This window comes from Chelmon rostratus, chromosome 3 (genome assembly GCF_017976325.1).
Source record: "Chelmon rostratus isolate fCheRos1 chromosome 3, fCheRos1.pri, whole genome shotgun sequence".
NCBI classification, from domain to species: domain Eukaryota; kingdom Metazoa; phylum Chordata; class Actinopteri; order Chaetodontiformes; family Chaetodontidae; genus Chelmon; species Chelmon rostratus.
The window spans coordinates 26,110,757-26,248,472 of record NC_055660.1 but is presented as its reverse complement, the minus strand read 5'-3'; the positions used below and the strand labels follow the sequence as shown (position 1 = coordinate 26,248,472).

General features: G+C 42.0%; 5 protein-coding genes across 7 annotated transcripts; 2 read left to right on the top strand and 3 right to left on the bottom strand.

Moving 5' to 3' along the window:
- Positions 1 to 16,956: 16,956 nt before the first annotated feature.
- Positions 16,957 to 31,791, bottom strand: card14 (caspase recruitment domain family, member 14). Its single transcript, XM_041933367.1, has 20 exons — positions 31,466 to 31,791; positions 30,908 to 31,045; positions 30,489 to 30,814; positions 29,412 to 29,570; positions 29,163 to 29,282; positions 28,833 to 28,958; positions 26,248 to 26,397; positions 26,031 to 26,153; positions 25,197 to 25,297; positions 24,522 to 24,577; positions 24,234 to 24,294; positions 23,161 to 23,377; positions 22,948 to 23,074; positions 21,833 to 22,073; positions 21,616 to 21,679; positions 21,402 to 21,522; positions 21,094 to 21,258; positions 20,424 to 20,542; positions 18,835 to 18,950; positions 16,957 to 17,735 (listed from the first exon to the last, which is right to left on the bottom strand). Exons 1-20 carry the CDS (start codon positions 31,677 to 31,679, stop codon positions 17,528 to 17,530), a joined length of 2,952 nt encoding a protein of 983 aa, XP_041789301.1. The 5' UTR covers positions 31,680 to 31,791; the 3' UTR covers positions 16,957 to 17,527.
- A 3,641-nt stretch (positions 31,792 to 35,432) lies between these two features.
- ccdc40 (coiled-coil domain containing 40) lies at positions 35,433 to 44,784 on the bottom strand. Its single transcript, XM_041934247.1, has 18 exons — positions 44,644 to 44,784; positions 44,320 to 44,407; positions 43,763 to 43,896; positions 43,425 to 43,508; positions 42,759 to 42,978; positions 41,973 to 42,130; positions 41,735 to 41,857; positions 41,059 to 41,180; positions 40,442 to 40,685; positions 40,140 to 40,322; positions 39,245 to 39,490; positions 38,908 to 39,121; positions 38,481 to 38,650; positions 38,301 to 38,392; positions 37,893 to 38,013; positions 36,434 to 36,622; positions 36,191 to 36,349; positions 35,433 to 35,773 (listed from the first exon to the last, which is right to left on the bottom strand). The coding sequence occupies exons 1-18, from the start codon at positions 44,782 to 44,784 to the stop codon at positions 35,522 to 35,524; spliced, it is 2,940 nt and encodes a 979-aa protein (XP_041790181.1). The 3' UTR covers positions 35,433 to 35,521.
- Positions 44,785 to 45,675: 891 nt separating this feature from the next.
- Positions 45,676 to 72,962, bottom strand: LOC121603799 (testis-expressed protein 2-like). 2 transcript variants are annotated; one of them, XM_041933026.1, is made up of 13 exons: positions 72,444 to 72,962; positions 71,828 to 71,923; positions 57,749 to 59,339; positions 56,710 to 56,910; positions 56,084 to 56,411; positions 55,603 to 55,841; positions 55,191 to 55,358; positions 54,596 to 54,695; positions 50,674 to 50,800; positions 49,573 to 49,680; positions 49,098 to 49,307; positions 48,534 to 48,654; positions 45,676 to 48,006 (listed from the first exon to the last, which is right to left on the bottom strand). In XM_041933026.1, the coding sequence occupies exons 3-13, from the start codon at positions 59,312 to 59,314 to the stop codon at positions 47,857 to 47,859; spliced, it is 3,318 nt and encodes a 1,105-aa protein (XP_041788960.1). In that variant the 5' UTR covers positions 59,315 to 59,339; positions 71,828 to 71,923; positions 72,444 to 72,962; the 3' UTR covers positions 45,676 to 47,856. The 2 variants fall into 2 exon arrangements, with proteins under 2 accessions (XP_041788960.1, XP_041788959.1); XM_041933025.1 differs by having other exon boundaries at positions 45,677 to 48,006; positions 49,573 to 49,686; positions 72,444 to 72,955.
- Positions 72,963 to 75,268: 2,306 nt separating this feature from the next.
- Positions 75,269 to 81,880, top strand: LOC121604531 (perforin-1-like). 2 transcript variants are annotated; one of them, XM_041934074.1, is made up of 3 exons: positions 75,269 to 75,359; positions 79,749 to 80,284; positions 80,488 to 81,880. In XM_041934074.1, the coding sequence occupies exons 2-3, from the start codon at positions 79,749 to 79,751 to the stop codon at positions 81,665 to 81,667; spliced, it is 1,716 nt and encodes a 571-aa protein (XP_041790008.1). In that variant the 5' UTR covers positions 75,269 to 75,359; the 3' UTR covers positions 81,668 to 81,880. The 2 variants fall into 2 exon arrangements, with proteins under 2 accessions (XP_041790008.1, XP_041790007.1); XM_041934073.1 differs by lacking the exon at positions 75,269 to 75,359 and adding an exon at positions 79,560 to 79,568.
- Positions 81,881 to 88,205: 6,325 nt separating this feature from the next.
- Positions 88,206 to 95,925, top strand: LOC121604594 (perforin-1-like). Its single transcript, XM_041934155.1, has 3 exons — positions 88,206 to 88,287; positions 94,007 to 94,542; positions 94,746 to 95,925. The coding sequence occupies exons 2-3, from the start codon at positions 94,007 to 94,009 to the stop codon at positions 95,923 to 95,925; spliced, it is 1,716 nt and encodes a 571-aa protein (XP_041790089.1). The 5' UTR covers positions 88,206 to 88,287.
- The last annotated feature ends 41,791 nt before the right edge of the window (positions 95,926 to 137,716 follow it).

Sequence of the window (137,716 nt, the reverse complement as noted above, 5' to 3'; positions counted from 1 at the left end):
GTCTCAAACCGGTCAGGCTCTATCATGGTATTAGCTGTAATGTGAGGTGGCAGAAAGAGGGAAGAATCTTGATTCTGTAAAAGTGAGGTCTGACACCGCTATAGCTACCTGTCCAGCCACAAGCCTGTAATCTGCCTGCATCAGGTGTCTGATAGCTCTGCATATAAATACCCACCATTACCGAGAGCCTGGCAGGGGGATGATCGAACACAGGCTGGAGCCGCGGCCACACACACACACACACACACACACACACACACACACACACACACACTACAACAAATGCAAAAATATCACTGCCTCAAGTGGTAATCACAAGCAAATGTTCTCAAAATAGAAGTGATAACTTCTACTCAAAGCCAATATATAGATCTAGTGAAGTGTAAAAGGCCTTGGTAATGCTTTTAGGCCCTAACGAAAGAGCAGTGTGTCTGTTTGATGGGGTGGTGGGTCATTGGGTGGGTGGACGGGGGGGGAGTACCAGGGCCATCTCAACCTGTGGGACAGATGCCTCCCCACTGCCCTTCCCCTGGATCAATAGCCCTCGCTCTAGGTTTTAATTAGCTAATCAGTGGAACATGGGCTTTTAAGCGTGGTGGGAGAACGCGGCTAAAACCTGCCGTCAATACCTATTAAAATGGCCGCTTCAGCTGTGGCTGCGCAGGCGAGGCCATTGACTCACAGCCATTGTCTTTTACAGCACTCGAACCAGCTTAATGCTGTCATGAAACTCGATGAATGGCTGGAAGGGCAGAACAGAATGGACACAAACCCAAACAGAGGTATGTGCTCTTGGGTGTGTCACAAAGTTTTATTAGTCTCCATTACACTTATACAGACAGGTTTATTTTATTTTGTAATACTTCAGAACATGCACTGAGAAAAATATTCTTCTATATTTTGCATGTACCAGGTCCTGCTGTTATTAATGATACCACTAATCTTCCACTCATGCCTCTATATTGTACTCAACAGTCAAACCATGCATCAATTTGTAGCTTTCTAAGCTTTCTGTTAACATTTGTTTTCATCAGGTTGACACATTATGTTGACAGTCATGTAGTGACAACCGTTCGACTTACAAACACAACGTTACACACTAAAAGAAGGAATGAAACTGTACACAAGGAGGGTGTTTGTTGTCTTAGAAAACAAAAAGAAAACCACGCCCTGTGAACCCGGGCTGAATCGTCGTGTGACTGGCTGCTGGGTGCACTTGTCACATGCTGTAAATACTGCACCACAGGGATTAAGATAGAGTGATACACCACCAAGAGACAGGCCGAGTATTCAGCAGCCACTATACGCTGTTTGCTTGTGTGTGTGTGTGTGTGTGTGTGTGTGTATACTGGCGACGTTCATGTTTACCTTGAGCTCAAGCCTGGAGGTGTTGTCTAAGTTTGGGTGACAACACACTGTTGGTTTTCCACCTGTGGTCACCAGTCAACTTCCAGGACAGCACAGGGGCCTCCGCACGAAAGCACATTGACTGGAGGGCGAGAGGCAGAGACACAGAAGTTATTAGCAGATCCAGCAAAACAGGAACTGTTTGCATATTGCAGCTGATGCAACTAAAAAATAAAAAATGGAAGGAAAAGCAAAGAAAGGTCAACAAAATCCAGTGTTGGAACAACCAGACTTCGTTACCTGTGTGACACTTTCTGTTTCCTCTCTGTTTCCACACTAACCACTGACTATCTCTGGGACAACTCCCACGTAGCCACCAGTGGCCTGTAATTAGGAGTTAAGTTTGATTTAGCTCCACTGTGATGATACAGGGCAGAGTTAGAAAAACACAACTGATGCAACCCAGAGCAACTGTTTAGTCTGTCACTGTTCAGACACCATCTGCATTCCCAGCTATGACTGAAACCAACTATGCTTCCAGAGACTTACTGTATGTGCTCCTGCATATGTCCACACACACACACACACACACACACACACACACACACACACACACACACACACACACACACACACAGGTCTGGTGCCTCTACTATGGAATGTGACTCCACAAGTATCATAAGACGACCAGCTTTTGACAGCCGAGAACATCAATGTGAATGGTCATTGAAATAACATCTACACTGCGTGAACACAGTCTGCACAGACTCTTTCATTAAGTGTACTGATGGGATGAGTCAAGGTTGCAGCCATTATTCCTTATTGATTTCCCCTTTACCTTTTCATTACCACCACAAAAAAAGAGACATACATAAAAACAACAGCCAAAGAGAGTGTTTCCGAATAATTGTGAACTTCACGAACATTGTTGTGCATGCAATACATGTGCCTTGTTGTATTGCCAAGTTTTCACATTTGATAGTAAGATTATTCTAACCAAACTGGCTTGCTGTTTATACTCAAATGTTTCCTTATAACAGGGTGTTGCTATGTGATTTAACATCAGTTTAAAGCCATCAGTCCATCAGCTGCTGAATGTAAGTCATCATTGCTGTCCAGTGTACAAATGCAACCACTACGGGAATCCCAGTTTTATTACACGATTTCAAACAAACAAGGCACTGTCAATGTGAGACTTGACTGAAATATTAAACCTTTGGACCTTGTCAGTCGTCAGCAGGACTCGATGGATTGAATTTCGTTTCAGATATTGCTGTGTGGCTCCACTGAAACATTAAAGAAGAATTCTGTGTAGTGATTTGGGATAAAGAGGACTTCTGCAGGTTCTGCTGAGGTATAATCCAGCATGAGGTATATTTGAAGGTTGTTGGTAAGCACAAATATTTTAAGATGCATTTTGAAGTTCTTGTCTTAGCAGCCTAATTACAATGTTCTTGCTGGATTAAATCCTTTTCCCCAAAGCAGCAACAGCTTAAGCAGGAGGTTTTGCTAAAAGGCTCAGACTGCCTTTTGTGGCCTGAGAAGAAATGTTTCTCATTTGACAAATCCACTTTCTTGTCATGAAGATGGCTGACCTTCAAGCACTGATTTTAATCACTTTCAGATGCAGTGAGTCTATGGGGACATTTGGAAAAAGTCCCTGAAGCCCTCTGTTATCACTAACAGCTTCAAAAGCTTACAGTAATGTTGTTTATTTAACCACAAAAAATGGAAAGGGAATTTTTGGAAAACAAAGCCCTTTGTCACAGCTATTTTAATTATGACTGCATGTAAAAGACAAAGACAGAACCCTTTAATTTAGGTTTTTGTCATTGTGCCATACCCTGATATATGCATGCGCAAAAAAGATCATACTAGATAAAAAATAAATGACTTACTAAATCACTATCTGACCTCAGTTTGTATTCTATGTGTGATGAACTATTTCAGGATAACCACTTTCTCACAAGCACTCACGTACAGTAAATAAAGTAAAATATAGTAAGCAAGTATAGTAGTCAGTAAAATATTTAAAAAACATAAAACCTAAAAAATGTGATTCAATTCTGTTTCTATCACTATACTGACACTATATTCTGCAGACATACACACTGTTTGCTCTGCCACATCGTCCACCTGCCACAGTGCATGAGATCACCAGCACATTACCGCTTAACAAATCCACAGCTGCTTTTATGAGGTGTGATTGCTTGGCCCAGAGAACTCTGGGGAATTCAATATTTTTCAAAGGTATAATACACACCAGTACCGAGCAATAAAAGAAAGAACAACAAAAGTGTCCATTTTCACTAGAAAGGAGCGAAAAAGAGAGAATATGAGGGAATTGGTCAGAGAGGGAGGAGAAGAGGAAAGGGAATGAACGTGTGTGTGTGTGTGTGTGTGTGTGTGTGTGTGTGTGTGTAATCATTCAGTGCTTTAATATGATGACACCAGGCCGGCCGAGGCCATTATCAGCCTTGTAGACTGCTCTGAACACAGACAGAGAGACAGAGAGAAAGTGCACCCCCACTTTAATAAAAGGGGCCCTTTGCCGTTGTCTGATCAGAAATATAATTTCCTGATGCCCGGTTTTCTTTCCATTAAATTGGTCTGAGCTGAGCAGGGATAGACTGTATATAATAAGCTGCAGGAAAGGAGGACTGTAAAAGAACTGAGGTGATAGACGGGGAACGGCTGCAGAGCCTGCTGCCTCATGCAGGTTAACAGGCACACACACACACACACACTCACATCCACGTGCACACACATATACACCACTGTTGTGCACTTGCTAAACCCGGTGAGGTGCAAGCGCTTTAATCTAAATCGTCTGCCTCTGCTTTGATTTCCTTCCATGAGTTTAATCTCCTACCTCTTTAGCCTGTCCCTCAAAGAAAACACAGGCATAAATAAACCAGCAGCTTTCAGCGGGACCACACACACACACACACACACACACACACACACACACACACACACACACACACACACACACCAGGTGACCTACATAACAAACTTGATCACCATCATTAACTGCAGTATCTTCTTCAGTGTAACTCACATTATTCATGTGTTCACACTGTTACTGAGATGATTGTCATGTAAAGTGTATTCCAGGGTGACATCAAGCAGTGCTCTTTCATTGCTATTACTGTGATTGTTAGTATCAATTAGTATCATCATAATTATTCATGAGGCTAATTAACATGTCATTTTTCACGTGTACGTTAGCATCACTGCCACAGCAAATAGATAACGATCGCTATCATTAAATGGTTCATCTCCATACGTGTGTCTGTGTGTGTGAGAGTGTCGTTGCATGATTACATTATCATCATGAGGAAAAATGGTCGTTTCGGAATGAAACAGACACTCCTTCCCAGCTGAGTAAGGGAGATGGCCTGATAAGTGGGGAGGTAATAAATAGCATGATCCTGCCGAGAACAGCATGCAGACGGCCCCACACACACACACACACACACACACACACACACACACACACACACACACACACACACACTCTCTCTCTCTCACACGTCTCTCTGTCTCTGTCTCTGTTCGGCCCCTGTGGCCAAAAAGGCATCTGCTGCTCATGCTGATGTCATCTGGAGATAATAACCAGGCCCAGCGTGGCACCGGGCCACAGCCAGCGTTTCAGACCCCCTCCACACTGCATGGGTTCACTGTGATCTGGCAACCTGTATCTGGGGGGACTGAGGACCTGGCAACCCACAGCTGTGAGGGTAGGGATGCTGGAGACATGCAAAGCACAGCCGCGGGGCTGGAGGGCACCGACAGTGAACAGTTAACAAGTTACTCTGGGTGTGTTCAGGGTCTGGCAGCCCACAAGTGGAGTGGATGTACAGCTTTCTCCCCTGCTATGAGCCCGACAGCCTTGGTAACTGTACAGATGAGGGAGCAGCACCGCCTGCAGCTGAGAGGGATATTTTACAAACAACAGTGACTGCAAACCGGAGACAAAGCCAACATGTAAACACAACATGGGTTGTTCTTGTTTTGGGTGCAGAATGTGTGCCATGTTTTGCTAGTGTTTGGGGTGTTGTGGAGGGGGTTAACAAAGTGATGTGGATATCATGTGCTCTGCTTTATTTTCAATTTTCAATGTGCACTTTACTTTTCAAAGTTTTCAGTTTACAAATGTTATATAGCGCAGTAATTTCATACACTGCCAATAATGCCAAGATCTTATATTGACAGATCACAATATATATCAATATATATTATATTCAATCAATGCATACTTTCTTCAAGGTGTCAGCTTGAACCATTAATTAGCATTAATCGCACACAGTCTGGCAGTATAATGTATATTCTTAAGCAGCTTCTTTACAGGATTGCAGCCTTAAATAAATGGCTCAGTTGAACACTGTGTATCGATGTGTGTATATACTTCCCCAGGGAACAACTGCATCAGTTGTTTCAGCAAATAGTCAAAAACAATATGTGTTTAAGTTTGAGTGACAAAGCCCTCTAGCTGCTGCTGTATTTATGGATACTGGCTGTCACAAGCAAAGGAGGAGGTTGATTTACATTCGAGCCAAATATCTAACAGACTGTTGAATTTTAATACAGGAGACTGCAATTCATTTTCCTTTACTTACTAACAGTCAATGATGGTTTCTGTAAACCATGACTCCGGTTGTTCTCTAACCTTATTAAGTGTTTATTACTGTAACCATGATGACCAAGGTCAAATACATATTAGATTCTGTTGTTAGTGGGTTGATTTTTCTATCCTATGTTATTTGTTGTCTATATAAAAGACTGTGTAAAAGACTGTGGCCTTTTTTTTTTCTTTGCTTTGCTTTTTTTCAACCCCACAGCACTATGACAGGGTGTTTTTTTTTTTTCAGGGGCAGCTTTGGGCTGTGCCTGATACAGATAATACCCACAGTGAGGTTAGACATTCTGGGCTAAGCAGAAATGGGCTTATTTCTGTTAATCGAGAGTGGTGAAGAGGTGAATCTGTGTCCACTGGACTTGGGAGACTCTGTTATGCTTGTTTGCTTTAGAGGCACCAACTGGTAGAGTGTGCACACAAGGCAAAACACTTTGAGTTCTTATTTATTAAGTCTTAAATTGTTGACTGCTATTGTACTAAAGGAATATGAGAGTTTGAAGAACTTTGATGCTCCTATTTTCATCCTTAGTTTTATCTTTTTTATGTGAAGCACTTGATGCATGTGATTTCCTTAATGTAAAGCACTTTGCGCAATTATTGTATGAAAGGTGCTATACAAATAAAGTTTATTATTATTACTAACAAACGATACAAACATTTTTGATGTATCAATTAATCGATCACACAAAATCGTTGTGGTCAGCTCAAATAATCACAATCAGGCAATAATGTAATAACTGTCACAGGCCTAGAAATGATCTTGAAGACACAAAGTCTCTTGGTCTCAGGTTTGGCTGGTGTGACCACTTTTTGTTAACATGGTGTATGTAAATCTTAAGCTCAACATTACAATGGCGATGTCTGCGCATGGTATTAGCCTAATATAAAGTATTTGGTATGTTTGGAAACATTTGGATTTCCACTAAAATTTACTAATTAAGTTCTGTGAATGTGAATGATGTTTGGCTGCACAGCACGACTTTGACTGAGATTTAAGGCTTTAGGATGTGTGCTTGACAATAATTTAAATCTGACTGGTGGCTGTATGAGTAGACTTATCAAAATTTCCAAATATAATATAGCTCAACTAGCACTCCCCTCCAGATGCTGACTTTCATATTCCCCTGTAGCAAAGTACATGCACACAGACAGACACACACATGTGTACACTGTACACAAACACACCTTCATGAAGGCAGACATGCACAGACACAAAACACACCTTCAGTGTGCGCGTTCATGTTCGTCATGCACATAATGTACAGGACCACAGACACACACACAACTCAAACTGACATTACGTTACCACAAGGTCGGCCACTCTCGCCATAATTCACCTTGCCAGAGCCCTCTGTGGGCTGGTAAATCTATCTGTGTACATGATCACTGCGAGGTTAGAGCGCAGTATCTGCTCACTGCCCTGCTGTGCTGAAAGGGGCTGAAACAAGAGAACACAACAGAGGAATTGAGTTACTTTGGACAGGATGGCTCCCTTTCCTGCCGCCCACCTAAACTGCGGTCCATTATAGGCGCTCTTAAAGGAGCTAACAGGCGTCAATCTGCCCATTTGGACAGCGGCTAGTGGGTGGACTATTAAGCAGCTGCCTGTATGGCCTCTCCTATTGTCTTCCTCTGTTTCTCTCCCACTCACACACTCAACCTTTCCCCTGCTCTGCTGGTTTACTCTCCGGTTTCTTCTTTTCATTGCTGTGTCTTTTTTGGGTCCATCTTAATTACCTGCACATTTATTTTCATCTCTTATTTCACTTTAATTTTGTCTCTATGCCTCTTGCACCTCCCAACCCTCTTTGTCTTTACCACTCTTTCCATTCACCTGCTTCTCTCTCTGTCTGTTTCTATATGTGTGTCCTCTCAGACCTGCTTGTTTGCTATCAGTGAGCGTGAAACTCTCTGTGCTTGTGGAGGAGCAGGAAGCCTTGAAGACCAAGAAATCAAATTGTCTGCTAGCATCTAATTCCCCCCGACATCCACTTCAGCCTGGCTGTCTTTACCCCCATCCTGGAGGGAAGAGAGGGGAGGAGGGGATGGGATGGGATGGAGGGAGGCTGTGGAGGTAGTAAAGGAAGGAGCGGGGGTGAATGTGTGTATGTGTGTGCAGAAGAGAAGGAGTGTGTATGTGGGGGGCAGTTGGCTGGAGGCGGATTCTGACTCCCTGTGCTTCTTGTCAGATCGACCGTGGATCAACCTCAGGCACAGACCTCACCTCAGCATGAATTTACAACACACGTGTACGTGCACACACAAGCATACACCTGCACACGCACATATGCTACATACACCACCTTTGCACACACTGCTACATTTCTTCATGACTAGGTCTGGAGAGGCTTACAAACAAGCACTCACGGTAAGAACTACTGGATTCCTCTCTTACAACTGCAAAGGGAGCCTTCACACTAAAAATGTACTGGATGTGTTTTGTGAATCATTGCAAGAATTCACAAAGTCACTGGAAGTCATACGAATTGATTTGGACATGAAGGGGTGGAGGTAAATATTGATATAGGTGGCGCTCGACTGACATATCGGAGGGCCTACTGAGCACAGAAATATTAGTGTAATTATAGTGAAGATAAACTACATGTTCTGTCATATTTGAAATTGAATTGGGAATCTGTTTTGTTCATTAAGAGCACAAAAATACAAAAACACAAAAATATATCTCAAAACATTCATTAAAAGCAACAAGTCCTACATGCTATAAAATGTGCAATCTGAAATCTGTTTAGCTGTTTTTGTGTAGTTAGCTGGAATGTAAAAAAAAACAAAAAAAAAACGTTTTGGTGCATCATCTAAACAAATGTTTGAAGTTAGCTGAAAGCATGTGGGTCTCCATTATTGACAGAACTCTGCAGCACAACCGCATGCAAATTGCATGTCACATATGTGCCTGCAGAGCCAGTGGAGTCTGTTAAGTAGTTATGCTGACTGTTGAGCATGCTAATATACTGCATCCAGTGCACCTTTGTCAGAGCTTATTGATGCACAATGTGTGTATTGCAAAAAAAAAAAAAAAAAAAATCATGGGTGACATACTGTAAAATTAGCAGCATGTACTCAATATTAGGACCACAAATCCAGTAAGAAAAGAATTAGGCCTCAGTTTGTCTATAGTCCATACTTTGTCAATGTTAGAAGCTCCTGTTTGCCAATAATTTCATTGAACAACACTTATCAGTTATATGCTTCTACATGCCACCAATGCTACACACAAGTCTTTGTCTGAAGGGTTCAATTCACGTTGATTCTGTAACACACTCCTGTACACGTTCATGAGAGGGTTCATGTAACGGTTGATCCCTGCATTGAGACAAAACCCATGAAATGAGGTAATAACAGGAGACCTCCAGTCTCGTCATTATCTGTGGTTTACTGTGAGTAAATGACATCATTATCAGAGGGTATTGATTGTCTTCTGGCTGGGTGACAGCAGGTCAGCTAATAGATGGTGGTTATTCCAGCCGAGGTCACGTTTATAGACTGGGGAGAGCTTAAGACCAACACATTAGCGCTTCAGTGGAGATGGGCAGTAAACTACAAGATGTGGTTATTGAATGCAACATTGACATTATGTCCCATATTTATATAAAGACTTTCTGAAGAAATATAAAAAAAACTGCCTGCATTACAGAGCTCACACAATTCAGCTATTTCCATAACAGCCACAGCCTGCATGTGCACACAAAGACACACCTGTACAAGGGCTTGAGACTAATGGCGCCCTGTTGTCCCAGGACAATAGAAAACGTGTCTAGGACGGACGGATATCTTCCCCAGGATGCCTCTAGGACGAAAGCAACTTTTGTACTGTATGTACACATATGTATGTATAACTATCGCTGAGCAAATGCCAAACTGGACCAAGCGCTAACTACAACAGACATCTTAAATCTGTACATTTCATATGTATCATATGAACATTTCTACAACAGGTATTCAAGTGTTTGTGTGTCTCCATGAGACCGTGGTTACGTGAAATTCATTTTGATTTTATTCCATCAAAAGCAGCCATGAAAACACTTTCTAAGCCAAGCACATAACCATTTTAAACTCCATAATGTATGCATGAGTTACATAACCATGTACTTTTAAACTTTAGGCGTATTTGTGTGAGACTGTCTTCATTAGCTCCCCTCACCTTTATGCATTTCTTCTCAGCTGTCTCTCTATTCCAATACCCCACCTACCGCTACATACATTTTTAAAGGCCCTTCTTTCTGCACCTCTACTCTCATTGCTCCCCTATTTAAAAGACACTTAGACTGAAAGTGTATTTTTGGCATTATTCTGCACCTCTTTTGTGTGGGTCAACACTTTCTCATTTGGTCTCTGCACCCACTCCTCTTTCTGCCTCCCTCTCTCTTCCCCTGAATCTTTATTTTCCTAACTGTGCTTCATCTGGCAGAGTATACCGGTGCTGCCAAGTGGTCGGCCATCACCGCAGTGACTCTGACCCTGGCATTGTGTATCTCTGACTCTCTCTGACCTCTGGTGACAATGGCTCCACTCACAGCCCTCCAGCCTGCCTCAACCCACACTGTCAGCCAGAGAATGGAAGAGGGGAAGAGCGGGTGATGGCGGGGGAAGGGTGAGAGGAGCAAAAAGAGGGAATGAAATGTTTATATGTGTGAACATATGATAAGTCAATAAGGTATGGCTCCAGCATTTCTATTGCTTCTATTGTAAAATATACATCACATGAGCTCTAACGTTCCAGATACTGTCCATCCTCTACTGAAACTGTATCACGCTTACACTTGTTGAAATGTAGTAAAAGTTATGTGGTGTTGGGAAACAGATGCCAGCCATCCTGGATATGCCTGCTCTGATTCTCTGTCATTTTCACTTCTACTTTATTGACCTTTCATTTCAGATTTGATTTATGAGGCATTGTAAGTGTGTCTTAATTAACAGTCATTATTCATATGTGTGCTGGAGTATTACACAGCCAACAATCCAAGACATTTACCACACTTATGTTTAAAGAAAAGCTGATGGGCTTGTCATGGCAGGTCCAAGGTGAAGACGCCAATGAAATCCATTCAAAACAGACAATGCACAGAGGGATGGATTTGGCCTTGTGTATCTATTATCACATACTGATAATAAACACAAGCCCACTGTTACACCTTGTAAGTTTCTTAGCTGTGTCTGATCTAAATAAACAGCAGGTCCCACGCAAACCATGTCAACCTCTCACTAAACATTGTGACATGATGGAAGTTGCGGATCTCAATTTTAAGCGTACAGCAATTCTTTTTTACTAGTAAGATGAAACACTGACATCAGTGCATCACCTCTGTGTTTCAGCTGAAGTGTTGAGGATTCGGCATCTTGGAGGATTCTGAATGGTACCATGAGATTTTGCATATTCAACCTGAAACGCTGGTTAGTTTACCTAATGATACAATAATCAGGCAATGTCAAAAACAGTCCATCACTCTACAGCAGTGTGAAACATTTCACCTTGTTTAGCAGCTTTTTTTTTGTAATTTTGCATCTATTTATTGTACAGTGCATCTAATTGTATTGCCACTGTGGCCTGCATCAAGTTTCTTCTCGTCCTTTGGCCTTTTGCATCTATCGCCTTAGATTTATGCTGTGCTATTTGCAACTTTTCTTGGTTCTGAGTGTAACACTTGTGCTTTTACTCTTGTAAGTATTTTTGTATTATGTTTTTTGGAAGTGCAGCATTATGTTTAAGCTTGGACTCGCCCCCATACTAAATGTGTTGAAGACATACACATGTTATACATACATGTGACTGGTTTCCAATACGCTAACTGTAGACTGCGGGTATAATATTACCGTGATTATTAAGACACACCACTGCATTGCAATCCTGTTCTTGGTGTACATTATTGGTCGTTGTAACATCACATTTGACAAGTACCTTTCTGGTTATATAGAAGGGTAAACATGTTGATAAGGAGAACTTACTCAAAACATTGGGCAGTGCTGTGAGGCTACGTGCATATCTTCAGGGAACGAAAAGAAACTTGTGATGATAGATGGCGCATTAGCTGTTGATACAGCGAATGTGTACTGAGAAACTGTTGAGTGAGCAGAGTTCCCATGAGGGCTAATCCATGCTGGTACACAGAGAGGCAGGGCTGCCCTCAAGGTGAGCTGTGAGTGTGAGTGAGTGTGGGAGACAGACAGATGACTGCTGAAGAGACTCACACATGGGTTCGCAGCCACTCCTATGTGACGCGTTTCACACCATGCCGGGTCATCAGAGGGTCAGCGCTCTGCAAGGAGGTGGAGGGAGACAGAGAGAGCGAGAGAGAAAGATTTCTGTGAATGATTAAAAAATAAAAAGAATAAAGAGTGACACGATGCACTGCCCCATGAGCTCGTTAGCAGAAAGTTGTGTACATGTCATCAACACTATTTTATTTGCTCCATTGGGAGAATTTTTGAAGACTCTGGACACTCCAATAATATGGCGGACAGTTAAATGTGGTGCAAAATATATCGGTATATAGGGAACGACTCTGAACAAAGCCAGGGATAAGTCTCTTAAACACAGTCTGTTCACTCCCACACAGTCCTGAGAAGAGCTACAATTAGACTAAATAAGTGAAAACACCTGTGTACCTCCATCATGGCTGCGAGTAGATATAAGCAAAGGTGTTTACTGCTTACCAGTGGCAACAATGACGGAAAAACCATTATATACTAATTATTAAATAATAGATCCAATGCTTGCATTTGTGTTTAATGCTCAACGCTGCTGTGAAAATGTTGCAGATTTTGATTTCACAGCCTTCTGAGTGGGTGAATGTGTCTGTGTGTTTTATTAGCCTGCAGCTTTGTCCACATGATTGCAGCACATACGTAAATTTGCAGCATTTTCACAGCTACAGTGCTTAGTTTTTGTTGAAAATGTTGTAGAGAGGAGTCACTTTTGGGGATAAAGTTTGTGCTGCTGTTGAGCTGTACTGTAGTATTCTGAGAGGCAATTCAAACCTTCAATCTACCCTCAACTTTTCCCTATAAGGCAATAAGGCATAAGTAATTTTTATGCTTATATTTTTCATGCTGCACTAGCAAAATTCCACAAGAAAACTCACACCCACATGTATTGCAACTAATGTTACTGCCAGTTAATCACAGTTTTTTCTCCAAATTTGAATAATCGTCATGGCAATGTGCTGTAGAGCAGAGCCCTATTGTTTTTAATTAATGTGACAGTTTTACTTTCACATCTAGAAGAGAGGAATTTGGCAGTGAAAGGCGTTCTGACCGTAGTATGAAAGCGCTCACACTTACAGCACACAAAGACACGGCTCCTGGCTGTAAATCTCACACAGACAGACACACACACACACACCCACACACATATGGACATAGACAGATAGACAGATGCGCACATGCACACACACTCACTGTGATTTAGGGTAATTGGAAATAACAAGCGTTCTGCTCTGACATCCAACCTCTATCAATTAAACATCAAATATTCTCCCCAACAGTTTTGCTGCCAAACACATTCTTCATTCCTTTAATCCCAAAAGCTGAAACTCAACCCAGTTAAAATGCCAGTGGAGAGTGAGCAAGAGAGGGAGCGAGAGACAGGGAAATCAAAGCATGTTAATCGAGCCCCACAGTGCAGTGTACTGTGTGTGCGTGTGTGTGTGTGTGTGTTCGAGAGAGACAGAACAAGAAAGAGAAAGGGAGTCGGAGTAGATGTGCATGAAATCATTTTTATTCTTGAACCCTCACCTCTCTTTCTTCCCCCTTTCTGCAGCCAAGGTCTCTCTCTCTCCCTCTCTCTCCGTGTCACTGTCTATAATGCACTCTGACAACACACAAATCACTAGAGTGGTTTCCCAGCAACGGGAGGGAGGGTTTGGGGTTTTGGACCCTGATGGAGCCAGAAACGTCTTCCAGGAGAGGAAATTGATTCAGTGGAAGTCTTAAAAAAAACCTTCAGATCCAGTCAATAATCACCACCAGATAAAAAGGGGAGAAGGGGTGTGTGTGTGTGTGTGTGTGTGTGTGTGTGTGTAGGTGGGTGGGTGTGGGGGGGTGCATTGATCATTCTTGTTTTCCGCAACACACAGGCAGTAAAATCAAGAGCGGGGGAACAGCCAACGAAACAGCATGACAGTCTGATGAAAGACACTGGTGCTTTGGGCTTGTGGTCAGAAATCAAAGTGTCCCCTGTCATCCCTCCCTGCTCTTCCCTCTCTCAGTAGGAACCATGTTTTCCTCCCCCAACCACTCCCTCCAACCCATTTTCATTTCTCTCTGCCTCCCCCCTGTGGCCGCTAATGATCATGGCAACAGCAAAATAAATCTTAATCTGTAATCGTGAGCTGTAACTGATTAAAAGGATTATTTTTCTTTTCAAGAAGGTTTCATTATTTCCATCACGTGGCACCGCTTTCCAAACGGCATACTCACAAGGTTTATAAATTTAACTAATGATTGCAGTTACTCATCTGTAGATTAGTAATAATCCCTGATTATGTTAAGTAATGGAAACCTTTGGGTTGCCAGGTTGTGAAAACAATGTTTGATAAAGGATCCATTATGCGGCTCCTAATCTGTCAACCTGACATAGTATAATTTATGCACTCGTGACAGGTTTCTATGGGAAGGCATCTGTAACGCTTTAGCAAATGATTTAGTCATGACAATTTAAACCCTTTAACTATATCTGTCTGTCAAGTGGTAGGCCTACCCTAGATTTAAAGATGGCCTGATCCTGGATAGTGTAAGAACAGTCGCCTTACATTTTCAAGTATACTGTAGAGTCCTAGCATAGAGAACTATCCTGATATTAAACTACAAGAATGTGAATTGAGTATAATTCAAATCAAATCTTTGATAAACCCATTATTAAAAGTAAATCGGAGCTGTAGTAACACAACGGGCAGCACAGTGATGATAAGGCTGCTGACACACTTCACATGATGAGGCGGAGGATGTCAGCTGGGGCCTGAGGCCACAGCATCAATCACCTGCAGAGCTACAGGCTAACCTGAAGGCGCTGCGGTGGAAAAAACAACACTTTACTGACATTCAGCTACAGCTGGCTCACACTCAGCTTCCACAAATTCACTCTAAACACTTTCATACGATTCAAAGAACAAGCGGAGTCCGGTTAAGATAGCATAAAACCTACCTGTGAGCTCCCGCTCTTTCTCTGCCCGTGAAGCTCGAGCTGCAGCTGCACACAGGTGAAACTCCGGGTGTCAAGGTGTTTCTATCGAGTTAATTAAACTCACCGTCACTTTACAAACCAACCCCAGCTTTACACACACTGTAAGCGGTGTAAGTAAGTTTATATCATAAATAAAATACTCCGCCTCTATCTTGCGCCATCTCGTGGTGACGCAGTTATTAATTTGGGAGCTGTCGCGTTAATTGTGCACGCGCTGGCGCTGACTCCTGTGAGTCCAGCGGACACACCTGGAGGAAATACGTATCAGCGTAAAATGGAGCTTCGTTCACCAAATAAAAATACTTTATATTAAAGCTTCCAATTCCAACAGGCTATAAGCACCCTGAACAATTGACATAATTCCTAAAGAAAATGTGCGCGTTCCTGCTTAATACGCTTCTTTAAAACACGCAAACTCACCATTTATCAAATTTACTGATTTTATGATTTTATTCACAGAGAAATGTGCATGTTGCACAAGAAGTGGCTATTTCTTAGACTCGTCCTGATCTGGTTTGTCTTGTCCTGACCATAGGGAGAGCTGTGACCCCGTCCTCCGCCTGCCTCTCCGTGGACGCGGAAGCGGAGACGGTGGAGCCTCGGCAGGTGGAGCAGCTCGGAGCTCTCCGGCCTCCTCTCCTCTGGAGGATGCGTTTTCTGCGCCACCGTCTGTGTTTTTTGCGTGAACTCTTGGTGGTTCTCGGCTCATCAGTCGGTCTGCTCCGTCGCCTGCAGGAGGAGGCAGTGCCGCACGGCTCCTGCTGCTCCAGGACGGCGGAGGCGCCCAGCGGCGCAGAGGGCCCGGGGGGTTCAAATGAAGACGTGGACGGCACGCAGATCTTAGAGGCCACGGTCTTTCCTGGAAACGACACGCTCCTGCCCCCCTCACATGCAGCTGGTCCATAAGCTGGATTCATACACAAATGACAGTTACAGTGACAGTCAGTATTTGACAGATCAGATGCTCAGCAGTGCAGGCACTAGTTACCTTTCTTTATCTGCTTCCGCTTCATCTGTCCTCAACCGAAGTAGTTGTTAATCCTCAGATTACTATCAGTCACTTAGAACAGATGGGTAGCATCATTTAAAGAATGACAGATGCATATAAGTTGTTTTTTAAATGTACACATATGCATTTGTCATGTTTTCCTTTAAAGCATAACACTATGAATATGAATAGAATATATATTCATATTAATGAGGAATGAATAAAATCTTTCTTTTGGTAAAGCACCTGACACGACAGAAACTCCTGAGAAACAAGTAATAAATAAATGTTATTGAGTAGAATAAGCAATTGTTTAGTCAAAGTGATACATTGGCCATTGATGGAGTAATTCTTGATAATAATGAGAAGACACAACCATGTCTTATGTTAACATGTGTTAAAGACACCCAGCGAGTTTCAATCATGTATCTCCTCTTCAAGCCATGAAAAATGTCGGTCTCTGGAGACTTTCAGTTCTCAAACAGTGCATGATCGGAAGGCTGATAATATGCTGCTCACGTTTCTCTGAAAACTTGATTCAAGTAGTCGAGCTCTCAGCGGTGCATTTTAAGAGTGGGACGAATTTATGTTTTAAATCTGAAAGTGGTCTGAAAATGACAACTAATCTGAAGTTGAATTCAAAGTCATTAGAACGTCTATATATCCAGTTGATTCCACTGACACCAACATGGATAAAATAAATTGGAAAATAGTAATGTAATACCAACATGATGCTACATGAGAATGATGATTTGAAAACTTCAAAGAACAGAAACTACTAAATACTGCTACATTTTTATTCTGGACATTATATGGTCAGTGAGACAAAAAGTCAAAGGCGTGGCATGAGTACATGACAGTAAAGTCATAAGGACTGAATGCTAATGGATGCCGGACAGCATCATAAAGAAGAAGATAATGTCAATCCCTCATAGTGGGAAATGATCGACTACAACATATTGTAGAGCTACAGCATATACAAGTCATTACAGTGTGTTTTAATGATGACTGTGACTTTAGAAGACACCTCACACCAGTGTTTGACTTAAACACAAGCCTCAAAAAGGGAGGCAACACAATGTAGAAAATGTTTCTAGGTAAAGTAAATAATGAGAGAGCGTCATACACTCTTTGAAAGTACAGCATATAGCACAGTATGAGAGTCCTTCATTCACCAGGTATCACAGATACATACTCATGTTTACAAAATATCTCTTGTAAAGCTTGTTTATATTCCTCCGATATATTCTCAACATTGCATCATGTTAACAAAAAGCCCTAAGAGAAATCAGAATTCCTATTCATTTCATATTTTCTGTGTTTTCTACGGTTCTTTGCTGTTCTGTCCTGCGCTTCACCACAGGTCAGGCTCCACCCAGACGATCTTCTTCTGCTCTTCCCAGATGATGGTGCGCAGGTTGGTCAGCAGGGAGGCTTGGTCACACCAGGAGTCTGGAGCCACGCTGTGATAGAGACACGGCAGCTTGTCAAGCAGCGGCTCCTCGCTCCTGGAGCACGCCAGCAGCTGCTCCTCTGACTGGCCGAGACGATGCAGCTTCGACCTGGAAGCGTGGGAGGAATGAAGAAAATAAACCACAAGATCATTCTTCGTTGTTTTTTTTTTTTGTTGTTGTCTTTTTGTTGGTGGCTTGGTTGTGGATTTTTGCACATAACTCTCCAAATGCAGACAATGTGACATCATGTCAGTACATATCTGTACTTCTACAGTTTGACGTAGCAAATTTATTCAGTTCTCTAAAACATCAACAATGAACGTCAGGTTTTGATGTCAGTCCCTCATCAGGGAGCAGGTTTCTCTAAAGACGACGACTGAGAGTAATCCCCATAGAGACGACGCAGAGATACCAGTTTTTCCAGTAACAGCGGCATCAATAGACAAGAACACATGACACCCACAAGAGGACATGACTTATTTTTCTTTGTCTTCAGTGGACAAAGTGGAGAGTCTTGCTGATCTCCTGCTAATGCTTATTCCACTCACAACACAAGGCTGGTCACTGGAAGCCTGATTGTTGAGGGGGTTAAAAGTTATTCAGCGAAATGTAGGATTGATGTAAATAACAATAAAACTACTGAAAGACAATGAATATCACAAACTGATGATATGCAGCAGTGCATTGAAAGGTGGATTCCTCCTTTGAAGAACAGCATATCATGTAGATCATTTTAAAGAATGCAGTATGGAAAAGAAGAGCTACTGGTAGGCTCTATCATTTTTAGAAGTATTTTAAAACATTTTTTGCCACTATTCAGTCACAGTCAAAATGTCCCCCCCTCTGACAGACAAGCAACACATATGTTGTTTAACAAGATAGATGTAAATTCTGTTGAGCACTAAGATGAAACAAACTTCCAAAATTAGCCAAAGAGGAAATGGGAATTACTGTATAGTATATATCCACAAATCAAGAGTAAATGCTTTGTACTGTCCCTCTTTAATGAGTCTAACTGTGACAGTAACTTTTTGGACCTTCTTCGTGGAGCACTAATGTCAATTTAAGGCACGGAAACTATGGCAGATATCTGATAAGCTATCAGTATATATTCCCGTACCTGAGTGCCTGCAGCGATTATCTAAATGAGATGTCTGAGTCATGAGCAGTGAGCTGAGCTGTATGAGGAAGAAGGAGGAGACTTTACCTCACTTTGCGAGCACTCCGTGCAGTCTGGCCAATGAAGATGATGATAGGGAAGATCTCAGCCCGGTGCAGCCGGCGTACACAGTCCAGCCCCAACGGCAGCACACAGTGGATCCCCTGTAGGACGAGGAGAAGAACACACAGAATGTGGATTTAAAAAAAACAAAACGTTTTGTTAAGACCAGTAATATCATAGTAAGTGAAATATATTTTAATGCATGATCCTGTGAAGATGTTGCATTAAAATGTATGGAAAAAATGAAAATCAGCATTTGAATTTTTTAATTGGTACAGTTTTCTAGGAGCACACGCTTCTAAACTGGTAGCACCATAAACTTTATATAAAAGGATATTAAAGTAAAAGTTTTGTGATATACTGTAGCTGTAGCTAAATAATTACATGATTACATGTTGACATTTAGCAAGTAATATTTACCACATATTTTGTAGTTTGTAGGTAATTGGTCATAAAAAAAATTATTGGACAAATAAACATCTTGACCTGATATAGATAAAGTTCACTATTTTGATTCCAATCACAGCAACAAATGCAGAGGCGCACCTCCAGTAGATCAAGATCCATTATCTTTATGGTGGAGAGGGTATAATGACAGATTTAATTTGTCATTCCTCCTCAAGTGCATTGAAAATAATCAAGCAAACAACGCTGGAAAAAGAAAGCACGTCAACAGATCGTCCAGTAACATCAGTGGTCCATCCCCTATTGCCAAGTTTGTTCAAAGGAACACCTGAAAATCTCCTCTCTGTGAAGCATTTGAAGGACCTGGTCACTCCCAATGTGAGGCGATGGTAATGAATCATTTCCACACATGCAAACTCATCACTGACAAACTTAGGGAGAGGCTAACAAGAATGAACAGGTCAGAACAGGTAAGAAAGTTGATGAGATAAATTATAGTTCAGTGGCATCAAGATGCAGGATGAAAGTTAAATGCAGTAGCGCACAGCAGATTGTTGGCAAGCTCTCCCCAAATATATGAAATGTGGCATGAGTCAAGACAGATGAGCTCTTAGCTGATTGAAGTACTTGTCTTATAGGAGGGGTGGACACAAACAGCACCACAAATTTGCAGCCAAAGGCAGATGTGGTAATGTTTGCATGTGATTTAATGAAGGTGAACACCGTGGACAGTCGTGTGTGATGACACTGTTGCCTTCAGAGGGCTGCATGTAAGAATGACTCCTATTCACCATTTGCTCATCTCCTCCCATCTGAGCACCATCCGCCAAATTTTTATTGCAAGCCAATACATTTCACACAAATCCGTGGTGCATGATTAAAAGTTGTGATCACCACCAGAATTTGTGCTCTGGAGACCAAATTTCATGGCAATCCACCAAGTAGTTGTTAGACAGTCTGGACAAAAGCGGTGTACCAACCAACCATGCAACACTGTCATCTCCTGAGCCCCACTGCTAGTGTCCCTTTAAAGGACTAAAGTAGTTAGCCTAACAGCCATACACTGCATTTACTTGCCAACCCCCTCTTTCAAACCACAATCTACTGAGCCCCATTCCCTACTGAAAGTGTCCAAATACAAGATGTGTGCTTGTGTTGAATGTTCTGACCTTCTTCATGACTTTCTCAACACTCCGCAGGGTGTAGCAACAGCTCCTTCCCTGCTCACACTCCTCCAGGATCTCGGACCTCTGCAGCTGGGCTGCATGCTCACTGGAGCTCAGCACCTCTGTAGAGCAGAGGGGTGGGGAGGAAGGGGAGGGAGAATCACTGAGGTGATCATATACATCAAGTCACATGACATAATCATGAAAGAATGATGCATATTTTCATTTCAAACCCTATATGAAGATCTGTCATCTTTACCCGTAGAAGTAGCCTTATCTTGAATTAATTTAGTGTGTTATCTGAATTTTACTCGGCATGCCATGTACTTTTGTCCTCTTAAATACACTAGTCCTTGTAATGGTCAAGTTTTCCCACAAAGATCATTAAAGTTTCATTTGACCGTATCACTGCAGGGAAAGCTGGCAAGCGTTTACTGTCTTTATAGCCTGTATAATCTTTATTACTATATATACACAAAGTTTATTTCCTTCCTGGTTTGCAGCAACAGACAAACATGTGATTTGTCAACTCAAACAGACTTATCTGTCAACACAGCAAAGTTTGTCTGTATCTAAAAGGTGGTCTTCAAGGGGGCATGCTCCAGCAGAAACAGATATGAAATGTAAATGCAGAAGGTTTCAGTTCAGCATACAGCGACACAGTTTTTCTTACCAGGCTCACAGAGCTGAAAGCCTTGCCAGCCTGCCAACTTCTTGTCCAGGATGCGTCCCAGGATGGTGGGCAGCAGCAGGACAGGCCTGCAGATGGGTGGGTAGTGGGGGGTGACCAGGGTGTAGGGCATGAGGGATATACAACTTTTGGCTGCAGATGTGTCACCTACATAGGAAACGATGCACGATGTGAGAAAGGAAAATATTTTCATTGAAAAAGTCATTAAAATGTTTCTCAAACAGAAGATTCAAGAGGCAGTAATGCAATATATTGCATTTTTGTGACTGTGCTGCTGCAGGCTATCGTACCTGAGTCTGTGCTCTTGGTCTTTTCATTCTCCACACTGACCCACAGTGGGTTCCTGCCCTGGCGCCCGGTGCTGACAATCCTCACTGCTTTCTCCTTATTCTGCGCCACCACACGCCACACCTGGCAAGAGAGAGGGGGATATTCGCAGGAATGAGTTAGCACAGTAATATTTTGGATGGGTTCACTGGGCGCCAGTGTTTAAATTCTTCTTACCTTCTGAGACTTCTTTGCTTGAAAGCTCATGTCTTCAATTGCCCGAATCAGAAGTCGCTGTGCCCTGTGCCGTCACAAAATCATTACAAAGTTTAGTTTCAAGCACTCAAAGCAGTGATTTCATTTCACTTTCAAGCCTTCTGATGTTTGTGACTCCCTACCCATGCTGACTGACAAGAAACTGAACTGGTGCTATATTCTGCATCAGTGTACCAACCTGTAATAGTTGGGTACAGTTCCACTCTGGAGGTCTAGTAGCTGACAGGGGTGAACTTGGCTGGCGTGCCATGAATCCTCAGTGCCAGCGGGTCGCGTGTTGGTCACATGAAGGATGTCGTTGCAGGACACGGCCAGGGTTCCGTTGGGGCCGGCGGGGAGGGACATGTTGACACGTACGTAAAAGGAGTCTCCGGATGCCGTCTCACAGCTCTGCAGCTGCTGCAGCAGCATCTCATAATCTGCACAGACGGAAGCAGACACTTTAACTAAAGCCGCTGTATATTTATATCTTACACAATACTTACATGTGATGTCACCTGTCAAGCCTTCACTTGCTGTACACTGTAACTGTGGTTGTTGTCATACAGTATAAACCCAGCTGTGGTTTCACCTTCTTATCTTCCTGCAGTAGACTGGTAAATACCATAATGTGATCCTAAAAGTAATATATAATACCAAGATTTGCTTCATAAGCTCCAGAGTACTTGGCAAAGGTAGTACTTGGGGCCTGTCGTTAAAGTTTTAAAATGTCTTGGGGAAATCCTACTTTAACACCAATCAATCACTCATCAAATAAAAAGTCATCAGCTTTGTGCATGTTTGCTTCTGTTTTTTTGTTTTCTTCAGTGTGCCTATGACAGGTATTTTGTCAACATGTGCATAATCACTGTTTAGGCCAATACTGGATTTGAGGCAATTATATTCATTACTGCTGAATTAAGTGTATATTTGTGATGAAATACCCAGGGAGCCTGAGTGCTGAAGACGTGTGGAGGTATGTGTAGGATATGCATAGACTAACTAACCAGTAACATCAACCTGGCTGAAGATTGTTGCAGCTCAGCTAAATTCTTTGAACAATGCAAAACAAAGACAAGCTTATTGAGGGTAGAGTGGAATTAGTTTTGAAGTTGAAGAAAGTGTTTATCATGGGAAATATAGTCTTGCATAAAGTATTCTAAAATGATTTTGGCCTCAAGAATTAGGAAATGTTTCTGAGTGGAATGCAGCACTTTACTAAAACAAACTGAACTAATTTATGATGAGACATACCATCTCGGTATGTCTGCATTTGGAGAGCAAACATTTTAATGTACATGCTGTGGGACATACCATCTTGCTTGGGCCGCAGGGAGAGGTGACAGAGGCCTGTGATTTGGCCAAGAGCCCACATAGCTTCCTCTAAAGTGGAATCCTCCAGCACCATCTTCAGAGCCTTCTGGTTCTGCTCATACTTCACCTGTAGAACAACAGAAACACCTTCGTGCAGGCAGAATAATTAGAATGAAAAAAACAAAAATTGTGTTGTGAAACACTGTAACCCACCTCCACTATCTGTGCACCAGGACTGATGCCAACAGTATGGGCAGCACTCCCTTCTGTCACCTTGTGCACAAACACTCCAGTCTTATTGCCTCCTACCACTGCCAGCTGGCTGAGCAGTGCCTCCCCCTGGAAGGAGATGCTGAGCACGCGGCCGTTGACGCGAATTGCTTTCGGACGAGAACGCATCAGGAAGGGAGGGGCTGAGGTTCTTGACAGGCTGGCGAGAGAGTAGATTTCATCATTGCTAGGATCATAATTATCTTTTATGGAAAGGAAAAACATAATTTCTGTCTAAGTGCAAAGTAAATCCTTTCGTACTGTACTTAGTCAGGTCGGTCAGCAGTCAGACAATAATACATGTTCAGTAGTAAGTGGCTCAGTGCTTCAGGACACTGGCTTTGACTATGTCTATTAGTTGAGGTGCTGAGCTTTAATTTGAAGACGTTCACATGAGATAAACAGTCTAGGAATTGCAGTTTTTTTGGTCACACTAGTGGCAGGGTGAAATCATTGTCATTCGGTTGGTAATAAAAGTGATGTCATCTTTTGTGGGTGTGGACAGAGAAAGAAATGAGCTTGTCAGAACTCTTAAGCCTGCTTCTTTTCTCTGCTTGTGGCCACATTGGCCACACACTCCAATCTTCCTCTGAATTGCTCGTGGTGTAATTGTATTGTAGGTAATGTATGCGCCAGGTCGAGACTAATGAGTGGAATGAAAAAGGCAGTGTCGGCTCTTTCCCTCACTCATGGTTTCATTTCAGTGTGCTGGATTAGACTGAAAACAGTGGAAAACTGGCCCACTCTCTGATTGCATTAAATGAGCTCTAACAGTACATTTAAATTACTACATGGGCAGCAGGTAGGCAATCTGTGTCTAATTCACCAGTGATGATTAATGATTATCAACCTACACCACCTTTATTACCTTCTATTAAATTTATGAGCATCTTAAGGGTTTGCAAGGCCTTCAGTTTACAGTATATCACTTAGATACAGACTGCCATCTGTTGTACTCCAAAAAAATCCCCTCAGTAATATGAGACTCTTTATTTATAACAAGTGGATCGCCTCACCCATCAGTGCTGGAGCCATTAGAAGAGGAAAGCCTGGGTGTCTGCTTGTCTTCACTCCCCACTAAACAAAAGAGAGGCTGTTTAACGATTTGGTGTCAAGGCTGTTTCCCTGGAAATAATGTGCCAGAGTTAATGTGTCACTTTACAGCCCTGGCAGAGGTTCAATGCTGAACAATAGCTAATGAAGGTCATGCCAAACAACAGCGAAACACCACCGCCTGCACACAGAAACACAGACACGCAGACACTCATCAAAACAAAGGAAGTTCATATATTTTATAAACATACCGTCGGGGAGAAACACAAAGTCATCCAATAGGGAATCAGTCTCTGTTGTTTCCAAGCTACGAGAAAAAGAAAGACAACAGCCACATGAATGCTTTTATCAGATTTCTCTGTCTGCCTCTGCCAGGCACATACAAACACACCACACACACCGACAATGCTGCGCTAAATACTTTATACTGATCTTATTTTAATGAAGAAGTAAATGCTGTGACATAACACAGAAACAGGTTTGGTGGGAATAATTATAGCCTGATGCTGGCAGAGCTGCATCTTTTGTGAACACGTTGAATATGGGAACACAAAAGTTCCCTTGAGCAGGTACACAAGAATTTGGAAAGTCTATTCAAAGTGTGCTCACACTGGGTTTTGTCTTATTCCTCAATATCCTCTGCTTGCAGCTCTCATGTCCTCTATAAGGACTGAACCACAGGTGTTTGTATCTCTCTATCATTAGATCATAGTTAAGCCCCTCTTATTCCTGTAAATCGGTAATCCACCTGGATGCCATCACGCTAACAGAAAGTAATGCAGAGGTCAATAACACCTTCAAGTCAGCCTTCTTGGTGGGGGTGCTGCCAACAGCCTTGGAACTATTAATGTACTCGCAAATACAAGCGGTGGCATATACTGTAGAGGAACGCGGAAACACACACACACACACACAAACACACACACCTGCTGTCTGCATATAGAGCCTCCCCTCTTCTGCGGAGAGATTCTGGACTGGGGGGCTCTGCGTTTCGGGATCGGACGCTATTTACTGCAGCATCTTCACACTGTACAAATACATACAGATACACATGGTATACATGTACACGCAAATATACATTCAGAACAGTATAAAAAGTGCAATAATCAAATCAGCTAAAATGATCAGTTACCACCTGACCGAAAGGCTGGATATCATACAGGTGCCAATACGACAGCTGTGATTCTACCAAAAATCAACTCTTTAAAAATTTTAAGAAATACAAACGTTTTTTCCAACAAAACTGTGTCAAGCTTTTTCATATACTACTGTGTCATGTTGTCTTAAAGGATAAGGCCGGCCTTATTCTGTATTTTCCTTATTGTCAATAACACTCAGCACCCGTTCCACTGGTTCCAAGTACAAACATAAATCTTAAAAGCAGGTCACGAAGTTCATTTTTGAAAAAGCCTGTTTAATTCCCTAAAACAGCGGGTCAGTGCAGTTTTTAGCAAACGCTACTCTAATAGGAGGACATAGTGCATTTGTTGGGGACTACTTCTTGAGCCTGTGAGTATTTACAGTGACGACTGTAAATGTGGGATTGACTCAAAATAAACTGAAATGCTCAGGCTCGTTGTAATGAAGAAACGTGTCAACCAGTGCAATGGTGTGGCTCATTTATGTGTTCCCTAGTTTTGGACATTCATGGAGCTCTGTGGGACGAATAAAATACACAAGGCTTTACTTGGTCAGTGTTCAAAAAATCTTGTTCAATACCCACCACCTAATAAAATAATAACGGCTGATCTCACATATACCTCTAAATTGCAGGAACTGAGTGACATGGGATTGACTGCGTCCATGCGGCGAAGTCTACGGCGAGTTGGGAATGGGGATTCTTCACAGCTTGATCTCGGGCTCTCCCAGTCCACCTCACTCTCCTATAACAACGGTTGAGAGCACTGCATTAACATTATTAGCTCTGTATGCATTGTGCTCACGTGTGTGCTGATATATGCTTGCGTGAGAAATTACATCACAACTCTGCCGTTGTTCCCTGGGGCCACGTTTGACCTGAAGGCTGAAGACCCGCTCTTGGAGTTCCATCAGCTGACACCTCAGGGTGTCCTTCTCAGCCAGGACGCGGGCAATCATGGCCTGGGCCTCATCTCTGGACAGGTACGCCTAGAAGCACGGGTATTGTTCGTACTTATTTTACACAGAGTTGACCGCACAAGCACACCTGTTTATTATTCATGCGGATCACAATCAGACTGGGTTTATGCCTCATGTCAAAATCACAACGTCATGACAACCACAGTTGCTTAACTCGCCACGCACCACCTGTAACTCAAAACGTGGAAATGCAAGTCTCATTCTTTGAATGAATAAATGTTGTTCATGCTAGCTTCGCTGCCAACAAGGCATGTGGTATGCAGGATGTTGCCAGCGTGGCGTCTGTGGATGGCAGCTTTCTGTCTTTTGACACATTCTTGTGAACACAACAACTCAGAAACAGTACATGAACAATGTTTGAGTGATATGCCTCACTGGTTATAATGCATGACAGAAAATCTCAGACGCAGCACCATAAATTTAGTGATGGGATCAGACTTTGAATCTAAATAGCTCCACATATCTTGTAAGGAAATCTGGTAGTGGTATGTTTGAAGCTGCTATCTTGATTTTAATTCTTAATTCCATATATTCTTTCATCTCTAATCAAAGGTTAATATACTGTAGCAGAACAGTGGGCATATCAAATGTTGGTTCAGTTATTTCAAGATTAAGGACGAGGGATTTTCTAGTCAAGCATGGGAATTTTCTGCCATTTTAAATGAAGAAGCAAAGTATAACTTTCATGCAGCTCCTGTGTGTCACACGTCATGCACCAAGCCTGTTCCACCAATTGCATCTGGAAGTTGTCAAGTATTATTACAGTCTTGTGTTGCTGGTTAACACAACACAGCTCCAGTGGAGCAGCTGGCAGCTACAGTACGTGACTTGCTTGCGGCCACCTGACAGTTGTTAAGGTGTGGGCGGACTGTTCATTTCAATTGTCTTGGAGGACAAGCCTCAGAGATGGGTAGAAGAGCAACTGGAAGACAAGTACAAAAGTGGAAACTGTTCCTGCATGACATTGACAGGTGAAATGTGTCAAAACATGATGTGTATGTAAATGTAAAAGTTGTGTACTTTTACTTTAATACTGAGGAAAAGAGGGGAAAGTTTAACCAATATCCCAAAACCAAAGAGACATAGATAACTAAACTGCCATGATCCGCACTTGCCACGTCTGATATATGTTGGTTTTCTTTTGTTCTGTCATGACTCGTGCTGTGCATGCCTGTTTTTTGTTGAAGATTCCCCTTGTGGGTTGTCTTTGTCTGTTTTTTTGTCACATCCTGTTTTATTTTGAAGGTTTATGTTATGTTTCTTTGTTTACTTTACTTCCTGTTTTCCTTGTCCTTGTGATTGTCTGATGTGTTTCACCTGTGTGTCATTAGTGTTCCTGCCCTGTGTATACACTGTAAGTCTGTGTCTTCCCCCCTGTCTTTGTCAGGTCGTTGTCTGCGTCACCTTGCTGTCTGCGGTACCCTTGCCCTTGCCCTTGCCATAGCCATAGCCATAGCCCTATAAGTGAGTGTTCTTCGTTGTGTTATCTTTGTTCATGTCCATGCCGTGTTTCATGTGAGTGTTTCCTTGTTTTGTCCTTGTCTCTACCCCTGCCAAACCAAGTGAGTGTTGTCCTGTGTTTCTTAGTGTTGACTTTGTCCCTAGTCAAGCCACAGCCCACGTAAGCGTGATTCTTGTTTTGTCTTTGTCTATAATCATGCCCCGTGTCCTGTGAATGTTTGTCAACCATTTTCTTGTGTTAACTTAGTTCCCTTCCCATGTCTAGTCCCTTCATGTTTCTCCACAGACCGTAGAGTGTTTCATGTGTTTTTGAATATTAGTTTAGTCATTGTCTGCATCACCTTGCTGTCTGTGTTTCGCTTGTTGATTAAGTACCTTTGCCATTGCCCCATACCTTTAGTAATTGTCCATGTGCTGTCTTTGTTCATGTCCAGGTCACGTTACATGTAAGTGTATTCCTAGTGTTGTCTCAGCCATGCCATGTTTTATGTGCTTGAGTTTCTAGTCTTGTCTTAGTCTAGTCATGCCATGTTTTATGTAAGAGAGTTTTAGTATTGTCTTAGTCTCAAGCCTTGCTCCGTCGTTTTTGTGTTAGTGTGTTGTGTTCTATTTTTCCCTGTGAGGTCATCGTTCTCTGTATAAGCCCATTTACCCTAGTGTGTGTATCTGAGTTTTGGTTTCCCTTGGTTTTTCTAGGTTAAATACATTTGTTAATTTATATCAGTGCCCCCTTGCGTCTGCGTTTGGGTTCAACCCCTTAGTTCCCCCGTAAAACCCAGACTTTCCTGACATAAACGCCCACACACACAACAGGGAGTCTTCACCAGAGCTCCGCTGACACCTTCAACAGCATGATGTGATGGATGCGCTCCAGGCACGACATATAAATAGAATGTAAAACACAAAGTACAGCTTGGAAAACTGAATGGATGTTTTCCAAAGATGGAGAAGTTTGAGTGATGGGAGCGTTATCGGTTCCTTACTTGGTCTCTCTCTGCCTGAAGCTCTCTCATCTGGTTCTGGATCACAGTGCTCTTCTGCTGGTGCATGTTAATGTCCAGGGTCAGCTGCTGCACCTGAAGGCTCAGGCATTCTTTTTTATCTAAGAGCTGAACGCAAATACAGACTTGTTACACCAATGTGGCCTCCAGTGTTTTCGGGATATGTTATAGATGTACAGGATTTGATTAACAAGACAATGCTGCTAAGCCGCTCACAGAATCTGTGGGGGCACTTTCCATCACAGATGGCAGAATTCGCAAGATATTTCTTGATCCATGACAACTAAAGCGCAGAAAAACAAACACGCGTACCACTTGCTTCTCAGTGAGCAGCTTTTCATTATCCTCGCGGTAACACCTGAGTTGTCCTGCAAGCTCCACCTGGCTGTCTATGGCCTCCGCCAGATCCTGGGCCAGGATGTCCTGACGAGCCTAACGGAGACACAGCAGTGACAGCAGATGAGATACGAGTGACTACTGACTCCTGCACTGTCTAGAGACTGTGAGTGAACACTGTCACTAGTCCACATAAATCATCTGAGAACACTGAATGATTCTCACTGGGTCCAGTTTTTCCACCTTCACCAGCTGGCAGCGCAGACTCCTGACTTCCTCTTGCAGTTGTGGAGTCTCAGCATGAGGGGGACACCTGAGTGAGCGTCGCTTCTGGAACTCGTTCTCTGTTTGTGCCTTCTGCAGCTCAGTCTGCAGCTGATACACCTGCCACCACACAAGAACAATGTGCTGATGGGCCTACAACTATGATTAGTTCCACTATAATTTATTATTAATCCATCAAAATATATGTATAAAATGTAACAAAACAGTTGCAACCAGAATCTAACGTGCCGGCCTGAAATTGTGTGTATTGTCAGTCCTACAATCCACAAAGCTATTTAATTTACAATTAGATAAAAGAGAAATGCAACATATCCTCATATCTGAGAAGATGGAACTGGCTAATCTTTGGTATTTTTACTTAATAAATAACTTCATTGAATATCAAAATTATTCTTGATTCATTACCTGTCAGTCAACTTTCAAATGAAGTAGTCAAATAATGTTTCAGCAGTATGGAACCAAAATGTTACAGCTGTGCCTCAAACACATCAGATGTTTAGTATCACCTCAAAAGGATCTCGTCATTGCATACTGATTCACAGAATTAAAGGGGTAAAATAATGGTCAGAAAAGATTTTTAGTTATTGGACAAGTTCCAAAAGCACTGGATCCTGCACACTTCCCATAATGCAACTCAACATCTTTTATTCTTTTATTAGACCTTCTGTGACGGGTAAAAATCCTTCAAACTCTATGGCTCCAGTTTGAACTGAAACACGAGGCCCTCTGCTAAAAATGTGTACTTTCCAAGTCCAAGCTATGATTACTCAAGTCACCTCTTCAGGCAAAGCTCCTCCAGACCCGAAAAAGACATGATACCACTATTTTCAGAGGCCTCCCTTGAAGCACGTAGCATAATCTTCTAACTCTACATCGAGCTACAATGCCACATTTCAGTTCTTTAAACCTGACCTTTTGAGGACTTTCCCCTGCTTTGTGTTTCAGGGAGGAGAAACCTTTCTATGCATTCCTGAGTTTTCTGAGGTGAGAAACAGACTCAGAGTGCGGATCACTAACCTGCAGGTTGAGGTCATGGAGGCGCATGTTCACAGCTGATTTTTCCTCGATGGCTGCTGTGTAGCGCATATACAAGTCACACTTCTCGTCCTTCAGCTTGGTCACTTCATGTTGCAAAGAACACAAGTGTCTCCGCATGCGTTCATTTTCAGACTGAAGGCATCGGGACTTCTCCTCTTGGCCCATTATCTGCCTAATCTCTGACTCCAGGGAGGCACAACGTGCAGTCATTGTGCCTGCCTCGCAACGCGCCTCCTGGAGCTCCTTCTGCATTCCTGTTACTGCTCTGACCAGATACTCTGTCAACTCTGAGTACTTTATCAGGCCTGTAAGGAGAGCAGAAAAAGTCACAAATACAGCAAGGGAAACAAAGAGACAAGTGTTCCCTTAGAATGCAGAAAGACTTAAAAGCCACTGACCACTGAATCTTGAAGGCTCAGTACTGGGTTTGCGGCCAGTGACATGGGTGTACAGGGTTGGGTAGTGGATCATCAGGCTCTCCAGCAGGGCCACGGCACCATTCCTTCCCTGGGTCCTCAGCAGATCCAGCATATAGCCTGGAAACAGCAGAGCACAATGTAATACTATCAATTGCAACAACCCTAACGACTGAACCAACAATATAAAGCTATCAGTTATAAGCATATAAAGATATGAATATCATTAAAGTACTGTTCAAAAGCAACAGGGAGAAAATAATCTTTTCTTCTTATTTCAGAAGTAAAAGCACCGCATTTTCATTTCTGTGAAGAGAGAAAACATGCTGACAAAAGTTCTCTGCATGATCAGCAATTTGAAAAATGTGTTAATATGCAGGACAATACACTCTCAAAGTCTGTCAGGTGGTAAAACATGTTGGTATTACTAATATGTGTGTTTAATTCTCTACAAACTGAGGTAGACTGCAGTAATCCATCATCCAATCGACAGGCTATTAACTTTCTTTACACTAGAAGAAGTCAAGTCAGAAATCTCACTAGTTCTCATGCTGCGGTTGGTGAGGTTGTGGCAGGAGAGGATCTCATCCTCATCCATCTCTGTGAGCACCCTGGCCTGCCTCAGGTACGGGATCAAGATGCATGGCCGCACCCCCAAGGAGATCCGGTGGCGGTTGTCGTTAATCAGTTCCCACAGTTCCTCCTCGCCCATCTCTCTCAGGTCTGGACCCTCGGGAACGCACTCCCCTGCCATCCTGAGTGCGTTGTGTCAGTTTGATAGAGATGGATGCCTGCTGCTGAGACAGCGACCACAGCTGGAGCACACAGGGCGAACATACACCCTTAGCTGCAAAGATATGGACTCATTGCTGAGAGAAGGGTTACAGAGCGACAGGCTGACTGGAAGCACTATAAATGGGTCAGGCTATTTCCACGCCCCGTGGGTGTCAAAGCATGTGTGTGTTTACGTGTGGGTGGGCAGGAAAACCTGTAAGACAAGACCTCTGCGAAGCAGAGCAACAAGAGACAAGTGAGGTTGGCACAAACACATGCTGGTGCAAACAGGGCTGAAACACACTCACATTTCAGAGAGACAAACAGACCCAGACACACGCCCAAAAAGCATTAGTGAGCCGCGCATATTTCTCTTCCATTCATACTCTTTGTGACATTTGTTTGCTTTCAACAGCTAATTCAATATCTAATCACATCATAAATGTCTGCCTCGTGTTATGATGGAGTGCAGCCAGATTTGTTTGACGGAAAGAATCAAGCCACAGCCTATTCGCTAACAGAGAGACAGTCGATGACATGAGAGTTTGCCTTAATAATTTGTGATCGCAGTAAAGCAAACACACATACCACACTGCTGACGGGAGCAAACACTGAGCTATGAGGTGCAAAGTCCTCTGTACAAGAAGGAAATAAGGTTGGGGGCGTAGCAGACATGGGCTTCTCATATTGTTGGCTAACTTATCACCTTTGTGTGTGAACTAACTGATTACAGTTCCATAAAGGGTTTGTACAAACAAATGGAAGCTATCAAAGCAAATGACTGTAAATGAGGTGCTGGCATAAAGACTTAGGAGGGAAATATGGAAATTAAAAGAAAGGTTTAAAAGAATTGTCTCTCTCATACAGAGCTATTGTGTTTCCAATTAATGATGCAGTTTAAGATCAATTAAAGGGCAATAAGGTACGTGTGCCGGTATATTGCAACAGTGAAAGCTGTGAGTGAAAATGATATGGCCGGCAGCCAATGGACAATAATAATACACAAGCTCACATCAAGTTCATAAAACTTCCAAACTGGGTCACGCTACTGCTCAGCACAGCCGCACGTGCTCCACCAAACTGTTATCAACAACGATCAGTTATCGTCCCCCTACAGTATACGATGCAGTATTCACTAACCTGAGCAGCCTTTGTCAGCAATACATCATCATCATCATTTCCCATGCTGTGGGCAACTGTAAACTAGTAGGGAGTTCCCCATAGAGCACGTATGATAATATAAAAGGAAAACAGGGCAGTAATAAAAAAGAACTGGTGAAACAAAAAGAAATTCTATCCTGAAAACATAATCACCCCACATATTTAGGTGGAGACTTTGACCTCAGAGTGTGACTGAGAGGGATGTGAGGAAAACATGCCATCTTAGGAAGAGTGATGACCAGATACTTGTTTTTAAGTTGAGCACAGTAACTGAACTGACTCAGTAATGTCAGAAATAAAGCAGTATCTACCTAAAGTCTACTAACCTTAGCTAACATTAGCCACCTTAAGCTACTGGTCATACAAGACCAAGTCCGTAGGTCAGACTGAGAGCACACATACTCAGGTAGGTAGGTCGTTATCATGCAGTTGACTGGGAAAGGACCCTCTAACGATGGTATTAATCCAGTCATCACAACTGATCCGTGCTCTGACCGAGACGTGGTCTGAATCCAAGAAGCAGTTTACATGACTGGGAGTTGGTCGGGCATAATTATTTGACTACAGAGGTCACAAGTCTCCTGAGAAGATGACGCACAAGTTGTAAGATGGGACAGCACAGACTAACAAGTGAAAATGGCCAGTATTTACATTTACAAAATATATGTATGCTATTGTCACTTTAGCACAGCATACTCTATGGTCAAGAACAACTTCAAGGAGGTGCATAGTATCTAAAATAATGTATGAAGCTATTTATGGGAGACCAATTCTTAGTGTGCTGTTAACCTGAAATTACAAGAAACATTTTGCTGCTGTGTCACTGTGCTCAGTAAAAGAGTACCACTGAAGTGATCCACCACTAAAAAGTACTGCAGATCAGGCAGAAGCCATGTCTATATCCACCCAGTTAGCAAGGCTTTGGAGTGTCAGAGTTTAGATTTAGGTTTTATATTTAGGTGCAAGGAGTGTGAGAAGGAGTTTGAGTAAGAGAAGACTGAGCTCTTTGTATTAGCTGCTTGTTTAGCTGGCTTCAGGGCCAGTGCACACAAGCTAGAAGTTCTTGTGAAGTGTGCAGTGTGGCCCTGGGTGATGTGGAAAATCCACAGTCACAGTCACAGTACAAGACGATGCTCATGGAGAGTACACAGTTTGAGGAACTGGTTCTACAGCATTGCATAGACAAGGCTTGGCTGCACCCATTCCTTTAGGTTTACAACATATACTATGCATGCTATTGCTGTAGGTCAATCACATTTTTTTTCACAGATATCACGTAAACACTCATTGTCAGGTGAGACAGCTTCCAGGTGCGGGTTCTGGTTGGCATAATGCTAATGATGCACAATGGGAAAACCAATTAAACCAACATAGTTTAGCTGCATCCTAGTTTTGCACTATATATTAATTGTATACAATGCAAACTATACACTAAAAGTAAGAATAGTCATGGTGCTGTTTTTGAAGTCACAAAAAATTGTACCATTTTGTACTCACAGGAAATTAGATCAGATAAGACTTTATTAATCTCACAATGGAGAAATTCACTAATGAAATGATGCAATATGTGTGCTGATATATGGAAAACAAATTTAAATACTTCACCAGAGAAAGCAAAATAGATTTCTAAACATGTAATACTTTTGTTTTTACTTGCTGGAGCTGTCTCACCACCATCCACAATTTTATTTGAATGTTTTCCATTTCCTTTGTGTATTGCATTGTGGGGCACATCAACAGTATCCTCAAAAATCAAGTTTTCAGTATGTGTACTTCATGTTTTGAGTAAACCTCATTTAGCCACATCTCCTATTTGAAAGCATTAAATCTGCTTCAAATTTTAGTGTGATATGGAATTAAGGGACAGCAAATAGTACTTTTTTGGACCACACTGAAATACTGTAAATAGTATACTCTATGTTTGTATATTGTAAGTAAAGAGTGAGTGTACTTGAATGTTTTGTGTGCATAAATGAATGAAAATTAAGGAAACTAAAGATGTAATTTATGTAACGGGTGTCAGCCACTGCTTGGCAACAGTATATTAAGAAAGGCTGCTGTTTCATCAACAACAGAAACACTCATTGTACATGCTTTGAGGATTTTAGTGGGAGTGAAACATCATCTCTAGACTGTTTCAAATACACTGTCCAGCACTGTCAAAATAGTTTTTAAAATTGTTAAATGAGGCAGTGAATTAAGGAATTAATCATTAATGGAATATGATCCAAGAGCTCAAATGTGCTACTGTCTTGGATTTTTACTATACAAATAAAGATGTATGAGCTCAATACACTATTAGACTGAATGGTTTCAGATAGCCAATTAGATTTTTTGTCACTGCTGCATTAATGGTTGGATGACTGTCACTGGTAACACTTTATGTGTTTAACTAAACATCATTTGAAAGTTTCCATACTGGCATGCATTGAAAAAGCCAAATACTGTTTAGTTATTTGTTTTACAGTATCATAAGTCTTTATTTCTTTACATTGTTTCACAATCAGCATTTCATTCAGAGCATAAAAGAATGCAAACATTAAAGCAAATGACCTCTTATTCATCTCAGGTCACTTCATTCACACCTCATTTTTACTCCCTTTCCATCCTCAGCACTCCTTCTCTTGTGCATACTGTCATGCCTATATCCTACCCTCACTCTCAGGACGTCTCCTGCTCCAGGGTCTGTGTGCGCGCCGCTAGTGCTAGTGACAGCCTGCGGAGCGCCCCCTGGTGCTGGGGGAGCTCCTCACACACGCGGTGCAAGATGGTGCTGGCAGCGTGTACACGCTCCATGTGGTTCTGCAGAGCGGCTCCAACGGATTCACTGGTGGACAAGGCTTGGTAGCTGCCCTCACACACCCCCTGCAGCTTCTTGGTCCGGCTCTGTAGAGCCACAAGGTGGGCTAGGTTCTACAGGGAGGGAAGGACAAAGAATGAGTGTGGCTATGTTTTCTACTTTCACTTGTTAGAAAGTGTACACAGAAGGTGGAGTGGTTATTGATGGTATACTTGGTGTGTGGGAGTGGTTTCAGTGAGTGGAAACTGTGATGCTCAAGTCGGTAACACCACACCTTCAACAGAGTTACCGGCAGAAGACTAAGGGTGCACATTTCAGTCATTCATTAAGACTGGATTGACACATACCAGCTGGCATTTATTACTTTAGTCATTTTGAAGAATGAAGAGAGTGTACTTGTGTTAGATTTCAAGACAGTGAAGAGTCAGTCAACACAACATACATACTAACCAGTAAAAAATACTGTACTTATACATATTGGCAAAACAAAACAAAGCAGATTTATACGCTGTACAGTACGGGCCCCTCACCCTGTCCTTGGTGTCCTGGAGATTTATGAAGTCGGGGTCAAGGGCGTAGCTGGTGCCGCAGAGTTCTATCAGCTGCTGCTTCTGCTGCGCGAGCCTGCCGCTCAGACTGACCTGGCTCGTTTGTAGTTCCCTGACCACCTGCTCACACTCCACTACATGCTGAAGACATACATACTGTACATAAGCTGATTGTGCAACATGCTTCAGGCACATATGCATACATGGAAAATCCATGTCTCCTACCTTGTGAATGTCCTGGATCTTACGCTGCAGGCCCTGTATGACGCGGCTCAGCTCGCCCTTTGTAGTCTGTCTGTGGGAGAAGTGGACCATGGCCTCCCTGCGCAGGATGATCGTCTCCCTCCTTGCCACTGTTGCTTCACTCTCTCTCAGCAGCCGCTCCTGCTGCTTCATTAGCTGGTTGAGTCTCACCTGCATAGACACACACATGTTGAATAGAGTCCACACATATTACAACAAGGTCAAAGGAGCTGCATATTGAAACAACTGATTTGTATCTACAGTCAGCGTTATATAATTGAAAATATGTGTTGTGGCTTAAAATACAACTACTATATACATAATGCCATATAACATACAATGGCTAAAAAAGTGAATTTTATTGAGGTAATAACATTGACCTTGATTTATCGCTGCCAGCATGACCACAATAAGACAAGGGTGCCTGATTGTTTTCAGCAGTGTGGCCCAAAAAGTGTGTCTGCGTTGGACAAACCGGAGTCCCCCATACAAGCACCAATTCACATGACCTTTCAAAATGTGTGTTGACTGGCTGGTTGATGTGCACACCGAATTCCATCCAATTAATAAACAGCCATTTCACTGAGAAATAAAGTCGCAGCAGCACAGCAGCTTGTTCTCTCTCATGTGGAGAGGATGGTGAAGAAAGAAAGCAACATATTTAACAAACTTTACTTTGGAAAAAATTTTATTTCCTAACTGTGCTTACATGAAACCTCAACAGTTAAGATCCCTTTACTAACATGGATTAGGCTAGAATTGGTCCCGCATGGACAAACCTACTAAAGCCTTCAAAGCAGCGTCTCTTACCCGCTTTGTCACGGTTCTGTGTCAGCTTGGATCAGCTCAGGAGATTGATTTTCAACTAGAGTAGGTCATTAGTATGTAAGGTAATCCATGTGTAATTTAGCGACTTAATCTGTGTGTGCTGTGTTCCTATTGATGCAGCAATTTACTAACAAAGGGCTTCAACAGATAGAGATTGGGAGCTTTTTTAAGAGATAAAGGAGATTAAATCCAAATATCTGACCAAAAGCCTTATATCCAGTCAAGATACCCCCCTCTGTTGGTGAGTCTACAACAGCACTTTACATTTTTAAATGTTCCACGGCGCAAAAAAGCATAGGAACCCCTTTTACACATACTGGTGAGAGCCAGCCATTTACACTGATGATGTAATATCAAAGTATGCCGTACTTGCTGAAATTCAGGAGATCTTTTAAATTATAGAAGAAGTTGCAGGTTAACAAATGATCAAGACAAACTGATGTTAAGACAGGTGTAAGGAGTACATTTCTGTCTTCATAAGGCATTCTTAAAAATTTACTGCCTCAATGTACATACACGTATGCACATAGAAAGGTAAACAGCTGGATGACAACCTGAGATTACTCTTTATTGTTGAACTAAAAACTAATCATATTGGGTGCAGTGTGTTTACCTCCATACGGTGTATCTCAGCCTTCATCATCTGGATGTCTCCCTGGCCCATCTCTGAATCAACAGTTGAACGAGTCTCTTTTAAAAGCTGGGTCTTCTTTTCCCATAGCATAATCTGCCGCCTGTTTCATGCACACAACAAAGGACGTGTGTAAGAGCCAGTATCCAGTGAGGAATGAGCTGTTAATGTAGATGGAAGAAATGATGAAACCAGACTGATATGAGATAACTGAATAATTGCATTCCAATAGATATGTATTAATTATTGGAATAAATGTCAATAATTACGAACAATAACAACATAGCATTGTCAATATTTTTTAATGATTTATAAGAGTATGTTTATTTACCATACTGACGTAGAAACATGAACTGATACTGAACAAGCAAAAATGAATATGTGACTGACTCAGCCTCCACCAGACTGTTGAGGAGCCTCTCTTTTTCCTCCTGGATCTTCTCGTGTTTCATCTGCATCTCGATAGACTCCCACTCTGCCTCCTAAACACATTACATCATGTTTAATAACCACTATTTAAAACTACAAAAAAGAACAAAATAAAAAATGAATCAAACAATCATGCTGTGCCTTAAGTCTGTGAAGGAAGTCTGTCTCCATCAGTGCGTTCTCCTGCTCTAGCGCCAGGCTGAGTTGTCCGTTCTTGCTCAGCAGAGTGTTGAGCTTCAGCAGGTCCCCTCTCAGCATTTTCACATTCTTCTCCAGCTCCGTCTCCTCACGGTGCTCGACTTCAATCTGACCTAGCGGGGTTGGAGTTGGTTAAATAGTAGCTCATGTACGAGTGCACAGGGGCAGTTTCAGCATGTAAGAATAGTTTGACTCTAAAAACTGTTTTTTAGAGATGATAATTAAATGAAATACTTACACAAATAGTTACATTTTCAGACATGCTATTTACTAGTTCACGCTCACTAGTAGCCTGCTTATAACTTACTGACAACTGACTGACTGTGCACCTATTTGTGCACGTGTGCTTCTTTATAACTATATTACGTACTCTCCAAGCGTATTTTCTTCTGCTGCATGACAGTGTACTCTGTCTGCAGTTTCAGCATGTCCTTGCTGTTGGCTTCAATCTCCTGGGTCAGTCCTACAAGAGTCCCCTGTCGTTTCATCCAGAGCTGCTGGTCACTCTTGATGTTCGCTGCCAGCTCCTCAATTTGAGCCATTAATGCCTGCACCTTGATTTGCAGAGGACTCAGATCCTCGTGCTGGGGATGGAGGCACACAAATAACAAAGGTAGCATATGATTTTTATATACGATTGTAAATGAATTTATATTGCACAGGAACAACAGACAAACAGGAACTACTGCTTCCCCAGAATCTCTCACCCCAGTCCTGGCCACGATTTGATAGATCTTTTTCTTATAGGTGGCGATGGTGGTCTGCTTCTGCCCGATGAGTGTAACAAAGGAAGCAATTTTAGCATGGTCAGATGTCAATAGCTTGTTGCTCTTTGCGATCTCCTCTTCTAGGGCCTCCTGGGTGAGGGTCAGGCTTTCCAGATGTTGGCTGACCTTGCTGCTCTCCTGTCCCACTGCCGCTACATCGCTCTCCAGCTGCCACAACTGAGAGATCTAAAGAGGAGGGAGAAAAGATGAGAGGAACAAAATAGAATATCTTTATGAATCTTTATCCTTAGCAAATAAGACATTTGTTGTTGTTTTTTTTCATTTTCTATCTTCAGAACATTATACTTTGTCATTTTTTGTGATGTTCTCTGCTGAAGCTCTGAATGGAGCTTTCCAAAGTAAAAAAAAATAGCCCTGATGATGACATCAGTTATGTCAGCTTGAGAGCTCAAATTTTAAAGAGAAAAACTGAGTAACTGGAGATGTGGAGTTTGAAAGGAGTGGGTATTTAGGAGGCAGAGAAGGTCTAGTTAAAGATGCTATTGAGTTGGATAATGGTGAATGTAGGATCCAGTTTTTTGAGTTTGATCCCTACAGGGACTAGAAGTTTGGATATCTTGGTTTCAGCTGCTTAATTGTGATGATTCTTTCTTAAATCTGTTTCTTGGGAGTTCCCCAAGTTTAAGGAAGTGCATTAATAAATCACTGGAGTGCTCCTTTAAATAAGACCAGTTTGAAACTGAAGTTCTAGAAATATACTGTATATGTTAAATACAATCATGTTAATGAACCTGCACCTTCTGACTGAACAGTGCTTTCTCACAGCCTGAAACGTTCTGAATGCTTTTTCTACCTTTCTAAATCCCATCTTTACCTTCTCCTTCTTGAGTGTGGTCATCTTACTGGTGAGCCTTTGGGAATACTTGGCAGCTTTGTTGTGGGTGAGCTTCTGCTGCATGTGGATCATGATCTTGTCCTCCAACTCCAGACGCACAGCACTCTGTTTCTCCAACTGCCTCCTCTGATCCGTCACTTCAGCCTGGTAGGTGCTGGTTTCCTGCAACAATGAAGGAAAAGAATTGCAGAGTGAACAAGGGAAAGAGAAGGTAGAAAGACATTGCAACATGATCAATGTGGTGCAGAGCTGTCAAACAGATGCCCTTGTCCCCTGGCTACCTTAGAGAGCCTGTCGAGGGTGCGCTCTGTCTCCCTCAGAGTGCGGAGGCAGGTTGTGTAGTGGGCCTGCAGAGCCTCTTGCTGGGTCTGCTTCTGACTGATCAGCTTTTTGGAGGTGCTGCAATCCAACTGGGACCAGTTTAGCTGCATAGTTAGCGTCTCATTTTTCTCCTGCTCTTCAGTGGTGGATTTCTTGTAGCCTTCAATCTCTCTGTCCAGCAAGATCACCTGGTGATGGAGAGCACTGAGGGACACAAAAACAGCAGTAAAGAATGAATAGATTAATGCTTTCATTTTGATATTTGTTACCTTTCGATTGCAATCTCAGGTTTTTACTTTTTGTCCTACAAATAGTGTGTTGTATTTTCTACACATATTTACATATGTTAATTTTTGTGAACACCGGAATCATATTTTATCACAGTGACCATATTTGTATTTTTTTCCCCTTTTTTTGCTTTAGCCTGAAATGCAGAGGAAACCAACAGTGTTTTACTGCAGAGAGACACGGTCCTCAAGATACTGTTCATGAAGCATGCCATGCAGGGACAATGCTAGTTACATGTACATTTGGAATGCATTAGCATATTTAAAATGGAGCTTGCCCTCATCCTCACCGCATGGCCTCCTGCATTGCACTGAAGGCCTCATCTTGTCTTCCCATGCCTACCAGACTGCTGCTCCACTGCTGCAGCAGCTGTTGACGTGCCATTACCAGAGACTCCATTTCCATCTCAGCCTGCACACAAACACATGTGTAAGCGGACATGTGTTGGGACTGATGGATAGATACTTCACCAGTACTTAAAATCTGTTGGTTTGTTTAGCAATGCATGATATCCCATAAGATCATCATGTGTTTGTAGTGTCGCTGTCCTGTGAGAACCCTGTATCTCTAAAAAGACAGCTATTCATGACCTGACCTGTGACAATGCACTTTCCAGCTAATTCCAGTTTTTTTATATAGTTTATTTAGTTTAAAAAGAAGAAGACAGTTTTCTCAACCCATAAAGGAACACTTCATCCATCAGTTTATCACAGATATTCAAAATCAACACATTTGGAGATACATGGTTTTCACTGGACAGAAAGGATATGAAAAATTCTATTCTGAAATGTAACTACAGCTGTCAGACAAATTTAGTGCACCCAAGTGATCTAGGCATGCAGCTTTAATCTGTACAAATTCCAATCAATTAAATGCAAATGGTTATGGTATTAGTAACTGCTCTAATGTATAGTATTTGCTTGGTGTTAAAAGGTATATACTGTCCTATGCCATCATATAGTTACCTCAGAGAGAGCCTCTTTGGCTGCTTGTGTCTCCTCTGCTTGAGCACTGGACTGGGCCTCATACATGGCTATCTGTTGTGTCAGCCTCTCCATGGTCTTTGTTAGACGCTTTACATACAAATCCTGATGACAGAGGAGTATTTTCAATCAACAACAGTCAATTAATCAATGATAAAGCCAATTACGGTCAAAAAGTTGAAACATATGATGTTAATGTGGCCGACTTCAGCCTGTCCACCTGCTGCAATTTCTGCTCTTCAGCCTGGTTCTTCTCAGCTTCTGCTTTGCGTCTGACATTTTTCATGGCTTTGACATTTGAGCGCAGATCATCACTAGCACCTTGTGTCAAGACGAGTTGCAGCATCAAGTTGTCTATCTCTGTCTGTAGCTGGGACACTATAGAGAAGATACACAGGCGTTAACATGAACACACTGCCTCATATCTGCAGTTTGGAACCACGGACCGACATTTGTGTCGTTTCACTTTCGCTGAAACAGTAGTGTATGTCTAATAGACCAACGTACAGGCTGCTTTTAATGCAAAGCCTACTGTGCAGTAACAAGGATGAAGTTCAAACAATTTAAGTTTAACTGCTGAATCACTTGCACAAACATTTGAACATCAAATCTAAATCTAATTTAAGAGTTTTGTTAGGTTTAAATCCACATGGCTTCTACAAAGACAGATCAGTTTCTGCAGCTCTATCACTTTCCAGAGATTGAGTTACAATCATAACTACTGAAGTTACAATACACTCAAACTCCAAACTCTGAGGAAATGAATTCAAACTTCTGATGAACCTAACATGTTATGCTCTTTGGTGTGTCTATACTTCATCACCTGGATAGAGAGATTGTGCAATTATTACAATATGATAATTTTCAGAAATCTGACCGATATTTTGCTTCCCAAACTTTCCAAACATGTCACCCATGAAATCACAACGGATTAAAACAATAATCAATTAGAGTTTTAAGTAGATAGTACAACACGGTTGACCTCCAAATGGCAAGTCAGTCTCACCATTGGCTTTGGCTTTGCTTTCCTGACTGGTAATACTGGAATGCTGGCTCTTTATTGCCTCCAGCTGATCCTGTGTCTGCCTATGTTTGGCTTCAGCCTGTGCCTTGGTATGATGACGGTCCTCCATCTTGGTCTTGAGTCTGGCCAACTGCTCTTGAATCTTGAAAATCACAGCACTTGTCTCCATTCTGTGGTTGTCATCTTGCTTCTCCAGTGCCAACTGGGGACAGTGGGACAAGAATCAGTTAATTAAGTATTAAGAGTCTATCATTACGTCTGGCTCTCTGCTGGTCTCTGACTCTGGTTTCCTCATGTCCACACACACAGTCTTTGTCACAGATATTTTGTTCCACTTAAAGAAATGTGTTGATTTAATCAGTTATTTTATTGTTAGCACTGTGATGATCGGTATTAAATGTGCTGCGTGAAGTGGAACAGATCCAAATAAAAAAGTGCAAATTTCATTTCAATACAGGTAAACAGCACCATCTGCTGGACATATTGAGACCATGTAGATGTAAGAGAGAGGAAAGTTTTACCTCTATGTTTGCATTATGTGAACTACATGTTGTTTGCTTCTGTGCATGAGTACTAATGGAGAAAATATTGGAAAAGAACAGAAGGAAGCACGTAAAAGTATCTGCTGCTGACAGAAAACGAACAAACCTTTTCCTTCAGTGCCAGGCTGATCCTCTCCAGCTGCTTGCTGAGCTGGATGTTCAGAGCAGCTTGCTGCCTTCTTACTAGGGTCTGCCAACAGATTAAACATGACAACAATGACATGCCACTGGGCAACAGATGACAATGACATAGATGTAGATTCATCTCTTTGCAGCATTACCATAGCTCTGATTACACCTTTAGCAAAGTGTTGCCAGTGCACCTAATACGCTAATATCATAGAGACACAGATACTGACAGCATTCTCTTTGAGGAGCAGGTCAGACAAAATCTAATCATTTAATTAATCTGATTGCATAAATATTGAAAGAGAAGCTACAGACATGGTCAGAGTTGAGAATAATGAACTCCTCCTCCTCCTCCTCCGGCAGTGGCTCCTGATCCTCCATGTGTGCTTCTAATGTATTAAGGTTTAAGAGGTGAGGTATCAATGGCACCTGAGCAACATTTTCTTGCGCTGAAACAGAAAATAAAAGACATTCTTTGACCAATCAACAAATTTAAATGTGAAAGAATATAAATATTGTGCAGTTATGTACCACTTGCAAATATACACTTGGAAGTATGTTTTTGTCATCTGAATGGAAATATTGTTTTTTCTCTTTTGTTGCTATGTTTTTCTCTCTGTTCATTGGAAATAATGGTACCTAAAGTTTAATTTGACTTTGTATGTATTTGTATTCAATCTCAACTAATTATAAATAGTAATGGACCTTTGAACTCACGGATCCTAAGCAAACCAGCCAAAATTAGCTGATTCCCTGTACTCACTGGTTTTAGTTTGTACTCATTTCTGAGCTATGGACTCTTAATGATGTCGTGTCAGACTGTTACTTTGTGCCGATCTGTAAATCTCAAAAAGGGCTAGTGTGCGACTGACCTGAATTTGTGGCTGCAGGGGAGTATTCATCCGTACTACTGTGGTCAGAGTGAATGTAGTGAGTCAGGTGATCAGGCCCTGGTCCTGTCTGACACACACAACACGTCTACATTTTAGACTTTTACAGGAACTGGCAATCAAAACTGTATGCAACAGTACCAAAAGTTGATACTTCTTGTTAACATATATTATGACTGCAAGTGCAACAACACAGCACCTGGGCAGAAGCTGAAATATCCCCATGTCTCCATCAGGAGTTCATACAGGAATAAAAAGGAAAAAACACTACAGCAAAAACATTGCCATAGTCATCAGAAAACATACCTCTTGAACGGGTGGGACAGTCGCTCCATAGTCATCTGCGGCTCTGTCACCTCCATCCTGCAGCTTGCCGTCTCTCTCCTCTTGGCAGGAACTTTCCTCCCGTCCCTCCTCCCCGCCCCCCTCACCTCCAGCGCTCTGCATTGGACCTATGATAGCGAGCAAGTGGTTTAAAGACAGTTCCGTAAGCATAATTTGAACACATAGTTTTCTCTTTACTAGCTAACTGTTCTATAAATTCTTAACAAATAGAACACATACTGTGTTTCTATTAACCGATGCTTTTTTCGTGTTTTCACAACTCCTTTTCTGAATTACAAAGCCAACATTACCCAATGCTAGCTTAGCAGTATCTTGCTAGCCGTGGACCAGCGTTAGCTTAGCGTCTAGCGGAGCACACAGAGAGAAAGAGAGAGTAAGAGAGAACATTAAGAAACAGTTCCGAGATTGGGCAGCTAATCCTAGCTCGTGAACAAGTAAATACATCGCATTACTGAATAAAATAGGAATTAATTTTGACAGCACTCAAACAGCTATAATTACTCACCACAGTCACCGTCAAAGGAGCACCACCGTTGCCAGGCAACCGTAAACTTCTGTTGGAGGAGGAGGTGCAGTGCTCTCGCGCTCATCAGGCCAGGCTGGATGGTGTTTTCAGTTCAGGGTAGCTTAATATGCAGATATAGGCTGCTGTTTTTCGTTTGTCATGTATGTTATGCGTGTTACGATCCATTGAAAAAGACAAAAAAAAAAAAAAAAAAAAAAAGGGCAGCTTGTCAAAATACATAATGAGTGTGAAGTGTGTGTGTGGGAGCACATTTTCTAATAGGGGAGTAATATTACAATCATTATCAGCAGTTACTGATAAGTATTTCATACTTTCAAGTGTACCACCTTTAACTTTATTGCAATTGTTTGGCAACATCTGTGGAATCTTAACATACCAAGTTATTTGGGGTTGTTCAAGTGCATTAAACTGCAAATAAAGCATTTCAGACAGAGGTGGAAGGCAGGATTACATAGTTACTAGTAACTTACCAAATTGTTTTTAGGCCTATACAGAAAACCTATCATGGGTTAATTATATCTGATGAATGCTGACTTTACCTACCTATCAGTATATCAATGCATAAGTAATCATAACCCAATAATACATCATAATTTAACACTGACGGGCCGTTCTGCTGCCAAACGAATATTTTTATTAACACACCAGAAGAAGCATTATTTCAACCTCGAGATCAATACAACAATTCAGAATGCAAAATGTGAACCTAAGAACAAACAGGGTTTCATTGACATATTTATTTTGCTTTATAAATAAGGCAGATACACATAACTGAATTTGGCCTTAAAATTACATGATAATTTTAAAAAGTCATTAATAATTCACAGATACAAATCATGGCATGTCTTCATATATCCTCAAAAATCTCATTTCATTCTGTTTATTCCAAAGAAGTAGACAAAAACACAACCATAACCATCCTCTTGTATCTCTCTTGTCATTCAAGCACAAATACTTAACGAAAAGCAACCAAATCATAAAGGGAGAGACAATCAAACAGAAAAAAAAAAATCCATTTTGTGCTACAGTGCTTTAGTATCCTAAGAGAGAAAACAGCCTAAGAATTCCTGTAAACAATGTTAAAACAGGTATTGTAGCGCATATGTAAATATTACCTCACAATGCTATGTCAATACAGGATGTGTACCTTTGAGCAGAGAGAGATCTGGCACTATATGCCTAATCAAAGGACTTTGGTAAAAATTTGAAATATGACACGATTAAAAAGGCATTTTCAGAAAGGGAACTTGTAGATAAGGTTATACATTCTTGGCAATAGATGCTCAACTATACAGTACGTACCTTAACTTCATCCAATCATGTACATACAGTATGGTGGCTAGAGTCTTTTTAAAGCACTGTCACATATCAAAGTTGGTCATTTAAGCTCTCTTCCAACATTATCATCCTCGTCATCAACATTAACACCATTAAGAATAAATGATGTACAGATAAACACACCACCAGGTATGCATAAACAGAACGACTGAATGACATGTGAAAAAAGATATGCAAGATGAGATAGTGTTTAACATAAGAAAAAACAAAGAGAAATCTTCTTACTTGTGCAATAATTTGCATACCACAGTCCAAATGTGGAACTGTGGTCATACAATAACAACAGGAACCAAATACTATCCATACATACATTCAATAGACGTGTTAGAGGCCTCGTACTTCTCATAAGACGTACACGTTTATGTAATATCTATACAAGATCATACTATAGCCTACGTAGCGTTTCTATCATTGCACTTATTGTGTTTGTGTATTTGTCATTAATATGGAATTTACATAGTGAATGACACTTTTCCTAGATAAAGTACATCTGCTCTTAAGCATTTTTTCCATATAGACATGGAGAAGGGCATCATTGGCATAAAAAACGAGGTCTTGGCAAATGAAGGGAGGTGCTCAGGGTATGGTCACAGCACAAATGAATACTGTTAACTGTTGACACCCGATCAAAACCCACTGAAGCCACTTAAAGGTTTAATGTTTCATATAGTAAATAAACCTTGCATCAAGTGTCTGAGCTTTTCCAGTTCACGTTTTTAACCTGCTTATTCTCCATCACACACTCATCATTCAATATGAAATAACTCTAATTTCTACATACTATCATCTTGTAAATCTCCACTTAGTGTATTTCTAGAATAAAGGGGCTACCATGCTCTCTCACTGTCTAGCCTTAGCAGAAACTTGTCACGTGTAGGCTGTAAGGTATCTGGTGAATGCTTTCACATCAATGGACATCACAGGGCATTATGTACTTATATACTGTATCCCCACATACTCCCCTTATTAACTTAACCCCAGTTCTATGTCAAACATGATTCTCTTCACATATCAGTCCCTATTCAATAGGTCCTCACTGTTCTATTAATCCTTCAAAGACAATCACTTTTTCTTCAGGCAAGATAAATACTACCAAACAGAGCAGCAAGCAACAGTTAGTCTTTAGTGTTTCCTTGTGCGACTCTGCCATGTTCCTTTAAAATTCATATGGTATGGTCTCCTCTATGGTAAGTGAGAAACCCACTCACTACGGGAATGTATTTGTGGTACAGTAGCATCTGACCTATCGACTTTGGCTCCAGTTCCCATTTTGAGACTTCATAAGCTCTAGGAAATACTGTAAACAATCTTCATGGCTGGCTGGTGCTGTCCCTCTCAGGCTGGGGAGGCTCTGGGTCCACTGCGAAGCCAACTAATGGCCCGCCAGCTGTGCGTGGGTCCATGGCAGAATGCATGATAGTTAGCCATACATCGTCCATGTTTGGCATTACAAAGATTTTCTAAAAGAGGAGATAATATTGGATGGACAGTGAGTGGTCTATCAATTTTTAGTATTTTTGACACATGTAATGTCTTGGAATTTGAACCACAAATATTAAGGACATAATAGTTAGTGTGCAACTGTTAATTTAACAAAGATCAGTCTTTGATCATGTGAATACTGTAAAGATGGCTTAGATGTTTGGAATTCTTAATATTTTTAGCATGAAATATTTGTGAATTAGGAGCTGAATATAATTCATCCTTTTAATGTATAAATGGCAAGCTCATACCAGCATTTGTGACAGCAAAATTATGGACCAAATGGTATTAATTTCAGTGGAATTACTACATGAGTCACATGGTGAGTTTGACTTCAGTGAACTTTTGAATCTGTCTTTTGTCTATAAGTTTATTCTGTTTATGTCTCATAAAGTATGTCAGTACATCTTAAAATCAAAGAAAAAACAGAAATTTCTGCTGTGATCGGTCACTACTTCTCTGAATTGCAAAAACTGAAAAATGGCATTGTGGCGTTTATCAATACCTGGAATTCCTGGTCCAGTTTTTTCTCTATCCAGTCTGTCACATGAGCCAGAGTGACTTCTCTTTCTCCCAGTTTGGGTCGTGCCTTCAGTTCCAGGTGAGGCGGCGTCCTAAAGCCATACCTGCAGAACAACAGGTCAAAACAATTAATGATATACTTACAAACACAAACAAGAGTTATACAGAGCACACTGTAGTAACACAGACTGTAGTTACTACCAGCAGAGGGCAGTGATGTGCTGAACAAAGTGCTACATTATATGTTTTTCCAAAATAGAAAAAAAAAAACATGAAGAATGAATTTCAGTTGTTCTGAGTACAGTTATCCTTATAGTGTCTGTTTCACATGAATCATCCAACATTTAGAAGTATAAGTATGTGTCTTGTAACAAAGACAGAACTGTTGACACAAGACAGGAAATTGGCTAATTAAGAATCATCTGAAAACCAATGCTGTGAACAGTGTGATTATATGATTATTTGCCGCTCTGACAGACACAAAACTTCACTTCACAGAGCATTCCATTAATCATGTAGTTAAGAAAAAAACACTTCCTTCACATACCATATCCTGTCAGTGGGTGGAGGGGGTATGTTGACAGCCAGCGTTCCTTGCAGTTCCTGCACCTCTACTGTGAGCAGAAGGGGTGTGTTAGACACCTCCTCCATCTTCTTTTTGATGAACTCCGTTTCTGTGGCCTTCTGGAAGTATTTGGACTTGGTGATCTTGTCCACGAAGCGCATGATTTTGCTGGGTTTGTGGCCTCCAGCCCAACTTTATTCAATAAAATGAGTGATAGGGTTAAAGTGACATACTAAATTTAGTGTAGCTGTAGTTCAAAGACATCTAATGATATCAATTACTCATACTATGTGACAAATAAATTGATTATGTTGTCAAGAGAGTTAGGTGATTTAGTAATGAATTCGTTGCCATGTCTGACCGTTATGTCTTCTGCCTAATTAAAATAATTCTCAGTGAGTACTGTATTATATGAAAACAGATTGAGCACAGATGATTTATATAAATGTATTCTCACCCCTCTGCTCCAGTGGAGTCATTTGAGAGCTCTGAAGAGTCTTCCTCATCTGATGAGCCTGCACTTGACGACTCTTCATCACTATCAGCCAGGCAGTAAGACCGGGGCCTGTATCTGGACACACATAGACACAAATGGATTAGGGTGAGCAGACACAAACATGCACTAACACACATGTTCACGGTTCTGCTGTGTTTCTTAGCATTGTTTTCAGAATGAATTCAATAAGTTATCCTGGAAAACACTGCTGCTCAGAATGTCTTCTGCAATGTCTTGAACTTTTAGATGTTATCTGATGTGAAACTGAAACTAAACTTTTATGACTTTTGTGAGGACTGACATAAATGAGCTCACTTCTCATTTCAACAGTCTAGCCCTAAGAGGTACATACTGTACATACACACTGTATTGAATAGATACACCAGTCCAAGGACCGGTAAAGACACAGACACTGACCAAATTAAGTGGATCGGGTATCAGCTATCAATACGTCCAATGCGAGCTTCACCTTTCAGTTACATTCATTTAGTCATAGCAGGCCAATGATTCAGTTCTAGGTCATCAGTAATGTAACACACACTGAGGTATTGGTATTGGGAGAGAAAAGGTTTGATCGCTGCACTTCCACTGTCAGCCCGACATATATATTAACATAACATATTCTGTTCTTCTTCATTGCTCAGAATGGAGAATCCAGAAACACTGATGAGGCCACTGAACACAATAAGACACGAGTACTGAATTAGATAAGGAGCTGGGTGTTAAGATGAAATGAGACAACCCCAAAAAGTTATAGATGCACAAAACTATAGAATGAGAGTGGAGCAGATGAGATCATTGTTGGAAGTCAAGCAGCACTCACCAAGAGCAGAAATACATCCGATTACCAGCCGAATGAAAGCAGAATCCAGAGGGCAGAGAGGGAACAGCAGAGACAAGAAAGATATAAAAAGACAGAAAAGATATAGACCACTGAGTAAGAGCTAGACAAAATGTGTCAGAGACCTGATGGACACACGTGTACTTTTTAGGCATCTAATCCAACCCAGAAACGTCTTGAGACCTTTCTAAAATGACTACAATGGAGTCTGACTGTCCTACCCATCTTTGCCAAATTCCCCGAAGCGGACACTCTCTCCCTCCTTGCCCAGGCGAATGAGGTTCATCTTGGTTTCCAGGGTCATCAGGAAGGAACCACTGTAGGAAATCTCCAGGTCAAACCACAGACCTGCAGGGACACACAGCGTTCATGAGGAAAGTTGATCTGAGAGAAAATGAAAGAAGTGAATCTGTAAAGGGGAAGATTTGGGGATATGAGCTAAATATGCAGTAACACAGGTCACAGTCATGATACAGGACTAGTTGACAAATCTCTACTATTTCATCTTAGATATCACCGTATTAGCCAATCCTTTATATGAGTGAAGTGAGCACTCCAGGCCACAGTCCTTCTCCCTGCCTGTTCAATCTCTCTTTCCCTAGCTCCTTTGTTTCCCCACCTTCACAGACCCCCCCCCAAGCATCACAGAAGTGGGGACCCCGACAGATTTTGTTTTCTTGATCCATCCACCCACTTAGACAAGAGAGACTCATTGAAAGACTTGGTGAAGGAAGTGGAGAGCGAGAGAGAAGGCGAGATCACAAGGACCTTTGTACAGAGGAGAAACAGTTGGGGGTGCACACACTCTTCCCCCCTTGCCCCCGTTTGATATCAGCAGGGGTGACTGGCTGCATAAACAGGGCTCTCCCTCTCTCCTTCTATTCCATTTGGTCTGCTCTACCAAACCTGCTCTAAAACTGCATTATACAAATACCTCAAAAGCCTGTATCGAAAGCCTGACTTGCATGCTTTTATTTTTTATTTTTTCTCGTTACAACACAGGATCACATGTTCTTGTGTACAAAGAGTCATAGCTAACCATTAATTGGGTGTGGTTTTTCTTTACAACACCAGGAGGCAGCAGAGAACAACGGATGACGCAGGAAAGCTGACAGGAGGATGACAGCCATTGACGGGTTCTAAACCAAAACACATCATGCTTGGCTGCAAATAAAACATATGTGCCTGTAAGTCATGCAAAAGTCCAGAGTACATATAAATACATGAAGGACATTTAGTGCACAGCTACTGGAGCTTTCCTGACAACAGCGTACACGGCCATGGTGCATGACTGGAAACTATAAAACGCAGTAGTTTAGACAGGATCAAGAAATGTAGTACAGCAAGCCAAAAATAGGAGGACAGACAGCACCGAGACTGGGTGCCGTCTCCTCACCACTCTGCTGAGGCCTGAACACCAGCTGCTAAATGACGTGATAATGCAATGAGTCTCTTGTGCCAGACGAAAACAATCAGAGAGCGTGAGCGAGTCAGAAAGAAACAAAGTGGGAGAAAACACCCCCCCCCCCCAAAAAAAAAAAAAGAAAAAAAAGAACTTAAAGCAAAACAACAGAAGTTTAGAAATTCAGAGAGGGTTTAAGTAAGCACAATGTCAAAATACACCATTCAGCTGTCAGACTCAGGGTGAATAGGCTGGGTCTGCTGAACCCAGTGGGCTTTGCTCTACCTGCCTTTCCTGGGGGGCGTGGAGAATAATAAGACTGTGTGTCTGCCTGTGTTGGGGTTTATGCAGGGCACTGAGGTTTCAGTGGGGAGAAGAGCTACTGGACGATGGCAGTGCTTCCTTAATTAGGGTGACTGCTTGTGTGCATCCAGAAATGGACATCACAGACAGAGCAGAGGCAGAAGTGTATGCAAAAACAAATGTGCAGGGACACAAACGCACAAGCATGCAGAGACAATTCCTTGTGGAGATATGCACACATACACAGCTGGAGAGGTTCATCGATCCATTGCACTCAGCATGCTTGTTCCAGGAAGGAGCAGGGTGAGACAAGGCAAAGACACGACTTGAGATGCCTAGAGGATACAGCCACTAACACAAGTAAACATTTTAAAGTAAAACTAAACTGACCGTTTTTATTCAAAGTTTTCTGACAACCACTTCATGGTAAGAAGCAAGGTAAAATTGTAACGCTCTGTAGAAAACAGAAACATACACAGGACTCAGTAAAGCTATGTAATGCCTGCATTTACTTTGGATAATGAGTCTTTTGTTTGAAACATGTACCTCTTTCCTGCTTCTTATCACTTCCAACAAATATATTGCTGTTTTACACTGACAATAGGTGGCCAGGATCAATTCACGTGTCATCTGTTACAATGACGTCAAAACAGTTAACATATTGCACTTTCCTGCAAAAAGTGCAAATGAAGATGACAAACTATCCACGACATCAACAAAATGGTGGGCTCTGCACACTGACGTTTTTTGGAGTGGCCGTTCAGGTGCGTTTGTCTAGAACTGCTCCAATGAATGCTGCTGCCGACTCAGTTGGAGATGCAATCAATTCTTGCTCTGATTATAGGGTAATGTGAGTGCTGCAGCGATAAAAACAAGTCAGTGACTCAGAGTACAGGAGGGAAGAAGAGAGATAATGAGACTACAGTGTGAGTAACAACACAAAGAGGAAGCTGAAATGAAAGGGAATGCAAGAGGAAGAGAAAACTAGAAACACAGCTGGACACTGTACACGTGAAACAGATGGAGAGACAGATCTGTCAAAGGTCTCTCTGATCAAAACTAGAACACAGGTAGCTGAGCAGAGCCAACACAGTTGTGCAATTGCAGCAGGCAAATCTACAGTCCTTCACAAAGCTAAGACTTCACATACTGTAGCTAAGCCTCCATTTATACGATCCACAGCCATAAAACCTGCTGAAGTGCTTAAGGCTTGGCTGCATTGTTCTCAGCTAAGGAGCTCAATAACCAATCAAATTCTGTTACATTTGTGTAAACAAAGCTTTCAGTTATAAAGTGTTTCCCAGCATCTACAGTACATGACACCTGAGTTGAATGAGGTTTCTTCATATTAATCGAGCAGAGCACACATGCCTCTTTGTAACACTTGAACTGTCCTGTAAACAACCGATCCTACTGAACTTTGAGCAGTAATACTGTTGGTCAGACAGTCCTGGCAGCAGCTGGAGAGGAGGGGAAAGGTTTGCTTTATTTACCCAGCTGAAAACCTACAAGTAACAAGCACGTCTCTCTAACCTCGAGGGCACCACTGCCTGACAAGCTGAGTGGGTGTAAGTGCATGTTACCGTCCAGCGTGATGCACAGTACACCTTAATGAACGAAGCAGTTATTGGCTATGGTTTTTACCATTGCTCACTTATTAAGCCTCATAAAGCACATGTTCTTGGATTGTACACAGAGTGAGGAAATTGTGACTTTTCAAAAAGCTTTGTCTTGTTTACTCCAAATACACTATAACTTCCACTCAAGTTGTACTTAGCCACTTCCTCTTGTGTTATTTTGTACACAACATGTGAGTGCAAGAGTATAACAAATTTAACTCTTCATTTGTGTTCACCCTTCAAGTTGCGTAGAGTGATGGAGACTGAGTGATCTCACGACATAAATATGGAGAACCAGTAAAAACTTAAATCAGTAAAAAATGACCACACCTCTGTGCTCTTTCCCCTCTTCCTGCACATTTTATTCTTTGTTATTTTGTTGTTGTCCCATCTGCTTTTCATGCCCTCATTCACACACACCAATGTCTTGTCCAAGGTTATTTCAACATGTGGACAGATTAGTGATTAGGGTTAAGGTTTTAGGGATTATTGTGCAAATTTACCAGCTCTACTAACCAATGTCCTGGGGGAAACCCAACACTGTAACTACTTAATATGCATAAACTACTCTATATCAAAAGTAAACTAGAAGTCAACTAGCTAACATTACCACCTGTTAACACTCAAATGTGCTCCGCGGATGAGCAAATACTGCACAATGATGGGAGACTTCCCAGAATATATTGCACAGAGCTTCGCAAACCACACAGTCACTTACTGGCCAGACGGGCCAGTATCTCTTTACAGATACCACTGAGTGTGTGTGTGTGCGTGTATGTGTGTTTGTGTTTTCATGTTTGAAACTGATTTCTCTCTTGCCTCGGTAGTCAATGGAGGGTTTGGTTGCCCCAAGGATTCTGGGAGTGGCTGAGCCCATGTCCAGTTCTGTCAGGGTTAGCTCATTCATGAAGTAAGGCAACTGAAAAAGACAGAAGCACACAACTGAGCCGAGTACATGAATAATTCCTGTTTTTTAAAGTATAACCAAATTGGAAAAAAGCTAACCGTAGTTCACAATCATATGTCTTGAAAATAAACAAAAATAATGGTCATGCACATACAGACTTTGGAAACACGGCCCCCACAACCACAGACCAAAACACATAAGATCGAACAAAATACATATGTCTGGGGGACAGGATCAGAAGGAAACAGTAGGATGAAGGGATAGAGGTCTGTATCTCTGTGCTTCTTAACCTAGTGTGCAGCTGGTGGGACTTTTAAAAAGCTGCAAAGAGACAAACTGACTTTTAGAGATCTCATCAGTCTTACCTTTTTTTCAGCAATAAGGTGAGCATATCTCCTTCTTTAGTTCATCTCAACTCTTTATTTAACTAACTTTGTCCTTTGTCCGCTTGTTTAAACTTCAACCACTTTTTGAGTGAAAGGTTGTTCGGGGCTGTGCTCCACTCACCCGAATCTTGCTCAGTTTCATCTGAATCTTCTTGGAGACCAGATCAGCCCAGTAGGGCTCACTGAGGAAGTCCCAGAAGACTCGACCAAGAGCTGCATTCACCCAAGCAACAGTATCCTCCTCCTGCTCCCCACTGGGCTGCACCTGAGCTGAAGTGGTGCCTTGAAGCTAAAGACACAGCAGGCAAGTTGACAAACATTAGGAGAAAAGAGTATCGCATATCATGTAACCCTGTGCAGTACAACTCAGTCTACCCCTCTAAATATCTTTATCAAGATAACCCACAATATCAGCTACTTGGTGCTGTTTGTAATTTTCCAGCCTGTAACACAGTAAGGCTAAAGTACAAATGAGATGACATGTTTGACATCTAAGAAAGGGAAAGGTGTTCTGGAAGATGAGTATGAGCTACCTTCTTATCAGCCCCAGGGCTGCTCTGAGGACTTTGGAGAGGTGGGCTGGCAGCTGTAGGGCTGACTGCTGCCTGTTTTGGCAGTATGGAGGCCATGTACACACTGTAGTCCAATAGCAGCTTGGTTTTGGCACTGCCTGCTGTTATTGAGGAGGTTGAGGAGTCCTTTGACCTGGGCTGAGATGCCAGTGCCTCATCCAGACTGCTGCGGCTGCTGCTGCGACTGTGAGAGCTCAGAGCTGTGGGCCAAGGTAAATATCAGGAAAAGGTGAGGAATAAGATGCTGCACAGTTTTTGCAGCTTCTAAACTACTAAGCTTCAGATTGCCATTTCTCTAGCTGTATAGTGTATGAATATATTCTTATTAAAAAAACTTTGATAATTTTAGCCTTGAAAAAGACAAATAAATGGCAAATGAGGAGAAATGTTCCCCAACATTGTCTTCTACAATTAAGGAAGGAGAGAAATGTCTTATGCTCACCACTCTTACTCCCTGCAACACCTGAAGTGTTCTTTACGTCTGTCTTGAGCTTGGAAGCTGACAGAAACCGCTGGAACCACTCCTCCTTCTCCCTGCCAGTCCTTCCAAACAGATAGAGTGTCAGGTCCCTACTGGACGAAGATGACCCCCGCTCCTGTGCCCCTGACGTCCCCTCTCCTCTGTCCCTTGTGTTGAGGCTCTCACTGGCCTCCCACCTGTCGCCCTCAGCCTTTGACATGAAGTCATCCTGTTTGCCAAGTTCAATGCAGATGGGGTATTTTTTGTTCCATACACGCTTCCTGGCCAGGCTCTGAGGCACTAAATGTACCTGGGGGAGGATTAGGGAAGACACAAAGTTGGCATTCAAAACATTTTCCATATTTCATGCCTTTTTAATGGCTGTTTCCATGATGCAGTATTTGTTATTATCCATGTTAAAATGTGACATTATTCTGATGAACTAGCCTCGGACTGGACTTACTGTACATAGACTTAAAAATATGTAAATTTACTTGTGTTATACTTTACAAGCTTTAACAGTTTCACAGGTAACTACATTTGACCTTTCACCAAGTTACAGATTCAACAATTCAACCTATTTTTTTTAAATTCCACTATCAACATACTTTGCTGTTGGTGAGGTCATAGATCTTCTGACTGATGTAGGTGACATCAGGTTTTGGTTCATTGTGTGTAGCACGGCGGGCGATGTTGTGGTTGGGTTTGGACAGACGAATGATGGAGCCCTCCAACCGGATGAACACAGAGTATGTCAGGGTGGCGTGGTATGTCTCTGGGTCATAGTTTGATATCTCATTCATCCAGCCCTGGAGGGAAGACATAACCATTTAACATGATATAGATCAACTTTCAAGGCTTGACTTCTGAAACAATCAAACTAGAGAACTGTTTCAACCTGAAATTAAAATGGGGACATTTTAACATATAGAGGAGTCTGTCTTTAAAAAATGCAATTTGTATATGCTGTGTGTGCTTTGTACAACTGAAAACATAGAAAAGATAAAAATCCAAAACTGTGGCTGGAAAATGAGGACCTGTGAATTATCTGCTCATGGTGTGTTGTCATGCACATGTCATGTTTCTACAGTGATAGAAACGGTTACTTGTCTCTGCAAACTTCACACTTTAAAGAATGTCTTGTAACCACTGTCTTTTCAAGTGGGGACATAAATAGCTTGCTGTCATTTTGCTTTCTGTGGTAGACTTAGAAGTTCCTCTGGCTAAAATAAGCCCAGGATCAACATCTAGTTTATTTGCTTCTCATCTTTATGTTATAATTCTGTGACAGACTGGTGACCTGCGAGGCTTAGCTCCAGCCCATAATGACCTTGCACAGGATAGGTGGGTAAAAAAATGAATGGATAAATTCAGTTTTTTGTGATTCTATCAAACACTGTGACAAAATGGAAGATATCATACATGAACTGATTTCCATGAAGCACTGCAGCCCTATTGCAGCACGGTGTGTGTGCAGGTGTGTCATAATGTAATCTCTCATGTAATGCTGTCAAAGAGGATTGTTTCAGTACTGAATAGGCTTATAGAAGTTCAAGGTAATCAACCAACGAACAAGATTCTTTAGGGCATTAAAGGCCTTTGCAATATGACAAAATGAATTCAAGGACGTTTAAAAGATTCACTGACCTTATAGATTTCTGGTTCCTTAATGTCCAACTTGGACAGATTCTGTAGCCTGCCACGGGGTCTGGAATGTCTAAAACTACTGCCAGAAGGCTTTGGTCCTGTCAGCCACACAACACCAATGGCTAAAAGGAACCCCAGCCCAATCCCCAGCAGCATTCCTCCTACGTAACTGGGCAGAGGTAATACGAAATATCCATAGACCAGTACTGTAAGGATGATAAGAGTATAGTGTGGAACACTAGGTGCCGGCTCAATACTTTCAGATTCATCTTCACTGCACGGTTCAGTACTACCACTTAGATGCACTTTAGTTTGACTCCCTGTTCCTGTATCATCCGTTCTATCACCCCCGTCACCTTCTGTGTCAGTACAAGTCTCAAAGTCCTCACTGGACAGGATGCAATAGTCCTCATCCTCTTGTTTAGAAAGAGCAGACATGGAGCATTTGTCCAATGACATGGAAAGTGAAGATGATTTGTTGGGGCTCTTAGTGTCGACAGTGAGAGGAACGGGTGATTCAGCTGGACCAGAGGCCCCGCTGTTGGGGCTCTCAGCCTCCCAGTCACCTCCTTCTTCCTCCTTGATGCAGTAATTGTTGTTGCTCTCCAGGTGGCCATTAATGGCAGTAATGGTAGAGAGCTCTGTGGCGCTGGCAGAGAGGGCCTTGGGCCGGTAAATGCTGCTGCTAACTAAACTACCACTCTTTTCATCCATGATCTTACTCAGCAGCTGGAGCGGTTCGGAGATGACCTCAGAGAGACGGCGCTTTGTGTCTTCAATTTTTGCCTCGACTTCAGAGACTTTGAAGAAGCTGCGGTTATCTGGTGAGGTTAATGGAGAGGAAGGGGCAGTTTTAGAATCACCAGCTGATGACATGGTAGTCGACGGCAACCGGGACTGTGTGAATTGCTTGAAGAGTTGCAGGTTAAGTCGGGGTTCTGGAAGGCGGTAGGGTGTGGAGGAGGAGGAGGAGGAGGAGGAGGAGGAGTCCTGGGATGTATCTGAAGATAAAGATTTGACAAGAGTCTTCATCAGGTGCCTATGCCTTACTGTAGGAGCAGCAACAGATGGGATCCCCTCACGAGACTCCATGTCAGAGGACAGAGACTTCACTAAGCTGAGGAAGGGTTTGTCACTGGAGGGAAAGCTCAAAGATTTAGTAGGAGAGGAATTGGAAGTTGAGCTTTTTTGCTCAGCAATACGTGATGACAGAGTTTGTGTGGGAGAAGTGTAAGTGTGATGTCTAGAAACGGGAGAAAGCCTGGATGATTCAGGAATGACAGCAACCTCAGCTGCAGAGTCCAATGGCACCCCATCAAACATCTCCTCACTTGCTTCTAAGGCTGTCACAATGTTAGAGTCATCCTGAGTGGCTGAGGTAGTGGAGGCAGTTGTCATGTATAGCTCTTCTTCCTCCTCCTCTTCCTCCTTCCCAAGAGCAGAGAAGTGGATGGTGATGGTCTCTTTTGATGGCGATCGCTGGACATGGAGCTTGGGGGACACAGCGAATGGCTGTTTTTTTGTGGAGTGAGCACTCTCTGCATGGCTAGGATGCTGGCTAGTCATTGCAGTACTCCCACTGAGTTGTAGTCTGCAAAGCAGGAAAAGACATGATACTAAATTAGGGCTGGAATGATTAGTTAACCAATCAATGAGTCAATAGAACTCAACTAGAAAAATAACTATTACTATAACTATTTGGAAAATGGAATAATCTTTTCAGTCATGTCTCAAACAATAGTGCCAAAGATTCTCTGGTTCCAACATCTCACATATGAGGATTTCCTGCCGTTTTTCTTCAAATATGATTGGAAGCTATCTCTGTGGTTTGAACTGTTGGTGTCACAAAAAGTCTGAAGATGCCTTGTGCTCTGCTAAATCACACTGATTTCTCTATTTTATATACATAGTGATTCATCAATCACTCAACATATTCAGTTACATATTCAGTATATATCCCAGTCTCCCTGCACAGAGGGGTGCATTAAGATGCCTGAAGTGCTCTGGATGATCAACTGATAGCGATTTCAGGTCTGGGACAAAGAAAAGCTGTATGCTGCTAATGCTGGCCCCACACTAGAGGATAATTTGGCAGATTTTGGGTCTGATTTGCTCTGAATCGTCCAGTGTGTGCATTCTACTACAATTAAAATATTAAAAATCTGTTGAATCTGTCAGTCTGTCTGTCTTAAGATAACAGCAGCACATTTATAAAATCAGTTCAGATATGACAATCCTTTAGTATGCACCATGCATAAGTTAGTTATGCATGGTGTTAACATTTGGGATTGCTGGGAAAAGATCAGTTCATCCTAAGTAAAGCACAAGGAGGTAAGTGCACCATTTGTAGTGTGGTATTGTCTGTGCAAATGTACGAATTTGTGTGATCATGGATCAGAGGTCAGACTTCCAGATCTCCAAATGTATGCATGGCAGCTATAGCAATGAATTAAGTCTGGTAGTAAGCTGCCCAGTGTAATGCGGAGCAATGCGCTTATGATGGAAAGGAATTTATTATTAAGCTGTACTTTTCCTTATCAAAAACACTCCCCCGTTCCCTTTCAAGCAAGTGGCATTTTTGCAAAAGCCAAAATACACAACACACAATTAATGATGGGTGTATTCAATGTTTAAATATTCATAGCTGTATTCAGGTAAGGTTTTCTGTACTGTTGGCAAAATTATGCCAGGACGTGCGGTATCTGGCAACTCAATGTGATCAAACTGTTGCCTCTATTCGCATCTATGTGGCAGCCTCTGGTAGAGAAAATAGAATTATGGTAATGTCTTGTTGACATTTGGCAATGGCATCTTTGTGCCTTGTCCACACAACAGAGGTGGCATGAGGTCATGCTGGCTCACTCATATACAGACTCAACTTGGCCACTCATTGTCACATGGGTCACGAGTGAGCTTGTTACCCAGCCTGGCAGTCTGCCAGCCACCTCTGTCCCTCGCTAGCCAGCCTTCAGTCAGAAGCAACACAATGAGGCCATTCTAGTAGATCGCCAATTGGACATGGATTTCATTTTAACATACAAGACTCAAAGGACATAACAGCATTTGCTATCAGCACATTAGGATTAGTGCTCAAGTGTGTGTGTATATGTGTTTATGTGTGTGGTCTGTCAACTGATTCTAACTCCCAATTTAACACCACGTAATTGGAACAAACAAACAGAGCAAAAGACTGGGCATATATACCAGCATGTTTATGCATTTGGCATCCAAGTGAGTATATGTACACACTGACAATGAAGTCCCACTTTGTCTTGTGTCCCCAGGGCCTTTCCATGAGCCAACAAACAGACTACACGGACAGTGAGAATGAAGTCTTGCCATTGATGCTGATGAAGCCAATTACAGAAGCAAGCCAGCCTCATTAACCTCATCTCATTAGAGACATGTTCACAGCTCACCTCTTCTGCATCAAGCTGTACACACTGGTAATGAGAAGAGACTCTCAGAGCTATTACACAAACTGACAATATTCATGTACATGAACTGAGTAGCTATACATGGCTTTGTGTGTTTAGCCATTGAATGTAATGTCCAAACGAACTGGATAAGGACTTGTTGATGTGGTGAGAAGATGGCAGTTGTAATTAAAAACTGTCATTTAATATAAATATTACTTCGACTCAGTGATGTATTATAACATGGAGTGGCCTAAAATAGATTAATCTAATGTCTGAAAGGGTAAGAGAAATCTTAGTTTAATCTTTCATGCATTTATTAATTAAATGTGTGGTATTTTAAAGCAGAAAACATTATAGGGTGCAAAATCAAGGTGCAATTTTTCAAAAGATCTATATATAAAAAGGCCTTTATCAATATTGGAAGCAAATAAAAGTTCTGTTTACTTTCAGTGTTACCAAAATACATTGTTTATCCTTGAGCTCTAACAAACATGCTGAATGCATTTCTTTCCTTATAAAACATTTGCAAAGGCAAGAGTATTTTAAATCCAGCTTTGTTTACATCCATGTTCCACTTTCAATTAGTGTGAGTTGTATGAATGTAGCATTCTAATTAGTGAAAGTGTTTATATACAACAATATCAGTAAACAACGGCGAAAACTAAAACTGCACAGGGTAGACTACAGAATGTGGGTTACAACCTTTACAATCAAGGCCAGGATCTGAACCAATTATCCTCCCTGGCCTCAAGATTGTGATGCTGCAACTGACTGACCTCTTGAGAACATGACCCCTGACCTCTGTTGTCAACAACAAAACACATCTCAGAATGTACAAACAAGCCTTTTGCAGGAATAGCTGTCAAAGTTAAGAGGCGATAACACCGTGATTACACAAACACTAGGCACTACACTAGGAAAGCCAGATAGCTTCTAACTCACAATCTGTACCTAAATGAATGAAACAGGATGAAGGCCTTTAAAAGGCAGGCATTTATGCTCTTCCATTTTGTTATTCAGAGTTGGAACTTTACTTTTCCTCCCTGTATCTGGCTCAAAATAAATACATAGAGTACGGAGACATTTTCAAATGGGCAAAGTTCCAACTACGTAAACCATCAACAATAATCATCATACATGATATACCAGGTCCCGTATTTTGTCTATTAATCATCATACATGATATACCAGGTCCCGTATTTTGTCTATCCCCTCACAGAGAAGGCCCTAGCATTATTCAATGTACCGTAATTCAATGAAATGGGAAGGCTGGATAAGCTACCTAACATGCTTTCATCTTAAGAGCAGTTTGAGGACATTAGTGTTCTTCTATTTATATTTTTATTTGTGATTCAATGCTGATTAATCCTTTACAGCTAAATGTGTCATAATTCAACAATGCAGGGAAATTCTCGATGGTGGACTTCTGACAGTGTCACAGCAGACAACGGTTAATGTAGCCACGGGACATGCTGCCTTATTAGTGAGTGAAGTGACCGTCAATTTTTCATGACTTAATGAACTCTTGCTCCTGCATCTCCACTGTTCTCTCCACCAGTGACCACTGAGTTCAATACAAGTTCAAAATCATCCACTAGAGATTTCATAATGTCACAATAGGAAATGTGAGAGGTTCCTTAGTGACGCAGATACAGCTTAATGTAGTCAGATGAAGAAAAGTGGGTCTACCACCATAAGAAAGAGGACTTTCCAGCATATATAAATGGAAATTTCAACCATCATTGACTGATGTTATGACACTCTAAGTGCATACAAGGGATGATTCTTTTTTCAGTATGAATCTAACTAGGGTACTATGTTTGAGAAACTTCAGGTTCCTGAAATAACCGCATTTTAGCATGCAGCATGACTCAGCACCTCACAATGTGACCACCTCCTTCATGAACTCATCAGAAGCTCTAAAAGCTAAGGATGTGACTGTCAGGAAGCAAAGAAACCCTCGCTCATATTATGCCATGTGTCACTCAGACAGTTCACTTTTTCCTTGTAACACATTAGCACAGAGAGTAACATGGTGAGAAGCATGGTTATATTGGCTCAGTGGGAAACATTGACTCCTGGATCCAGCATTATACAGGAGAATCTTTAGGATCAGAGGTTACATTAACCCATGAGTGAGCAAATGGAGGGAAACCTATAGAGAACCTGGCAAAGGCATAGGCTAGGACCAACCTCTGCTGTGCCATTATCCTGAGTGGAGACTCAATGGTGCCAACAGCTAACTGTGGAAGGTGCGTTCAGCCCCCTGGCAGCTATAGACCCTTAAGGGGTCAGTATGCTTCAAACAAATTGTCAAACAATGTCTGAAATCCCCTCCCCTGCCTGATACATTTTCACTGTTGGGAGGCTGCCTCCAACAAGCAGACCCACTTCACGCAGCAATTGGAGAGGTGTGAGAAAGTGAAAGCGTAGGCAGGATTTGAAACTCTCTCTCAAGCTCTCGTTTTAAATCTTCACACATCCTGCTTCCTGAGGACTTGCGACACAGTGGAATGCACCCTTTAAAAGTTAACACTTCATTTCATATATTAAAAGTTCCACATCTTGAGCCTAAATTGGCTCTTTAACAATCCAGTGGCAAAGAAACTTCTTTAGTGATGAGCTTCGTCATATGATGCTTTGCCCAAGACACAAAAAAATTGGCCATGTTTCCAAAACCCCAAAATTCTGTCTGACTAAATCCACACCGAATGACGAGCTACACAAGAGCCTTGGGCCAGTGAGAAAGCAAATATCAGTCAAAAGCTCTTTGCAGCTCAATTAGGAGTGATGCTGAATCATAGTAAACAGAGCTGTTAAGGTAACTGCTGCTATGTCGCTATGGGAAAACGCATGGCACCCGGGAAACACCACTAGCCTTCACAGTCTACAACAACAGACAATGATCACACATAATGTGTCCGCTTTCCAGAAACTAAAAAGGTGTGTCTGCACAGAGACTGAGCAGAGTGCCTTTTAATCTCTGACGATTCCTGGTTTTATTGGGTTTAATGTTTACATAAGCAAATAGAAGCAGGAATTTAGACGTCGCCCTCCCCACATTACTGCCCCAATCTCTTATATGCACGTGTGCCTAAAATATGAGTTGAGCTGGCTAACAGTGTTTTCGGTGTTTGCAGCTCAGTAACCATACTGTGAGGGTATGTTTGCAAGTCATCCTGCCTGTTGCTTTCTGCCAATACAACACCACATGCCAGCCTGCTCAGAGCGTCTCAAATGTCAAAGAGCACTGTTTCAGACGACAACAGAGGCATTAAGAGGATGCTTAGAGGACAGATATTAAACTACACAAGAAAAAGACCTTAAAAAACAAACATGCCTCACACATTTCCCCACTGGAGGACATAATTAAATCCCAGACCACCATACCTTATCAAGGTTGCCTAGGAAGGGATTAGAGGAAGTCACACTTTAAATCCTGCTGTTTGTTTGCAGTCGTAATGGCCTTCCCTGTGCTTACACTGGCAGTTTAGCTAATGACTTGCAAAGTGTCTCACAGCCCACTGCTCACATTAATGCTACTGCCAACATTGCAGCTACAGTAGCTAACAGTCAGTGGCTCTGTGGGCATCTATAAATACCTAGTATCTGCACAAAGATCATAGCCCCATTGTTCGGGTTTGTTATTCAAAATTAAAAGTTCAGGTGGGAGAAAGCTTAACATGGCCAAAGATATTTCTGTAGAATGGCTCTTTCTTCCTGTTTGAGCTCTCTCTCTCATTATGAGAACACTCAAGGTCCCTTTTGTGTTTTAACATGATGAAAATAAAAGACAGGGCAATAATCATCATCAAGTATGCAAGTCTGGTATGCAATGAGTCTTCATGTTCCTCATTCTTTCGCCCTCTCTTTGTTTCTGTCACTGTAGATGAGTCAGCAGAGCAGCATGGCAGCGCTCGATGTGGCTAACTGCATTAGCTGAGACAAAGGTGTGTGTGTGTGTGTGTGTGTGTGTGTGTGTGTGTGTGTGTGTGTGTGTGTGTGTGTGTATGGGCATGTTTGAGTGACTAAGAGGCTGTGGTAAATGGTAAATGCATTTCACAGTGTCCTTTCAGATTCCAGGTTCTGGAGACAATTAAACAATAGAAACCCAACAGAATCGAAACTGTTCTCCAGAATGCTGACAAACTGGTGAGACAGGTGGGACTGAGACGCTAGGCCGTGAGATCGTTGTGGATATCAGCTATCCCTCAGGCTTCCTCTGCCAAATAGAACACACTTTGCCACTGAAACAAGAAAACCAACATAGCGTATTGACAAAATATGATTATGTTATTGCTTTGGGAAGGCCAGTGTACCATGGTTAACCTACACAGCCACAGTTAAAACAAACTAGCAGTACTCTATTTTACTCTGGCCTAATTCATCATCACTGCTATAAAAACCTCAGGGCTCGTTTTGTGCTTTTGCTTCTTCCATGAAATCACTGGGACAAAAATAATAAACTGCTGTGAAAACCTAAATGCATGAGACATGACTTTTATTTTAATAGATTAGAAGATAACTTCCTTTTCTAAATACAGATAGAAGAAATTCTTCAATACAAACAAGTACTGAAAGTTTTTCCTTTTTTTTTGCTAGTATACAAATGTTCTAATAACAAGGCTGTTATGACAGATTTGCTCTCAAATGGCCATCAGGGTACTTGGATTGCTCAATGATTGCCTGCAATGGCTCAGCTGTTGTGGATCACAACAGTGAGAACACCCTGGCTTGTGGAAAGCATGTGACAGAGCGTCCACCGAGGTTAGGAAGCAAGAAAGAGTCCTGTATTTAAAAACAGAGAGGAAAAGACACTGTCACAGTGACCCTAGCTTTACACAACCACAACTACCCAGACCATACACTGTGACTTGCTTTTACTGACAAAGAACATAAAGAAGCTTTGGGTTTCCTACAATTAATACTCTGTGAGGTCCAGGTCATTGCAAACCATGTTAATTCACTTACCCAGTTGTTGTTCATGTTAAATAATGCAATGCTCACTTAACTGTCAACAAGCCCTCATTACTTTTGAATGAACTCCTTAGATGCAGTGGTGACAAAACTGTGACAGAGATCAAGCACAGAGATCTGCCTCTCTGCTCCAGTTACTGACACTGAGTCAGCCTTAAACACTGGCTCCCACAGACACACCTCTTTCAATTTTAAACCAAATTATAGCACTTAGGATAGTTTTCAAAGCATTTTTTTTATATTCTTTTAATCAGAAAGTTCTTCCATTGCTGTTTTAGCCTTGCTTCAGTTACTATGCAATAACCTTGTAGGAGCTAGTCACATGTACAGCCCTTAAAAACAAGTCAGTCATTAAGAAAAGTCGGTCATTATTGCTTGTAAGAGGTCACGCATGTAATCATGTTTTGCAGACTGGCTATCAAGACAAACCACAGCTCTTTTCATCAGGCCTTGGCCTGGTGCTTAGTGTAGTTACTGTTTACATTTCTCATAAAACTAATAGATAAATGATAGGGAAAAACAGTCAGCAGCTACACTGCATTTCATCAGCACTGAGCAGGAGTTTGACTAAAAATGAAAACAAACAAACAATAAAAAACTGTTTGTCAGCCTAACAGGCTTAAAGGTACCAGCAGATTCATCCAAAAACAAGTCAAAGTGAAACTAAGTCCTCAAGCTAGCACAAGATCATGGGAACGGTGCAGTAAGCAAAGCAAGACTGAATCCAGCCTTGGGGCAGCCAACTGCCCAGCTAGCCACATCTGGTCAAACCCAGGAGAGGCCTGGACCAACTTCCTGCTTTGTCTTCACAAAGACTGTACTGTTTCAACAAACAGCTCTCAGGACAAATGTAAGCATACTACACTCATTACTTTCCATGCTGAATGGAAAACAGACAATAAGACACTGGGATTGTCTCAAAGCAGAATGAACCCTTTCTCTGTACAATTGGGTGCGTGGATATTTCTGGTTTCTGAAGACATTCACCACACCTGTCTCATCAGTCTGGATTAATTCCATTTTCATGCCATTCAACACAGTTTCAATACAACATGCTTTGATGAGAACACTGATGAGAATAACAGACTGCTGAGATGCACATTTAATCATTACTTCACATATAAGCCTGATGTTTTTAAATGACTGAAAATCAGGATTCTCGTTCAGCAATAATTGTGCACTCCTGGCCAACAATAAATTAAAAAGAAACCAAGTAAGAGTGTGGAATGCAGTTAACGTGCATTTATTGTTATCAGGGTTGAACAAAGCGAAAAGAATTGGGGCAAACATTTCTCTGCAAATTGTAAGGACAAAAGACTACGTTGTTATCAAGTGTGAGAACAGCTCATGGGAGACTGAAATGGTCTGTGTTATATCTGTAGATCATGGTGAATGACTGCTTGAAATTCGAAAGGAGTGGCTTTAATCTTATAACGAGCAACTGCACTACTCCTCAGGGCTCAAATTAACACAGCAAATTAATTCATGGATGCTCAGACATCTTTTTTTTTCTGCATTTGCCGCCTGTGAACGTACTGTAGCTTTGTGAATAACGTCTCAGCTTCAAGTCAGAAACTCTGAAGTAATATTTATAGACAGGCTATATTTATACATCTTCCCACCTCCCACCTTGGCTCTGTCTCTTTCCTCTGGTAGTGACTATTATGACAGTAGTCAGATGAATGGTACTGTCAGCCCAGAAACAGGCCTGTAAATGTTGCTGGCTGACACATTCTGATGTCTCAGTAATGGTCATTATTTCAGTGGTTGGGTGGGTGGGGGAGCAGCGCCTGTCTGCAACAACAGTGATGTTGGCTGGCACCAGCATAAATGAGCAGGAAGCTCAGGAGAAGCAAACTACACAACAGAGGCTTCCATGTATATTTATCTTTGAATGGCAGATCTAACTTTCCCTTGTTTCAGACAAGGAAAACTCATCATGTCAACACAGATTGTTTGCAAGTATAAAAAAAAAAAACACAAACACATATCTGGGCTTTGTATATGTTGCACTGTCCTAAGCACTACCAGGATCTTACTGACAGACATCACATTTATCTGTAGAAATCTATTAAGAGTTCTACAGAAATAAACAAAGACACACCCCAGGTGGAATACTGGAAAGATCACATGTCCAGCAAAGCCTGAAGTTTGCTAAAAACTAAGTTGCCTCCACAAGCACACACATGTGACAATACGCTAGGCTTATTGCATTTGAATTGTTGTCTGGGTTGCTAACTGTGTCAAGCTGGGCTAGTGTTTATGAACACACTGACGTGTCTAGCCTTCCCATCACTTCAATAAAACAAGGAGGAATTGTCTAAATCGAACAAATGTGTTTAATGTAGACTAGGAAACTTGCCTATGGGAGTGTGACAAGATGGTTGAATAAGCAGTGATCGATTAACACCGAAGCAAGGCACTTACCACCCCATATTAATCAAATCAAAGGGCTGTGTTATATTCATTTTAATTCAAATAAGCCTTGAGCCAAGATCCTGAAAATTGTGATGTGTGAGAGAGGCGCTGGCCATATAAGGTCACCATATGACCAAAGCCAAACTGACTTGACTTGCCTAAAAGAGGAAAAATATTGATTGTGCAATATTTAAAGGCCATCTTTTTTTATTAAATAGACAGATGGTTCAGTGAAATTATTCATTATTGTAAGGTGTCATTAGACTGTATGGTAATGGGCCATTGTGAAGGGAAGAGATCAATTTCAGCAACAGTGTGAATAAATCAGAAATACAAGGTAGTCCAATTGTCGCAGGAACTCCATACCAGCTATACATAAAGGTAGCAAACATTTTTACTTGATAAAAAATATATATTACAATGTCTACATGCCAGTTGGACAACACTGTGACTGAGCCTTGACTGAATTAAGAACATTTCAGTTGCAAAAGTTCCAAAATAGGTCATACCCGGTGAGAACTTGGAAGGCCACAAAGCGAGTCAAAGCTATGAACAGGTGTACAGTCAACAGGGTGTAGGCCAGTTCCTACACAGAGTATGATAAGCAGCACATGTTCCTCGTCTCACTGTGAGAGATTTATATGACACACACATTTGAGGAAAATATCACTGTGAAAGGTCACCGCACCTGCTGCTCTCTAACCCCCCTTCTGCCTCTCAAAAGGCGTTAAAATCCTGTTTTTGTTTTCGCTTTCTCTCACTAACTGACACCTTCCTCGCTCACACACCCTTTCTAACATGACAGCTAAGCCCACAAGGTTTACTGTGCCGTGTCCTGTATGTGACAGGTGTCGGGTAAAGAGACATACTGATTAGTGTGTGGTGCTCATGTGTCTTCAAAAAATGCAAGCCTAAAGCAGCTACTGGTAAGTATGAAAAAGGGAAAAAACTAAAAAACTGGAGGGATGTCTCCATCCTGAAGCAACTGTTCTTTCCAGATAAAAAAATTCCCTCAGACTGTTATTTGTTATTGGTCATAAAGTAACTCAGCAAAGTGCACTGGCTTTCTATGTGTTTGCAGGCACATGCAACATGAGGCTTTGTGTACACAGACTATTTTTATTAGTCAGCTAGTACTTCTTGGGTTTGGTCTTGTAATGGGATTTGTTGATAATGAAAAAATTAACAACCCTAGTCTTATCTGCTAACTTAGCCTGGACTCAAAATGACCCGATGGACCCTTGTGTTTTTTTTACCATGTAGGTCTTTTTTAACCAGCCATTAACTGTTTTTCTTTCACATTTTTCCTCTTTCCATTCAGACATCCTCATTTAATAGAAGGAATATTATCTTTGAGGATTTAATATGACTTTTGGTCATATTAACACCACAGTGTTTCTGAGAACCACAAAAACACATTCCAGATTAGTAGTTTGGATGTATGTAGGGCAAGGCCATCTGGTTGAAATCTACATCATGGTAAAATATGGCAAATATGTTTATTAGAAAGTTTAAAATAATCAAACTGATGTTCAATTCATGGAAGTGTCCACTTTCATATATTAGATAAGACAAACTTTGCATATGTACAAAACTAAAACGTTTATGTTTGGTTCCTTTATTAGGACAGAAATTTGTAGAAGGATAACACAAAATATTACAGAGTATGTGGTGAGTGTAAACACCAGCTTACAAATTAGACGACAATGTTGCTGGACTTCTATGTCCGCCTTAATATCTACAATTCATCGCAGACCTAAATGCCTCTCTCCAAGAAACAAACAAGACAGCAAATGCTGCAGTGTCTCGTAAAATCTCTTCTCCTTCGCAGCATCTCAGCCATAACTATCCTGAATAAGGCTTTTAAGAGCTACTCAGAAAAGCGTAATGAATGTACTGTGTTGAAGAATATTTTCAGAATGGACAGTAGTCTATTTACATTACACAAGCTCTAGCACATTGTGTTTCTTGAAAATCTGAAAGTCAAATCACCGTTTACTCTGTGTTACTGACCAAACAGCGCAGCAACGGGTTTCTGAACTAAGCCGGACATTTAAATCTACCATGAGCCTAAACAAATACATTTGGGAAGACAATATTACAAGCCCAATTTAGTCAAACCCGAGATAAGACACTGCGTAAAACATACATGACATAAATTGTACAAAGACAATATTGTAGGAGTGCAACAGTCAGGGCCAGAATAGTGTAGCAATATACCTGAGACCAGCAAATGATCATATGATAAATTATTATGACAGTGAGGGGGAGGACAAAGGGAATTTTAGAAACCCAATAGGATCAAAAAAGCACGGTCGAGTGTGTAGGATTGGGCCATAGCCGGGAGGTATGGGGGTGCAGATCCCATCAGCATATTTTGTGATCAATAAATCATCATTACATGCCTTTGGCCCCAAGATATCAAAGCCTGTTTACAAGTCCAAAACAATACGTCCAATATACTCATTCTGGAAGGCGGTTGGAGTAACGTCCCCGTTAATAGTAATGTGACATGTTGAAATTCCTCTAGGAGACCCTGAACTTTACATGCCAAACATGTAAACTGAGAAAGGAAAAACTAGAGACCACTGTTGGCAGAAAAGTGGTTAAATGGGAGAGGTTATTATGTGTAAAAACCCTGCATAGCAAGCTACTTAACATTTTAAACATACCTTCAGGTCAGTGTGTGCTAAGAAACCTGTAGAACGCCTTGCTGCTATTGACTTTAACCATTCGTACTTCAGGGTTTTCCTCGTGGGTCTGAAGTGGAAGACTTGGCCTTCATTTGTTTGTTTGAAGTGTTTGAATCCAAAACAAGTGTCTCCTCTCACTTGAGGCCCTGAAGTCCATGGTATTTCTAAAAGCTGTTGGATAGAGGCCAGGCTCGTTCAGAGCTAATCAGCCTAACACGTTTTCAAATGTGAACTGCACCAGCATCACTGCAGGTGACTGACAAAGACGGCAGTCCTGCTCTTTGCAGGTATGAGTCCCATATGATAAGACAAACACATATTTTGTAATCACCGACATGACTGTCTGTGTTCCCTCAGGTTAGGATTATCACGTAATACTTCCCTTAAGTTTCGTTTGACCCCTGAAAGCATTTGTGTATGCTGATTTTTGTGTATCCTGAATGTCTTCAGCTGTATTTATTCTTCCTCTCTCCCCTCTCTGTCTGTCTATCTAGACTTTGCCCTTACTAAGGTCATTTGTAGCCCAGGAAACGGATCAATAATGAGTTCAAATTTACTGGCAAAGTGCTTACCTTGTATCCTCAGTGCCATTCAATCCAGCCTGGGACTTGCATCTATCTGCCTACTGGGGAGTCAAATTTCACATGTTCGTGGTGCTCAGGGGGCTTCTGAGAAACACATTAGCAGCAAGGCAGAATCATTAGAGATGTAAAAACACAGACTGACAAGACAATATATATTTGCTTCTTTGAGAGTATGTAGCAACAGTGCATCCTTGATGTGTAATGTATGTGGACTGTGACCTAACCATATGACAAATACTAACAAGCATTCACCGAATCCTTAAGCATATGGATGATGCTGGAAGGGGTTATGTTGGCTAATGAGCATGCTAACGGGGTCTACATAGAGACTTGTCAAGCATTATTAGCAAAAACCTATGAACAACTACGGAAACCAGCCTGTCTTGTGATGCAGGTACGATAACAAGCTAACTAACAACAACGCTAACTGACAGATTTAATCTGCATTTATTAGTTTAAATACGACTTCATAATATAATATGTACAAGGAGCGACAGAAAAGGAAAAACTAGCTCACTAATTTGTTTTAAAGTCCCTGCTGGCCGAGGTCATCTCGCCAAACTCGCACAATGTTTCAAAAAGAGGCAAGTTAAAGATAGCTTACCGCGACCAGGGGACTTCATTTTTGTCTGGACACACCGAACAAAGATAAACTGCGAAAGCCTCACCGCGGAGACGGACGGAGCGTTTGTGTTATCAGCTCCACGTACAAAGTTGAATCGACGCCTCGTTTTCTCGCTCAGCCTGTTGACAACTGACTGGACACAGTTCCTTAAAGAAAAAAACGGTGCAGTCTATACAGGCCAGAGTAATCGACGCCGGGTTAACCGGCCTGCTGCCTGGTCGAGGCTTGGTGATCGATTTTTCGATCGTGCTTCTTTTAAGGCCTGGAGAGCAGATGGGGCAGATGTGAGAAGGTAAACAGTGTTATTCCAGTGTTGCCAGCGCTGTCTTGCTCATCAGAGTAGGAAACAGGGTAATATTACCAAACCCACATGACCTCATAATTAACCGGAGTGACGAGCCCTTGTTTAATCAAAAGCTTGCCTTACAAAACAACCATCCAACAAAATTCATATGTTTTTCTTGTCTTTTAAGTTATCTTGTTACGTTTCTATCCTATAGGCAGCTCAGTATAATGCCTAACTTGGCTTGTTCGTGAAAAATAAAGCCTATTTAGTCTTAACGAACTATTTGCATTATAGCTTTATGAGATTTATCTGATTAAAAACCTTCACAATAAGACTTAGTTGAGATCAACGCATTTCTGCTGTAGGAAAAGGTTTGAAGGCCTGTGATTTAAACAGGCGTTCATGCTAATAGAATGTTGCCACCTAGTGTTAGTCAATTGCTGTCCCCATTAAACTGGGCCAATGTAAACTTTTCTAGGCTTTAAAGATTGTGATCTCGAAAGAAAAAAAATACATTTGACATGTTAAATGTTATTTTTTAAGTGATAAGACAGAAACATTTGAATTATTTGTCTGCCGCACCTTTTACAGTTTTCTTCATATTTGTAGGTCCTTTATTCTATATTATGTCACTCAGCGGTTCATGTTTTTAAGTTTCTGCTGCTAATCTACCACTACACTACATAAACCACCTTAGTGTGTCCATAAAGGATGTTGTGTGTTTATGAGGCAGTGCACCTTTTACATAACCCAGGCGTGGTGGGTGTAAATTAAGTGTGTCATAGTGAACTGCATCATAAATGTCACATTGCTGTTTCACATGTTAGTCAACTCCGTCTGATTAGTAGAAATCACCAGAACAGCACAGTTAGGATCATGATGATGGCTTTGAATTTAATATGTGAGTACCTGGTAAAGGTCTCATATGTAGCAATCCATTGGTCTAGAGAGATAGTTTGATTACACAGCAATAGTTAACAGCAGTAAACATCCATTCAGTTTAACCTTTACACGCTTGCCAAAGACATGATCTTCTCCTAAACTTTTCAGTGTTTCACATGGTCAACTTCACATGCAATACATTTTTTCATGTATGACTCCTGTCACACAACAGTTTAATGGAGAAGGCAAGATCCACTGTATAAGCTAACAGTGTAATGCTGGAAATCACAGTTTCTATGATGACCAGTTCTGGACTTTGGTTGGTTATGGTCTGTCTGAGTTCTCTCAGCTGCAGTATCTTGGTAAAACAAATCACTGTGGCCACCATGTAGAGCAGCACCCCAGTCAGACTGAAGCCAGCCAAAAATCTGTCAAAAGGTAGAAGACATCTCCCAGCAAAGTCCCCTAGTATTACCACCAGTATCACCAGAGACAGGAGGACACAGACACCGTATGACATGCCGGAGACCCACAGTTGCCAACTTTGTACTCCACAAGGCAGTCCACAAGCTGCCTCCACAACCAGGGGTATCATCTGACAGCCTCCCCAGAGTTGGAGTATTTTGAGGAGACCAGGCATGCTGCCCATGTAGCCTCTTTGCTCAGGGGCTTGGGTGCAAAGTACGTAGGACTCCGATGTGTATGCCAGGAAGGTGAGACAGGAGGCTACGGCGGCTGCCACAGAGTGTGGTGATGGCCTCTGATGATCCATGATGATCCAAGGGAAAACCACAGATGCGCTGAAACACATCAGTGCGCCAAAGACTGCCACTGTCATAGTCAGGTTCTTCCAGGATATTGGGATGAGGCTGTGAAACTGGATGACGCTGAGAATGTGGATTAGGAGCGTAAGGACGAAGAAGAAGCACCAGGTAAACATACAGAAGTTCCTGAACATGTTGATGTGTTCAGGGTTTGATAGATTTTTGTTAAACGCTGAAGGTTCCAGCGAGGCCACAAGGCTGAAGGTGGTACAGCCAGATAAGACTTCCCATGTCCTCACCAAAAAAAGGGGACTGGTAAAGTCTCTGGCCTCTAGTACAATCACAGGCATTGTCAAAATGCTGAATGTGAGTGATCCAGTATCCAAGCAGACAAGATATCCTCAGGTGCGTCGAATGATACTTCAGTTCCTCAAGATTTTTAAAATAATAAAAAAAATCCTGTTATTCAAAAGATTTTTGAACAACCTAGTAATGTTGACTTCTGTGAAATAGTCCAGTACGGTCCTGGAAACAGCCACCTCGAACAAATCTTCACTAGAACCATCAGGTTTCATGAAAAACACATGCTTTCTCTCTCTTCTGTTCACCAGTGCTTCATCCTGTTTACAAAAAGAGTAAAACTTCAAAATCTCTTGGAATATATTTTGCAGCACCGTTGCTGACAAAGTAAGCCTCGCCTACTTCCTTTTTGAGGTTGCAGCAGTGCTTTCAGTCTCAGTGGAAGTAGGTGCAAAATGGCCACAATAAAAGCGTATGCAAACAATGCTATCTTCCTCCCACCCTTGATTCTCATGAAATGCTGTTCCTTATTTTCTCAGGTATTAAACCACTGTGAATACAGGTTCTTCTAAATCGACAGTCTTTATCGTACTTTGGCACCCCCTGCCTGCCTCTTCTCGATCACTTTGACCTCACTGTCGGGGGCCTAAAGCATGGTCTCAGGTACTTGTCTGAATAGTTGTTTCTGTGAGGTTTGAAGCTGTCTGTGGAGCCTTTGTGACAAAACGTGTTGATTTCTTGAGTGCTGTAGATCATTTGAGTGAAGCATTGCAGGGGATCTGGTTGTGGGTGTGGATCTGCTCTACCCTCAGGGGAGAGGAAGCTGATAATGTGAAGAGCATGTCTCCCTTTTCTTTTGACTACACTTGGAAATGTGTGTTGTTTGGAGGGAAATGAGTGCTGTTATGATATCTGTGTGGGTGCCAGCAGTAAGCTGTAAATCTTTTATTGTCTCAATGTATACATGCATGGGAACGCCTCTGTCTTGTATACAAAATATGCATGTACGTGCATGCAATGTCGGATCAATGTATGTGTGTGTGCATGCATATTTTCATATGACAGATGTTCCCTGTGTGTGTGTGTGTGTGTTTTTATGTATTTACATAAGCACTGTGTCCTCTGAGGATCCCAACCAATCACTTTGCCTCTGCTCTCTGTGATATAAATAGACCGTGGATGCATCAATTCCCTCGAGTCACACAGCTCAAGTTCAAAAACTTCTGTTTTGACAGAAGGGAGAAGGCACACTCCTCAAAGACAGACAATAGCTGATAAACAGCAGTAGCAGTTTCCTAACGATGGCTAGATAGATCTTTTAGAGTTTGTTTTCTTCTTTGCCAGACAGCGACATTGTCACTTAATCGCATAATTATTTTTCCCAATTAATTTAATCATCATTAATTATTGATAATGATTGTTGCACAGAGAAACACTGTAGGTTTTGATATATATATATTTATGTATTATTCAGTATTTATGCAAAACAGCTGTTACAAAAAGCTCACATTTCTAGTAATTTCTGCATGAAAGTAGTGCCCCTTTGTGGTAACAATATGACTTACAACTTTGCAGAAGTCCCAGAATAATTAAGTGGAGATGCCTGTAGTACTGACTGAGCAGCAGCAGAGGGTGAACATCTTCATGTTATGAACACAGACACAGTGGAAGGAAACCTCATCTGTACTAAGTAAAAGTACCTCTTCAGCTGCAGAATACAATGTACCCACCTTCCAGTCTTCATCGTAATGTAGATAAAACACATGCTTAGTTTATTAGCATGTATTCTTGTTTGTGTAATGGGTGTACATTATAAATATCATTGCTGCCTGTTGACAGTTCCTATCCGAGGCAGTTTGAGTGGGGAAATTATTTAGAATTCTTTCCTGACACAAAATGTATTTTTAGTTTATGCTGGATTTTATTATGATGATCTTTAACTTTAGATCTTAAATAACTCAAGTCTTTTTTAAATTCATCTCTGGTTGCAGTGAAGCACTTCAGATGGTATTTACTCATAGATATTTTAACTGGCAGTAGAGCTTTTAATGCCATTTCAGCTCAATGAAGCATAAAACAGTACTGGCCTATGATGGCCAGTCTCCATACAGACACAAACAACTCTGCATTGCAGTGCTGCCTGGTTGAAACAGAAAGGAAAAACACTAATAACTATAACCTGCCTTTCATTACATTACCTTTATTTGGCAGACAGTGTTGTCTAAGGTTGACTTCCAATGAGTTCATTCAAACTCAAAAAGAATAAGAGCTAAATATCATCAGAAATGTCAAGTGTGACTCTCTGAAACAAACCTAAAGTGTGTTATATGAGCTGCAGTACACAAGCTTAGGGTTTTGAATTTACACAATTACTTACCGTGTTTTGAATATTCTCTGTATTATATTTTAACTTTTTATTTAAAAAAATGAATTAAAGGTACTACTACATCTAATGAGAGGAAATATTAAGGCGCAACTGAAAACAAGCTACACAAATAAAGCTTTTCGTCTTAATAACAGTAATAATAATTGTTTTAAAAATTGCAGAGTGGTGCTTAACTATGGAAAATGACTGAGTAAAATGATGTCATAAATAAAACAACTATAAAATGAAGCTTCCTCTTTCCAGTAAAAGAGCTCGACAGCATGAGGCAAAGTGTGAAACACGTCAGATGAGCAAAGACCAAACGTGTGACATTTTGCTTCATGTGTTCATGTTGCTATGATGGAGTACTGTGTGTACACAGTTGTGTAGGAGAAATGTGTCTTCTGATTCTGCTAGAACTCTATGATTAATCCAACAGAGGCATATTTACACACACATACATACAAACAACCATTCATGCAATACGCACAGTCACAATGAGGATCAACAGAAAACAAATCAAATGACAAAAAAAGTAAAAACAAAAAAAATATGAAAGACATATGATTGCAAACACATTTACCCCACAACGCCAGATGTAAACCCCACTGGTGTAACACGTCTTTTAGAGTTCACATATTTACTGGAATGGAGATCGGACGATTCAATAGATTGCACAACATTTCTTCTTAGCTCGAGCTAAAGTTCAATATAACAGTAACACAAATCAAAAATAAGCAAATGCAGAATGGCTTTGTCGATCAAAGTGTGTCAGTGCAAAATTATTAGAGAAATATAAATTAACATTACTGTGTGTTGCTCAAAGGAACCTGAAAATAAAGCAGGTTCAACTGGTTTGTTTATAAAATGCCTGTTAAATTCTTAAATATGCTGTTTAAGTCACAATAACTCACAATAATTTCCTTTAATATTGCGAAGTAAATGTACTGCGAAAAAAGCTTCCTCATTCAGGTAAATGAGCTCCACCACGACTCACAGTGAGAAATACATCAGATAAACAAAACTCAACAAACGCACTACTGTGGTTTTGGCGGTAGCAGAACAGGACGACACCATTGCTATGACGGAGAAACATACAGACAATAAATGAAAGAATGTGGTCTCAGTCTTCTTATTCTTCGCAAATGTCCCAGCTGACACAGATTTTCAGTTTACAACACATTGCTTCTTATAGTGATTCTTTTAATCCTGGTTTATTATTGCATTTGTCCAATATATAATTTAGAGACTGTTTTGTAGTTCTTTGAAGTGGGGTGCATCTGCAAACTTGCAGCACCAACAGAGAGCACAGTTCTACTGTGTGACACAGGAAGTCTTGCATTTCTGGAGATGACTGTCCTGCTCTTCATTCAGAATCGCTACTTCTACTGCACGTTTAAGTACTTTAAGCACTTTGTTAAGTTTTGTTGCTTTGGACTGAAATTTGATTTTTTAGATAAACAATAACAGACAGCCAAAGTGAAAATTCCTGAAAATGCATCTAAATTAAGAACAAATCTAAAAGAACCCCATGAAACTGAAATTGTCAGTGGTGCAGACAGTTTTTGGAAGTCACCAAAGAAAAATCACATCACATTGATTAAAGCTTTAAATAACTGAAGGAAGCATTTAGTTGAAGAGAGATGCCATTAGGCTTTCCATATGTATTGTCTATGGTATCCCCTTATCATACCAGAGAGAGGGGACATAGGAGAGGTATACACATACGTGACAGAGGGAGGGAGGATGAGAGGAGGATTAACAATGACATCAACGAGTTAAGGGGATGGATGAATGAGAAAGCACCATTACCACTAAGCGTGGCAAGGATGAGGGTGACATCCTCCTGTTTTTAAATTACTACAAGACAAGAGCTATTTCTTCCAGCCCATCCTCACCAGAAAAACGGCCATATAGGTCAACTCTGCAAGTAGCTAATTACTACCTCTATGACCAACTCTTTACGGTATGGGTAGAAACGTCAGTGTCTTGGAACTCGCGCACTTCAAGGAACTGTTCTGGCACTATTAACTTTGACTCTTGGGACTGGACACACAATGCTGTCACCCTCTTCTTCCAGAGGAGACTCAGATCTTTCATTGTGTGTAACAAGCTCCTGCAGTCCACCAGGCTGTGTTAGCCAGTATGAAGCATTTTACGTTTTTACATATGTTTTTACAGATTTTTACACAATTGAGATGTGATCTTTCAAAGTTTTTCACTTTCCTTCTCTAGTTATCATCACAATTAGTTTTTATTCTTATGCTATAGTACATTAAGTTTAAGCCATTTAAGTTCCATCTTATCTCTCATCTTAATAGGGCGTGAATGAAGTAGAAGTGTCACACATTCGAACAGCAGGTATAACAAATTTGCATAAATTCACATGGTTAAATATAAAATTCACGAGAGTCACACAGGGTGTCGAGACTCCGCCTCCACATCAGTACTATAACATAGGTTGGATAATGTAAGCTACTGAACAGAGCTTGCTGTCAGCAGTCATGGTAAGACCCCTGAGTTGTCTATCTGAAGCCAATACTTTGAGCTGAGTAATCTTTCACATCAATTCTGTCCTGTTCATTAGTTTAGTGCCAATTTATATTGACATGTTGCAAGTTTTCATTGTTTAACCGATTCTGTCCATGCCATTTCATCTTCTCTCATTGTGTAACCCTTTCATGCAGATGGCAAGGCTCTGGCATCTCATGCTCCTGTGCTGGGCATGGAGTCCTCTGTGTCTGCCATCCAGCGTAAGCTTCATTGGAGCGCCACAGGAGTGTAAAACTGCTCACTTTGTCCCTGGTTACAATCTGGGTGGAGAAGGCTTCGACATTGTCACAATGGAGCGGAAAGGTGCCTATGTCATCGACACTGAAACATGGAAACTTGGTAACGACACTTGCAGGCTATACAGAAACAGCTACATGAATGGAGAGAAGCAGAAGGTCCCAGCTGCTGCGGTGGACTGGAGAAACCTCCCCAGGTGCAGCTTAAAGGTCTCCAGTACAATCTACGACTCTGTCGAAACTCTCGTCAATGATTCCACTTCATCCGTGTCCAATGACTGGAAAATCGGCCTTGATATTCCTGTAGAGCCCTCTGTTACAGTCGGGGTTGGCTTGGGAGGCTCCCACTCCAAAGAATCAACCTTTGGCATGCAAAAGTCAAAACAAGACCGCTACACCTTCTTTCGCCATTCTGTCAACTGCAACTTCTACCGGTGAGTATGTGGACAGATATTTGTCTTTTTGTCATGAACTCATTTGCTCAGTTCACTGAGAAACGCTTTGTTTTACAGTATTCTGGCTAATTGGCAAAAATGACAGTAATTTTGCTAAAAACAAAAACAGCAGAAACAGTGACATGTGAATAAAATGTGACTGACAGGCTGTATCTAATCTGTATACTTCCTGTGCTTCACAGCTACAGACTGGCCACAAGCCCTGCACTGAGTCAGGAGTTTGAATCAGCCGTAGAGTCCCTTCCTTCATATTCACCTCAGGCTGAACAATTATATCGAAGTCTGATCGACACATATGGTACACATTACATCACACAAGTCTTTCTGGGAGGTGAAATAAAAGCAATCACTTCCATCAAGTCCTGCACGGCAACCATGAACGGACTGTCGGCAACAGAGGTCAGTGACTGTTTGTCAGTGGAGGCCTCGGCTACCTTTGCCAGTAGTGCCAGCATTAAGGCCATGTATGAACATTGTCAGGCAAAAAAGAAGAAGTTAAACTCTATCCAAAACTTCAGCAGCATGTTTAATGAGCGTTACACCGAGGTCATTGGTGGAAATATCAATGGTGCTGATGTCCTCTTTGAGGGTCAGTCAAACCCCTCCATCTATAACAGCTGGCTTAACTCACTGAAAAACACCCCTGACGTGGTCCGATACAACATAAAGCCCCTGCACACCATACTGCCAAGAGGTCATCGTGCCAGGACCGGACTGAAGCAAGAGGTGGAGAAGTACATCAAGAAAAACGCAGTGTTGAAAAAATGCTCAGAAAGCTGTAAGATTGGGCACCGATCGAGCAAAAGGGATCCTTGTGCTTGTGTTTGTAACAGCAATCAGAACATCAAGTCTAACTGTTGTCCTGCTGGGAAAGGTCTTGCAACACTGAAGGTCTTCAAGCTCTATGCACAGGGTCTGTATGGTGATATGTGGACTCAGACTGACGGATCAGTTCAGGTGACGTACGGTGATCAGGTTAAGCGCACTGTCATCATATCTAACAATGACAATCCCATATGGCCGGAGACATTTGAATTTGGACCCATAACCATCAACATGAAAAACAGACTTAGGTTCAATGTTTATGATGAGGATAGTTACTGGGACAGTGATCCACTTGGCGAGTGTTCATTTGATCTGCGTAGCGGGAAGGTGACAGACAGCTGCATGTTAAATCATGGCACCTTCTTCTTCTCCTACATCGTGGAGTGTGCACCAAGTCTTGGTGGTCAGCAGTGCCAAGAGTACATTCCAAGCCCCCTGAGTCCCTCTCTAGCCAAGGTCTTCCACACCAGAAACGGGGTCCTTGTTGGAGAGAAAGGGAAGTGGAGTGCTGAATCAGTCGTCAGTCAGTCAGGTTGAGCTCAGCGGTTCATATGAGATGGGGGGGATGAGAAAAGAAGGATTTGATTTGATGATGATCCTGCATGTAGTTAATAGCATCTTTTGCACTGTTCACTCTTATCTTTTTTTTCTTTGACATTTGTTTGCAAAACTATTTACATGTGGTCTCAACGTCTCAAATGCAATCTAAATATGTGTGTTTAGATAATCTACTTTTTCTTCTGCTTCAAACCTGCCAATAAAGCATTAGCAAAGACAACACAGGTGTACGTCTGTATTCTATTGAAGAAATACATTGTAATTTTGTGGTTTATATGTAATATTGAAATGCATACTAATAGTTTGTCAAACATATGAACCAACTGAAATCATTTAGTTAAATAATATTTGTCGATCTTTCATCCCTGGAAGCATTTTTCACTGTAATTTGCCGCTGTAATTTCAATAGTGAGGGTCTTTCCTGCAGTGGATAGGAGAAAGATTGCTGTTGAGAGAACACACAGACACATGCAAGGGTCAATTATTTACTTGAAGTTCACCCATGCTCACTAATAGCTCTTTCGTTAAAACCATATAAAAACACTTGCAAAATGCAGGACAAATATTGTTTCTTTCGGTCATGCACTATATGTATTTTAAATTTTCCTACCCTACCAGTTATTAATGACAAAAAAGGACGAAAACTGATCCTAATCAGCAGTAAAAAAAACAAAATAAGTTTTCTGATCAGTGCATTATCACAATGACATTGGTGTATTCAAAGGAAATGCATGTGAGAACAACAGGAGGCATAAAATTTGCTGGAGTGTGAGGACCAGAAACCCCAAATAATGGAAGAAAAGCACATTTGAATGAAAAAGGTTGGGTAAGTTAAAAGAAAGACAGAATAATGAGAGCATTATATTTGTGGGCCTTGCCACTCCACCATCAAACAAAGACATTTAGTTTGGATTCACACTACAGTATCTCAAAACCAATAAAATTACCTGTATATATCAAATAACTTGTGCTTTTCAGTCAGCTTTTCAGGACCATAGTTAATTGTCTGAAGACAGTAATATCTGTGCTGCTGACTTTGAACAAGGCAACACTGGCTTTCATGTGCTGGAATGTAGGAGGGACAACTTATTTGTGGTTGCATGCATTTGCGTTTGTGTGTATGTGTGTGCGTGTGTGTTGTCATTGTGCAATGAAACAGCACGCATCAAGTGTGCAAATACTGTTCGCACATATATGAAGACAAACATACAGACAGTCATCCATGCGTGCACTTAAAAAAAGGAAATGTGTCATGAAGTGCAGTTAAAGTTCGTGTTGTGTGAAAAAAGTCTTCTGAAAAACTGGATTTTGATGGACATTTCAATCTCCTGCCAATCTCTCGTGTGGCAGACATTCCCAACCCACCGGCATGCAGACCAGTATCGGACTACAGAACATTTGCTACCTGTATGTGCAAATATAGTGTGGCAAAAATATCTGAATAATTACTAAATAAATTCCTGGGTTATTATATTTTTTTCGCAGTAACTGTCTTGAAAATTTCTGTCTGTACCACGTTTTGCCTCATTTCTCTATGTCATGTCTGTGTTTCATTTGCTTTTATTCCCTTTTGTTTGAAGCTATTAGAGATGTTTTAAATGGACTCAACCTGTTTTCGGCACCGGGATTTTCACTTATAACTTGCAGAATCTGGTATTATACGTAGTTGTGTTCAAGCTCACATTGACGAAGAACCCATAGCTCTCTTTTGAACTGCCTGTGGAACGTTTAGTTCTGTCAACAAGGAACACTCTGCGTCCCAACAGCCACAGCAGCACCTACAGTCTAAAGATTTTCATTTTTTTATTGATGAGTACAATGGCCTTTAGTATATTGCAGCATAGTTACAATATTTCAATCTGTCTTTCTATTTGACGATATTTCACTTTGTTCTCTTAAGTTGTTGTCACATTAATGTGAATACAGTGTTTTGTATTATATTTTTATAGCCTCTAATCTCTAAAAACAAGTAATCTCTCACCAGTTATTAGCCAGGTCTCATCAGCCTATAACAGGCCTGCAACCCACTGTACTGAAATCTGTGAATTACCACAGATGCACTGTGTTGATGTGGATGTTTTTTGCAACAGCTAGTCAGTTGTGCAACAGGTTTGTACAGCCACAGACGACCACAATAGCGTACTTCTGCCCAGTCTTTGACAGAGCAGTGCTTTGTGGTTATAGATAAAATCTTGGTGAACTTGTGAGGGACAAGTATGAGAACTTCTACACAAACTTAAAATGTAGGTTCACTTTAACCCAGACATTATTGAATTGTTGTCCTCTATCAAGCATGGCAATGCACAACAATTCTTACTGACTCACTGTTCAGCTGCAGCTTCTCAACATGCACGAACAGTTCATCCATTCATAGAGTCTCTGTATTTGTTTATCTTGTTCCCAGTCAAAGGAGGCTGGAGCCTTCCCAGCACACACTGGACATGAAGGGTTGTACACACTCGGACAGTCATCAGTCTGTGACAGGGCTTACACTCACAGTAAAACACATTCACAAGTAAAATCATTCCAGTTCACTTCACTTGCATGTCTTCTGGACTGTGGAGAAAAACCCCACTAGGGAGTGGGGCAGTCAGTGGGGCTGAATAGTTTATGTCTGCAAGACCATGGCTAGTTTGTTGTTGTGTAGTTTGTAAGGACAACAGGCTCAAAAAATAGTTCAACATGATAGATTGTTATACTATGAAAGATCTGGTCACCAGCCATGCCTTACCCTGGGACCAAATTTGTACCACTTAGCAGAAAATGTGTGAGAATAACACTATCAACTGTTGCCTGACCACAATCTGAGCTTCCCATTTTTGATAAATGTTCTGGTCTGGTTTTCTCAGGCCTTAGCCTGGGCTGAACCTGTGCTTGTCACCTCAGCCTAGTTTTGTTTGCACAGTTTGCATTTCATTCTGCAAGTTTTCCAATACTAATCCAGGAAGTCCAGGCTGATGGAGCTGTGAATCTGAACATGTTCCTGATGCCAATGGCTTCAACTATTCTATGGAGACAGTGATTCATAACATCCCAGCCTCCTGTGTGTGTGTGTGTGTGTGTGTGTGTGTGTGTGTGTGTGTGTGTGTGTGTGTGTGTGTGTGTGTGCCCATGCATGGCCATGTATTACTCATGCTGTAGGGACAAAAGTGTGTTTACACAGTCACATTGTGAGGACGTACTTTCCTTATGGGGACAAAATGCAAGACCTGGGTTAAGGCTCAGGTAAAGTTAGGTTTAGGTTAAGGTTAAGGCTAGGTTTAGGATAAGTCTCCACGAAATGAATGGAAGTCTATGTAACTTCCCCAAAAATGACGGAAACACGACTGTTTGTGTGTATTGTCAGAGTATACGCATAAATAAAAACACATACTAGATGCATAAAAAAACACTAACTCCATTTTGTTCTGTTTTGAAGTCATTGATCACGTGGGACATCGTGGTTTATCAAGCAACCAGCCAATAATTTGAAAGTAGCCAGTCTTAGCACACTCAGCTCCCCATCCTTTGGGTCGGGTCTCTCCCATCCCTGAACCAAATCCTGGTGACTTATTGTTGTACTGATGGCTAGCCAGCTGGGTCAGAGACAGAAATCTTTAAGATAGTGCATCAGCATGACTGTCTAAGTTTAATTGACAGAGGATCCAGTTAAGTTGTCCTTTACAGTCTCTCAGGATCTCTTGTGGAGTCTTGTGTTTGACTCTGCACTTCTTCTATAATGCACACTTTGTCATGGATATTTTCTTCCAGCTTGGGGTCAGTTTTCCTCTTCCTGAGAATCAATCAATTTCTATCGTCAAGTCAATGGCACCACCTTCTGGACAAACTGCGAGCCCGTATATTACAGTTTTGTACAATTAATGAACTGTTTTCCCAAACTCAAACTCAACCATCACCAAAACTCCAGTTTGCTTGTTTACATACTACTTACCTTTAAAACATAACACAAAAATACTGTCAGTTTGTCTGCAAATTGTCACATTCAGCAACATCTCTGTCTAAAAAGAAGTAAAGAGATGAAAATGCACAGACTCCTAACTGAAATGTACAACACGTGTTGGTCTGTTTTCGTTCCCCTCAATGAAAGACTTGTGCCAGGTAAGGAAAGAATGAGGAGGGGGGCATGATCCGTCTTTACTTTATTTTATTACTTTTCTTATCTTTCTTATTATCTACACGGGGGTTGTAATGCAAATTTTGTTGACATGCTCAAAGGAATAAAGGATTCTTGATTCTTCTTCTTGAAAGGGGGCAGGTGAGGCAGAATCCAGAACATTTGACTTAATGTGGTGTGTCATTGTTTTCTCCCAGTCACAGACTGGTTTACAGCCACCCAGGATGATGTCACGTTTCCTTCTACCTTAGGAGTATATCACACTCATCTTGTTGTTCTGGCTGTTGAAAAAAGTCTGTATGGCATCTGGGCAAATGTTTGTGGTGTCACAGTAGACTATTGGCATGGTTTGTGTTTGGTTTTATGCAAACTCTGTATCCAGCAGGCTGTTGGGTTGCTTCCCTGCAGCAGTCCCTGATCGTGGCCACGTCAAATTCAAGACCACAAATCACCCCAGTGGTAACAGGACTTCAAGCTCACTGTTAACTCATGGCAGCAATGCATCAAAGAGCCTGAGAAGTTGTTGAAAGCAGAGTGGCAGAAATTCTTAAGTGAAACAGACTGAAGGTTGGCACAGTCGCAAAAGCCGCGCTACTGAATTTGACTTGAAGTTTGGAAGTTTGACAGCGAGCTCCTCTCTACTGATCAGTATCAAAAACTGTAACTACATCCACTGTGATTCAGTACTGCTAAATTAGACAGAGTTGAACTGGAGTAAATACTTTTCTAAAAACAATCTAAATTCAATTATAAACCAGCACTACTTCAAATCTGCATCTGCAAATTGAAATATACTACGAATGAGGATATTTACATTTATACCATATATAACAACAGATGTTAAGCTGTGGAACACATTTCTAGGGCATCACATTTCTAATGGGCAATCGCACAGTGCTCTGTGGTCATATAAAGGCTGTTTAGTGTTGGTGGGAATTCGCACTCCTGCTGCTTTTCCCTTTTCCTTACACATGACTGCTTCTAAACACACAGTTACGGGATAGTTTTGCTTATTTTGATTTTAATTTTTAACTCAGAAAATATTAAATTGTTTTCCCTATCAATTACAATGGTGCCCAGTGCATGCCAACTAATCTTTAGAATCCCTGTATTCTGCTGCATCTTATTATCCCATCCATCCATCCATCCATCCATCCATCCATCCATCCATCTAGGTATATACACCTTAGATGGGTCATCAGCCTATGACAGAGCCCATACATTATTACAGATCCCATGGGCCTGTGTCCCTGGTGTCCTGGCACAGGTCCCAACCTGACTCTCTCCATCTGGCTGCCTAATCACCCCCCTGTGTAACTGGCTCAGTGTTTCCCTCCCTCTCCAACTCAGTCTGATGTGTGATGGGTGGTGGGTGTTCTGGCATGAAATGGCTTCTGTGCATCACTCAGGTGGGTACAAACATTGGTGGTGGCTGAGTTGAGCCCCTCCCCCTTCACTCAGGCGCATCATGATAAAGTTATTACCAACAGGCAGGTAATAGGTGTCTGCTCCTCCTAAATACCAGAGCTCTCAGAGGAAACCCACAATAACACAAGGAATTGGGCAAACCAAGGCACCAATTGTTTTCCTATTTGTTAAGACCTGCAAAACCACAAATTTTCTTTTCAAAAACAGGATGTTCACAGGATAGACAGACATGGCTTTCTATTGATAAAAAGAGGGTCAAAACCAAATTTGCAGCTTTTGTAGCTCCAGCTACACTGAGATATTTTAGAATGATCACAGGCCCGCTCGTTCTATTAAAAAACATTTTCTATTGTGATCACAAGGTATTAGTATCAGTTCGCGGATGGTTTGTTCCTTCTATACCAAAGAGGTACCACACATGATCCCAGTGCCAAGAAAGCAAAGGTGAACAGTGAACGCAGGAGATTCCAGGCAGTCTGTTTAATTTGTCAAGAGTGAATCTCTGTGATGAAGCAATATAACATTGAACAATCTTTCAACGCATAATACGTAACAAGAGTCACGACATGAGCGAGATGCCAGTGAGACGAGAAGGTGAGACAAGAGGAAGCCGGCCTATCTTCTCAGTAAAGCCAATTTTTTGGCTGACCGTGGCCAGGAAAATGCCATCCATGAGGTGGCTCAACTTATAGCTCAACGAGGAAGCAAGCTTATGTCACAAGCTGACAGTAAGGGCTTTGTGTGGGCCACATAGTAGCTCATGGCTTTTGCAAAAACAATTTGAAAAAGTTTGACCGAGCTTTTTTTTGACAGCCCCATTGTAGCACTGGACTGGCTGCATTCAAGTTAATAAGCAGAGTGCTTTTGTATGCAAACAATGCTATCTTCCTCCCACCCTTGATTCTCATGAAATGCTGTTCCTTATTTTCTCAGGTGTTAAACCACTGTGAGTACAGGTTCTTCTAAACCGACAGTCTTTAGCGTACTCTGGCACCCCCTGCCTGCCTCTTCTCGATCACTTTGACCTCACTGTCGGGGGCCTAAAGCATGGTCTCAGGTCCTTATCTGAACAGTTGTTTCCGTGAGGTTTGAAGCTGTCTGTGGAGCCTTTGTGTTCTGACAGAACGCATTGATTTCTTGAGTGCTGATCATTTGAGTGAAGTGTTGCAGGGGATCTGGTTGTGGGTGTGGATCTGCTCTACCCTCAGGGGAGAGGAAGCTGATAATGTGAAGAGCATGTCTCCCTTTTCTTTTAACTACACTTGGAAATGTGTGTTGTTTGGATATCTGTGTGGGTGCCAGCAGCAAGCTGTAAATCTTTCATTGTCTGAATGCGTACATGCAGGGGAATGCCTCTGTCTTGTATACATGTTGTGCATGCATGTACCTACACTATGGAAAGATTTCCTATGTCAGATCAATGTATGTGTGTATGTTCGTGTTCATACATGTTTTCATATGGCAGATGCAATTATGTCCACTGTGTGAACATTTGTGTGTGTGTGTGTATGCAAGTAGTGGTTATTGTTCTGGTTAGGGTGAGTCCCCAGGACATGAAAGTAAGTCTATGTACGTCCCCAAAAGTGATGGAAACATGACTTTGTGTCTGGGTGTATATTTACCCAAGCACAGAGTCCTCTGAGGAGCCCAACCAATCGCTTTGCCTCTGTGTATCGTCACACCTTCTCTCTGTGATATAAATAGACGGTGGATGCATCAATTCCCTCGAGTCACACAGCTCGGGTTCAAAAACTTCTGTTTTGACAGAAGGGAGAAGGCACACTCCTCAAAGACAGCCAATAGCTGATGAACAGCAGTAACCTGCATGGCTGTGATGTGTGTATTGGGGGTTTATATTGCATATTTGTATTTGTCAGCAGCTTAATAACAGCTATAACCAATAAATCCACCATGGCAAAAGTTCAGCTGTGAAGTCAACACATATGATGTATACCATATAGTGACTTCCTCAATAGAAACACATGGGTCATGGTTTAACTTCTTGTTTTGATTTGAAGTTATTTCTCTAAAAGTGAAACAAAAAAATATTATCCAGCATGATTTCGTGATTCTTGCACAGATTCTGACTCAGGTCTGAATATTTGCTGTTTGCCACAAAACAGCTGTTGAGAATGACTCACATCTCTGCTCATTCTTGCATGGCACTAGTGCCCCTCTGTGGTAAGATGTATGAATAGCAACTTTTCTCAGAGGTCTCAGAATGGAGGGATGTAAAGCTGCCTGTGGTGCTGGATGAGCAGCAGCAGAGGGTGAACGTCTTCATGTTAGGCAGATGCAAGTGGAGGGAAACCCCATCTGCATTTAATGTGTAGCACTTAATGTGCAGAACAACATTTGCCCTGCAAACTCTTCATAATGTAAATGAATAGCACACATATAGCACACATACAGTACAACTGTGTAGTACTAACTGTACTATGTTGTGTAATACATCCAGTGGTGGATATATTATTATTGCTCAGTCATAAACATATCAGCAGCGTGTCACTGATACAGCAGGTTAAAGTTGAGCTAATTTCACACACTTCATACACTGTTGGCTAGTTTCATCAATCAGATGCATTGTGCTTCATAAGCTGATCATGTGGTTTGTGTGTCAAACCATAATCTGCATGGTCCCTTTTAACTGCTTTATTAAAAAGTGCAGTATTTCCCTATGAAATACAGCAAAGTTGAATTACAAAGTAGAATAGTAAAAGTACCTCATAATTGTGCTTAACAACAGTACTTCTGTAAATGGATTTATTTATTTTTCACCAACAGGTAGTATGTAGTTTGCAAGAAATCTGATATAATTTACATTAACAAATCTTTGCTGTCACTTTAAATTCTTGTTATTACAGTTTTGTTGAATTTCAGGTTAAAGTCTTAATTGAGGGGTTCACCTAAAAATCTGCACGACAAAGTTAAAAAGTAGGCCACTCATACTCATAACTAAAACATCCACATGGACGTATATGCAGAGTAGTCTTTAAGTGAAACTGGCCGGATGGTAGAACTTGGAATACAAAGTGACAGAGGAAGCTTTGCAGTCATTTTTTTTAAAGGCAGCTCTTCTATCATTAACTGAAGAACACTTTCGTTCATACTCGTTTCTTTTATAACCGCACACAGTTTTGTGTCAGGTATTGTAAAGCCTTACAATACAAACTTCATAGTGTCATTACCGTGGCTTGCCTCGTGGAGCCTGATCACAAAATGCGGATTTTGTTGAGAAAATTTGTCCTTAAATTGAATTCTTAATATGCAGCTGAAGACAAGCTACACAAACAAAGCTTGTAGTGTTAAAAACAATAATAATTATAATTTTACTGATCTGGGAGTGAAGCATCATTATAATCAATCTATTGAAAAATTACTGCAAAATGAAAGCCTGAATTGAACTGAAGAGATGCTACAGCTATGATTTATCCAGTAATCTTAAATATAACATAGCTAGCCTTTTAGGATGAACTTTTGAAACAAATTTTAAAGTCATCGTTCATTATTTTGTGCATCTTTTTACCGCGTGCTATAAATGCTATCATCACGTGTGACAGCTGTTAAGCCACAGGGTATTTACTGTAGAGGACTTTCTCATGTTAAAGGCCTTCCTTATTGTTATATACTGAATTCCAGTGGATGTAGTTATTTTTTTGAATGCACAAAAAAGACTCTTTGATGTAATAATAATGCAAAAAGAACCCTCACATCCAAATAATCTAAATAAGTGCACACAAGTCACATATTCATTCATGTGACAAGTGATCTGCAGCCAGCAGAACAGCCAGTTAATCAGTTTCCTACTTTACTAGAAATACTCACAGCACAACAACTAATGATTAAGACTTTTAACTAAGTGAAGTTAGCATTTGGCTATTGATGCTGACTGGATATAGGAATGAGGAGGAAACTGGTTTGGTTGAAGGAGCATTCCAAACAAACCTGCAGCAAGATTATTGAAAAGAAGCCAGGGGACAGATCAGAGGAGAGATACAAGAAAACTGAATATCAAAGCTGTGATGTTGCCTCAAAGTTTAATATTATCTGGGTCTGGATCATGGTGAGAGCAGCCTAAGCAAGGTAGCACCTAATTGAAATGTAAAGAATGCTGCAAAGCCAAGATCTCAAAACTGAGTCTGTGTGAGTGGGGCACTGATGAGGGGCACCACTGAGACCTGTGGCAACGTTAAAGGAGCTACAAGTTTCGATGGGGACGCTGTACATACAACATGCTTTGACTTGCCAGGGTGCTTCACAAGCTGCAGCTTCATGGCGGAGTGGCAAAGACTCCGCTCTCGAAGGAAAAAAAAAACTCATCTGAAGGCAGGTGGCAGACTGTGAAGCAAAATGGAAGAAGCTTCTATGGCTCAATGGGACCGAAATTTAGCTTTCTGGACATAGTAAACACTATGTTCGCTGTGGGCTGCCAAAAATGCACCATTTGCTCTGTGAAACCTGGCAGCGCTGTGGGGACGCTCCTGTGCCGCATGCCCTGGAGGGCTTCTGACGGCAGAGTATCAAATGCATACAGCACAATGCAAAGAGATTCTGCAGAAAAAACCTTACAGACTGCACGCTAACTCCAAACATGAGTCACTTACACTGGCATGGCTTCATTAATGCTGTTCACGCATGGTCCTCGTGCAATGTGAGTTTGAGCAGTTTTGCTGAGGAGAAAGTGAAATATTTGCTGCGGCTGGATTACACGTATTCACATCAGGCTCCCAGCTGTAGCTTCTGCAAAGGCTACCTGTGCTAAATATCTACGTAAAGATGGTGAATACCTGTATAATCAGTTATTCTGTTTCACATTTGTAATCACGTTGTCGAGATTTGTTTACATTGACATTAAAGTCATTTCTGTTGATTTTTGCCAAAAACACCTAATTATGTACAGAAATTTACCGAAGAAATTGTCCAGGTGGTGTGGATACCTTTCACACACATGGATCAGGACCACCTGTGAGAGTGGGTAACTGAAAAGTGTGGATATTTTCAGTTGAGGTTACTCGCTCCCATCGGCCTCTTGGAACTGCATCCCCGACTGCTGCATATTGACATCCTGCAACCTGTGAATGTCTGCAGATAAATATGGTGTATTAACATTAATGTTGTTCTCTCAACAGATGGTCAGCTGTGCAACAAGATTGCAGAGTCTCAGTATCACATTTTTATCTAACCATCAACAGAAGAGGACCCTCTGATCATAAACAGGGTGTTGGTGAACTTGTGAGGGTGAGGTGAGTGTTGCTGGTGTGAACTCTCACTCTTTTTGCCTCACTGGCTCATGGCCATTTCCACCCAAAGTGATGAGGTTTTCTGTTTTTTACAGTCATCATTGAATTGTTGTGTGTCTTCATTAATGAAAGCATATCCTCATTGAAAGCTTTAGATGTGGGAAATTCACTGAGACATAGTTCATCCATCCATTATCCATTATTCACTCCTGATGTAGTGGGATGCTGGAGTCCAGCCCAGCATGTGCCCAGATGAGAGGAAGGCTGGGGGGGTGGTGGTGTTGGATCAATGGTGGAAGGGTCACCAGTCTATCACAAGGTTAACACACAGCCAGTAAAGGCAGACAAACACATCCACTCTTACAAACACCTTGAGACAATTCACAGTTTCTGCTCCATCCCACCTCACCTGCCTGTGTTAGGCCTGTGGGATGGGCTGGAGCACCCAGCACTAAACACATTTGATTTATTGTTAGAATTTAAATAGAGGAAAGGCAAAGATCTTCTGACCTGAAGTTCCCAGTATGAGTCAAGCTAAAGAAAAGTTTAAAAGTTAAAGTTTAGCCATGCCAGCAGCTCTGTGAGGTTGTACTGTACTACAGAGCATGACAGTCTGTTGGAGTTAGCTGCATGCTAAGGTCAAGATGCTGACATGCTTACAATGCTCTCGATGCTGAAACAAAGCATGTGCAAGCCAAGCAGATGTAGCAGGTTAGCACGTTTAGTAGGTTAGCATGCTAGCATTTGCTTATTTGCATTAAACACAAAGTCCTGCTGAGGCAGCAAGATGCAGAATATAGTTCTTGAGATATTTCACTAATTTTTGCCTCTGTAACATCTCTAAGGTGTTTTTTTTTTTTTTTTTTTTCCACATTTCTAGACTCTGAATCTTATTTTTTTTTGAGGTTGAGGGTCTGGTCTAGCCTAAAGGTCTTCAGGTTGTTTGTCTGGGACTCATTTTGACAACCTTTGCAACCTGGTGCTCTGATAGAAAAAAAAGCTTTATTCAATTTTTTTTAAATGGAAAAAGAAAGTCTGGTTGCTTTAATTTACATTTCTACAGAGAAATGAAAATTATGAAAAGTCAAATTTCTGTTTGGGCTATAGTATATGGGCTGCTTTTTACATTTATGCTCGAAATGTTTTACCCAGCCTCTTTCTGCTCCGTTCTCAGTTATATCTATAATTTATTTGTGCTGCATATAATAATATGTCTTTGCAAAAAACCCTTTTAATCGTATTTCTCATCTTGACATGGTGTGAAGTAAGTGAAAATGTGTGAATGCAGTGGATTAAATATAAAACTTGCCAGAATCTTGATTAGATTGACAGTAAAGACTCCACCTCCAGGACATGAATAATACAATATAAGTCAGACTTTGGAAGCCACTGACCAGGCTTTTCTGTCCACAGTCGAGGTAAGGTCAGACACCTGAGTCCTTTCTTCTCTGTTACCAGCAGCTTGCACTAAGTATTGCCTTTATCTTCTTCATATTTATTCAAAATCTTCTGCTGTGTTTCATTTCTCTCATGCAGATGGCAAGGCTCTGGCATCTCATGCTCCTGTGCTGGGCATGGAGTCCTCTGTGTCTGCCATCCAGCGTAAGCTTCATTGGAGCGCCACAGGAGTGTAAAACTGCTCACTTTGTCCCTGGTTACAATCTGGGTGGAGAAGGCTTCGACATTGTCACAATGGAGCGGAAAGGTGCCTATGTCATCGACACTGAAACATGGAAACTTGGTAACGACACTTGCAGGCTATACAGAAACAGCTACATGAATGGAGAGAAGCAGAAGGTCCCAGCTGCTGTGGTGGACTGGAGAAACCTCCCCAGGTGCAGCTTAAAGGTCTCCAGTACAATCTACGACTCTGTCGAAACTCTCGTCAATGATTCCACTTCATCCGTGTCCAATGACTGGAAAATCGGCCTTGATATTCCTGTAGACCCCTCTGTTACAGTCGGGGTTGGCTTGGGAGGCTCCCACTCCAAAGAATCAACCTTTGGCATGCAAAAGTCAAAACAAGACCGCTACACCTTCTTTCGCCATTCTGTCAACTGCAACTTCTACCGGTGAGTATGTGGACAGATATTTGTCTTTTTGTCATGAATTCATTTGCTCAGTTCACTGAGAAATGCTTTGTTTTACAGTATTCTGGTTAATTGGCAAAAATGACAGTAATTTTGCTAAAAACAAAAACAGCAGAAACAGTGACATGTGAATAAAATGTGACTGACAGGCTGTATCTAATCTGTATACTTCCTGTGCTTCACAGCTACAGACTGGCCACAAACCCTCCACTGAGTCAGGAGTTTGAATCAGCCGTAGAGTCCCTTCCTTCATATTCACCTCAGGCTGAGCAATTATATCGAAGTCTGATCGACACATATGGTACACATTACATCACACAAGTCTTTCTGGGAGGTGAAATAAAAGCAATCACTTTCATCAAGACCTGCACGGCAACCATGAACGGACTGTCGGCAACAGAGGTCAGTGACTGTTTGTCAGTGGAGGCCTCGGCTACCTTTGCCAGTAGTGCCAGCATTAAGGCCATGTATGAACATTGTCAGGCAAAAAAGAAGAAGTTAAACTCTATCCAAAACTTCAGCAGCATGTTTAATGAGCGTTACACCGAGGTCATTGGTGGAAATATCAATGGTGCTGATGTCCTCTTTGAGGGTCAGTCAAACCCCTCCATCTATAACAGCTGGCTTAACTCACTGAAAAACACCCCTGACGTGGTCCGATACAACATAAAGCCCCTGCACACCATACTGCCAAGAGGTCATCGTGCCAGGACCGGACTGAAGCAAGAGGTGGAGAAGTACATCAAGAAAAACGCAGTGTTGAAAAAATGCTCAGAAAGCTGTAAGATTGGGCACCGATCGAGCAAAAGGGATCCTTGTGCTTGTGTTTGTAACAGCAATCAGAACATCAAGTCTAACTGTTGTCCTGCTGGGAAAGGTCTTGCAACACTGAAGGTCTTCAAGCTCTATGCACAGGGTCTGTATGGTGATATGTGGACTCAGACTGACGGATCAGTTCAGGTGACGTACGGTGATCAGGTTAAGCGCACTGTCATCATATCTAACAATGACAATCCCATATGGCCGGAGACATTTGAATTTGGACCCATAACCATCAACATGAAAAACAGACTTAGGTTCAATGTTTATGATGAGGATAGTTACTGGGACAGTGATCCACTTGGCGAGTGTTCATTTGATCTGCGTAGAGGGGAGGTGACAGACAGCTGCATGTTAAATCATGGCACCTTCTTCTTCTCCTACATAGTGGAGTGTGCACCAAGTCTTGGTGGTCAGCAGTGCCAAGAGTACATTCCAAGCCCCCTGAGTCCCTCTCTAGCCAAGGTCTTCCACACCAGAAACGGGGTCCTTGTTGGAGAGAAAGGGAAGTGGAGTGCTGAATCAGTCGTCAGTCAGTCAGGTTGAGCTCAGCGGTTCATATGATTTGACGTGATTATTTTGCAGTAGTTTGCTATTATCTCTTTGACGCCAAAATTCTTATTCTGCATTTTTCTTTGACTTCTGTGTGCAAAAATAATTTGAAATCTTCGTAATAGCCCAAATACACAGAATGTTCTGTCAAAAACATTGATAATGTAGATTGTAGGCTTCTTTCTTTGTTTGTATGTCACAAACTCTGCCAGTAAAGCATCAGCAAAGACAACACTGGTCTCTGTGTGATTTTAATGATTTTAAACATAACATGTCCTTTCGTAGTTTATATCTGAGTCGCAAACATACTCATAGTTACACATTTATGCATACTTTGTCACAATGCTTCGGGTGTGTAAGGACTTCCCGTGGTCAGTGATAGCTCTTGCATTGACAATGTGAACCTAGTGCTGCTGAGATTAGACCACACTGACCACTGAACATGTACCCTATAATTTCCAATGACCTGCCCTTTAATCATAATATCCAAATAGTTAGAATAGTTTCTTGGGGTCACATACTGTTTATTCAACTGATCCTGGTCAGCAGTGACAAACTAATTTGATTCAAAGAGATCTCGGAAAAGAAAATGGAAAAACTGTGTCAGTGCAGTTGGTTAAATATAAAGCTTGTTGGACTCTAACAGATTATCGAGAGCATTTAATATCAGCAGCTAGAGGATTTTACCTTTAAGGAGTTATCATGTTAGCATGAGACAAGCTGTTGTCATTTTAGTCAACAGTACATGGCGATCATCCAACAAAAACATTCAGCAGTGAGTTAAGCTAGTTTAAAGCTTACATACCTAACAAAGTCATATGTGCCATGAAGTAAATTACTACTCTGTCATTGTGGCCAAATGTACAAAGCTCATCATTTCAAAGACAGACAGAAACGCTGACTCTGAACAAGGCAACACTGGGTTCATGTGCTGGGGTTGGAGGAGGGACAAGATCCAACCATCCAACTGGTCATCAAAGCTTTGCTGTTGTATTAATTATTAGCAGTTAAATGGCACAGGTGAAATGGACTTAACCACGTGCTAAAGTGACTCTTAATGGATAATGATGTGGACACTGCTTGTCTGTACCCTAAGTGGTCGCAGTAGGTGTCTTAAATAATGGAGACAGCAGAGGAACTGCAGAGTCCAGTGTAGATGTACACTGTAAACAGATGAATAGATCTGGACACACAATAAAAGAAGGCAGAAGGAGCCCCATCAAAGTGGTGAGATCCACCCATATATCCTGACTTTCCTCTTGCCTGCTATCAAACAATGACCCCTTTACCACGACCCATTATTCAGACTCACCCGCTCCTCCAAAACAGGTCATCTCACTTCTTCAACTTGACAGTCTCCTGCTGGCCTGGCTTATCCACACCCCATTCCTTTCTCCTTCCCTTGCTCCTAGAAGAAAAGAGACAGAGACGAGGGGATTTGCCTCACTGTAGGTAGCTGTTTTATGTGAAGCATATGAGAAAAGAGAGAAGAAAGGAGAGAGGTTTTTTTGGCGAGGCTTGGCAAAGAGAGCCAGGAGCCCACTTGAGGAGCAGTGGGTCTTAGAGCTGGATGATTTGTTTGGAGAAGCCCTCTCCAGCCAAAAGGAGGATTAGCGGCGCACAGGTTCCCATGAAACCAAGGCGGAGAGGGCTTTTAGACGTTACCACACCCCTACTTGACTGCATGCATGTGGGTACTCATGCACAAAAACATGTACATGAACACAGACGTAAACAGCAACACACACACACAAGACAAGCACCTGTCCTCAAAGTACATCACCAAGGGCACAGAAACAATCAGACTACAGCAGGTGGGCTGACTAAGTGTCTACCAACAATACTTTACACTACAATATACAGACAGCTTAATGTTTGGCAAAGCCAAGATGTAAAAAAATATAAGATGTCGACGACTTGTATATAAGCTAAAATACAGTGTTTTTAAATTCGGAAAAACACTCAGCTGATAGGACAGGATAGACAGGATGGCTAATGTTGCTATCATTACAAGTAATATTTCCAGTAGAAGTCGATTAGGTAAAAATTCTCCTGAGCCAACTTCTCCACCTAATGTTGAGAAAAACCGAAGACCAAAACACAATAAAAGCAGCGATCTAGTCGAAGATCCTTCCGAATGCATGTGGGAAATTCCGGCCTGGGTTTGTATCGCAGACTGGGCTCATCCTGTGAGGCCCGTTTGTCTTTCAGACGCTCTCTGAAGGTGAACACAGCTGCAGGGTGGAAGCGCCGAGGCTAACACACAGTTTCTGAGTTTTAGGTCTCAGTGGGCCGTTTTTTTTTTTTTTTTTTTTTTACCTGAAGACACTCTGACAGGTCACAGCAATGTGGTGTTAATAATGAACACCACCTTTATCATGTATTCTCCACTAGAAGGGCACTTCATCACATTTTCTTACACACTGGACCAATGTAGAGGCCACTTGGTCACGTCTTATCCACCATAGGGGCATCTAAGAGGGCACTTTCATGGGTTTTTGTTTTTTCGAACATCACCAGAGCATCAGAGCGTCCACCAGAGTTTATGAAGGATATAATGTTCAGTTTGCATTGCATCTTTGTGCAGTGCCGTACAGTTCCAGGCATTATGGGGAATGTGACATCATTAGCCTCTGCTGAATGGGACATTACAAGCATCATGGGGCCTGTCTAACATCAGCTCCGTGGACAGCCGGCCCGCTGCCGCCGATGGCTCATCAGGTGTGACTGCTGCCATCTGCTGGACCAGCCACAGAATTGTATTTTGGTGAGTGAGAAGGATGCCTGCATTAGATCATTCACCATGAGCTAAAGCTTTACTACGTCTCATTCTGTAAACAATAAAAATCCCACTGTGTCAATACTCCTTGCTTTGATCACAACTTTTATTGATTGTACATGTCTTACCAGAATTTGACAAGTGTCTCTACTGTTTATCTCTAGTGTCTTATACATGTATTTCAGGTTTGTCTGTTCAAGTATCCTTAAAGATGTTTTGTGGGTTTGAGGTCTCTTGACTGTGAAGGACATAAGAAAAGTTCTCTCTCCTCTCTTTTCACAAGGCAGAAGGAATAACTGTGCAGGACAGAGGCACCGAATGAGAAATCTGCACATATCCCCACACTCGTTCAGGTTTGATTATAAGTTTTACTCGAATAAGATCTACAATAGCAAATTTTGATTCACATTGTCTTTCAATCTTCGCAGAGAGTTTTAAATATTGTTTGGCCCCAGCTATAACATCTTATGTTTGATCAATTCAAAGTCAAAAAAGTGGTTTTAAACCTACTACTTACCCATTAAGGCCCTTCACTAATCTGTAAATGTCTTTGATACGTAAAGGAGCATAGTCAGTGGCTGGTGTGCTTGTTAACGGAACGAAACAATATTAGTAGAGTATATTTGAAAAATGTGTGTGTTGCTGAATGATATTTCCTGGGATTATGTTCCCAAATGTGTGAGCAAGATATTACCATATATCGCAAGCTTGGTTTTCTATCAGGTGTCTTTAAAGGAGGAAAATTCTTTCAGCAGGGCAAGCATTCATGCTTCATATTATCTATGATTTACTGAGTAAGTAGAATTCTGTCACTCCGTTCAGAAACCTCTTCATCTCAGTGACAGCCAGCATGCGAGCTAACTTTATTACAATGCAGTGAAGACAAGCATGAGACTCATATTCAAACACTGTCTATGTGGGTATATGACTGTAATAGTGTAGCCTGCATGTCCTAGGCTGGTGGACCCCCATGGTGATATCGCCATCGAGGCAGCTGCCATGACTACGGCCCCTCCCTCCATCCACTCACCCAGTTGCCGTGGCTGTCCACGGCAACCTGGGAAATCTTTGGTCCCTTTCATCTCCCAGTACCACCCCAGTGGAGGATTGAACAACTGGTAGCACTCCTGTCAGCACCTCCCCGTACATGCCACGGACAGCTCAGCTTAGCCTTGTGGCAAACATAGCGCAGATTAGCATGCCAGCAGCTCTCTTCCCAAACATCTCTGACAGCATTAGCACACGCTAAGTCAAGGGCGTGCGTGAGAGCCAGCTGTCAAGTTGAGGGAATTCTGAGTGCTTCACTCAAGGTCGCTCCCACCATTCAAAGCAATGGCGCTCTGTCATGGCTCCCACGCTAGGTGTTAACTCAGTGTCGCTAACAGTTTAGCTTGGATCTTCTGGCATGTTTGGAAGAGGGTCTTAACTGGTGCTTTACATTCACAAAGCAGGGCTACAGCGTGTGATCGTCACCTGTCACAGGCAAGGGAACTGGGACCATACAGTAGCCTATTATCTAAACTGGAAATAGACAAACGTTCAGCCCCCTCTAGTGTTTCCAAGTGGTATTACTGTTGGAGCTGCTGTCACAAAGACAAGCAGATCACTTTCCGTCCTGCATAGAGCCCACAAGACACACTGCAACTGTTTTCAGATTTCTGGGAAGACAGGTCAGTGTGACTTAATTCATTCATTCATTCGTCTATGATGAAGACATTAAAGCAGATAGAACCAGTGGCAGGTGACTGGATCACCGGTCAGCCTTGTTTTTCCCTGGAGATCACACCTCCTGGCAGAAAACTACACAGTGAAAGCAAGCAAATCTAAACACTGATTATTCTATAGCCATTACATTGTGCAATCAACATTTATGTCAAAAATTATACATTAAAGCAAAAAAAAAAAAAAAGCCCATTGCCAGTTTAAGGAAAAATGACAAAAACACAGATGTCCTCAAGGTAGTTCTGACAATGGCAGACCTGACAGGGGAAACAAAAATACAAGGAGAGTTTAATGCCAGTTCTTGATCAGGGAAATATCATTTTACATGCTGCTACATCAGTAATCACTTCTCGGGAAAAAGTGCATGTGAAGGTTTTGTGGATGGATTGTTTGCAGGGCTTCACTGTAACCCTGTAACGGATGATGCTGGAAAGAGTCTATATTTTGTTCTTATTATCAAATCCCATGAGAAGACCAAAACCAAGAATAAATTGATCCTGCTAACAATTATAGCTAAATTATAGTTCAAGCCTGTTCCGTACAGCTCCATTGTGTAATTAAAAACACATTAATGAGTCACATAATTGCACTGGGTGACGTGTTCCTTTAATACCATGAACACGGCATTTATTCTGAGTTAATCCCACATACATTCTGCACAAGAGCAGTGACGAGAGCATTAAATGTGTACAAATGTGTAGAAACAGCGCCCAGCTGATTAAGGAAATTATTAAGCCTTTTTTTAAAAACTACAACTCCACTTTTGTTGCATGTTTTTCAAGATTTACGTCTTTGCTCTAAGGCCGAACACTGTTCCAACCCAGAGAACTTTACCTAAGAGTTTAGTGAGCATCAAAAAACAAAGATATTCAATGCGTCAGTCTGAATTTAGGGGAAATGTGTATAAAATAATACAGCTGTTCTGGGAGAGTTGGAAGAAGCTATATATATAAGATGATTTAAACAACATTAAAGCTACTTGGAGAACTGGACATTACAGGGTTACGATTTGATCTATTTGGAGTCATGTGAGTACTTAGGTTCACATCCACTGGTGCACTCCTATTAATGCTTCCACATGCATGAGCATACAACTCACACGCCACATGGAGACGTAGTGTCACGGGCCTCTTGCAGTCTTTTCCAGGGGCGTTTCGGATCTGGATTTGATTCCTTTATGTGTCAGTTTTTTCAAAATCATCACATTTTTCCCTCTGCTTCTATATTGGCCACTAACTTCTCCAACATGTGGGTGTGCACAATTTCACTACTAAGAACTGAATTTTAGCTTGAAATGGTCGGGTTCTGCATTTGCGAAGGCGACATTTCTCATTCTGCATGCAAGTCCGAACACGAAGCTTGTGCAGTAAGCAGGGCCTGAATTGGGAGGGTTGGCTTTCCACAAATTCAACAATTCACGCTGATTTTAATTACAGCCAACAGGGCAGTGCATGCAACATTAAAGGCACAAAACGCACAGGGCTATGTTTCAGACAAGGCGTCCCACCCTCGGTTGCCCCCTCCTTCACTTTAATCCAGTGGCGGAATTTCACTCGACAAGTGATCAAAGACCAGTCGCACGATGCCAGGTGCGGCTGCAGCTTCAACCGTTGACAACCACCTAGCAATTTTTCCCCCTTCCTTTTCTCTTCTCTGAAAAAAAAGGAGAAAACCTAAACAAAGCTGGGCGAACTGCTGTGTGTTTGAGTCGGTGAAAAACAGTTTCTTTCCCCGCCTCCATTATTTTTTAAGACTTTATTCTTTTTTTTTTTTCAGAGGGGGAAGTAGGAATGTTTTTCCCTTCTTTTTGACACTGATCTGTGTTACCTAGTCTCCCGTCCCCCTCAGCGCACTGTGTGGTGGCCGGTTTGAGGAGTTCTGTGACAGTAAATTACGGCACTCTTGAGACAGACGACCAGCAGGAGTTAGGGAACAGAGAGAGGATGCACGGCAGGGATTAGGCTTTATTAAGACTCAGCCACCACAGATGGGCACAACAACACAGCGTGGGTGTGTGTGTGAGTGAATAAGAGAAGGATACGGCACAAAGTATCTTTCTCAACCTATAGGTGGTCCCCAGTGAAGTAAGATACACATCAGCTCTAATAGGTATCTTTTTTCTATACTTTACTAAAGAGTGCAGGAGTTCATGCAAATTTACAATTACATTACATGTGATGACGTTCATACTTCTGAACATACTACTGAAAATATGAAAATATGAAAAAATATGATAACAATAATTTAATAGGTAGGTATTATATACAAACCTGATTCCAAAAAAGTGGTGACGTTGTGTAGCAACAGAAATAAAAAGTGAATGCAATCAGTTCCTGAATCCATGGAGTAATGGCCATTATACAGTCATGTGTTTACACAGTGGTGAACCTCGCTCCATCCTCGCTTGTAAACCACTGAGCCTTTCCAGGATGCTCCTTTCCTACCCAATCATGATACTATCACCTGTTACCAATCAACCTGTTTACCTGTGGAATGTTCCAAACAGGTGTTTTTGGATTCAGAATAAATTCAACCAAAAATCAGTGAAGCTGAGGTCATATTAAATGTATTGTCTTTGTAGTGTTTTCAATTGAGTTATTACATTCTGTTTTATTTATGTTTTCAGCTTTTTTGGGGTTGTAATACATACACACACACACACACACACACACACACACAAATACGTACATACACACAGTAGATGCTGGTGATGTCTGGATGCTGCGTATAGATGCAGTATGTAAGGGACCAGGCATCCATCGGCCTGAGATGATGATATCACTTCAATATATACGCATAATGTCCTAATCTAAAAATATGTCTTTGGTTCTGAACAGGACAGAACAAAAGTATTTTTTGTTCAGAATTGAAAATCTCATCTACAACAGACACCTCAGTACACATCACATCATTCGCTTCAGAGCAGGCTGACAACACAATGAAGGCATGTACACAAATAGATCTTGTCCGACCGGACACAGAATGTACAGAGTGGAGAGCTGTGATATTGCTGTATTTCTGGTGGAGTTTAGGAGGCTTGTTACACTTGGAATACTGCTGCCTTCACGACTTCTTGTTAACGTTCATGTCATCAGGATGCTTGTATGATTACAGACTTGGTCGAGCGAGGATTAAAATAGTTTGTATTGGCAAGAGAACATCATATATTTGGGTTTAATGACATTGAACGATGGTCTTTGGCTGATGTGATGCATTCATATTTGTTTTGTTTTCAGCCAGTTCCATATAACTAAGTGCCAGGTCAGACATATTGCAGCTTTCTGAAAAAAAAAAAAAGTTTCCCAGACGTAATTACGACTTGCATGTTGACGTGAGCGCTATTTAGAAGTTTAGATGAAACTCATAATTATGATAACTTCAATATGACATGAACGTTGCATAAGCAGCTTGTAGGCTCTGAATTGCCCTCTGCCCTATGTAATCAAAGCGAATGTATGTGAGTGAGCCAACTTTGCATATATCTTCATATTAAACTTGTGCTTTGTTCTGCGGGGGGCTACTGACAGGTGGGAAAGCAAGTGAAGCGCCGTCGGCCTCCAGCTGTCGTGAACCCCCTCCCAAACACAGTATAACACTCCCACGTCAAGCTCACCGAACCTCCCCCTTCACTCTCACGCCTTAACTATCCTCTTCCATCTAACCACTGCTGTGTCCAGCTGGAAGCTTTGAAACAGCCACAAAACACACACAGAAATCTCCGGGCTGGAGGGTGTTGAAGAAGTAGAGATCACTTCTTATTGGTGGGTCAAAAAAATAACTACAAATACATTTGTTTATTCACAATTAGGAAGTCTTGAGACTGTACTAATACAACGACGGTAAGATTAGGGTCAAGGGAAAAACAGAGCTATCCAATCATATTAAATCATTTAAATTAACATTTAAAATTAATAAATAATATAAATAAGAAATATTAGTAAAAAGAAAAAAAAAGCTATGTTGTCACATGCAACCACAACTGCCATCCAAAATAATCATTCACAAGTGTAATCATAATCATATGTAAACTTAACAAATTCCCATTATCATTATTGGCGCCTTAATTCGCATTACAGCTTTGCATGTGGTTTGTCCAAGTGGTGTTGCCATACACAAATTCTTATCAATGGATTATTAAAAGCAGAAAAGTAGAATGTAATATGAGTGTTGCGTAGCCTGTATCTATGTCGATTGTGATAGTGTCGTGAAAATGGTATTTTAATCAAGGTTATCATCTCTTAATGTTATGCTAAATCCCTGTCAGAACGTTAGCTAGCTAGCATACGTTCCATGCACTAGCCAGCTTGCTAGCTTTGCTTAAAGTTAGGATCTGCTAACAGTCCCGTCACTTGTTGATGCTGACACTTTGCTATTCCAAGACCGAATAAGTACAATTCACTTCAGCTAGGAAAAGATAATGCTAACATCAATGCGTCATTTTCAGCTGGAGCTGTAACTGTGTAAATAAAAAGTGTCAGGAAGCGCGCACATTTTTGTTGAAAATAGTCCAATTTATGAGTGCTGTAGCTACGTTACCTGGATAGCTAACATTAAACATTCAAGAACACCTTTACACATTAGCCACCCAGCAAACAACATTGGTGCTTACTGGCATCACCAACTAATGTTAATGCCTTTTATACATTATATCTGTCAGAAAGCCCATGTGTACTTTTTGTGGACATGCATGTTTGTTTAGTTTACTGTATAGCTGAACCTGCTTATGACATGCATTTATGCATTATGCAAGAATTTATGTTTGATTGATAAAATGCAAGCAGTTTTATTACAGTCAGCGTGAGAGGCGTCATGTTCATTCAATCCCATTTATTTTATTAGAATAATCTTTCTTTATAATAAATAATCTACTTCTAATTGTGCCATAGGTCATACCCCAATAAATCACACACCCTCTTTCATTAAATATGTTGCACAAAGACAACATATTTAATGTTTTTACTCATCAACTTCATTGATTTTTGCAAATATCTGCTTATTCTGAATTTATGCAGCAACACATTTAAAACAAGTTGTGACAGGAGCAACAAAAGACTGGCGAAGCTCCAAAAACACCTGTTTGGAACATTCCACAGGTAAACAGGTTGATTAGTCGTTAAACGTTGGCCTGCATGATGCCTGTGGTCGGCTTTCATTCACAGTGAGTGTCATCTTGAGAAAGAGGAAGGCTGTCAGTAACATTCATCAGTTTAGTGGGCGGCCTCAGAGTAGAAGAAAAGTAAGTTTAGAGCAGTAAGCAAATGGGTACCTGTCAGACGATAGAGGATGGTTTTACCTTATTAATCCCTAATCCCTGCCATTACATATAAAGAAACAAAAAAAGGTTAAAAATAAAAAACAGAGCGATGTAATACAAAACACGATTAGACCTTATTGTAAAAAATCAAATATAAATTAAAAGGAAACAAAAATGAATTCATGCCAGTGTTAGTGACTTTTTAAACATTTCAGAATGAAAGGATCCAGACCCAGCAGCCCCTCCAGTGTTGACTCCATGGCTACAGCCTTGGCTCTAGCTTCTCAAATGTCATGCAGACTGACAAAACAAGTAATCTGAAGACGTCAACTTGCTGTCTGGGAAATCATGGAAGGCACTTTTCGCTGTTATCTGTGCCTCTCTCTTCAAACTTTTCCTTCTCTCCTTCTCCCTGCTGCAGTCGAGGACGGCAGGCGTGGAAACTCCGCTGACCACACTGTGTTGTTTACCGACGCCCGTCGCCCACATCGGATGCACGGCACAGACAGAAGAAGCAGGCAGGCTGTACTTGCTGGGATTTGTCAATTCTGGGAGCGAACATGATCAAATTGCTGCTTTTCTAGGTCAAGATGCCGCCAGTGTGTTTACATAGAAAACAACAGGCCTTGTGTTCTGATGCGCATCGCAGGCTGTCAGCATCCCATAGAAAATGAGTGTGGGTGAGTTTGTGGCCTGAGGGTCGCCGCTGCTGCAGGACCAAACAAAACTAGAATTAGCTCACTTTGCACACTGCTCAGTTAAACAGCAAAATTTCAGATAACTCCATCACAAACATGAGGATCTGCACCAGGACTGCCCAACGTGGGAAATGTGGTTGGCCAAAGTTGTTTCTATCAAAAACTAAGAAAGAAAAAAAATCAATTAAAATATATACATATATATCACTGAATGCGTTTTTATATTTCATATGTTTCACTCAAAATGGAGAATTTAGCTGAAAGCTGATGATCTCCACACTACATAAATGGCACGTTACTTCCTGTATTCCATGTTGGCAATGGACACAAACTGTGAGGTGCAGCATCGTCCAATATAAATGTACACAAATTCTAGAGATACAGGGGTGATGTAGGTTTACCACAACACAGACTGCACCGTGATTCTCACATTGTCATCGTTTTAACACTCTGTGCCCGACAGTCTAATGGTGTTTGACCCACTAAAAAGGATCATCTGGAGCTCTAAGTGGGTTAAAAGAAACATCCAAACAGTTATTTTCAAATGGACCCAGGAGTTGAGAGGAGTTAAAGGCGACATGTGCCAGAAATGAACAGAAAGGTTAAAGGTTGTAAAGTGAGAGAAAAGGCTGTACACAAGGAGCGCAGATGTTGTCCTATTGAGAAATCGCTTGGTTTCCTCCGTTTTAAGAATTGGGCATGAGAGCAAATCTGACAGAAAATTACCTTACTAAAAGAATATAGCTCCAACACGTTGAGCGACTGAAACAGTGATGATCACGTTAAAGAAAATCAAGTAAAAATATTCAGCCAAGTCCTTTCAAGTTGATATGAAAATGGATTGTTGCGAAAAAGAAAAAAAGGGGGCCAAAGAAGTCTTTTCTGGCTGTTAAATTGGATGTGCATATGACAAATTTCAAAGGCTGTCAAAATAAAAAAAAAAAAAGGGGGGGGGGGGGGGGGGGGGGGAAGAAGAAAGGGTTGGAAAAAAATACATTTACATCATAAATGCACAGGTTCCCTTTCAATAGGCCTCTTCAAAACTCTGTCAGGCTTTTAATGGTAGGCAAGTTCAAAGTGGCACTAGACTCCCACTGCTTCCAGAGATAGAAGTAGAACTGTGTGTGTGTGTGTGAGAGGGACCGCATCCGAATGTGGTCACACACACACAGTAGCATGTGAACTAATACCTCTTCCCCTTCTGTCCCGGATCCTCACACCGAACCTCCTCTCGCTGCTCGTGCTATTGTACGGTTTTGTACATGTGAGTCAGTGTATGTGTGCGTGTGTGTGTGATTGAAGGGTGTATACGGAGACCTGATAGCAGCCACTTCTTTGTCACTCTCATTGTTCCCCTCCTCTGCCTCTGTGATCACTCTTCTTTTAACCCCCCCTCTCCTCCTTCCTTACCCACTCGGCGCCACTTTCTCCCGTTTCCATCCACTTTTCATTCTCTACGCAATTTCTCCGCTTCTGCTCCTCTTCCGCTTCTATCCCTCCTTCCTCCCAGTTTGTCCTGGACTGTTGGCGAGGGATTGCTCGAAATGGTGTCTTGGGGAACGTTGCAAACACTCTGAAAGCGCTCCGGATCCCAGCACCAGCCAGCACCAGCCAACCAGCCGTGCCCCACGGTGATATCCCTGCATCAAAGCCACAAATCTTCCCCTTTTTCTTTGCCGCCCTCCCCTTTCTCTGTCTCTTTTTCCACGGTGGCACTTCCAGCGGCTCCGAATGTTTAAACTTCATATATCAGCCTCATTACAGAGCCTCAAAGCCTTCCATCGATTCTAAAGGCGCTCATTTGAATTTTTAATCACACGTATGTACGAGTGCTGCGCTCAGCAACTATCCGATGCGAGCGTGCACGCACACTCGCGCTCTCATCCCCGCTCCTTCAGCTCTTTCAAAGTGCTCGGCCTGTGAAGTTTTGGAGTTCAAACTTCCACTTAGAAAAAGTCTCAGCTAATATTGCTCCGATGAGTTTGAATTGGGAATGATAAGCGCGGGCACACAGTTCAGGCTCCATTGTGAGCACAGTGGCATTGCTTGTGGGCGGCAGAGCGCTTGACTCGAGTTAACAGTAGCATTTGATTGCCTAGCCGAGGTGTTACTTTAGCGTTACTGTTCTCTTTGATGTCAAATATGTATTTGAGCGTAGAAAATATTATATATAAAATATACACTTACACATCACTCAGTCCCCTTGGTGCATGTACTGTAGCTATGTAGGGCCTACTCACGCTCAGTTACCATGTGCATACAAAGTCCTGGCTAAGCTACAGAGAGACTTTGTCACTCAAGCAATAACAGGGAGAGGGAGAAAGAATCCTTTAGATCTTCCTGCAAGAAGTACACCTTTGAATCTGAATTTCCTTGCAGAAAAAAGCGCTTTGAAAATCTAATGCATAAACATTATCTTCTTTCCCCCACCCTTCTACTTCTTGCTCCCTCCATTCCCTCCCTTCACCTAAAGCGCACAGGCTTCTGAGCGACTTTGGAAGAACTTCCCTTTTTTAGAGTCCTCAGTAACTTAAATAAGAGGCGGTCTGGGATTTGGATATTGTTATGTCTCATCAAAGGCAGAGATCCTCAGCTATCCTCCCTTGCCTGTTCTCCTGCTGTCTGTCAACGCCCAGTCTTCAAGAAAGATGCTTCTCCTCAAGACTGATGTACTGTAATTTGATATATCCCCCGCTCCATCTCCCCTACTCTGGGGCTTTTTGAAAAATCTTTGTTAGGGCACAAGCTAGCTCAGGGGAGTGCAGGCGAAGATGTTAGCACCGGTTCAGTCAGTTAGTTATCCTATTTTATGGCATAATAAAACACAGTAACCAATGAAAAAGGTTGCCCTTGGTTACTTTACCTGCAGTCTCTTCACGTGAAAACACACATTTTTCATGGAAACATGTAAACACTGTTGTTTAAAGGTGGAATATTCAGCTATTCTTCACAAAAAAAAAAAAAAAAAATCACTGAATGTTGTGCTTGCAGAACTGGGCGTGACACCCTCAGCCAGCAGAGAGGAGAGAGCAGGCAGAGGATCACACATTTCAAGTAGCATGAAACAATTCTGGCATGTTATGTGAAAACGCTGCACTCACAGCCTTCGACCTGGTCAAAAGGTATTTCTTCATGTGTCTTTGCGCTCCACGGCCACTGCTGGCTCTGTTTTTCCCCTCACACAGCGGGCAGCAGACAGTTAAGTGCGTGCCTTCCTGCTGTTGTCAGTGCTGGCTTTACTGCCCCTCGCAGGTCGGGGCGTCATCAGAGCGCCTGAGTTCAATGGATCATAATGAAAAGACTCATGGTTGTGCAAAATCAAACAGGGATTCCATTTATTGGAACCCATGCAGGGACTCCATCTCATTGGCTTATAGGCACTGAGTTTGATTTAGTGAATGCTACCCATATGTTACCCCCACCCCACTCCCCCCTCACACGCTCTCTTTCTCCCTTCCACAAAACCGCTCGCACCCCCTCCATCACCCCCCCCTCCCCCGCCCCTCCCTATGCACCTGCTGCTGTGAACAGCAGGATCCCAGTGTGTGTTTCTGTTCATCCCTCGCTTTTCTCCCTGCTCTCACCACTCCATCCCTCCATCCCTTTCTTTCATGTGTGCTCTGCTGTCAAGCCCAGCTGGATCAGGCCTGCCAGTCTAGTCACATGCAGTCTTTGTTGGTGTGGAAACAAGCAGTGCTAAACTACCGATGGTAAACCGGCAAAACCTGTGTCTTTTTCACTGCCCTTATGTCTATAGAAGATGTTAGCATTTATGTTAAAATGATGTTGAAGCAGTCCATAATCACTTAGTTTCATTCTTAGATTTTTTGTTGACACTGTGCTGCGGTTACAGTAATTAAAAAAATAAGAATAAAAAATGCTTGTGCAACCTTCGTGGTATGTGGCGTGGTTTTTATAGAGAAGAAATCTGTTCTTTTTTTTGCCTCTGTGTTCCTGGAAAGTACCAAGCAGGTCAGAAATCTTGGTATAATCCTTCATTCTGATCAGGAACATAACAAAACTGCCCTCAGAATACATTCAGAGTCAGAGGATTCTCGTCTCTGGCTGGTGCAGACAAACTCTCCTTGCCCTGCTGAAAAAGACTGCGAGTTGACTACAGCTACTACGAAATGCTAACGAGGAAGAACAAATGAAAACCTGGTGTTAAGGTTAGTTTCAGAATTTATGACAAAGCATTACTTTGTGTCTATAAAGCTTCTATAAATCTATAAAGCTTCGATGGCTGGAAGCAGCTTTGCTCCAACATTAACATTATGGTCCACAAGCAGGCTGGAAACATCCCATCTCTTCAGTGGATTTTACTATTTTTTTTAAGTTCTGTACAATAAAATGTGTGATGTCCAGGGTTGGATATAAAGAACCACATTGACTGTGGTTACTTTGTGCTTTTTTAAGTATTTTTAGCTGTTTTGATTTTACTAAAGTGTTTTTTCTCTCAAGTATTTTCATTACTTTCAAGTTGCATCTGTTACTGAGTAAAACTAAAAGTCACATGTCCTGATGAACTGTGTGAGAACGGAACAAAGACAAACGAGCAGCTGCAGCAGAGAAGAAGAAGCTACTGGTGTGTCTGTGGCTGCAGGAGAGCAGAGCTGCAGAGAAATCCATGTCCAGAGAGGAGACACAGGTGGTTTCCAGCTGACACTCAATGACCAGCGTCAGGGGGAGTGATTAGTGCTAGGCTTGGCTCAGCAGTTTGTGAAAAGTACAGAAATGCAATGAATGATGACATTATGGGATATGTTTAGCATTATTGTACTTTGGCTCGGATAAAAAAATGGTTCCTTCATTAATCAGTGGTCTAATACATCATCCAGCGAGCAGGAGGTCCTGATCAAACACACTCACGATGTCGTGAGACCAGCAGGTGCAAACTGTGTCTAAATGCTAAAATGCTCATGGTGGATCGTCCAGTGCTGACTTCTACATTCAGTGAGGTGTGTGAGGCCTTTCTGATGTTTTTGGCGAGGCTGAGTGGACTGGTTGTAGTGTGACAGAGAGGCTGTTGGACTGGTTTCGTTCTGTAGTGAGAATGAACGAGCAGAGAAGTTGATGGTTGAGAGACTGTGGAGGCTTCATGGTGCACAAGCCTCGCAGAATGACATACAGACCGGTGAGTAAAACAACAAACTCACTGTGGATGTAACTCAGTCAGTGTTGGCTAGGCAAGGTAGCGTGTGTGTGTGTGTGTGTGTGTGTACACTTCATATTATGCAAACCCTGTGCTGCTCTCTTATTGTTTGAATATATGTGTTTGTGGCTGCAGCTGCTGTGCACTTCATATTGTTTCTGCATGTCTGCCCCCCCACACACCCCAACCAACAACCAACAACAACAGGTGTGTCACCCATTTTGTTGTTTCAGGAGCAGCTGATAAAAATGTTCATTTATTAACTCTTATTTCAAATACTGGAACATTTATTAAAGAAATAAATGGAGATCTTTATTGCCACAAACTTTGTCAGATATTAATTCTGCTTATTCTAATGTGCACCTGAGTTTCATAGTTTAGGGGTTTGTTTTGTCTGTTTCCTGTTTTAATGTCAAGGTTGCTCCCCTCCTGTTTCTTCCTATCTTTGTGTGTACAGTAATCCCTCGTTTATCGCGGGGGTTACGTTCCAAAAATAACCTGCGATAGGTGAAATCCGCGAAGTAGATATATCTTCATTTTTACTATTATTTTACAATGCAATATTGTACTATAGAATGAAACAAAACGCCAAAACTTGTTTTCACGCCTAAAATGCGTTTAATAAATGCAAATATTAACGTTTTTTTTTAACAAAAACTATGATACAAAACAGGAAATATTGTCACTCGCGTATTTCACAGTCCATCCAGCTGTGCCTCTTCGTCCTGACTCCGCTGCGCTGTAGCGTCTTTTTCTACTGAAGGCTGCGCAGGAGTCTTTGCCCGAGAGAAGAACATAGTTATGGGTAGTTGTCGGCACTCTTTCTTTTTCTGAGCAAGAAGATTTTTATAAACGGACATGTCACCTTCAAAGCGCTGTAAAAAAAAAAACCACTGTAAAAAAAATCCGCGAAGCAGCGAAGCCGCTATAAGTGAAGCGCGATATAGCGAGGGATTACTGTATTCCCGCTCGTTTCCTGTGTCACCTGTGTTTCATTATTTAATTATCCTCTTGTGTATTTTGTCCATGTGATTCCACTCCTTAGTGATCAGGTCGTCCGTTCACTTGCTTGTGCTGTTGGATCTGGGTTCAGGCCTGCGTCCTCAATTTGGTAGCCCGCCAAATTGAGGATGCAGGCAAATAATAATTGATGTGTTGTCTCTCCTTCCTAACCACCTGACAGACCTGTCTAAAACAAACTGAGAGAGAAGATGAGAGGATTATGTAAGGTGACAAAGGAGGCAAACAAGGGGATGTTTTCAGTTGTTGCAGTCTTTGTAGATTTTATCATGTTGAAAACTTGTACCTGTATCATATGAACTGGAGATACATATATGTGCAACTTGTTGAACTACTTGTGGTTCTTATCTGTCTGACCTATTGTTAGTGGTGAAGCTGCATTCCCTGCAACAGATTATCACAGACTCATCATCGCAGGCAGAGCACATGTGAAACATGTTAACAATGGTTCGGCTCCACGAGCCACTGGCACAACACGAGGAGCCTGGAGCTAGCTCACCTACACTGAATGCACTTCTTGTAAATGTTATTAAATACATCTGTGCTTTTCCTACTACGACTGCTGTGAAAGAGGTCTATTACTCTGGCAAACATAATAACCGATAGAACCAAATTGCCAGAGCTACAAAAATCTAATTACATGTAGTTTTAAACAAAACTGGAGTTTGACTGGAAACCTGAATTTTCTGACAACATTAACAAAGTTTTTGAGATGTCACAACAGGGAAAAGAAGTCTGGTTGCCAGCGCTCACAACTTCAACCAGGCAAGAAGCAGCAGCAACAGAGAGCCTTAAAAAGACTTTTTTAAGCTTCTTTCTTTGGCCTGAACCAAACCATGCCACTGACAGCGTCTAATCACCCAGCCACAGAGAGGAGCAGCAACGGGCCCTTCATATGTCTGGACACCAGCTGTGGAAAGTACTTTACTTAAAGACTGTACTTAGTTACTTATACTGAGAGTATTTCCATTTTCTGCTACTTAACTCTTGTAATCCTGTAATCCACTTCAAAAGCAAATATATTACTTTTTACTTTTTAGTCCACTACATTAATCTGACAGCTATAGTTGCTGGATACTCAGGGGAGCTTTATTTATTCAATTTATTGTGAATATAAGAAATTTGGTGCTCAGACCATGTCAGGAAGTAAATCACCCTGGGAAGCGGCCCTATGGATTAGGTGCTTCCAGTGTGAGGGAAACTCCGGCGGAGCCTAAACACTGGTGGTGGTGAAGAGAATGGAAGAGGACCCTGGAACGACTTCATGAGAAGGAAACTTCTGATTGGAGGTGGCCAGGTAACGACAGTTGAGGTGGTGAAGAGGTGGAGTTTACAGATGATTGTCTTACGGTAAGTGCGTCAGATTGTGATTTGATGAAGACAAGAGTGTGCTTGTGGAGCTTATAGCGGGAAACTGCAGGGTGACTTAGAGGGCATGCAAGGAGATGAACTTTCACTAATCTTCACTTTACATAAAAGAAACATGATACGCTTATAAAATACAATCCGCCGTCCTTCCAAAACGGAGAAGCATCAGCCGTTTCAGCAAGTTTCCCAAAATGACAACCTGATGCGCCAGATGGTTTGTTACACAGAACCATCTGTGAAGTGGTCCATGGAAACTGTTTGGAAAAGGGAAGGCACTTTCCAAGAAATAGTTGGCAGGTGATTGGACGAACCATCTGTCTATCACAGGCAAACTTCAACCAATCAGACCAACAAACCATGTGACATAGAGCAAAACTCTTGCCAAACCCAGCTGGGAGAAGAGTGAAAACATCTTTCCCCTGGAGAAAAGCCTTCAGAGTCCTTCTTTCCTTTCCTGTTAATGAGGAACTACTCTCCAGTCCCGACATAGCTGATGCTCCAGCATACAGCATGGCTCTTTAGGAGGCGCCATTGTTGGTTCCATGCTGTCGTCACACCTCGGCCACGCCCACCTGTAGATGCATAAATGACACTTGTTTGTGGTGACATGGGAGTAAAGCTTTTGGCTTTTGACCCCTTACAAACCCCTCTGAACCTTTCAGATGGGAGGCCCAAAGATGAAGAAATATCCAGTATTTCGATTAAAAAGACTTTTTTCTTCTTTCTTCTGCCAAATTACTGAGACCCCTCAGATTTGTGGCGGGGCCTGACCCCTCAGATGGAAGCCACTGGATCAAAATACTTAAGTTTAAGTTTTATTTACTTTATTGATCCCAACACTGGGAAATTATTCTCTGCTTTTGACCAATCACTGGGGAAACACACACACATGCAACACGCACCATGCAGTGAAACACACACAAGAGCAGTGGGCTGCAATCAAGCACCCGGGGAGCATATTGGGGGGTTAAGTGCCTTGCTCAAGGGCACATCAGCCAGCTAATGGAGGGGGAGGGAATACTCCACCACACCCACATTTTTCTGCCGGTCCGGTGGGGGAATCAAACCGGCGATCTTCTGACCACAAGCTGCTTCTCCAACCTCTAGGCCTCTGCCCCCAATAGTATATTAAGTATAAAGTAGTTAAAACTTGCTCCACCTTGACCATCTACAACATATTGCTGCATAAGGAACCTGTCTGTTGCTGCCTCTTTAACACACAGGTCTTTTTATGTGCCCCCACCTTATTCGGGACCAGCATGCCCACTGATACACACACATGCATGGAAACACACACACACACACGCACAAAATATCCTCCTTCAAACTTCAACTTCATCCTAATTTCTTGCAAAACATCTGCCACTTTCTTGATGTTTCATTTACATCCGCAGAAAAAAAGAGAAAAACATCAAAGATGAGCGCCTCAACAATCAGCTATCACTCAATTAGCGCTCGACAATTTCTCTCTCATGCGCTCCAGAAGGAATATGTGGAGGGTGTTGAAGAGGAGCGGCAATGTCTTTGAAAAATCATACTTTTCCCTTTATCACTTCATCTCATAGCAAAACAATTTCTCCCTATTATCCTCACAGCAGGGGGTCCTCTGTCCTGCAAAGGTGTACCGTAGCGCTTTATAGGCAGAGAGGAGACGGCTCTTTCATTCTTTGCACCTTGCACCCAGGATACATTAAACAGAATCAAAGACGACATTTACATACCATTTGCGATTCATGTTTGAGGAATTGAGACAGAAACAGCGTTCGTCCTGTGTGAAAGTAGGGATGCTTTGACTTTCTGAACTTCTGCAGGAAGAGAGACAGGAGAGAGGGCTGATTGAAGGATGGAGAGGGCGGGCGGGAGATGAGCAGCAGAATTACTCGCAAAGCCTTTCAGTGCAATTTCCTTTTGTCGTCTTGTCACCACTTCTCCTCCTTCTTATGCAACTTTGCTGTGAACATGTCACAAATTAGCGACAAAAGCCTTTGAATGAAACTCCCCTTTCTTTTCTGTAATTCAGCAGCACTAAACATTCCTCTTGTCTGGAGTTCTTCATCATATGCTCGACACGCTACAAGACACATTAGCGTTTATCTTTGCTTGACTAGCGTATGAGATGATCTGAAACATGCAGAACCGGTCACTTTTTGTTTGTTTCATTTGGTGAACATCTCTGATGCTGCAGCCTCAGATCTTCTATGAATAACCTAAACACATAGGACACCTTTTACAAAAAAAGAGGGATGGAAGCAGGGAGGTGCAGGCGAGGCTAGAGGAGGTGGAGGAAGAGGCATCTCCTCATCTACAAGCTCAGGCTGGTGAAGAGCAGCTAGTCTAGCTCAGCTTTTTGTCACAAGGTGCACCACTTACGAAAATACTTCCATGGCTCACCTTCACATGTGATTATATATCAATCATCATAAAGTATTTATGATAATTCTAGTTCCAGGGTGGACTTTGTGTTTCTGGTCTGATTTGGTTAGATTTTGGTAGACATATGCTGATCTCATCCTTTTCATAGGCAGAACAGGAGAGAGCAGAGAGAGCATACACCAAAAGAGCTACTGGGGAGGTGAGGAAGAGGAGAGTGTCAGATCGACAGATAAGACACAGAGTTAATACAGTTAGTCACAGCTCAAAAGGAGCCCTTTCCACACAATAGAGGCAGAATCTATGAGACCGGGTTGGTCCGTTTCAAGCTGAATAAATCATTAGCAACCTACAGTCTGGCATGTGACTGCTTCATCAGCGTCGAGGCTCTTATCTTTTCGAATTGTTTTACTGCTGCTGCTGAACATCAAATCAAAATGAAGCTGAATGAGGACTCAAACTGCACTCATTGTTATTTTGACTTCATGTTGTGACTATCCCCCTGACCTTTCAGAAGAGCCTTTTAGTAGAGCACAGTGTCCCACATCTCATATGTATTAATCTGATTCTAAAATAACTTAAAATGGCCCACCTGTTGGGTGAAAAGCGAAGGATTTCTGGGCTAAGCCCCCAATTTTTCATGATTCTAACAACGCCTCAACACTCACACATGCGTATAGCCTCTGTCTTTCATTAAAACATGCGCATGCAATACGCCTGCCTCGCTGTAAAACATGTCCGTTGTCACTTCATATCAATAACCCATAACAGGTTTTGGCAACTCATGAAGCTCTTTCTCAGATGAGATCTGATCCAATCCAGTGACACATCTCACGGCAGGAGAAGTCCGAGTCTCCTCATAGATCAAGAGTCGTCTCCTGTGATACGATGACGCTCCATCCCGCGTTGCTCCCCAGCAGTCTTGGTGTTATTTTAAAGCATGTCATTTACGAGCTGGTGCTCTACATTCTCCATACGGAGTGTGCCGTTATGTTTACATCCCTCCAGCTGTTTGTGGACGGACGTTGAACATCAGATGGTTGCACAGGAGCTCCCTTCAGTCCTGCATTTGCCTTATATAAATACAGCATTTGAATAGGCGGCGCAACACTGTCCCTCCTTTAAACTTTCCCTCGACAGATGAGGTGGTGGGATTTATCCACGCTGCTACATACCTGTGTTTCATATGATTTAAACGAGGGCTTAATGCAGGCATGCTGTGAAGAGACTGTATAGATATTAAGTGGGAAATTACAGAGACTGTTTTTTGGACAGTCTGCGTTTAAATGTCATCCCAGTCTAAGGCTTCAGTTTTATGTGACACTTCAAAATGATATTTTACTTTTCATTTCTTTCTTTCTTTCTTTTTTGAATTTGAATAATACAGCTTGGTCATTTTTTAGGTTACTACACTCCCTGCCCGCTATATTAGGTACACGCATACAATCTAATGTAATCCAGTACAACAGTTCTGCCTTTACAAAGCTTATAATGGAAAGTTTATCTTAAAACTTTCCATGAGGTGTTAATTGACTATGTTTGTTTATTAGGATTTTATTATTAGCAATATCAAATGTGTATCTAATATTCTTCTCCCCTCACGTTTGTAAATGGGTTGGACAAAACAATAGAAACACGTCTCAGTATAATGCAGTCCAGTTCAGCACCGCTGCAAACTACAACCTCAATGATAAACATAGTTTAAATGAATACGTCTCTGACACTGTTGATCAAATCTGAGCAATGTTATCTTTGGTAAAATAGGGTAAGGGTAATATAAGGTAATCAATCAGAAACTCACAAAACCATTGTGTTAAAGCACACATCATGTATTTAGTGCCGATTGTTACCACACGTTTTATAGATTCAGTCATTTTACTCTGAATTAAAAGATAAAAATCAGCCACAGGCTTGAAACAGGCTCACAGTACATCGCTAGTTGATCACAGTGAACAACGTACTTGCTTTATTTTTGTGAAGTTCTTTTTTCACAAGATGAATTGTGGATTGATGCATTGATGTACAACGTATAAGTTGGAAAAACAAACTCCCAAAGGCAGCAATACACGTTTCCACAAGCATTTTAATGATCATTATCCATTTGAATGTTCATTGTTTATTGTCCAGGTTTGAAGTCCCATCAGCACAGACTGAACGCCACATGCTTTGAGCTCGTCTGAAGCCTCGGATGCCACAAGCCTGGTGCCACAATCAAGCTGCTGTCCAATAGCAAGTACAATGGTAATGTAACTTTGACAGTAATGAATGAAGAAGGATGTTCACTGTAACGGCTCACCTACAGCATCTAAAACTTATTCAAGTCTTTACACAGAAGATATTTTGACTGGTCGCAGGAATAGAGCAGGTGAAACTACTAGTGAAGTGAAACTGTCATAACTAATGTTGTTAATTACACCTGTGCTTTTCCTGCTATGGGCTGTCAAAACATGTGTAAAGTTCCACAGTGGGATTTAATGGGCTGAAAGCAAAAGCTGCCTGGATAACAAGCAAAAATGATGCTCAGCCCAAACCTGTGCATTTTAGATAGCACTCCTGGCGTTGCCCTTCAAGGCCCTCTGACCTTGACTTGGTTCCTGGGTGCGGCGCCGGGACTTCCCACTGCCTCAAAATCGTTGAGATAAGTCAGATGTGGAGGACAGTTCACACATATGGAAGATCAAAGTATTTCTTTGCTTTTTCTTTGTTTGAAAACACGTTTTCTCCAGATTTGGACATGCCATTTTCTCTCACACTGCAGCTCCTGTTGCTGGCTATAAAACCCCAAATGTCCAGTGCTAAATAAATTCAAGAAAACATTCTGAAATAGATAATCATATGGAGAAATCGAGTAAGCTGAACAGCTTGTGTAATCAGTGAAGAAATTATTAAAACTCAACTGATTATTATAAAACGTTATTTCCTCATCCATTTGTTTATTGGGACAAATGACAGTCTGAAACGAAAGCAGACTGGTGAAATGGGGCCTTTTAAAGTCCTATAAAACTCTGTTATTATGAAAATAAGAAGGGTGAAATAACATTGTACAATTTATAAGTTTTAAATTCAATAGTATAAATGTTTATTTAATAGTATACATTTTATACGTTTTCAAAATTGCTTGAATTATTTGACAATGTGTTGTTTCATTATTTATTTCAGACTGATTTATTTAATATATGGAGCTCTGTAGTGGGATAGACTGTGTTTTCTCCTCTGACACACATGGAGCCTCCAGCCACTCCTCTTCACCTGCCAGCCAGCATTTTCACCAGGAGGGCGTATCTCTCTGTGGGCGCTCGAGCTATCTTCCCCAGAGCATTCCCCCTCTACACAGGGATGATAAGGGTCTGATCCCTATTCGGCTTCCCACCCACTGGAACACTGCCCGTTGTTTGCCTGTCAGCGGTGTCACAGTCACAGACTGTGAATCGCTATTTTTGACTGGTTCAAGACGGTCTCCACCTAAAATGAGCCTGACAGAAGGGAAGCGCCAGAGAGGAGGATATAGATATGCATAACCTTCATCCTTGAAGTGTCTTGCTTTGTTTTCTTTCTGCATCTGTTAACCTTCATGAATTGAAACAGCACCAATCTCAATGCATGTTTGGCAACCCAAGAAGGGGTCTGGACCAGGCCAGCCCTGACCACACAGAGACTGTGCTGCAGCAACGAGAAGCAACTCAAGTTTAGAAGCAGTTTTCAGCAAAATAGATAAAATTAAATTAAATACGCTAAGCTCTGAAAACACACTGTACATGGCAACACCTGTGAATTCTATGTGTAAATAGCTTCATATGTCACGCCTTGTTGTGTTGCCCTCAAGCGGTCAAAAAAAAAAAAAAATCAGTAAACGCAGGCTTAGAACAAGTGCCAGTGAAGTTGGCTAACTGTGCTGCTGCTGCACCCTCACCTGAACAGCTTCTGAGGCTTTGTTAATCACACTGAGGGTGTGGTTTGTGTCGCCACCTATCCCATCACGCCATGCACGCAGGCACGCTACTTGCAGACACTAAATGGAGGCAAAAAGTGAAGTTGCACCTGCTGTGCATCCACACTAACCTTGACTCCTCTGTCTGCACACAGTCATGCTAGTTTTCATTCAACAGTCAGCTCCCTTTGAGACTCCAACCCTCCACCCTCCAATTCCACTTCTTCAGTCCACCCACTCCTCCTGGTATTTTGCCCCTCTATCTCTCCCTCCATGTCCCTCCCTCCTTCCATCCCTCCCTCCACGTTCCTGCACCTTTTTTTTTTAAATCTCTCCCTCCCTTCCCCTCCTCCATCCCTCCATTGCCCCCCTTCAAGTTTAATGAAGTCGGCTCTTGTGTAATCTTCCTGCGATTGGGCCCTCTCACCTCCCCTCTCTGACTCAGGTGTGTCCTCCAACAGAGAGCCATTGTTCTCTGGATCCTCCGCTGAAGCCTGCCTGGCACAAGCACACACCTGCAACCAACAATGATACCTTTATTCACCATACACACACACACAAACGCACGCACACGTGAACTCTCACATGACACGCCAACACGCAGAGGAACGAGCTCTCCGACAGCATCTGAATGCAGAGGGTTTGAAATCGCCTCTCGTTATCTCCGGCGGAGGAATGAAAAAGAAAAAGCAGCTGGAGAAGGGAGGAAAAGGGGGGAGGGAGGGGAGGAAAATAGCACAGGTAACGCGGCCAAGTTGTTGTTTGCACGAGCTGGTGTCATGTTCGATTATGTTGGACAGAGGATCAGCTAGGTTGGTGCACAGAGGAGGGGTTATTGCACCACTGGCGATGCACGGTTAGCGTATAGTATGAATCAGCGACAGAGATGTAGCTCTGTTTGTATTTCCTGGCTCATACTTTGGCTTTGCGTGCTCCTCGGCGATGCGCCTCAAAAATCAAAGGTGATCTCCACTGCACAAAAGCATGACAGGGGGATTTCCAATACACCTGCTGCAGTTTATGCTCCGGGAAATGGTCAACTAATCCTCCTTTTCCTGCATCTACCACTGAAACCTGAAGTCACTGTGTACCTTAGGGCAGAAAGGGGGAAAGGGACGATGACAACAGGGGCAGAAGGGAACGAAAGAGGAGTAAAGCAAAAAAAAAAAGGAGGGGAAATGACAAGGCAGACAAAATACTGTAAAGGGAAAAATAAAGGGTAACAGAAGAACAGAAAGGAGAGCAAAGGAAGGGGCTCTGTCTCTTGTAGCTGAGATGTCACATCAGCATCACCTGTTAACGGGTGCAGGCCTGAAGGCAGGCTTTTCAAGGTCTCAGATATCAGTGCATGTGTGTGTGTGTGTGTGTGTGGAAGAGAGAGAGAGAAAGATAGAGTCAGCTCCCGTTGCGATAGGATTTCACCTTATCGTATACAGTAAACACGACATCTTGCCGGAGGACGGCACGCAGACACCAGGTCGAGTCTCTCCACCCATCCCTTAGGTTAGTTGGTGAGTGTGTGAGGTGTTTGTTTCATGTCCGAGCTGCGCCGATCTACAACAATGGACTCGAATGGGGGGGATTCAAGACGAGGCAAGAAAACATCACATAAGACTGCTACCGTGTGCACGTAGTGTGTGGCACTGTGTCACTACAGCACACAGGAGTGCGATCATGTGCTGTCGAGGGGGGTGACTGGGGTTAAATTAGGAGATTGGCTTCAAACCAAAAGAAGTTCACAACCTCAGCTTTCCAGTTCCAGCTCTTTGCCTGAACTCCAATTTGCGGTGGGAACACTGTAAAGTTGTGAAGTATTTTGAGAATAATCTAAGTGGGTTATGTGCCTCTCTGACGTTGGAACATGGGGAAAAGGGGTGGGATATGAGTGAAGAGGAGGGGTATGGGAGGAGGGAGGGGGGTATAGGAGGCCTTTTGTAATTCTACATGTGACAGGAGCGAAGCGAGGGATGGAAATAGAACAATGGAAGAAATGCTGAGCTTCTGAGGAGGCCCTCAAAGACTTCCAACTCAGAGGCTGATAAAAGCCCTTCTACTTCATATCCCAGCACCCCCCCTTCTGTCTCTCAGACGCACACACATGCACACACACACACCCGTGCTCGCTCTCTGAAGACAATATCTTCAAGCTCTGTGCGCGTGCAGCTGAGCGACAGATCGCCAGGGTGTGACAACGATGACGGTTTCAAGCTGAGGAGACGTCTTGAAACAGAGTCACGGCAGTGTCACATCCTGATCGTGGTGTGATGAAAGTAGAGTAAACATGGTAAACATGCCAGGAAATTTTGGTCAAAACTCAGAAAGTGAGCAATACAATAGGAGGATGCAAGTGTCTGAAAAGTGAAACAGTCTCTATCCACAGTTGGGTTGACAGTGGACTAACTGTACACTGACTCTGAGGCACAGTCTGTGGGGGACTGCGAGTGTGATTCCTTTAGATCGTAGTGTCGGGTGAAACAAAAGAAGACCTTCAATTAGTGCAGAGGTACAGACCGAGTAAGCAGAACTGGTAAGGTTAAAGAAAACAGACTATTCTGGACTGTATTCATTACACATAAAAAAACCTTTGTCTAATAGAAATATGTACTACTTGCTAAACAGAATCAAGAAAAATACTTTTCTCCACGGAAGGGTCAGAATCAGGCATTTCACAACTCATAAATATGTTTTTGGCAAGTTTGGCAGTGCTGTTGACTTTAGCAGCCAGCTAAAAGTGGGGTGTGGAGTTAGTGCAACATTTCATGCTCTAGTTTGTGTTGTGAGCAGTTTTTCATTGTATGATGGTCACTAATGCAATTAAAATCTTTTTTTTTTCATTTTGCCTTTTTTCAGTTTTGTAAATTATTTGGTTAATTTTTCGATTTATTATTGATATTCAACCTCAACTCTTCCAACTCATGTACATTCCAGTAATTAAAAGTATTAAGCCAGTTACTTGAAAAAATGAATTAATTCCTCATTACATGTACACACATATATTACTTCATTAATTTCTCAACGGTAAGGGTGAGGGTGCTCACTTGGGAGTAGCCTTGGTTGCCCTGGCTCCCCTTGGTGGCACCCCTGGCTGTACTAAGTTACTGAACACATATATCACGCTACCCTCTGTGATGACTGTAGCTGCTTTGCATGCTCAGCAGACCTGGATCTTAGCATGAATTTGGAAAAGAGCTGCTCTCGGTAGCAGGTCGTTGCTTTGCAGCTCAGGATCATGTTGTAGGTTGCCAGAAACATCAGCTGGTCCCACATTTAACAGCAGCAAGAATGTTCAGTTCCTTTTGTTTCCTTTTCATGTCCTGAAACCTCTCACCAAACGCCTGAAGGAGTTTTCACACTCAGCAGCACATTCAGATGTCGTAACAAGCTTTTGTTCTTGCAGAGTAACATTTACAGTGTTTCCTCTTTCCAGTTGCACCTGCCACAGCTTTAATTTGGCTTCAGATGATTTTAAATGGCTGAGAAGCTGCTGGAGTTTGAGGTTCAACACTGAGAGGATCTTGTTGATGTCCACCACGAAGGCCAAATCACGCAGACACTGAGTTTCCACGACAGGTTTTCCTTCATCGCTATGAATTCTTCCAGACATATAGACACTTTGGAACAGTTTTACTTAGTCCGCTGCTAGCAGCTCCACAGCAGCAACAAGGCTCTCCTTCACAAATTCTCCTTCTGAATGAGCTATTAGCTCTTTCACCACAGAACTGGCCTGTATAACACTATTTCTATCAGAATATGGTGTTGTGAAAGCTGCTTGTTGACCACCCAAACGCTTAACTTGTTAACTTGGTCCAACTTTGTCCACTTTGCATTTGTCCTCACAGCTCATCCAGTTCCGCATGTTCAAGAGATTTGCCTTTTTCATCACTGTGAGCTTGTCCCCACAAACTAACTTAGACACACTGATTTGCCTTTTACTTCAACAAAAAAATTTAACTGTTTGTCCATTTCTCCTGGAAAGTGCGACATTCTGCCTCTACTGTTGTACTGTTTGTTGACAGTCGCCATGATGCATTGATGTGATATCAACCTCTCTGTGTGTTATGTTCAGGGACTGTTAGTCTACTATTTTATGTTTATTTTCTTTATCAAGGAAATAAGGAAATTGCTTTTTTCGTATTTATGAATTGCCTTGTAGGCCAGATGAAATGGTCTCACGGAGGCTGGGGGTTCTCCATCGCTACTTTAGCCATTTCCGCAACATAAAATGTCTATCAGACACAACAACAACAACAAAAAATCACAGTAGATGCCTTTTTTCCTAAAATGTGTGATAGTGTGATGTGCTACTTGTTAGTGTGTTTCATGTGTCTGGTGCCAGAGAGTGTATTTAGTGCCTGTGCTTCATGCTGTTGCTGAAGAACTTTCTCTCTTCATATCTTTCTTGGTTCCCTCCTTCTGAACCATGTTGAGAGAGGGAAGCTAATTAGAGTTGCGCAGCCTTGGAAGTTGAGGAGTAGGGGGGATAGTTAGCTGGCGGACTCATGGCGGCTCCCTGTGACATGATTGATTTGGACTGTCACAGCGCTCAGCTGGGTGTCATTGCATGGCGACAAATAAAGGATTACATCGTCTCACGGTAACGCCCCCCCACCAACGCTGCCACCATTGTTCGTCCCACATCAAAGCACAAAGGAGACACATTAGCATTTTTAATCAGAGGCGAGGCTGGGCACTGTGCAGGCACCCAGCACTGGATTGTTTCTTTAATCTCTGGGTGCCCCCTCTTCTCCCCTTAAAATGATCTCACCCAAAACACTGGGTGCACACACACACACACACACACACACACACACACACACACACTATAACTACACACACATTTAGACAAACACACATTCACTCATATAAAGGGCCATGCCGGGGGTTACACTGTGACCCAGTGGTGGAAAATTAACGAGACCCATCTGCAGTCAGACTTCAATTAGCACTTGAGAGTTTGTCCTCATTTCGCTGGACAAAAGTCTTTGCTTTTTTCTAAATCTTTTTTTTTTCAGCTCAACAAACGAGGGCCAGCCGAGGGGACAGAATGTATTTGTCCTCCTCTGCCTTGTGTATGGCCTCCCTTGGAACATGCAGATGGATAATTAGGGGTATACTCCTGGTGAGAGGACAAAGATGATGCTAATTCCATTCATAAAGGGGTCTTCCGCTAATTACACACAGAGTTGCTCTCTCTACTGAGTGAACAATTGTACAGCTGAGTGGTTAAGGTTAAAGGGAGCAGCGTTCATGTTTGGAATCAAACGAGATTAGCTCTGATTGGTGTGTCCCTTCAGCCCTCTCAGGAATAATTTACCTAATAAAGTACCTGAACCACATCTTTTTTTGGAGTGAGCCTGAAAGGGGAGAAAATGATGTAAAACACTGTTGACAATTCAGGCACCATCTTTTGTCCAAACCCAGATTTAAGCAACACAGCAAAAAATGAAGGATTTTATTTTTAATTTGGTGCAAATGAAACGGCCCACAGCCTGTCTTTTGTCAGTGTTTGGGCCCAAATTACAAGTGATTCATTAATCAGGAGTTGGAGGGATATAAGAGAGGAACACAGAGTGAAAGAGAGCTTGGAGACAAAAGAGGAAGCGAGAACAGACATTTTCTGAGGCAGATTAAACAACCTTTCTCTTTCGTAAACTGTGCTTTTACGTGTTTAACTGATTAACTATGTATAAACAGTATATTAATACCAGTTTGCAGGACATATCAAGAGTTTGTGGACTGATTTCCTGCATCTAGATGGGCATCAATCCATTAATTTCACTACAGTGTAAAAATGTACTTGCAAAGACAACTTGCATGAGATCAAAAATATATCCCGTTTTGCTGTGTGATAATACAGCTACAAATATATAATATTTCAAAACTCTTCTTGGTGGTGCATTCAAGGACACTCTGACATCCAAGAATTACTAGCCCGCGGTACAGGCACTGAATTCATGAGTGATGTTGACACAAAATCAAAGGCGAACAATAAGCAAACATGGAAGTTGTCAGAAGTATACAAAGAGTTTGATGGTTTATTGCAGTACACAGGTTGCTGTTTGGCAGCTGACTCTCAAATCTTGTCTTTAAAGGCACTGACAAGGAAACTTTTCAAAACAGTCCCATTTTTTGACTGCATCACACAGTATAACAAAAAATACATGAGATGGATGCAGCGCATTTTATTCAGTATTTTTTTTAACCAGTCTCTTGTGATGATCTCTTTTATATGAGGGACTTGTATGAGGGCCAAATTGGCAACATATAATAGCGAACACATGAGAACAGCCATTGTCAATTTTCAAGATTTACATTCAGCAAAATAAAATAGGTCCTGAAAGGAATTCTTGTCTTTCCTCATAAAACATTTTTTGAATATGCTCACAGGTTTTTTTTGAGCGTGTGATACAAAGGCAGCATTTCCAAATTAGGTTTATGTTATAGATTATTTCCAGGGTGCATAATATGAAAAGACAGCTTTGCTAAGCACTAAACAGACTCTGGAAGACATAGAAAACCTTTCCATCGACATCATCATGTGTGATAGCTGTTAAACAGGTAAACTGTGACTGATTGCTCATCTCAGTAGCAGAAACCAGTGGCTGTCTGGAAGAAAGGAAATCTCTGCTGGAAAATCATCATCGCATTTGCTGTGCATGGGGTAAAATGATATTTAAGATCACACATTAACCAGAAAGCAAATATTTCTATGAATGCAAAGTCAGATGTAAAGACTTACACACATTAGGTGGGCTATTCACATTCATAAGATGCCCAACGACTGCTTACCTTGTGTTTATGTAGTTTTACATATTGTTTTGCTATCTGATGTGTTGCTACCTAATGACCTACAGCGTCAACTGTCCTTTGGAATCATGTCGCTCCTGAAAAATCACCACTTTGGCTCATACTGAGCACTTGCAAGAGAGGCAAAACTGAAGATCCCTAAACAATAAAAGTAAAGGGGTTTAGTGGGGCGGCTGGAAGAAACAGGCCTAATCTGCATGATCATCACTATGGCACGCGCTGGTGATCAAATACGGAGGGGGCTAAATAATAGATCACAATGGGGCTGTCACTGCCTTTTGTTTTGATGTGTGCGCTGTGATGAGGCAGAGAATGTGCCTTGCAGTTTAACTTACAGACTACTGCTCATCTACAGTAGCGTGGCACATTTGCCCTGTCACCCACCGCACATGACTCGATTTGGGAAGAGAAAGGAGCGGGATAAGAGAGAGCTGTCACACCGGGAGACGATATGATCGCTACTAAAATTAGATAGTGATAAGACTTTCTGGAGAGAGACTGAATGAAAGTGAACAAACTGAGGCAAAGGTTGTCTCACCCCACCGCAACTGGTAAGACGACTTTGAAACAGTGACTGTGATGTGCACAGAAATGAAAGAGACAAAAATACAGGAGGGAGCAAACGGCTGCTGATTACAATGTTGAGGAAGAAAGAGAGAAGAGGGGAGGGGAGAAAACAAACTCGAGTCATCATCGCTAATCGTGTTATCATACTTTGATGTGTCAGTGGCATACACAATGTATTTCTATCATTTATGACTTTTAGTGAACACATGATGGCAGAGGATTACATTTGTCAGTCGGGGAGGGGGCTTTGAAAGAGATATGCTAATTTAGCCAAGGAGCAAAAGAACAACATCAAATATGTACCAATGAATAGCCAAGGGACTTTCAAGTCTTAATATCCTTCAGAAGTGCTTTATCTTCGTACCACAACCTGCATTTACAGTACAAACAGGAAAAGAGCCAGTTGTAGCTTCAAAGCACCGCTGGTCCATGAGTTTAATTCCAGATCAGGCTCAATAAAGGTTATCAGCTGGACCACTAATGAAACAAAGGCGAGTACACATACGCATACAGTGTTAGCATGTTTTGCGCTGCCCCCTCTTTCTCTTCTCCTCTCCCACTCTTCTCCTCTTCCTCTCTCCTTCTTTCATGGTAGACGTTTGATTGTTTTTTTTTCCCCTTTTTTTGCCAGCGTTTTAAGTTCTGCATCAAAGTGACTGGAAACAATACGCGACCCGACCGACTCTGACTCTCTTCTTGCTCTCCCGCAGTCAGCGTTTGGAATCATAGCAGGGTGGTGCTTGTTTGATAGCTTGATAGTCATTTGTTTTGATCTGTGACTCCTTTGTCTCTGTTTGGGTCTGAAACAATAAGAGATTAGAACCCTAGACTGAGGGTGCAAGCAGCGAGAAAGAACAAATGCTTTCTTTGTTGTTTTCCTTTCAAGTTTGCTTCTTTTTCGCCACAAATCTTGCAATCTTTTTTCGCCTCCGAGTGACTTGCTGTGCTCTTAAAGCCCCCCAAAAAGCCTCTCTCAGAGGGTTGTTATGAGCTCGAGCAATAATGATTTTGAGCTGTTGCATACGCAAAGGTTGTCTCGCTAACTTTCCAGCACACACTGACAACAGGCAAAATTGGTTCCTGTGGTTCAGTGATGGTATCCCAATTATGAAACCATGAACACAGGGAGAAGGGATGCATCACAGTGAGGAGAGTGGGTAATCGAATGGGGACCATATTAAAGATCTTTTTCTCCGTCTTCACCATCAAACATCAAGGCAAGAGACAAAGAAGAACAGGAAGAGAGAAAGTGCAGTCTACCAGTAGAGGCCTTGACTGAAGATGAAAGCTTTCTAGGAATCAAAGCAGCCCTATCACTCATTATACCTTGGTGGGATGCCTCAATCCCCATTTGCCACAGACACAGCGCAGGATGCCACACTAGAGGTGGGCAGAGGATTGAATGTGAAGGTCACAACTCATAGCAATCCGTTCTTGGAGTGACAGCGGTCAAACACAAAGCCAGGACGTCTCAAATATTTTGTTTTTCCAGGCTGAAATGCCAGGAATTCCAGCCCCACTTGGATGAGAATTACAATATGTCCTAGAGCAGGCATGACCAAACTATTCCATAAAGGGCCGTGTGGCTGCAGGTTTTAGTTCCAACCGAGGAGGAGCACACCAGGCTGGAATCAATTAATCAGCTGATCTCACCTTCAGCTGATAATTAGGTGACCTCTTGATTGGTTGGAACAAAAACCTGCAGCCACTCGACCCTTGATGGAATCGTTTGGACATGCCTGTCCTAGAGTGACTAAAAATGACTGAAGACATTTGGTCAGAGGGTGTACAGCTGAGACTGGCGGCTGCAGCGAGGCTGCGGCAGCACCTTTCCCTCGTATGAAAGAATTCAGACACAGATATCTCTGTCTCTTTACCCAGAAAGCCCAAAGATAAGGCTGCAGGGAAAGACAGAGGGCTACAGTGAGGAGAGCAGGAGTTATGGTGAGGTTGGCAGGAAGGTCAGCGATTTTAATAAGTAGGACACACAATCTGATAAGGATGTGACTCCACATTGACACACTTTGTCTCTCCGGCAATGCGAGGCTTGTCCCGGACAGTCACCTTCCCCGGCTCATTTCTTCCCATCGTGCCTTCTCCCCCTTCCCCGCCTCCCCCCCTTGTCCCCTCCCATCCCTCTGTTGTTTCGTTTTATCTCTGTGAAAAATAATGAAAGCAAGCACTTGCAACCGCGTCTCCATTGATGTTCGAATACACAACCAGCAGATTCAAAAACACATTCTGGGATCAAAGTAAAAAGGGGTGTGGGGTGTGGGGGGTGGGGGGGGGTGGTCTTCGTCTTTCCAATGAAATTATGAGCGCAGAGGAGTCTCGGGTGCAGAGCTCATTTGCTAAGACTGTGAGGCAAATAGTCGTTAAAGAATGGCCTATAAGTAGGCATTAAATGGAAATGCCTGTGATTCCTGTGGATTAGCATAAGAACCTTTTCTTGCCAGGCCAGCTAATAATATTCATTTAAAATAAATACATGAGAAACGAATCTGTTTGAAAAGCGGGGCGATTGCACATATTTACTGAAGGGGCCGTCGGAATGAAAAGAATGGAGATTCACGGAGTGCTCGGAGGGATGTGGACTAGCGAATCGTCAGTTCTTTGAAGTTCCAGAGACTGGAAAATTAAAGTCTTTACAAAAAATTAGAGGAGGAGAAAGGTTTTATGATCCAGTGGGCTTGCGAGGGAACACAAGGCTGAAGATGTCAAGCAGTTGTAGTTACGTTAAATGAATTTATTAATCGTTTTTGTCATAATCGTGCCACGCAGCAGATGGTAACCTTTGATCTCTTACCTAGGGCAGCAGTGACTTCCTGTCGAACCACAGTGCGTGGAAGTTCACTCTGCTGCAGAGAGTTTTTGTGCCTGATTCAGCATGTAACAGTATCAATAGATGTGAAAGTTTTATTTTGTTAGCAAAGTCTTAAATCTTTGACATGAAAAAGTCAGTTCTCAGTAGTCCAAACACATCAGGCCTCTGTTGCTCATAGGTTCTCTGTATCTTGTAAGTTCGTAGGCCAAGCCAATTAAAATGGCCCCCCTAAAAACAAACACACCCGCACATGCACACTTCCGCAGGGCCTTGTTTATATACCCTGTGTCAGCAAATGTGTCAATATGTGTCCTGTGTGTGCTGGCTTCTAATGATGCTGGCCCATCATGATGGCCCAGTCAGACACTGACAGCCAAGCGCTAAAGTGGAGGAACTCCAGCCGTTTCTATAGCTACTGTGGAGTTCAAAGGCGGCCATCTTTTTCTGAGCATAACAAGAGAAGAAAGAGGCCATCACAGAGCAAGAGACCAAAGACGACCTCCAGGGTTACACGTCAAACCTAGCCCCCGTGACCCACAGACCCTCGCAGCCCCCCTTACCCCATGGTGTGAAGGCATGGTCCCAGGATCTGTGGCTGGGCTGTCAGAAGCTTCAGACGAGGTCAACAGAGCCAGGTAAAGATTCTCCTATCAGTATTATATTAGCCCACTTTCTTAAAGTCAAGGCTTTGAAGTGACACCAAAGTCTGTTGCAAGTATCTCTCATCTTATGTCCTTTCTAAAACACTGCAGTGTCGACATTTCAAGCATCTTTCGGCGTTTAATGTTGAGCCTTTGATTTTTTTAAGACACTAATTTTAACATCTTCAAGGGAGAAGTGAAGTCTCTGCATTTGGGTTCTTTTGTCTGCTGTCTTCTGCCCTTTCTCTCTTTATGAAATGAAAAGATCTTAAAAGGAGAACTTGTTAAAAGGCGGATCTCCATCAAAAGTAATGCAGAATGTGCTTTTTGGTGACATTTTTGCTACTTGGCCATTTTAACATGATGCCTGTCATCCCAGGGCTACTTCTTGTGCTCTCAAAAAGAACATTTTCAAAGCACGCAGACAAAGACTGAATTTCAAGAGGCACACAAACTTAGATTGGGAAACCTTTGATATATTATCATACGAAGTTGAACAGCAACCAACGCAGACTAAAGCCAAAAAAACTCTATTGTGTTGTGAAATTTGGGGTATTCAGCGTTCAGTGTTGAGGCATCCGTCACACATCTGGTGGAGAAATCATCTCAGCATCTGCTGGGTGAAACTGAAGACACATGGACTGAAAAAATGGTTATTGACGAGGCAGTGGGATAGAGGAGTGGATGTTGAAACAAAGGGAAAGCATATCAAACTTTCAAAGTGAACTTTGGACCATTCTATCCAATGACAATGTGAAGCTGGGATACTTCAAGGACATGCTCAGATTTCAGTTTTCAGAATGTCTTATTACAATAGACATATGCCATATTTGTACTGAAAGAGCCATTGCCACTGGGCAGTCCAACTGGGCTGTGAAAGGATCCTTCCTAATGCATGGACAATGTAAAGATGTGTTCAGACAGTGTGTGAAGTGAATTTTACATTTGGCATGATAGTGTATGCGGCCAATGTAAAAAGGTCAACAGATGCACTTTCGCTCTACAAATTGAGCCAAAGATGCGTCTGTACAAATTGAAAATAATCCGACTTTGATTGGGAGGCTTCATGAATCTACTTCATAAACGTACAGTCAACAGAGGAAATCAGAGACTGACCTGAGAGTTCTGAGATCTATCAAAGCTGACACACAGAGAGACTCGACACACACAGATTTTCTGTCCATTGATAGTTATCTACAGCTAACATGTATATAGTCAATGAAGACAAATTGTCCAGTGGTCAAATTTGAGACCTGGGTCAAAATTCAGTCTTCATCAGGCGAAGATGCGTTTAAAAGCTCAGCCGAAGTGAAAATGAGGCTCCTGGAGTCAGAGGCTGCGTTCAGACCGACTTTAGCACTGCATGAACAAACACAGCCTCCTCATTCCTTTGAATGAGACCAGTCCAGAGATGCAGCGAGGATGCCAATGCAGCAAAAAGCTCCTCACGAAACAAAAAAGTTAAACTCGGCTCCACTTTTGCCGCAACGCAACATTATCCAGCAAGGAGCTGCGGTGACCAACCAAGTATGTGCAAGTGCACATTCCTGGTGGCCTGCTTTGTAATGTGAACACTATATTTCTACAGTTTACTTCACAATCATTGCAACAAAAGACAATGTAACCACTGTGATACCTTCCTGACAACTGTAAAATTCGCTATGATAAACTGCTGTGCAGCGTTTTGGCATCTGATAAACCTTCGAGCTCATGGGTCTGTAACTCGTACTGGACTTCCTGGAACATACTTCATTGTCTCACCAGTACCTGAACAACGCATCCCCACAGGCCTGTTTGCAGTCTGAAATGAAGTCAAAGACAGAATGGAGCATAGACTAGAAGAGCATATCTCTTCGCATCTTCCAGAGTTACTGCGTTTTAGTGTGAAAATCACTCGTAGTGTTTTCATTAACAGTGTTTCCTTGCTGTGGGACACGTCCTGGGTTTCAGATGTCGGTTTTCTTGCAATAAACTATGCATGAAAAGATAGAGATATTCACTTGACTTGGTCAAGTCAGTCCGCCGATGCCACACAAAAGCTTAGGCTGAACTTCAGAGAGCATTTTTGCATAGAACAAGGACTGTGAATTGTGTCCCATGCCAGTGTAGTTGCACTAGAAAAGGCCAGTATGGAAAGACGGCCTGATTGCTGGAAAAAAATAACTCTTTCAATTCACATGTGTTATTTTAGGGTTGTATTAAGAAAAAGCATCAAACCCTTTCCTTTAAATCTTGTTCGCCTCAACCTCAACAACACACACTGTAACAGGTGTGGTGCAGCTATAATGTCAATCTTGTCCCTTTTCCATCTTCACTTCCCTTTTCTGCTCCTTTTCTCACTCTTTTCCAGCCAAAGATACCAGTTTGTATCTATGTAAGGAATCATCAAACAAAAGTGAGCTTTGCATCACATCAGGTAAAGAAGGCATGCCCGGGCACTTCTAAGAGCCTCCCAAAGATGCCTGTTTTAAGTCCTCGCAAGAAGGCTGCCTCTCATTGAAGTTCAAATGGATAGCTCTCGGGCACAAGCTTTCCAGGGGGGAGGGAGGGAAGCCTGCTCACCTCTATTCCAAACTCACACATCCTACCAGGGAGCTACGTGAGGGGGGAAAAAATTAAAAGTGCAGCTCATGGGCAAAGCAACTGATTCCTTTTTTTTTCTGTCTCTCAAGTAGCCCCCCATCCCCTTTTATCACCCAACCGCCCTCGCCGCCCCCATCCCCCGGAGCCGCTTTTGCAATGTCAACAAAATTGGGGCTGGGAATGTGGCCGTCTGATGAAAATCAGCTTGCTCAATGGGATCCTCACATGAAAAGAACAGTGCCTCAGCACAGATTTCCGTATCTATCATTATGAGCCCCATCCATCGTGAAAATGAACTAATTGTGAAGTTATTGGTGCCTTGTTATCCACAGTATGCCCCAGCTGAATGGTCTGTCGCCATGAGGACCTGCCATCGAACAAAGACAATTAAACTACAAAGGGCTCGATTACAACTCTGCCACTTTGATGAGTGAACAATAATTCGACCAGTACCAATCCTTTGGAGCTCCTCGGGGTTAAACATTTTGGGAGAAACAGTGTTAAGCTGTATCAAATTAAGTCAGAAGGGGGACGTTCATTTAATAGCATGGAACTCCCGATCTCAGACTAAATATCTTTTCCCATGAGTCTTTGCCTTCTGTGCCCCTCCTCCTTCCCTGCAGTGAGGCCTAATTTTCCTGTTTTCACCAAGAAGATTTCACGGTTCACAAGATCAAAAGCTTGCATAAGCTCTGCGTTTGTTTACATCAGCCTACACCCTGACAAATAAAGCGCTGCTGACTGTCTTTCTCTTTCGCTTTCCTGGCTTTCACTCGTCCGCCATCACACATGACCTCCCACCTCCGCTAGCAACAAACGCTCTGCTTTTTTTTTTCGCCCTCCACCACTCCCAGGTGGATGGCTGCATCAAGAAAGCCATTCCTTTCGCTTACTTGGTCTATATTCATGAAGCGATTCCAAAGAGTTTCCAGCTGAAGCTAAACGCTGAACTTGGATCCTCTGAAACTGGCGTCTCAGTCTGTGAGAACAGTGACAACTTCTTCTCTGTCTCCATGTGGTGCATTTTTGACACAGCCCAAATGAGGTCCTTTGACATTTGAAATGGAAGTGTGACAAGAGGGACAAAAACAACCACCAAATCAACACATGAATAAATAATCTGTTTGCCTTTTCAGTGTCCCATTTTGACAAACCACAGGCCGTCCTTCCTGAAAGATGTCTGTGACTCATTTAGTGCAGAACTGTTTTGAATGAGCATGTCTCTTTGTTTGGCTGAGGTTTGACTTGTCTTTACAGTTCTATTGTTTGATAATTTTCCACTGATTTGAGTCCCTTAAACAATAAAAATCAAACGTCCTGTGAGCAAACATCTTGAACAAACTTGAGCAAGCTTATTGCAATAATTTGTTTGTGCTAAAATCCTGAACTTTCCGCACATTATTGCCTTCTGACCTCTGATGGTGGAGTTGTTGTGGAGGGCTGTGCAGGGTTCCACTTAACAAGTTTGTGGTTTTTCCATAATAAATGATAATAAATAAATACTACAATTATGGTACATCTGGCAACAGTGCCTTGCTAACCAGCACTGATTCATTGACTCTACCCCATTGACTTTACAATAACACTGATACATTTGACAATCAAAAAGCAAAACCGCTGAGGGAATGCTGAGTAGTGACCAGGAAGACGAGGTGTGACACTGCCATACACAGTGCAACTGAGAGTATCCACAAACATTGCATGTGCCACATTGTGTGTTCCTTAACCAGACTGATTAATGATTTGCTAACTATAAACACTTTTTTTCACTCTTTTTTTCTTTTGAGTCCAAAAACATGACACAACACCCTGTTCAGATATTTCCACTTCATCTACAAGCACAACAGAACGCTTTTTAGGCATCAAAACCATCTGCAGTGAAATTATTTGCCGTCGGTCCCTCAGAATCAAGAACAAGTGCATCTTTTTGACCTTGTGATTTGTGCTTTGATGTGTAACAATCACAGAGGGCGAAATCAATGAAAGGCGATAGAGCAGGAGTGTCAAACTCATTTTAGTTTGTGGTCTCATACAGCCCAGTTTGATCTCAGTTGGGCCAGACGGGTCAAACCACTGCATAATACCCCATAAATAACACCTCCAAAGTTTATTTCAGTGTAGTGTCCCCTCAAATGGGGAAAATGATCAGGGTCATCATATGACAGCTCACAAAATATCACCTAAAATTACTGATTGAACCAGGTCGAGTCCAATAAATTCACACAAAACTCGACGATCTCAGACGATAATACTTCCCACAGTGTATGTAAAGTCTGGTGTAGAGCAGATTACAAGCCAAAGGTGTGCAAAGGAGAATGGAATGACGCCCCCCCCAAAAGAAACACACACACACTCCGATTCCCACTCCCACCCCTACAAGGCAATTGGACAATCACTGACTTATGTGGGTAGGTGCTGGAACACCTCAAACACAGGAGAGGAAGGAGGGCAGTTAAGTACCGAGTTCTGGTTCTCATGAAGGTTTTATAATGGCGACTGCCAGCAGTTGAGGTGCCCAAGGCATACAGAGTGAGAGTTACAGCAGGGGAGTGTGCACCGCTGAGCCTCCGCCAGAGACAGAAACACAGTATGTGAAAGAGGGAGAGTTTTTTTATAAGCAAAGATGTCCACTTTATAAACCTTTCAATCAAACTTCATCAAATTGAGTGAACGTCTGTCTGCACCAAATGAGAGAAAACTGTTTGCTTTTATGTGCAGTGTATTTGTGTACATGAAAACAATGAATTGTGCGTACGCTGTATATATGTACATATATCTCATTTCAAGGAAAGCCTAACCACTGCCTGGGGAGGAGTCAAGTTTGAAGATGATTACGAGAATGCATTTCCCTCTGCTCATCGCAGGAAACAAACAGTCCGACTCTGAATTTAACTCAACAAACAAGAACCATATGCTTGTCTTTCCTCTCCCGTCATCCCCTTCCACCACCCTCTTTTCCATGAGAAACATGTAAATACAAAGACCCAGAAACATATGTGGTTAGTCATAAAGCTGCAAATGTAACCCCCCCACTCCTCGTTTTTTTTTCTTTTCTCTGTTCTGCCCCCAGCCTCGACCTCCTCACCCAAGAAACAAACCCGCAAGAAGGAGGTAGAGAGAGAGAAAAGCTAAGGAACAGGAAAACAACAACAAAAAAAAAAACAAGAACAAAGAGTGTTGGAGGGGATCACAGCATTGGGAAACTGACTTAATTGCCTGTGTGTGAAAAGCAAAGGAGAAGAGGGACAAACTGGCGACAGGGAGCCAGGAGAGGAAAAAAAAAAAGAAAGACAGAGCTGCTGTGGGCTCCTGCAGACTGCAAAGCCATTTCCTCACAATGGTGGCCTCTTGTCATGCCAGGGGGGCCTTGTTGGTCCATCAGTAAGTGGCATGTGAGATGAAGAACACAAACATGGAAAGACAGGGCCACCACAGTCCTCATTAAGACATGACTGAATGGTGCAGTTGTCCGTTAGCTTGTTTGGAGACGGACAGTTTCCCTAAGAGGTTGCCATTTTGCGCCGGCAACTTTCTTCCTTCTCATCCAACTTAGTCCCCTCCCATCATCAAGGCCGATTAGCCTAATCGTTTGTGCTTCAGGGGTAGTTATCTTCTTGGGTGTTAGATGAAAATGACTTGCAGCTGGGTTGTGTACAGCTCAATCTCTAACAGGTGCTGGGCTCTGTGGGTAAAGAGTAAACAATGGCGGCTAAGCCCTGAGCTTTGCCAGGCAGAGCGTCTATGATGGGAAACAGTCAGGCTTGAGGGCTCACACACCCACAACCCAGGTGGTTTTCAGAGGTTCATTTAGGCATGTGTAAACTCTTGGTGTGGTTTAACTTGTTTTGGATGGTGAAAATCTATGAAAGAACAAAAAATAAAAGGATGGTTTAGATCATTTTAGCCACTAACTGATGATCTGTTTCCATCTTAGCTGCAAACGACATGAGATAGAAGACGGTAGCGTGGCGGAACGATTGAATAAGATATGTGACATATGCACAGTGGAATTTCTCGTATATCATTATATTGACGGAGTTGATGAAAAACCTCTGTTCCCGTTTACCTCTCC

Bases quoted from the DNA above. Each gene is read 5' to 3' on its own strand.
- card14 (XM_041933367.1), bottom strand. From the start codon at position 31,679: ATGGCAGGGGAGTGCGTTCCCGAGGGTCCAGACCTGAGAGAGATGGGC. The intron at 21,259-21,401 runs GTACGATAGCCT...TTTCCTATGTAG, and splicing joins GACCAAGAGCACAGACTCAG to GTGACACATCTGCAGCCAAA. The intron at 17,736-18,834 runs GTAAAGTCTCCT...CCACGCTTCCAG, and splicing joins CGGAGTGCTCGCAAAGTGAG to GTCGAAGCTGCATCGTCTCG.
- ccdc40 (XM_041934247.1), bottom strand. From the start codon at position 44,784: ATGCAGAGCGCTGGAGGTGAGGGGGGCGGGGAGGAGGGACGGGAGGAA. The intron at 41,181-41,734 runs GTAACTATATGA...GTTTGTGTGCAG, and splicing joins CCAAAGAGGCTCTCTCTGAG to GCTGAGATGGAAATGGAGTC. The intron at 39,491-40,139 runs GTAAAGATGGGA...CCTCCTCTTTAG, and splicing joins CCACACTCAAGAAGGAGAAG to ATCTCTCAGTTGTGGCAGCT.
- LOC121603799 (XM_041933025.1), bottom strand. From the start codon at position 59,314: ATGACTAGCCAGCATCCTAGCCATGCAGAGAGTGCTCACTCCACAAAA. The intron at 55,359-55,602 runs GTAGCTCATACT...CTGTGTCTTTAG, and splicing joins GCCCTGGGGCTGATAAGAAG to CTTCAAGGCACCACTTCAGC. The intron at 49,308-49,572 runs GTGAGAATACAT...TATTGAATAAAG, and splicing joins GACTCCACTGGAGCAGAGGG to TTGGGCTGGAGGCCACAAAC.
- LOC121604531 (XM_041934073.1), top strand. The intron at 80,285-80,487 runs GTGAGTATGTGG...TGTGCTTCACAG, and splicing joins GTCAACTGCAACTTCTACCG to CTACAGACTGGCCACAAGCC.
- LOC121604594 (XM_041934155.1), top strand. From the start codon at position 94,007: ATGGCAAGGCTCTGGCATCTCATGCTCCTGTGCTGGGCATGGAGTCCT. The intron at 94,543-94,745 runs GTGAGTATGTGG...TGTGCTTCACAG, and splicing joins GTCAACTGCAACTTCTACCG to CTACAGACTGGCCACAAACC.